This window comes from Armigeres subalbatus, chromosome 1 (assembly GCF_024139115.2).
Source record: "Armigeres subalbatus isolate Guangzhou_Male chromosome 1, GZ_Asu_2, whole genome shotgun sequence".
Lineage (NCBI taxonomy): Eukaryota > Metazoa > Arthropoda > Insecta > Diptera > Culicidae > Armigeres > Armigeres subalbatus.
The window spans coordinates 222,895,817-223,039,995 of NC_085139.1; the positions used below are offsets into that span (position 1 = coordinate 222,895,817).

The window sequence follows — 144,179 nt, forward strand, 5'->3', positions numbered from 1 at the left end:
AGCAAAGGAATTTGTTGAGAGCTGATCTTCAAATTCTAACTCGCAACAAATCCAAATTTTCCATAATTGGTGACTTCAATGCCAAACACCGTTCATGGAATAATGCTCAAAGCAATATTTATTACAAAGTATACAATTAATTGACACTTTGATGTTGCATGAAGAAGAAGAAGCAGAAAGATGATAATCGAAAAAATCTCCGCGGGAAACCATACGAAGAAGTTTTTAAAACTCTTTTCAAAAATTCTAAAAGCAATTTAATTAAAAACGGTAACCAGTACGGGGTTGGACTTTTCTTCTACTATATAATAAACACAATATTTCTTTTCGAAATTTTATTTTGTGATGTTACACTTAATACACAATATAAAGAAAAGTCCAACCGTAGGGCTTACCGTTTTTAATTACATTGCTTTTGGAATTTTTGTCAAGAGTTTTAAAAACTTCTTCGTATGGTTTCCCGCGGAGATTTTTTTGATTATCATCTTTCTGCTTCTTCTTCTTCTTCTTCATGCAACATCAAAGTGCCAATTTAGTTTTAACGGATTCAAGTCAGCTGTGTGGCCAATTGATAACTCATGCTGACTTTGACTCTGATCACCTTCCTGTGACGTTTGAAATCTCACAAGAAAAAATTAACAATCCAATCAGCTCTTCTTTTAATTATCATAGAGCTGATTGGGATTTATATAAAACGTATATCGATCAGTGGTGCGATTTCTCAATCTCAGTGACTGAAATTTGTTGAAATTGATACTGTTTGGTTGTACAGCTCCTAAAATCATCATTGACTACCCCCAAAAGATATTTTAGTTACTAGATAAAGATTGTCGCTGTCGTCGCTGTCCGGAACATCTTTTGCTGGCGAGGATAGGGGAGCTAAATGTCAAAGAAGGAAAATTCATACGATTTGACAGGTATGTACCACACATGTTTCGGACAGCAGAACAAAGGGAACTGAAGCGACAATCTTTATCTAGTAACTAAAATATCTTTTCTACCCCCTCAACCGAGTACCACTACAAACGGCTTACGAATAGCGTGAAAGGCGCTCGTGAAATACACTTTTGAGTGCATAGGAATAAGTACACCATTAGAAACGAAATAGCCATTGCGATAGCCGGTCAGGGACCGATATTTTGTAATAATATTAAGATAATAAATGTAGTAAATGTAGTGTAAAAATTGTAAATAAAGTGTTAGTAATGTGTAGTGTAATGTAATAAAAGTGTTGTAAAATAAACTATTGTGTCGTGTTGTGAAAAGACCGTATTCTAAAATCCACCCAACCGGAAGAAAATCCATCAACCCACTACCCATAAGTGAAACCAAATAAGGGGAATACATACAGTCCACCCGAATATCCACCCGCTGAGGGAGAACCACTCCGAGGTTCAACAGATACCATATCCTCTTCACACTCACTTCCTAACAGTGAAAACTGAAAATGGTTAGCAGCAACAATCAAAGAAAGAGTAAACAAAAGACCTTTTCTTCTCATTGCAAACGCAGCCCGCAGTGATAGTCCATTCAGTTCACTCGCTGCTGCGTGAATGCGACGGCCCTATAAAATGCATGGGTGAATACTATCACTAGAGCCCTATAAGAAGAGTAACGTCAAGTGTTACGTTTGACAGGTCTCCTGCTCGTTTGGAATGCGCATTTGTATGAAACTGACAGGCGATTCAGTTCCAATTCTGACACTTGACGACACTGTTATTATAGTCACTGTAACTATCACTTGAAGGACAATGACAGGAAATTTGTGTCAAATGATCATCAGCTTCAGCCCGCAGTTGGCAAACCGAGTAAGCTAATCTACTCCTGCTTTGTCTTACTGACTGAAAGACACCGTCATAGGCGAAGAGGAGCAGAGAAAAATACAAAACAAAAGAATCACACTTAGCAGGCATTGTTGATAAATTGCACCACTGATATCGATAGGAATTTTGATGTTGATATTCCTCTCGATACCAAAAGTGATATTGATAATGCTCTCGTATCTTTGACAAATTGAATTGTCAAATGTGAAATTAAATTCAACTCCATTATCATTGACGACGATCTTCAGCTACTGATCCGTCTTAAAAATGTGTGGCAAAGGCAATACCAAAGAAAAGTTCTTTGTTCGAGTTACACGCGATCCCGCGTTGAAAGTTATTTGGCGAGATTTCCAAAATGAAATTAAACAACGTTTCGCTATTCTGAGAAATGCCAACTTTGAGAATAATGTCTCGAAGTTGGATCCCAGTTCGAAACCCTTTTGGAAACTAATGAAAATTCTTAAAAACCTCAAAAGCCAATTCCAGCGCTTAAAGAGGGAAATAAAATTTTATTAATAAATGGCGAAAAGGCTCAAAAACTTGCTCAGCAGTTCGAGCATTGACGTCAATGGTTCGAGGGTGCCCATAATTTTAGTCTAAGCTCACTAGTCCAATTGAGGATCAGGTTACACGGAGCTTCGAAGACATTCTCAACCAAGAGAATGTTTTTGACCCTTCGTTGGGAACCAATTTGGATGAAGTATAAGATCTATTACCAGAAAATTTTAAAATATGAAAGCCCCGTTTGATGATGGTAGCTTCTACATATTTATCAAACAACTTCCTGAGCGCTCTTTATCCTTTTTGGTTACTTTGTTTAACAAATGTTTTCAATTGGCAAACCTACTTCCCAGATAAATGAAAAAACGCCAAAGTTTTTCCAATTTTGAAGCAGGACAAAAATCCAGCTGAGGCTTCTAGTTATCGCCCAATCCGATAAACGCAACATTTCGCACCTCACTGTGAGCAACCTTCGCTTTCACTTGCTCTTTCTTGACTGCCTCCTCCTTCCGGGAAGCAAGGTATTTCCGGCATTTGCGATGGAGGTGGCCGGGTGGCTTACAAAAATGACACGTTCGAGTTTCCTTCCGCGGCTTGTTTCCTGAACAATTCATTTGAGAACGCATAGCCTTATCGGGTTTTGCAGAGGCTCCGTCACGCTCACAACGGCTTTGGTATTCGTCCATAAAAAGAGCTTTCACGACGTCATTGAAATGTCGTCGTCTGACCTGTTATCTAACATGGAAACAATCCCGTGGAAAGACGGAAGAAGACTGCGTAAGAGCATACACTTTTTTGTGTTAAGATCCAGCCTCTTTCCGGCGGCATCTGAACGATCGAACAGATCATCGATTTCAATGAGGTGCTGTTCGAGATCGTGGCCGAGCGAATGTCTTTAGGACATCCGCCGAATATCTGAAATCTCATGGGCTGTATACTCACAAGTATGTCCCGACAAAGACAGTAGCTCTCGTAATACATAGGCGATGCACCAAACATTCGGTTTAGTATCGTCTCTTTGGCTTCGTTTCGTCTGTCAATCAAGATTTTATTTGTGTGATTGATAGCCTACTATTTGAAAGTCGATTGCTATGATTGGAAGTTCAAAATTTATTCAAATAATTCATGCTTTTATTCAGTATTTTCGTTTATTATTCTAATGCAATCTGCTACTACCACAACTCGAACCGAACGACTTGTCTTCTGGCTGACTGCAACGGTTCGGATGGTTCTGGTACTGCTGATACAGTAGCTGTAGGTTGACTGAGACCGCATGAATCCAAAAGTATACTGAGCGGGATTTGAGTACACTTGTTTTGCGCTGTTGATGCTACCCGCATGGAAGAATATCTAAAAGCGAACAGGAATCTACCTCGAAAAGACTTGGGCCCGTATAATAGTACTTTCGGCTTTTTTAAAATTGTGTGTGTATCTACCGGTGCACTCGTCGAAACGGTTCAAATCAAGACAAAATTTTTCAAAACGACTTATCTGCTTTTGTAAACAAAGATTCAAACGACGATTTGACGAATCTGATAGCTCTCGCGAGCAAACTAACACCATCAATAGGTAGATGGGGGCTTCCGCTACCTGTTGATGGTGTTGGTTCGGGAGAGCTATCAAATTCGTCAAATCGTCGTTTGAATCTTTGTTTACGAAAAGATAAGTCGTTTTGAAAATTTTGTCTTGAAATGCTACGCGCCGCGCCATCTTTTTTACTCTATCATTCGCATCGCACGCGCACCGTACACTGTACCCTTCCCATCCGTTCACGGCAACTTGCCGTAAAATTCGAGCGGAAAATACCACCCGTGAAAACAGATGCGCAGATTCGTGGGCGGAAATGATAGTGACTAAGCGACAGTGCAGTGGACATCGGCATTTTAACCCATTGGTATAGTTTAATTCGCGAATCGGACCGAAGCCTAAGCGTTCACATTTCAGACACGCTACGTCTGAATATTCTGCCGCAACCTCGGGAGAAAAATACCAGCCATCAACACCGATGCGAACACTCGTAGGAAGGATCGTGACCCAAGCGACAATGCAATGGAGAGCACCACATCGGCGGGACAACAAGACTCATCATCCAAGGCCTCTTCAGCTGACTCAGGCGGTATTACTATGATCGTTCTATGGGTACACCGTATACCGTGGGGTACACCAAGTCAGTCGTTGAGAAAAAGAAACCGATTCTCCGACGATAAGGACCGGGTTGACTGTGCCCTGCGTGATAGCCCATTACTAGCAAACATTCCGTGTATTGATGCACATGTATCCGATTACCCACTATGTACCGTAGTTAGTTGTCCCCAATTTATATTTTTGTTATAATTATCACTCTTATAAAAATAAATAATAAAAAAAGCTGTGTTTCATGAAATTTTATGTAAATATCAACAGAGAAAAGAAAAAGAAGAAGCAACATGGTACCCACATCTAGGAGAAGTCTAGAAGACCCGTGGTATTCGAGTCTAGAAGATATCGAGGTAATATCTAAGAGACCACTCCTGTCATATCCCTATCGGTTCAAACGGTCTACTCGTCTAAAATTTGAGGTAGACACCGGTTTAAACGGTTGTTGCATTTGAGGCGGATTTGAGGTCTGACAGGTTCTAGAAATCGACCAAAAATATCTAGGAGACTAATTTTTTGTCTCAGAGATATCACGGAGATTTCTAGAAGAACTTTCCGAGCAGGAGTTGTTCTGATTCATACCGTTTCTTCAGTTGATTGCAGTGTGACCTAATAAGGTTCCGCTTTTCCGGTAGCCACACGTTGTCGATGACTCGACCAATCCGTTCTAGTATTGCTTTTGCATTGAAACTTTTCGTTTCGTCACTGAACCCATTGACACTTGTCTTCAGCGACTGCTTCCGCGATATAGCATTTGCACATTTTATTCACTCATACATCCATATTTCTGTCAAAATGTGCATTTGACAATTAAATTTTCAGCTAAAGCTCTATTTTTGACACCGGTGCACTCACACAATCAATCGACATCAGTTGTCAAAAATCAGGAGTACCAACTTAACCAGTATCTCCTTGTCGCCGAGTCTGGCGCTGAGTGCTCAGCGCGGAAACCCAAAGGTGGGAATAAAATTTTGGGGCTTATGCGCAATACTTGACCGGGTTCCCAGGACCAGGTATTGTTTCGATGTACTTTCGTCCAAACCAAGGTGAATTCAAACAGGTGTAGCAGTATGCCAAATACATGATTCAGCCATCTTGGATTTTTATATGGGGCAGCCACCGAGTTTGTTTATGTTTTGCACTGAAAATGAATTTTTCACCCCCGCGCTAGTCTCTCCCATCTACTGTCGAAGTGAGTGAACCCTGCTATAAGAACCCTGGTCCAAACCAGCTCTTCTGCATAGTAGTTTCATTGCTTTCGTGCCATGCTTATGATTCAACTGAATTTCTTGCTTTGATTCAGCTTGCTTGTAGAACGAAGTTGGTGGTTTCAGTAGATCTAGTGATGTCCTTAGTTTTCTTCCCAGTAACAGTTCTGCTGGTGACTTCCCTTCAGGTGCGCTACGACAAGGAGTTGAGTGGTAGCACAGAAGAAAAGTGTCAATACACACAAAAAAAATAGTTGGTAAAAGTCAAAGAAACGTTAGTAAAGTTGAGAAAATTCGTTAGTGATTTTCAGTAGAAAGTATACGACTGTTAAATCTACAAGCGCAAGAATGTCACATCGGTAAGAATTGTCACAGGAGTTGACTTTTGGAAATGACATTTTCCTCTCAAAACTAAATGTGTATTTTACTTTCGAATTAACAGTTTAGCTTTCAAAATAACAAGTTATGCGCGCTTTCAATTTGAGTCTAGTATGTCAGTAGTAGCATGTCATTTTACGTATTCAAAATAAATATTCCGTTTCGTTTCATTTATTATTTTTATTCAAAAAAACTATATTTATATACAATAAGAAAAAACAATTTAAAAATAATTATACATATAAAATATATAAAAATCCATCCCAAACGTGAACAACGAAACCGATCGCAAACCTTCGCACTCCCAACATGAACACACTGAATCCATCACCTTCTCGATGAACTCCGGATCCCTCACCATTGGCAGCCGTTTCACGACCTCCTCCCCATCCTCCCGGCTCTGAATCACGGTCATATCCAACCCGTACATCAACGCCATCTGCAGCGCCAGCATCTTATTGTCCACTCCTCCGTTCGATACTGTCGACTTGTACTTGGCCAAGTATCGGATCAACTTCACTGTCGTTCCCTGTGGAAGCCCGCACTGTGTCGCCCAGTTAAACAAACACGTTGCCAACAGCACCCGAATCTTCTCGAACAAATCCAGCACCTGATGAAAATGCTTCGGCGGACCCAGCGCCCGATTCGTCGTCAGAACGTCCAGTTCTTTCGTTACGTCCAACACCCCCAGCAAATCCACGATTTTATTCAGCACTCCATCAGCCACAAGCCCATTCGTGTACGATGTGATCAGCTGTGTTATCTCGTGCGGCGCATCCGTGCACCAACTTACACCAGCCGCAGCCCGGGCTTGGAACAACTCCTTCAAGCTCGCAATTAGTGACTTTCTCCCATGGTAATAAAGCAATACTGCCACCAAGCCCCGCGGCAGCCCCGGATGATTCGGCATCTGCTGCTGCGCTGTGCAAAGCAATTCCAGCGCAATGTACTCGTTCAAATCGTACATATCGGATATAATCACACTCTCGTCCACCAGGTCCTTTGACAGAATAGTGTGCCCAAACTCAGGCAACGTTATTCCGTTCGTAATCCCGACTCGGATTGCCTCCTGGCTTTTGGCATTCTTCGGTGGATTTTGCAGCAGGGTGATGAGATTCTGCTTTATGCTTTCGCAGCAGCGCATCCAGACTGGCCACATTTTGTTCCTGCTGTTGCCCAGTGCTACTGCCGGACGCCGACAGGAACGACTCGATACTATTGAAGAGGTGCTTGAACGGGGTCCACATATCGTCCGGAGTGGCTGAAATGGAATGCAAATAACAATGGACTGTTACAAACATAACCCTACATAATGGGTTCAAAATTTCATCGCGAAAATTCTGGCAAAATAACACAACAATCTACAAACCTTTACTCAATAAATCACTGAATAAATTACGGTTCCGTAAACAGTCGTTTGGCAGTTTGCTCTTCACTTTTCAGCAGAATACGGCCGATGTCATCGTTGGAGATCTCTGAGCACTTGGACTGGAAAACGTTGAAAAATTGGCGCCGAATCGAATGACATTCAACATTTTTCATCCTTGTTGAGTATTTTTGTTGTTGTTGTTGTTTGACAGAAAGAATAAATTCGATTATTTTACTAATTTTGTTTTGATTGTTTTCACTGTGAAAACAACAATTTTACACTGGGATAAAAACATTCAAATCAAACATTTTGCATTCAATTCAAATATTATAGCACTAAAAATACCAAGATTCCCTTACTCTTAAAATAAAATGTAGAAAATGTAGAAATCCCAACTTTTTTTTGCTCTGTGCACGTACGTGTGAACGCTCTCGAGTGTGAATCAATACACTTCTCTTTATTTGTAAATTCTCTACACATTTCAAGACGAAGTGTGAGAAATGACCAACCCTGAAATGGAGATCCAAAAATTGTTTCAATTTCGCGACTGTTTCACTGAATGTTAACTCTTTTGATAGTCTAGGCAAAATAAAATTTGTGAACCGTTCATGCGCTGCTGGATTCAATTTCCTCATCAGCAATCGGACTTTCGCAGCATCGTCGAGTTTTTCTGCATCTTTGTCGAACAAATCCGCATACCATGCGTACCAAGAGTCAAAGGTACAGCCCTGCTCCGGATCATAAACGAACTGAGTGATGTTGCTAGAGAGCGAATCTAACTCAATTTCGTCCCTCGACAACTGCTGCTGTTGGAGGATTTGCATCAGCATCTGGTTGGAATTCTGTGATGCGGCTCCTGATGCCTGCTGTACAGTTGGATCCGCCATTATGCTGCTAACCTTAACTTTTCACTGCACACACGCGGTATTCTTGTTGACCGAAAAGTTAACTTTTCCCGACGGAATTTCGCGAAGCCGACACTGAATAAACTCGTCGCCACTTTGTTGTGATTCTTGGGCTGATGATTTACCCAACAAACAGATTTAAATCTTTGTTTAAAACTAATTATGATAACAATTTAAAAACGCGGTGTGGTTACTGTTGCAGTGGTGGTGAATGCACTCAATGAATGAATGTCTGTTGCTGTCGGCTGACAGATTGCTTCCTCTCGTTCTCGGTCCTCTCGCTCGGTAGACGTCAGTCACTCTGACAGATTGTGACAGACGATGAGCCCACCGTTAAATAGATGGTGCGTTTCAGGGTCGTAGGGTGGTCATCCCAACAAAAGATATTTTAGTTACTAGATAAAGATTGTCGCTGTCGTCGCTGTCCGGAACATCTTTTGCTGGCGAGGATAGGGGAGCTAAATGTCAAAGAAGGAAAATCCATACGATTTGACAGGTATGTACCACACATGTTTCGGACAGCAGAACAAAGGGAACAGTAGCGACAATCTTTATCTAGTAACTAAAATATCTTTTATCCCAACAGTTAAGGTGTTTATTAAGGTGACGATGTTCTGCTGCATAACGGACCTTGCTCAGTCCCCTCAGTCCGTTATATAAAAGGGTCTTGGTTCTCTTTGAAAGCCTTGAATATGGGCCATTCGGAACCATTTTGCATAGACTATCAAAATCGGCTTTCATTTTTAGACACTGTAACTGCCCGCAATAGCTTCTGGATCCATAAGCCTGGTAAGTAGCGGTCCAGTTAAAACACCAAGCAATATGCTCTTAAGACCTTAGATAACCTCCTGGGTCCCGTAAATAACATTTTGGCTGCAGGGAAATGTCATACTTTCGGAATATTTAAGTCAAGCAATGAGGTGATGATAACTATGAGGTCAAATTTTTAACAAAACAATTGCTTTTATTCAATAGTCATACAGAAAAACAATCAAATATTACGTTAGAGATTCTTTGATCTTCAAAACAGCATTTTGTTATTCCAAATGTATTCAATAATTCTTCTATTTCTGCATTATTTGAACTAAATCACTCTACTATGAACGGTTTCCAAGATAAATTTATTACGTCCTCAAACTCAACCTTAATCGTCCAGCGCCGCCTTCCGGCCGTTGGATTTCAGCTGCACGTTGAGTGACGACTTGCCATTGCAGGTCGCCTGTTGATCGCCGCCGGGGGACCCCTCGCCAGAGGGCTGCTCCGACAGGCCCGACTCCAACGAATGACGCGAACCGGACGAACTCTTTCGATGGCGGACGGGTTTCGTGTTGCCGGAGCACTTGGCCACGAACCGCAGTTCGGCCATGAGCTCATCACGGAAGGGAACCTGCGGGTGGGAAGTGGAAGGAAGGTTTGTAGACGGGTTGATGCTGATCAATGTGACTGCAGAATCCTCCATGGTAGGGAATTGATGAAAATGTTAAAATTTTCTGTGTGATAATGAAAGTTTAGTCGATAATTTCCATGTAATGATAAAACAGTTCATGTGTGCATGTTCCAAAGAAAGGTAGGTATGGATATATGGAATAACTTCGGATGATTGGTTGGTGGATTCTTCAGTTCTATATAACTTTGCTATCAATGTTATAAGCATATCGTTTACTTACCCTTTTTAGTACATCTTCAAAATAAAGCAGAAGTAAGAAAGTCGGAAGGTTTAGGTTATTTACAACATGCGTACTACAAGCTATTTGCAATATTTTGTTTTAGAATTTGAAAATCGTTTTTTCTTTAGTATTTATTGGTAATTAGTAAGCGCAAATGCGACGAAAATACAAACCCAGTGTACGCAACCTCCGTTTCTTACCTTGTTCTGTCGAGCGAGCTTCGAAATTTCACACAGTAGATCGCAACAGCCGATGACTAAAGCTACGGAACAACCTACACAAAGGACGAAGAACACACCGCCCACGTTGTCCATACCAAGCTCCTCGGCTCCATCGTCTGCGGAACTTTGCTGCAAGAGATGTATGAAGGGGTCGTGTTAGCGTGCGGTTAGTGTGCGATCCATTCCGGGACAATCACTGGGTTTAGAATAGGAGACGATCACAAAAAAGGGGGAGGGTCAACTCGTCTATTCACTACGAATAAGCCCGGGAGGATCCGAGGGTTGTATCTATGTCCAATTTGGGAGGGTATCGAAGCTTTCTCACGGAAATATTGACAGCATTATGGAAAACTGAACGGGAACTATTCAATTAGAGGGCAAAACTGAGACTTTTGCACGGTACCACAGGAAACATGCCCGACCTAGATGTAGTTCTATTCTATGAATAAAACAATAGTTATGCATGAATCATTATTAATCGAACCTTTAGCTCCCGAGACCGGCTGTGAACGTCACACATCATCTCGCAGAAACTAATGAACAGAGCGACGAAGCAACCCACGATCAGTAAAACAAATACGCCTCCTACGTTGGCAACTTCCAGAGCAAGGGCACCACTTTCCTCCATTGCATTCTAATGGATATTCGTTTATATTTTATTTTTAAACTAGAGTAAAAGTCGAAATGAGTTCCAGAGACCCGGAACGCTGGTGACTTACCGAGCAAGCGCCACCACCTCGTTTCTCTTTCCACCATTTACGTTTCAGGGATGTGAGCACGCCCTGCTCTTGGAGCCGAAGAACCGCTTCACTAAGAGCGCTCCGGTACGGAGAATCTGGAAGAAAAGATTTTCATCACCCTTCTGCACTGCCCACGAAAAGCTACTTACTCTTTCTCATCGCAATTCCGTAGCCTTTGTCGTCTAACAATCCGCCGATTTGTGTTACATCGCACTCCCGCTCAATAATGTACTCAATCGAGGAAGACTCCATCAAGAAAGCATAGTTTTCCGTTTTGGCACGATTTAGACCCTCCGGGTTTGATGAGGTTAGCAAATCTGGGTTATCCGACATATACTGAAACATTTTCTGGTACGTTTTGTATTCAGCGTCCTTGAAGAAGCTGAACGTACTGCCATCGCGTTTGGCTCCGTACTTGATGGTGCCACTGGCTGCAGCCAGATCTTCTGCATTGCTGATTGGCGAACTGATTTGCTCGACCGTCAAAAACGCAGCCAAATTGGCAGTGTAGGATGAAACCATGATCAGCGTGAAGAACCACCAGATTGACGCTACGGCACGGGTTGACGAAGCCCTGTGTGAAGACACTTTCAATTTGATGAATCTTCAAACGATTTTAACAATACTTACTTTGGTGCAATTTCAGAACCCTGTTGTAGCAACGCACCGATTGTGAACCACATAGAATTGCTCAAGCTAAATTGATTTTCCAACTCTTCCGGTTCTTCAATACAAGGATACGGATTGTCCCATTCCTTCGGTGAAAGACGACCCAAAATAAACAACGACATCGACACCATCATGTAAGCACCGCCCAGATACAACCAAACTTGCTTAGAAAACGGAGACATGAAGGAAAACAGCGATGGAGGTTCTTTTGTGGGCTTCCTGTACAGAATAGAAATGCCGAGATTCATAAAAGGCATCGTGAAATCCACGGCGCTCTCACGATCCGACGTAATAGTCAAATCCGTAATGGCCAAATCCGCGCGCCACTCCAACAACTCCTGCACCATTCCGTTCCACTTGCCCGTTTCGCGATTCAACGAACCGTAGACACCGTCCTCCTGCAGCACAAAAGTGTAGTTGAAACCCAACATCAACGACAGCTCGTTAATCAGATCGATTCCAAACCCCTCGAACCGATCATTACCGGTCAGCCGGGTCGGCGAGTCCTTCAGCATCCCGTACGGCGGAGAAATAGCCGTCAAAACGATAAAAGTACGATTCTGCAGAGTTCCGTCGTCGAAAGCCAGTGCCATCTGTTCCTTCTTCCGCGTAATGTTCAATCCCTCGGTCGAGTTCCAAACGCCGACCTTCTCCAATCCAGCTGGTCCAAGTTCGACAATGTCCAGCAGGAAATCCGACCGATGGCCCTCGTGGTCGAACTTCACCCCCCGCGTCAGCCCATGCACCGTAGATGACTTCATATAGTTGATAATACTGTATCCACTGTGCCACGTATCGTCTTCATCGCACTTCAGCGGCATCGTTTCCAACAGGTGCGGAGGATCGATCCCGATCAAGTGCCGCAGCGCTTCTGCAAACACGAGAACCGCATCGTACATCAGTGCCGTTTCGACGCGCATCGTTGCCGGGTTCAGTCCCTCATTTAACTCCAGTGTTTTCGATATTTGCGAAGCGTTCAGAAACTCCGTAACTTGGTGGATTTTCTCCTCCTCCGGATCGACCATTCTGACTCCGGTGATGTTGGTTCCACTGTATTGGTACGGTTCTAGCTCGATCGTGTGCAAGTCCAGCGAGGTAATGATGATCTGATGATAGTCGGTCAGCAATCCCACCTGTTGGGCCTGCTTCAGAACCTCCGGCATCGAATCGATTGAGCACGCCAGAATGATGTGATTGTCTTCGGACATTTTAACGCGCCGCAGCACTGGTCGAAAGTTTCCGTTCAGCTTGAGGTCCAGCTGCCGGACCGTTACGGTGTAGCCTTTGGGGTCGTACATCTTCAACAGTTCCGATAAGCCCGGCAGCCAGGGTCCCGATTCGTAGATGATGGTGAAGTCCTTCCATTCGAAGGCCACCACCAGATCGAGGAAGACCCGACCGAGGATCGTGGGGTGCGGGTGTATGTTGATGGTCGGTAGACGGGTGTGGGCGTCCCAGCGGGTTTCGATGTGGGGCATTTCCTTGACGTCGCATATGCTGTTCACGTGGACGGCCGATTTCGGTGAACTCGGTCCGAAGATAGCTGCCACGCCGGACTGAAATGATGGATAAGGGTAATGAAAGTAAATTAGTTTCATTCTTATGAAATGATGAACAAAATTACGTAACATATCTTTCAGACTCATCTTCTAGTATTTTACTTATTACTTCAGTGAAATAGCTTCAGCCCAACGCAAGTTTTTTTTTCAATTTCATTGTTTGTAACTGCCAGTGACGTCCGCCGTCTATGCAGTGGACGTCCACATGTCCCCGACTAGTTCATTGCTGGGGTTCTCAGGGGTGCCTTACTTGCTCAAGGCATTCAGGCAGAAGGAGGACAAGACAACGGCGCACTTACATGCATAGGGCTAGCGTATGAAAGAAATTGACTATTTAAATACATTTTTATTTAAAATTTATTTTTAGTGGGTTAGTAAAAAGGGATAAGGAATTGATGCGGCCGATTAAAACGTAGGGGCGCATTGTCGACATGCGCACGGGTGACGTACCTTGGATGACTCTTCATTACCGTCGATAGCCGGCAGGGCTGCTAGTTGGACACGAAGATAACTGTGGTGGGGTTCGTCGAGCGGGTTGGTCTGCAGGCGGGACCGGATTTCGGCTTCACGAAGTGGACAGCCGGCGGGGCCGTAGGACGACAGGTTTGTGATTCTTCGAGGCGGCGGCTTCTTTTCGTTGGTAGGATCCCGGCTTCGCGGAGTGAACAGCCGGCGTGGCCGAAAGGTTGAATACGATGACGAGGGCTTTGCTACTCGTCGAGGCTTCTTCTCGGCGGTACCTGATCGGGGCTTCGTGGAGAGAACAGCCGGCGTGGCCGTAGTTATACAACTCGAGGACGAGGGCTTTTCTACTCTCCGAGGCTTCTTCTCGGCGGGTCCGGATCGTAGATTCACGGAGGGAACAGCCAGCGTGGCCGCGATGGACAAGCACGAGGACGAGGGCTTTGCAATTTGTCGACGATTCTGCTCCGCGGGTCGGTTGTAGGATCGTGGCTTCGTAGTTATAAAACTCGAGGACGAGGGCTTTCTATTTGTCGAGGCTTCTTCTCGGCGGGTTGACTGACGACGGGACCGGATCGTGGCTTCGTGGAGAGAACAGCCGCCGTGGCCGTAGTGGGTAAAACACGAGGACGGGGCTTAGCTACTTGTCGAGGCTTCTTCTCGGCACCACTTAACGACGCGCAAGGGTTTCCTTGTCGGTCTCGCGGCTTTTCCGGGAATTTAACCTTTCGATAGTTGAAAGCCACTCACGAACACTGTCTGCACTACTTGGCCAGTCACACGATCACCGTACCACGTGAGTAGGGATCAATCTGCTACGGGACTTTTAACAGCAGTTGATAGCAAAAGAGGAGGTAGGATACTGTTGCTGAAGATTTCGCTCACCAGTCTTATTGCCTCATCATCGGATCCTGCTGGAAGCGGTGAAGGTGAATTATTGCTCCTATCGGCAGCCGGCAGTTCTTCGATAAATCCTTCGGAACAAATCGGACAAGTAAAATTCGATAAAACTTGATCAATTTCTACTGAACACGAATGACAGTAGAATCAGGACGAGCTCGGTGGTCTAGCGGCTACCGCATCTGCCTATGATCAGGAGGTCGTGGGTTCAATTCCAGGATCGTCCCTTTCCTACTTTGTATTTATATCTTAGTTATTTCTGTGTTTCACGTTCTACCAAAATGATTTCTACTGTTATAACCTTCCACACAATCCCAAAACCTCCCGTGGCACCTACACTCAAGCAAAAAAGCCCATCAGATTCATGTGCCGACCCACATGGATTTTTGCAATGGGGTTTGCCCAATAAAAAGTATGTGTAAAGCTCATGGATTTTCTCCAATGTTCAGTTCTATTTAATTCATATTAGCATAATATGGGATCCATAAAATTGGCACATACTTTTTATAGTCTTTATTAATGAAATACATTCATGCTGCAAATGGTTTGAAATACTGCTTTTTTATATTTTTTGTATATTTCTATTTTAAGAAAAAATGAAAATCATTTAAAGTATAGCAAGCAATTGATACAAATGCATATTTTATTCTTCTATCACAAGATATTTATAACTTCTATTTGATTCCGAAAAGTTTGACTAGCGGAGCTGGGTTTCTCCATTTCAGCCAAAACTCAACATTGGAAGCTGTGAGCTGTTCTCATTTAGAAGTTACACCGCTTTTGATGTTGAGTGCGAGAGAAAGCTTCACAATCTCGATCTCGCCGTCGATAGAAGTTGTCTGATACGCTGTCGTGACCTGAGAGTCGTGAATTTTCCGTACTACGGCATTTGCCGGTGGGATCTGAAATACATATGTGGTCGGAGTTCTGCCAAATCACATCAAATGCCAAAGAAAATTTCAATTCTTTTGCCAAAGTTTTTTTCGAACAGATTCAATTAATCACAAATCGCATCGGACATCGTTCTACGCCATAATTGTACAACAAATGTACACATGAATTGACAAAAAACACTTCCCGTTTTCTTCTTGTGGACAAAGTCAGAAAAAGCCGCTTGTTGTGGTTTGGCTGAACCCCGACCATGTAGTGCACCGGATCCAGCAATCGATATATATGTTTTTCTTATTGGTTTTCGCTAGAGCATGGGATTCGGACGATGGATCTGACTCGGGATTTTCCTCCATCAGCTGGTGGCGTCTTCGAACTCAGCACCTATAAGTTGATATATTTTATTATTATATTGTAAGTTTTATGATTTTATAATAAAAAATACTCACCAACTCAAGTAATTCGAAGCTAAAACTGAAAATGAAAGCACGACCACGAACGCCTCGACGAACGCAATGACTTCACAAATTTTCCACGGGTGCCATTTTTTATTAAACACGTCATGAACTTGATGAGCATATCTGTTGGTCGGTGAATGCTAGGAGGACATTCAATAAGCCATTTAATTCAAGCCTTGGTCAAATACAAGCTATGTGTCGCAAGAATGATTATCATTAGAATCAAATGAAATTGATGAGAATGGGAAATTTAGCAAATTATGGGTCATTTCACATACATTTAAGGAGTCAATTTTCTTGCGTGTATGAGAGGTCGTAGAGTTCTCTACATCTTTCTTAAAGTAGGTGTCTAACTAACTCTAGATTGCTTTGAGAATAGGTCGTATGTGCAAACGAGAGATTCTCTTTGATCACGCTCTCTTTCGCTAATATATCGGCTAGTTTTGCATGTTTTGCAACATTTCCACTTCGGCATGATAGACAAAGATATCTGCCAAGAAATTTGAAGTAAACTTATGTAAAGTTTTGTAATAATTGAAAGAGAATAGATCCAAGAGAGACTCTCTTTTGCACATACGACCTATTTTCAAAGCACTCTAGAACTATCCTTCCCATTCCTCAGCATTCGCAAGGACGTGACCAGGACAGATCTCGACTATTGGAAAGTGCATTGCTCCCATCTAAGGGATATGATTAGTCCCAAATCAATATCTGTGGTAACGGATGAAAGTGATGCAACTGTCATACAATAGTCTTGGCTTGTACCACCTACGAATTTGTGCGAAATGCTCAATGCTAATGCTGACACGAATGACAGTAGAATCGGCTCGGAGGTTTCGCCGAATTTTCCACCAGTACTTCCATCCTCACGGTAAAAACGGTTCCACTGACTTTGTACTCAATTAGGCTCCCAAAACTATTGTTAACCAACTTTCACAAGTTATTTTTATCCGGCTTTTCTAAAAGAATCTGCCACCTGCGAAATAAAGTGGCTGTAATAAAAAGTGACGACGTTGTCAAAATAGGAACATGAAATATTTCTCATTCCCATACAAAATCACTTCGCAAACGAGCTGAACACTGTTAGACGCAGCGCATGTCGGTATTCTTATTACAGAAGATTATTACGATGACGGATGACTTCGGAAAACAGCTAATCGAAGCTAGAGTTTCATGCTGCCCCAATGGCGTTCGATTGCTACAATGTCACTGTACTCTCCACCTATTTTGTCCTATAAAACAGAACCCTCTTTTGATACAATTGTAGTTTTTCTAGTTTTCTTACTTCTCAGAATAGTTATGTCAATCACGAGGAGACAGCAGACCAGAAAAAACCGGACTGATCGAGGAGTCGTACCTGGACTGTCATCGACGCAAGACCTACCGACTTTACTTTACTTATGGATCCTGTACACCTCCGGTGGTGCAAAGGGCCGACTTGAAAGATCTCCATCCTGAGCGTTGCCCAGCTATCGCTTTAACCTGTTGCCAGGTTAGATTTCGGTCGACTTCTTTTATTTCTTTATTGAGGCTTCGCCGCCAAGAGCCTCTGGGTCTGCCTCTGCTGCGATGTCCCACTGGGTTCCAGTCCCCCAAGCAACACGCCTAATCATACATAAGTTTACTTAAACTATTTATAACTAACTTGATTGCTTCATTTTTTATGCTGTCACTTTTATATATCCCAATTATAACGAAAAAAGCGCAAGAGGTGGAGTCAATATAAAACATAAAGTAAGTTTTAATTCATTTGTTACGGTTGCATATTTATAACCAATATAAAACAATAAGTGAAAAGTAAACAAGTCTACAATATTGCCAACAATGGTTCTGTAGTGATTCATAAAAACATCAGTTCGAAACCTGGATGATCATCTGTCACAAATGCAATGTTAGTTTTAATTCATAATGGTAAAATAAATGTTAAAGTGCATTGTACCGCTAAATATAAAAAAAATCTATTGCGGTTTTGGATTTATGGTGAACATAACCATTTTAATCTTTAATTTTCCAAGCGCCTCATGAAAACTGCAATAAAATTGCTTGAAAATGGAAAAATATATTAGAAATGTATCCAGTTTTCCGCGAGCGGTAATGGCCGCTAGCCTGCTTGCGGTTTAGATTCTGACTAGAGGTGTCCCGAGGTCAACTGCACTTACCCCTCCGAGCAATCTGACCAATGTTGCCTATAAGAAGGTGCTGATTCAGTGAACTCCAGCCTTCTTATATACCACATTGATCAAAATGCTCGTATGGTGGTGCAGTTGACCTCCAGAAACGTCAAATCAGAGACTAACCTGAGGCAAGCTGGCGGCCATTACTGCTCGCGGAAACTGAATAACCATATTGGAAACAGTCATTAGATCTAGGGTTACTAACCGTATTTTTGTAAAAGAATAATCCGATTTTTTCGGAATAAAATTCTGTGGAAGAAAAAAAAACATCAAACCTAAAGTTCACCAGAAAACAGCCGCTGAAATGAGTTATTGACGAACTGATCACCCTTGCGAACCGCTATTCACTTGATTGTCAGGGTCAGGTTTGGGCAGGTTAATTTCGGTTAGTATAAACTGGATATAAGAAGCAAATATATTCTAATCTATTGAAACTTACATAGATTAGAATATATTTATTAGAAAGTTTATAAATAAAATCTCAATTTTAACAATGTATCGAAAATGTATAATATTTAAGCTCATTTATGGATTGCTGTTAAAATCTTTGCTAAATTACGTTTTACCGTCAAAACACATTTTCTAATAATGTAGAATATCACCTAACATATGACTTGTTGATACTATAACTTTTAATTCCATCACTTGGTTGTAACTTTTCATGTACGTATATCGACCTCAACAGTAAAACCGTCTTCAGTGTCTCGATTTTGATTTTGAAGGACATTAACACCAAAAATTGTGCGTACACAAACTGGTGCCTTAATGATGTAAGTTTTTTTTACACTAATAGTGTAACAAAAATCTAACCACCAGGAATAAAACCTTCTGAATCATGCGCAGGCAACAATTGTTATGCTGATTGGATGTTCATATTTTCTAAAAAAAATCAAGGTTTTTAATTTTGATTAGTTTGAAGCTGGGTACTGCGGATAGAGCCGCTTTTCTGCGCTCAAGCGAGCAGAGGGATATTTTGAAATCACTCCCATAAACAAAATTATTTTGCAGTTACTTGGCTGTCAAACATTTCCCGCTCTTCGAATTTCTCTTTCCACGCTGCATGAGAGCGCACAAATGCGCTAGACTCTACATGACTTTACGATTGTTTACATACATTCATGCTCTGATCAGCTGCTGAATCTCGTGAAATTTCGTAACGAATGCTTTTTAGTTGCATTCCCACTAATTTTCCACTCGAAATATAATGTGAGAATATTTGTTACAAAGAATACAAAACTCAAACAAAGTTTATTTTTATTTTTTCCCAAAATAATAACAATACTTCTCAATATTAGATCAGAAACGAACATAACCACAATCTATCATGTTTGGCTCCGGCACAATAGAAAATTTTGGCTTCAGTTTGACAACCAAATCGATTCTATCCGCACCACCCAGGTTTGAAGCAATCATTGAATATACATGTGAACTATAAAGAAATGTGCAAAATGCAATTTGACTCCATATGACGTGCGAGAAATGGGATGAATAAATTCATTAGCTATTCTTTTATCTAATTGTAGGTAATTTCTTATTTGACATAAATATGGTAGCCCTATGCGTACCTGCTGATTAGCAACCCTATAATCAGAAACCGGCAGAGTGAAAACTGTAGAAATGGCAACGTATGAAATGTATGAAATCGTGAAAATAACACTGGCAGCACTTGAGCTTTTGCTAGCTTCTTATGGAAGCAAAAAGTAAACAAGTCGAATTGGAACCGCTTTTGACGGTTCGATTGGAAACAAGATGGCGTCTTCGCCGATCTCTTATTCTAGTATTTCTACTGCTGATAAATGATTTTATGTGTTCTATATATTGTCGGCGTAGCACCAAGTTAGAATTCGGAAGTCGGGACTTCCGAACCGAACTTTCTTCCGAAGTTTTATTTGTCAAACTAATTGATGCGTTGTTTAGCGCATCTTTAGGCGAATCCAGCGCACTACTTCCGAAGTTGGGAAAGTTGCCTGTATCTGGAGAAAAATCCAACTTCGGTATAAAAAGCGTTATAAATTTATTCCGGATAGACAATAAGTCTCAGAAGCAACAGCTAAATCAAGACAAAATTTTCAAAACGACTTATCTGCTTTTGTAAACAAAGATTCAAACGACGATTTGACGAATCTGATAGCTCTCCCACACAAACCAACACTACCAATAGGTAGGTGAAGGATTCCGCTACCTGTTGATGGTGTTGGTTTGCGTGGAAAACTATCAGATTCAAATCAAATCGTCGTTTGAATTTGTTAAAAAACAGATAAAGTCATTTGAAAATTTTGTCTTGAAATAACACTTCTCAATTGTCAGCTGGTAGTAAACCAGTTATAATAGAGTTTTCAGCAACAATAATAAATCACAGTAAAATTTTCTCTACTACAATTTTAATACATTTCATTTATGGTGAAAACTGTAGAAGAAGTTTTCGAATATTGTTTTGTTCCCAAGATAGTGATGCAAATAAGAATTGCGATGTTAAGCGATGTTAAATAACTATCATCCAGGCAAGACTATCCCATCAAGATCATAGTCATTGTCTTCCAAAACCATTTTCATCCGGAATAATCGGTGCTTCGGAACATATTCAACTCAATAGTGTGCGTATAAAAGTACTTCAGATATCACTAAATGCGGGATAATTTGATATACCAATTATATTATAGAATGGAAGTTGATTATCAGGAGAAATCTCAATTTAAAATAGTTCCCATAGATGTAAACGAATGTAAACCAGTGAAAACAATCCGTCAACCTTTCTGACGTTTCAATTTATCCGTTTGGTGTAATTACAGTGGGTCCAAAAAGTATTCGTCTAGCTGCATATTTTTTAGGAAGATGTAAAACTTAGGCGTGATAGAAGTGAAATCAAAAAACTTTCTTCTAAATTTGGTAGAAAACTTATCAACACATGATTATTATTCAAAAACAAATAGAAATTTCAATTACTTTTTCTGGTATGTAGAGAATATCTAAATTTCGTCAATTTCGCTTGCTCAAAAAGTATTCGTCTATTCAGAAAATAATCGAGCGAAACACGAATATAATAGTTTTATTCGCATGTAATTACACTAGCACACTCTAGTGATGTCTAGCAACATTTTGTCAATACTCAATGACAGATCAAATAATGTTTTTGTTTGTTTGTTTGAACTTGGCGCGGAAAATAGAAGCACCATGGGTGAGAAAAGTAAAAAGATGAGTCCCAATGAAAAAAAAAACTTATTCTACGCCTGCATAATTAGTGCAAGTTGACTTATGACTTTGCATGAAATGTGGGTAGACCAAGGGTAACAAGAATTCAACCATTTAATTGGGGATTGGTCGCATCAGCGCCACAAAAATCTATCAAAACAAATAACAGAGTGGTCGTCAGCGATGGTAAACTGATAACGATGAGCGATTTATTGTGCGGAAAATAAAAAAATCCTTAAAAACGAGTTCACCCATATAGGCAAGTGAGTTGGAGAGAAGAAGTGCTCAGATATGAACCATTACGAAAAGAAATACCTGTGAAAAGTATGGGTATAATGGGCGAGTATCACGAAAGAAAATTCAAGTGAGCCATCAAATTATCAAAAACAGTTCGATTTCAGCTAAAAATATCGCTGGAAGAAGGATGACTTTCGGAATCAAGTCATATTATCTGACGAAAGCAAGTACAGCACATTTGGATCAAATAACCAATGTATGGTATGGTGGAAAAGGAATATTAAGATACAGCCGCAGAATCTCTTTTGAGCAGTAAAGCATGATGGGGGCTCCGTCATGGTCTCTGAGCTGCTTGAGCGCAACCGGTGTGGGAAAATTTCACATTATTGAAGGAATTATGTATCACAAAATGTTCATCCGCATTTTGAAATAAAATTTGAACTCCATTGCTAAGAAATTAGGCTTACAGGGAACATACATCTTACGGGGTGATAATTAGATTGAGCACACAGCCCAAAGTACTAAGCTGTAGCTACTCTATAATACCCCAATCAACTCAAAACGCCTCTTCAGAGCCCAGATATGAATCCAATTTAACTCCATTTGAAGGTTCTGGACGACAAACTTTTCGTGAAATTCGTGAAAGTCATATTTCCAACAACAACGAATTGAAATTAGTGTTGAAAGAAGAATGGAAGAATATTCCGTCCCCCGTTACGGCTAATTTGGTCAGTTCCATGCCACAAGAACTACAGCCCGTCATAGATACACAGGGGAATCCAACGAAATATTGAATTCCATTCTACAACTCCTGTTTTCGTTTCAAAAGCGCGCTAAACCTGAATAGACGAATACTTTTTGAGCCCGTATTTAATGAATTGTTATGTTTTGTTACCTTTGTTTTTGTTATTGTTTTATTCTTCTGTTTGATTTTTAACAATAAAGATGAATTGATTATTTTGCTACACAATGTAATCGATAGTTTTATTTTTTGTAGCTTACTAGATTATATTTTTGACATTTTCTAGAAAACGCACAGCTAGACGAATACTTTTTGGACTCACTGTAGGTTTCAATGTGACTTATTAAAAATCAAAATAATTGATAATGATTTTGAGTTTTAATCAGTTTTACTGCGCTAAGCTGAAACCAAATGTTTTTATCAAGTGAACTTGAAACATTGAGAATAAAATTGAAATGTGAAACATTTGAAACAGTTTCATGACAAATTTAAAACTCATAGTTACTGTAAAACATTTATACAACTCATCTATAACCATTTTTATATTTTTTAAAATATATTGATGTTGCATGTGTTACTTGGGCCAATGCTTGTTTACAGATTTCGTTTCCGCCTCTACTATGCAGCCCCACTTCCGATCCCAAATTTCTGTTGCCTGCTACCGCAGGCATCTGTCTGCCGTTGATTATCGGCGGTGGCGGCTTGGATCGGCGTAGACTGGTTTAAAGCGTCAAAAGCTCTCCGAAATTTCTTCAAAAGTATCTCTACGAATGCTTCAGATGTTTTTCCATGAGTTCGATGGGAAGTTTATGAAGACATTCCTCAGGACATTCATCCAGATATTTTTATATAGGAAGTACATCCAGGAATTCCTCACGATTTCGTCTGGAATTTCTTCCAGGATTTCGTCCGAAAGTTCCTTCAAGATTTTGCTCGAAAGTTCCTGCAGGAATTTCTTCGGAAGTTCATCCAGAAATTCCTCCGGAAATTCCTGCAGGCATTTCTCTGGATGTTCCTTCAGAATGTCGTCTGGATGTTCCTCCTGGATTTCGTCAGGAAGTTCATCCAGGATTTCGTCCGAAAGTTTTTCCAGGATGTCATCCGGAAGTTTCTCAAGGATTTCTCCGGAGGTTCCTCCAGGCTATCGCTCGGAAGCTCCCCCAGGATTTCGTCCGAAAATTTCTCCAGGATGTCATCCGGAAATTCCTCCAGGATTTCATCCGGAAGTTCCTCGGGATTTCGTCAGGAAGTGCCTTCAAGATTTCGTCAGAAAGTTCTGCAGGGTGTCGTCCAGAAGTTCCTTCAGGATTACATCCGGAAGCTCCTCCAGGATTTCGTTTGGAAGTTCCTCTAGGATGTCGTTTGGCTCCCCCAGCGAAAATTCCTCCAGGATGTCGTCCAGGATTTCGTCCGAAGGTTCATCAGGATTTCTTTCGAAAGTTGCTCCAGGATTTCGTCCGGAAGTTCCTCCAGGATTTTGTCCGGAAGTTCCTCAGGATTTCGCCAGGATGTGCCTTCAAGATTTCGTCAGAAAGTTCTGCCAGGGTGTCGTCCAGCAGTTCCTCCATGATCTCGTCCGAAGGATCCTCAGGATTTCGTCCGAAAGTTCCTCCAAGATTTCATCCGGAAGTTCCTTCAGGATGTCGTCCAGAAGTTCCTCTAGGATTTTATCCGGAAGCTCTTCCAGGATTTCGTCCAGATGTTCCTCCTCGATTTCGTTCAAAAATTCCTCCAGGATGGCATCCGGAAGGTCCTCCAGGTCCTCCTTCCTCCAGAGCTCGCCCGAAGGCTCCTTAGAGTTTCGTCCGGAAGTTCTTTCAGGATATCGAACGTAAGCTCCTCCAGGATTTCGTCCGGAAGTACCTCCAGGATTTCGTTCGGAAGTTCCTCCAGAATTTCATCCGTAAGTTCCTCCAGGATTTTGTCCTCCAGAATTTCGTCCGGAAGTTCCACCAGGGTTTCATCCGGAGCTTGCTCCAGGATTTCGTCGGAAGGATCATCAGGATTTTGTCCGGAAGTTCCTACAAGATTTCGTCAGAAAGTTCCACCAGGATGTCGCCCAGAAAGGTGTCAGGCAATTTGGCCAAAGGTCATTAGGCTGAACGGCCATTAAGTCGAATTAGCTAAAAGAAGCAAAAAGTGGAAAGTGCGAAGTTCTTTCTTCACCTTACCCCTTCTTCCTTCTCCCTTCTTGTATCTTCCTTCTTCTATCAGTCTTCTTCCTTCTTCTTTCTTTTTTCTTCGTTCTTCCTTCTCCTTTCTTGCATTTTCCTTCTTCTATCTGTCTTTTTACTTCTTGCATCTTATTTTTTCTATCTGTCTTCTTCCTTCTTTTTTCTTGCATCTTCCTTCTTCCTCCTTCCCTCATCCTTTCTTCCTTGTTCCTTATTCCTTTTTCCTTCTCCTTTCTTCTTTCTTTTTTCTTCCCTCTTCCTTCTACCTTCTTTTTTCTTCTTTCTTCTTTCTTCCGTTTTCTGGATTCTTTCTCCCGTCTTCCTTCTTTCTTCTTCCTTTTTCCTTCTTCTTTCTCCCTTCTTCCTTCTTCCTTCTTCTTCCTTCCTTCTTCCATCTTCCCTCTTCCTTCTTCCCTTTTCCTTCTTCTTTCTTCCCTTTTCCTTCTGATTTCTTCCTTCTTTCTTCTTTCCTGGTCTTTCTACCTTCTTTTTACTTCCTTCTTCTTTCTTCCGTTTTCTTCCTTCTTTCTTCCCTTTTTCCTTTCCGTTCTACTATTTCCTCACTTCGCACTACTCACTTCTCACTGCTGAGTTCTCATTCGGCCCAACGACCGTTCGACCTTATGACCATTCGGCCTAATGACCCAGCATCGTCCAGAAGTTCCTCCATGATTTCATCCAAAGGTTCCTCAGAGTTTCGTCCGAAAGTTCATTCTGGATTTCATCCGGAAGTTCTTCCAGGATTTCGTCCGGAAGTTCCTCCAGAATTCCATCCAAAAGTTTCTCCAGGATTTTGTCCAGAAGTTTTTTTTAGGAATTTCTCCGGTAGTTCCTCCAGGACTTCGTTTGGAAGTTCCTCCAGGAAGTCGTCCGGAAGGTCCTACGGGATTTCGTCCAGCAGTTCCTCCATGATTTCATCCTAAGGTTCCTCAGAGTTTCGTCCGAAAGTTCATCCTGGAATTCCTCCGGAAGTTCCTCTAGGATTTCATTCGGAAGTTCTTTCAGGATGTCGTCCAGAAGTTTCTCCAGGATTTCGTCCGAAAGTTCCTCCAGGATTTCGTCCAGAAGCTCTCCTGTATTTCATCAGGAGAAATTTGAAAAAGAAATCCTGGTTGAATTACTGATGGGTTTGATGCAAAATTTCCATACTAATCTTAATTCTAGTTTTTTATTCAAATTATCTAGTTATTTACTCAACTTGACTCGTGACTTCCGCATGAAAAAAGATCATATGAACACGTCGGAAACTATAATGAACATATCTGCTGAAGGAATGAAGAAAATGTGGGCAGAACCACTTTACGCGAAGCGAACACCACGAAAAAGATGGAAAAGGATTTAGCTCGTAGGCAATTAAACGCAAGTCACGTTTCTTTTTTAAGCAAGTATAATTCGTGTGTTAACTTTACAAAGTACTGAAAGGAAGTGAGAAAAATTGTTCGCGCAAAGGCGCATTCGGTTTTCGTGTGTTAGGTTGGCAATAGTTCGCTGCTAGAACGATGGTTGGTTGAAAGAACCAAGATAGATGAGAAGATAGAGGTGCGGTTCTCTCCTACACTCCTCCTCAACGCGTACTTCGAATCCCCTTAGTTCGATATTCCGAGCTGCTCCAACAGTTTCCAGAACCTCGTTGCGCCCAACGGTTTTGTTAGCGCATCTGCTGTCATTTGCTCCGAAGGACAATACAGCAATTTCACCTCGCTTCGCTCGCTCAAATCTTTGACAAAATGTCGCCGAGTATCGATGTGTTTAGAGCGTTTCGTAGCTCTTTCTGCGTGAACGAAGCTCAGGCAACTTTGATTGTCTTCGAACACTGTAGTGGCCCCAAGCGGCTGCTCTCCGAGATCTGCCAGAAGTCTTCGGAGCCAGGTGAGTTCTTGACAGGTGTCACTCAGCGAGATATACTCTGCCTCCATAGAGGATAGACTGACACAGGATTGTCGACGGCTCACCCAGGCTACAGATTCACCACCGAAAAAGAAAACGAATCCTGTTGTAGATCGCCGGCTTGCCTGATCACCGGCCCAATCGGCATCCGAGTAGCCCACAAGATTCCATCCGTCGTTGTCAGGTCCAAACTTCAACTTCATTTCTTTTGTACCCTTCAGATACCTGACGACTCTCTTAGCGGCTTTCCAGTCTTGCTCGGTTGGTCCACTTGCTTTTCGTCCAAGAAATGATACACTGAAGGCCACGTCCGGTCTGGCGTTAACCGCAACGTAAAAAAGTGAACCAACTATGCTTCGGTATAGCGGGATGTAACCCTTAACGGTTTACTGTCACGTATGAACCTTGTGTAGCCTGCATCCATCGGCGTTTTCGATGCCTTGCAATCTTCGAGATTAAACTTCGTCAATGTAAGTTTTCAATCGTAAACTGTATACTCCATCTTCGCATTGAATATCATAGCCGAGGAAATGCTTGACCGCTCCTAGGTTGAACTTTCACATGACCGGGTTGTTTACAAAAAGCACCGCCGCTCTTCTTTGCTGTTATCCGCGGCCAACTTCATCGCCTTCACACTTGATGAAAGGGAATCGCCTTGCTGCTGCCGCTGCCGGAATTCATCCAACAGCCGAGTTTTCACCGAAAACACTGTCCAGTCAGCATTGTCCCGACACTGCAGGCTCTGCACCAAGCCACGATATGATTGCGGAACACTTTTGAAAATCATTGCGATTTTCAGCGACTCATCCAAATTCTGACCCGCGGCGGTCAATTTATCAAATAACTCTTCCATGACCGACAAGTGTTGGTCCATGTCGTCACCTTCAGACATGTTCGCACTATAGATAGTGGAATATATAGATGAGCGAAGATAAATCCACTGTCTCCAAACGAACTGTCAAACGTGTCTCCAAACGATGTCTCCAAACGAATGACTCCAAGCATGACGTCATGATTTCAATGGAAACGTTAAGGGCTGTGACGTCATATGCACGTGTGCACGACTCAGCCATGCTTTCGCTCATCTATAGATTCTACTATCTATAGTTCGCACCACACAGTTAGGTTAAATAAAACACTACTGTCGACGATTGTACGACAATTCCCCGAAAACCAATTCCTCGAATGCAATTTTCCCGAATGCAAATTCCCCGAATGTAACAACTCCCCGAATGCAATTTTCCCGAATGTAACAATTCTCCGAATGTAACATTTCCACGAATGTAACAAATCCCCGAAAATAAAGTATTTTTTTTGCAAACACATAATTGTCATCGACTATAAGCGCCCGAACAGAGCAGCGTTCAAAGATTTGTTCCAGAGTGTCTCTTTTGCCGAACATGACCAAATCTTTCGATAGTATTGTATGCCCTTGATCTTCCTTACTGTTAAATTATATATCTTATTGGTAAATTATAAAGATATTATAATGAAGTGTTATCCTATTCATTTTTTTTCTAAAATAGTTGAACATAGGCTGAATTTATTTGGTGGAGCAGAATCGCGAACAGAAATGCCGTTTGAAATCATCATGGTAAAAATTTGTGAAATCAAACTCCTGTCCTATGTAAGGTCTATCTCTTCTTAAGAAGTTACTGTAATCGTGGATATGAATCCTTAAAAAAAATAATGCGTATGCCCGGAATAAGGCAACGGTGAATGTGATCCCTTCTTTAAAAGTAGTACATCTACTCGGATTTAACGCAATGGATTAATTTGATCACTACTTTGAAAGTAGGTGTTGTTCCAGCATACTGAAGGAGACAATGTTATTCCTTCTTTAAAAATGTGTATCTACCTGGAATATGGAAACGGTAGATGTGATCAATTCATTAAGTAGGAGTTCGCTCGAAATAAGCCAAGTAGGAGTTTGCCTGCAATAAGGTTATGATAAATGTAGTCTCTTCCTTTGATGTAGACGAGTTTGGCTGGAATAGATATAATGAATGAGATCGCATCTAGCAATAAATATCAATTATATAAACCGAAAAATTGACGTGTTCATTCAAAGAAGGCAATATCTCCTCCATTGTCCTTATACTTCGTAAACGCGATCATTTACAGAAGGCATTATCTCCTTCGCTTTACTCCAGGCAAACGTGTACAATTGAAGACGGGTCCATCTACCCTCTTTGTCTAATACGGGGCAAACGTGTTCATTTTAAGAAGGCATTATAACTCGTCTTCACCTAATATCGGGCGAAGCGATTATAACAAATCATTATTTCTTTCCTTCACCTTATACCGGAAGACGCATCAATTTTCTACCTTTATCTCTCTCCTTCTTCCTTATTTTTCCATTCTCTCTTCCTAAATCTCACTTCATATTTCTCCCTTTCTCGCTCCTCACATAACACTTCTTGCATCAAATTTTTCACTTCTCACTTTTTACTTCATACTTTTCACTTCTTACTATGTACTTATTTACTGTACTTACTTCTCATATCTTACTTTTCACTTCTCACTTCTCATTTCCCACTACTCACTACTCACTGCTCACTTCTCACTCCTCGCTTCTCACTTCTCACATCTCACTTCTCACATCTCACTTTTCACTTCTCACTTCTCACTTCTCATTTCTCACTTCTCATTACGCTCTTCTCACTTCTCACGTCTCACTTTTCACTACTCACTACTCATTCCTCACTTCTTACTTCTCACTCGGCCTAATGACGGTTCGGCATAATTGTCTTCGGCCCAATTTCCCAGCATCTTTAGTTTTACAATTTTTAAGCGAGTCCCACTTTTGTTGCAACTCAAATTTATGTTAAAAGCCAATTATACGACTTCATGTTAAATTACGCAGATTCTTTTTTCAGTTTTAGTTTTATCTGCACTGTGGGAAATGTAACATTCGAAATGTTGCACATACCGCGCGCACTGTCCCAACTGTAGTGAAGAGATGTGTAACTGAACATTGATTTTGTATTGATCAATATTTCATTATTGAAGATAAATAATGATAAGGTTATATCATGAATAAATATATTATTGGTTCATGGCAATAGGTAATTAATAGTCATTAAATAAAAAGTTGGATGCTTGTCTCCCTTAATCACTTAAAAGAAAATGATATTTGTCATCAAAATGATTATACGAAACAGATGATTCTTAGAAGAAGAGTAATGTGCATGTCACCTCCGTAGTAGGACTAATGATCACACGAAGCAGTGGTCTCGTTTCGTCCCGAACGCTATATACAACTGAGGATATGACGACGACAGAGTGCCGGAGTATCAAATGAAGACGAATGTTTACGTGTGCTATAGAGTGGAAGGGAATATTCGTATGAAAGATTGTGAAGGCTGAATGAAATGGGTAAATGGAAGGTTGGTCATTCTGTAGACGAAGTTTCCAACGAACAGACGTGCGCGTTCTGTGCTATTGAGGCCTAGTTTCGGCTGGTGGTAATTAGCTCCCGGATGGATACGACACCAACCTCTGACGATTTTAAATTGGCTCTCTTCCAGGAAAAGTCCTATATTCGCTCGAGCCTTTCTATCGCGAGCCTGCCACTCATCGTCTTCATCCGCGTCTTCCGGCTTAGGTAACCGAACTACGTCCCATAAGTCCTCCTTTTCGAGTAACCACTCCATTCGCTGTTTCCGCGAACTCCAGTTGCTCGAGCCCAACTTTGGGAACGTAACTTTGGCACTATCCGCCATTTTGTCACCGAACAAAAAAAAACAATCACCGGATTTTCACTCGCGAACCACGCCGAATCAAATTAGCAATGCAACGTACCTATCTCAATCTTTTCCGCTTAAAATTATAACAAAAGTGGTTCGTATTGCAATAAATCGCGTCTGGAAGACCGGTGGAAAATGGATTGTGGTTTGGAAAATCACAAAGCGCGTCGGGATGACCGCTGGAAAATGGATTGTGGTTTGGAAAATCACAAAGCGCGTCGGGACGACCGCTGGAAAATGAATTGTGGTTTGGAAAATCACAAAGCGCGTCTGGATGACCGCTGGAAAATGGATTGTGGTTTGGAAAATCACAAAGCGCGTCTGGATGACCGCTGGAAAATGGTTTGTGGTTTAAAAAATCACAAAGCGCGTCGGGATGACCGCTGGAAAATGGATTGTGGTTTGGAAAATCACAAAGCGCGTCGGGATGACCGCTGGAAAATGGATTGTGGTTTGGAAAATCACAAAGCGCGTCTGGATGACCGCTGGAAAATGGATTGTGGTTCGGAAAATCACAAAGCGCGTCGGGATGACCGCTGGAAAATGGATTGTGGTTTGGAAAATCACAAAGCGCGTCGGGATGACCGCTGGAAAATGGATTGTGGTTTGGAAAATCACAAAGCGCGTCTGGATGACCGCTGGAAAATGGATTGTGGTTTGGAAAATCACAAAGCGCGTCGGGATGACCGCTGGAAAATGGATTGTGGTTTGGAAAATCACAAAGCGCGTCGGGATGACCGCTGGAAAATGGATTGTGGTTCGGAAAATCACAAAGCGCGTCGGGATGACCGCTGGAAAATGGATTGTGGTTTGGAAAATCACAAAGCGCGTCGGGACGACCGCTGGAAAATGAATTGTGGTTTGGAAAATCACAAAGCGCGTCTGGATGACCGCTGGAAAATGGATTGTGGTTTGGAAAATCACAAAGCGCGTCGGGATGACCGCTGGAAAATGGATTGTGGTTTGGAAAATCACAAAGCGCGTCGGGATGACCGCTGGAAAATGGATTGTGGTTCGGAAAATCACAAAGCGCGTCGGGATGACCGCTGGAAAATGGATTGTGGTTTGGAAAATCACAAAGCGCGTCGGGATGACCGCTGAAAAATGGATTGTAGTTTGGAATATAATAAAGCGCGGCTGGGAGACTTCCGAAAAAAGTGTAGCCGATCTAGAAAATTCCAGGACAAGTCCTGCAAGCATAGATTTTTGTTAAAATAATTTTAATTTAAAATTTATGGCATTGACAGTATACATGAGAACACAAGTTAAGCTTATTCTAACGGAATCAGAGACATATGGAGAACCATCATATGCCACAAAGTTGTTTGGAAGGCGAAACACATTATCTTGAAGTTTATTTTTGGGATTCACTGACTTAGTAGTCATATTGGAATTGCCCGTTTGATCAGATATCCGAAATTCATGAAGTATAAAAAAACGATGCCAGCTTTCAAAAAACTAGAGTTTGGAGTGGTTGGGTAATAGTACTAGTTAACATAAGTCTAACATAAGTACTAGTAACAATAAGTCTAATAATTGAGGTATGGTATCTCTATTTTACTACCTGATATTCCAACACTCCTCCTTAGAGTGCACGCCTTGGAACTCACCTGGCTCCTTCTAACACCGAGCCTCCCTTGCCTTGAAGTTCAGAAATAATTTCTGACCAAAACAACAAAGAAATCTAGGAGCATTTCTTTGAATTCCTGAAAAACAATGAACTTCTTAGGCTGCATCTCATTTCCTGATTTGAAATCAAATTTAACTTGAAAGTAACAGTTCGAAAATTAAAAATCCCAGTCATAATCGCAGGTGCTTTCCAATTAGATTACATTATATATAAACAAAACCATTATTTCTTGAGCTTTTTTCATGTTAAATTTCTAAATACTATTGATTGTTATAAATGCATGCAATTTGAAGAAAACATGAGCTTATTTTTGTAGTTATTCATATCATGAACAACTTGTACTTCTCCTCATATCAGTGCTGTCCAATGAGCAGCTCGAAGTAGCTCGAAGTTGTTCCTGTCACGCTCATGCCCCTTTGTTCACAAAAAAGACGCGCTTTGTGTTTTTCCAAACCGCATTTCATTGTCCAGCGGTCATCGAAACGCGGTTTGCGATTTCCCAAACCAATTCATTTTTCAGCGGTCCTTCAGACACGCTGGCTGATTTTCCATACCACGATCCATTTTACAGCGGTCACCCTGAAGCTACTTCATTGGACAGCATTATCATCAACTTTCCAACTGCCAACAAATGGAAACAATTGGCTGAAATTATTTTTCAATTATTTAATGAACCATCCAATTTTCTCGTCATCACTTTGGCTACCGGTATCGTTTGACGACCGTAACCTGACGCACGTGTTGACAGTTGTTGTATTACCCCTTCCACTGCCGTGTTTTATCACAACTTCAACCTAGCCAGGAAGACCAATTATTCATAGCCACTCAAAAGCAGATAAATTTCATTCCTACCAAATTCGCCACCTTTTCCCCCATTCCGCAAAAGTCAGTGAGTCCCACGCTCTTTGTTTCCTCACCGGGGATATCGCATTCGAAACTATCCTAATCCGGGATCACAATTGCGAACACCGGGGACACAAATGAATGGGTATGAATAAATTAACACGCAACTTCCTCTTCGGTGATGATGACTGCGATCATAATAAATATAGAGCTAGGTAAATACTGGCTGTCGCTTGATGGCGATGATGATGAGGAGCACAGCAGTGGCGCTTGCTGACAGTAGAAATAGTTGTAGATGGTTTCATTATTCATCCAACTCGCTCAAAGAGCTCATCTAGCAAATTATTTTCGTCAATACATTTTCAATATTTATTGGAAACTTACACCAATGGGTTTTACGGAAATCTATCAATGGTAACAGAACTTTTCAAAATGGTTCCATTTTTTAGAAATAATGATAATTTTATTAATAAGTGAGTTTGATTTGAATCCGAAATAATATTAAGTTAATAAAAAAATAGTAAAATGATTTGATTTAAATCTGAAGTATTGATGATAACTATTTTCATGTAGGTTGACTTTACCCCGAAATGTGAAATAGGGTCTGCATACAACCGACAGAGACTTACGGACTGTAGTCAAATCAACAATTTTGGCCTAATAACTCTAGACTAGAATTCACCACCGACGCCCATCGTTGTGCAAACAAAACACGCCAGTATCCCACTAGACGAAATATTTATCTTTTACATTTACTCTACCGGGAAAAGGCATATTAGGGAAAAGGGGCTGCGGTGTGGGGTTAGTTCGGGCGCCGTAATGGCCACCCACTTCAGTTGGCCGGCCGGAAACCCAAGGACCATCAGAGCAACGGACCGTTATGACGTTGAAGCCCCGTCCGTACTTCCGCCGCCACGCTCATGAGTGGACGGCGACGGCTGCCGTAGTTTCAAAGTAGCAATTTCCATTTGTAAACAATTTACGAGATCGTTTACGCTTTTCATATTTCTCCGTTTGAATATGCGGTTAGCTTTGTTTGGCGGGAATTCCGATGTGCGTTTATGCCGGTGGATCTCTTTGTCCGACTGTGGTGGATAAATGTACTTGTTGGCAGGATGGAATGTAATACACACATGAATAGATGAAGCCTGAGAGATGAAACTAAATGTGTTGCTGCTTTTCTATTATTTCCAATGTTGCTGTTTCTGGAAATTAGAAAAGCCGCATCTCAATATCAAATAAACTGCTGGGAAAATCACACGACCGCACCGCATTGGTCGCAAATTTCCGTGCTGCATTTTTCCAATGCTTTGAAGCTCAAGTTTTAGCTGGTTTCAATCGAATGCATAGCCGTGATGTAATCGAGGATGTTTGCGATCATTCAGTAGTTTGTCAAAATGTGTTATATGGTGGACTTCTAGTGCACTTTGACTTCTACAACTTTGCATAATAGCTCGTTGTTTGCATTCCACTAATAACGGAGTTGCGCTAGTTGCAGTAACTTATACTAAAGTATAACAAAATTCCAATAATTTAGTTTAACTGCAACCAGTGCAATAACATCGTTGATAGTGGATTTCAATAAAACGATCAAATATGCAGCGTACACACCAGTCAAGCAGTTTGACGAATACTGACTCCACCCCAAAAAACGCTTCGATTGCTGCTTTGTTTGAACGTGTGTGAAGTTGTTCGAAAAACCATTTGACAGTTGGCGGCTCAGTTGGAAAAAATTAAAACGGTTTGATTATGGTTTGAGTTGTCGGGGGCGGAGTCAAGGCTCGACGAACATTTTTGAGCTTTTGTAGTGAAGTTGCACAAACGCCGATATATTTGTTGATGGTTGGCGCTTCGGTCGTTTTTGTATGATATTGTTGGTCGCATAAATTGATTGTTCGGGCCGCTGTTGTTGAACTTGATGGATGTTTGAGCAAACGAGAGGTGGAGTCAATGTTGGTCAAACTGCTTGACCGTGTGTACGTTCCATTAGACAGAGTTGTAGAAAAACTTTCGCACCAGAAGTCCACTAACACATTTTGAAATTAAGCATCTGGAATGAGTTATTGACAAACTACTAAATGATGGAAAACATCCTTAATTGCAATTACGGACTTCTGCTAGATTGAAAATTAACTTGAAAAATCACATTGAAGGCATTCAAGCCAAATGTAACAAATATATTAAGTGTCTATACAGTATGGTCCATAAAAAAATGCGAAAACATCAAAATTATAGTTACGTAGTTACATACTTGAGAGACTATGTTACATAGTAACAATTTTTTTCAATAATACATTCACTAGATACAAATGTTTTTTTCATGATACGTTTGCTTACACACATATATATGAATAGTAGAAATAACCCTTTAATGTACAAAAACATAAGTAAAAAAATATTTTCGCATTTTTTTATGGACCATACTGTATCCACTTATAAACAGAAAATAAAAATTTTGTCTTAAGGACAAGCATCATGGAATCCAAATTTAAAAATACTCGCGTTTTCAAGGGCAAACCACTCAATGCGGAAGCAACGCACAACTGTCATTTTTATTATTTTAGCTTTGCTGCGTCGCAGCATGCGTGGAATAATAAAAATGACAGTTGTGCGTTGCTCCCGTATTTAGTGATGTGCCCTAGAAAACGCAAGTACTTTCAAACTTGGATTCCGTGACGACTGTCCGAACAAATTTTTGATTTACAAATTTGTATGTTGTGCCAATATGGACTAGGCACTTCAGATGATTCAAAATAAAAATTTGGAAATGATTCTGAAGTTGCATTCGTGGTATAGTACCAATGAACTTCATAGAATTGCTAATATTGAGACATTGCAACAAATGTCCAATAAAAGTATTTCAATTTTAGACAAAATCATTGCAATCTTCTATTGCAAGGATTAGCTCATTGTAACAAATTAGGTTAAGTTTAGTTTAAGTTGAAAACATTGTAATTCCTACATGGCCATGCATGGTTCAATTCAACGCGAGGAAAAATCCTAACTTCCAGAGGCAATTGAAATGTATTATTAATAATAAAAAATGTATCATAGCAAATAAGGATGACAGTGCTAAGAGAACACGGAACATCTAGTCTAATGATGAATGCATGTATTAGATAATTAGCAAATAAAATTAGTAAAAAATCCTCGATTGCAAGCACTCGTTCAAATCACGGTTTTACAATCGATTGAAACTAAGGCTACGTTTAGACAATGCAAGTGAATTGAGCAAGTCACTTGAATCGAATGCGAATTGAACGTGTAAGCACGTTAATTCAATTCATTTGAACAAAAAGAAAGTTGAATATGTTTAACTTTTGGCAAGTCAATTTAATTCAACTGAGTTGTTCAATTCACTTGCTTGTCAAAACGTAGCATAACTAAAACATCCTCGAAAATCAACTAAAATAAGCCTTGAAAACATCCTTGTTTGCAATATTACGAGATATTGAAAGCAAATTGAAAGCATGAAGATCACCTAACCAAGGAACGGAAAACCAAATCGACTATGTGTCAATCGACGGTAAATTCTTCTCCGACATCATGACCGTCCGCTCCTACCGCAATGCGAATATTGAATCAGACCACTACCTCGTTGCAGTATACCTGCGTTCAAAACTCTTGATAGTGTACAACACGCGCCGTTATTGAACGCCGCGGCTTAACTTTAGGCGGCTGCAAGACTATGTGCAGCAGCTCCAAATGGAAGAGCAGCTAGGCGCAGCTTCTCTTGAAGGTGACTGGAAGATTTTCAATCCGCCATTGGTAGCGTTGGAACCACTGTACTAGGTACGGTGCTCCAGGATCAGGGAAACGTATGATGGCGAATTTGAGCCGATGACACGTGATACAGCCTGGCATGTGTAGGGACATATGTAAACGGGCACCTTCATATGAATGAGCGCGAATGATCCAGAGGGTGGGGCAGTATTACGAAAACGAGCCTAGGAAGTGGGAGCACGCACGCAGGATACACATTTTCCAGCTCCGGATCGCTATGAAATCCAAGAAGAGATTGGTCAGCTGATCAACAGAAAAGCCCCTGGAGTTGCTCCAAAGCTGTTTAAATACGGTGGTAAGGTACTGGATATCGATCGGGACCAGCTATGGCAGCCAAAAGTTTTTTTTTTTTTTAATCTTTATTTAGGTGTTTTTTTTAATTCTAGATTAAGTTCAACACCGAGGCAGCCAAAAGCACGAATACGGATTTCCGGCTAAACTAACACGATTGATCAAGGTGACAATGAATCGGGTGATGTGAACGTGATGGTTACGACAAGGTAACCAAGGCAAGGATGGTCTTTCATGTTGAATAGCAGCAACATAGCGTTGGAGGGAGAAATACAAAGGGCAGGGATTTACACAAGTTGTACGATTCTCACGAAGTCCGTTCAGCAGTTTGGTTCTGGCGACGACATTGATATAGGGTGTCCAAAAATTATAAGCACGATTTTGATGCGCTCCTATTTTTTTCTGATGAAGATTACTGCTGTGAATCGCATATCTGTCCCATATTTGCTGGGTCTCCTATTCATATTGGACAAATATATATGCGATTCAGAAACCTCCTTGGCCATTGTACGGTAAGACGCGGGGCTACAAAGCAAAACCATGCTGGGGGTGGCTGGGTTCGATTCCCGGTGCCGGTCTAGACAATTTTCGGATTGAAAATTGTCTCGACTTCCCTGAGCATAAAAGTATCATCGTGTTAGCCTCTCATGATATACGAATGCAAAAATGGTAACCTGGCTAAGAAACCTCGCAGTTAACAACTGTGGAAGTGCTTAATGAACACTAAGCTGCGAGGCGGCTCCGTCCCAATGTGGGGATGTAATGCCAATAAGAAGAAAAAATATGCGATTCATATGACAGGAAATTACTGAATATCATTGTTTACCTTATAATTTGTCGCTCTGTGATTCATAAGCGGTTAAGTTTTTATGGAAATGAGAAGCTTTTTTCTTGAAAAGCGCAAACAGAAATTGCACGAATGGTGCACTGTTTCCAACATTCATCAGTCAGATGGCGAAAATAGAAGATAAGAGCATCGGAGCAGTTTGCAATGCGATTCGGAAGTATGGTGGGGAATTTTCATTTCAGGAGATGAAAAAATTTGAACGTTAATCGATCTCTATGAGCTATAGGCTCGATCGGAAAATTGTTCAATCTTTTCCCTCCGGACCGAACAAGACACAAAATGAACTACGTACTTTTAGGAAGCAGAAGAAGAAAAATGAGTCAATAGCATGCCGCATATGTCAGAATACGAGATGCTCAAAGTTCTTCAGTTCAGTCCACGTTATCTATCCGATCAACCAAGGCTTTTGCAATGTTCTCATCATCGGTATATACCCAATCAAGTTCAATAAGCATATGCGCATCGTGTGAAACACATTTTCTTGAATACGAGATGTTCGAGGCACTCCAAAACATTTTCGCGCTCCGCCCACGGTATCCAACAGATCAATTAGGTTTTCCGATCAATCGGTATACTCCCAATCCAGTTCAATTAGCATATGATTCAAATTTCCTTGAACATGAGATTGGCAAGGTCTTCCAAAATGAGTTGATATCAAGGTATCTATCAGATGCACAATGTTGAAAGAGGTGTTTGTGTCGAACAATGTCCATTAGAATGTAGCCGCGGACTTTTTTTTTGTTGGGGCGCAGAAGTTTCTTGAAATTTTTTTCATTTGACATCGAATCTTAGAACATCAACTCATGGATCATCCACTGTAGTTTGTGAAAGTAAAGAGTAAAATCCTATCGGACATCAATGGACCTGCTGGAATGTTCAACGATGCACGGATACATCGTTCTTGACTTGGTTGATCAGATAGACCATATGTTCTGGTAAATAAATAAATCTGGTCATATAAAAGGTAAAAATAATCAGTGAAATTGTATCGATCAATGGACCTGCTAGGATGTTTAGCGCCGAACGGATACATCTTTCAGAACTTGAATGATCGGGTAGATCTCATGTTCTGAACTCCAAGACGTTTTGGAGAACCAAATAGGCTTGAAGAAGCTTGCAAAAAGTAAAACGTAGTGGAATTAAATGGAAAGTACTAAACTCGTCATAGACGGTTGAATACATTCCACTAATGTTACTACCAGCGACGCCCATGCGTCTGTGGCATGGACGTCCGCACGTCCCTAGCCAGCTCACCTATTTTGATCTCAGGGCCGGCACAATACCGCACTATGGAACACTTACCTCTTTCTGTAATCAATTCTCAATCTGTAAAAAAAATTGGTGCATGCAAAGAAAGTACGCAAACTCAAATCAAATTAGGATTTTTAGGATCAAATTTTATTAACAGAATTCTAGACTCACGATTTCGATGCTTGGAGGCCCGGCGCACTGCCGGGTGGACTGGTGACTTGCCACGATGCGGATTCCAGCACTAGAAGCGTATGGTGACGGACGGTTCGTTTCGGCCTTCTGGAAGGCAAGTAACGCGTTTCGAACTGTTCTTCACAACCAGATGGCTCACAAACGCGACTGAAGGATATTATAGCTTAGCGAGCAACGGCTCCTTAACGATATTAGCGACGATGGACAAGCTATGGAGTCGCCTACACTAGATGAGGTATGAAAAGCTATTAGCTCCGGCTGAACTTCTCAAACATGGCAGTAAGCAGCTTTATGAAGTTCTGTACCTTATTATGTCGAAAATATGGAAAGACGAGGAATTGCCTGCTTGATGGTTGGACGGCCTCACTTGCCCTCACTTTAAGAAAGGTCCTTCGTCGGCGAAAACCAAGCAGGTTTTCGTGAGGGCCGATCAACGACGGATCAAATGTTTACCCTGAGACAAATCCTTGATAAACTCCGGGAGTACAACTTGCAGACAAATCGTCTGTTTATTGATTTCAAGGCGGCGTACGATTCAGTGAAACGGAATGAATTATTTCAAATTATGCTTGAACATGGTTTTCCGTTTACGTTGGACGGATCGAAATCAAGTAAGGGTAAGGGTTGCGGATGAAATATCGACGTCATTTGTTACCTTAGATGGATTAAAGCAGGGTGATGCACTCTCGAATCTACTGTTCAATATTGCGCTCGAGGGAGCGATTAGGAGAGCTGGTGTGCAAAGAAGCGGTACCATTATCACAAAATCGCATATGCTCCTGTGATTTGCGGACGATATCAGACGAGGATATTAACGGATACATTCCATTCAATGTTTCTTCCGATACTGAACAATGTTCCACTGAAGCAATGTTTGCAAGTGGCCTGAGACCAATTAATATTTTTACAAATGCAAATGGCAGACTATCGGACCTTGTATTCACCAATCTCCCGGAGTATATCGATGTTGTCGCACCATCCTCTCCGCTTCTACCAATCATCATTTCCCAGTAATCTTGACTACTTGACGAATGTTCCACGCCATTCCACGCCACTAATACCTGACGATTTTGAAGATTGCATTAAATATGACTACGCAGTCGGTGACTTTGACTTGTTGGATTCTATTCTTGCGAGCATCGATTGGAATCAATTATCGTATAGCGGAACAGTGGACCTGATGTTATCAGCATTCTACGAATCACTTTTCGGAATTATCAACCAGCATGTTCCTCAGTAAAAGCAACGATCTTCGTCTGTGTTCAGCAGCCCATGGTGGACTCCTGAGCTACGTAATCTTCCTAATAATCTTCGTAAGCAGCGCAATCGTTACTATTCTATGAAAAGCGATTCCGATAGGACTAGGCTCCGCGACCTCGAAACTGAATACAAAGCAATTCTCTCCGCTACTCACGACAACCATATTCTCGAGATCCAAACATCCATAAAGCAAAAACGAAAAGCTGGTAATGGAATCCCCATCTCGGTCAGCTTCGGTGAAACTACTTCTCACTCATATAAGGAAGCTGCCGAACTATTTGCGGAATACTTTGGAAGCGTGTTTAGCAATGCATCACCTGTTGAACGAAGGAACTCATTCGAACAAATTCCTTCTTTCGACATTAGTCTACCGTGCCCACAGTTTACTCCAGACGATATTCAGGAAACACTAAAGTATCTAGATGCATCGAAAGGACCTGGAACTGAAAACCTTCCTCCTGTACTTCTTAAAAACTGTGCAGTCGCTTGCTGTTCCCATCGCTGCTATCTTCAATCGCTCGCTGCAAGAAAGTACTTTTCCTACCGCATGGAAATTGGCATCACTGACACCAATCCATAAATCCGGAAGTCGTCGTATTGTTGGTAACTATCGGGGTATATCCATTCTATGTGCCCTCAGCAAGGTATTCGAGAAGCTGATCCATACTAGGCTGTAAAGAGCTGCTGCACTGATTATTGCTGACTCTCAACATGGATTTATCAAGAATCGCTCTACGACATCCAACCTCATGTGTTATGTGGTCTAGGTGTTACATCGACTCAAAGTTAACATTTAACGACCACATAAGCATTGCGATCTCCAAAGTGTATGCTAGGTACTAGGCTTTATTAGACGACATGCGGCTGAATACTCAGATATTTATTGTCTTAAAACACTGCTTTGTGTGCTCGTACGTAGCATCTTAGCTTCCCCGGTATGGTCCCCTTTTTATGTCACGCACTCCTTAAGAATTGAACGCATTCAAAAACATTTCATTTGATTTGCCTTGCGACAATTACCATGGAATGACCCAGTAAACCTCCCAGGGTATCCTGACCGATGCAAATTGATCGATCTCGAAACCCTTTCTGCCAGGCGTACTAAACTACAAAGGCTTTTCATATTTGACCTTATCGTAGGTAATGTTGACTGTCCAGACCTTTTAAGTATAATCCCATGGAATGTTCCTCCTCGTAGATTCCGAAATTCCCCGCTTTTAGCTATCCCGTTTCATAGAACGAATTTCGGTTGCAAACATAGTTTTTACATGTGCTTGCGTTGTTTCAATGATGTTTGTGATGAATTCGATTTCTCAATGCCCAAAAAAATGTTTAGTGCGAGAATTAGTGATTAAGTTAGGAATTAAGCAGTCTGTACGACAAAGTCGAAGATGGTGAACAAATACAAATACAGATATCGATATTATCGGGATTGATCGCCGTGCCGTGGAAGAGGCTGTTTCGCCTTTTAAGAGGGAGACAGCGAGGATTGGACTCACGATCAATAGCTTGCTTGAGCTTGAGCTTGATTGACGTTGCTCAGTTGCTACTCCATTATGACCAGATCAGCTGTTCTTGCACAGGGAACCAACAGATGTTTGCTTGGGACTAGCACACATCTTCAATGTACAAGTACTGGTGATCTCATTTGTTAGGTCATACTGGCGCCTGCCACGTCAGAATGCAAGTCAATGTAGGGAAGGGGGAGGAAATGATGATGCAATCACTCGCCCACTGCAAGCCGAATATACCTCTGCACTTGCCACGAGTTCATGCGGAATTTGTTGGAATTTTTGGGTTAGGTTCCGAGAGGCAGAGGTCCGTCTTGGTTAACGAGCTGCCAATGTGATAGATAGGAGAAGGTAACTGATGGAATTTCTAATTGGATGTAGGAAACGAGCTATATAAGTTCATTTCCGATTCTAGCAGATTACTGTTAGAATACTCAAGTTGAAGGTATAGGAATAGTAATGGAAACGGTATGGAAGTCCATTTCCAGTTCTAGCGATTATTAGAACATGAGAAATAAAGAGAAAGATACAAAGTAGGAGAATGGAACGGACCTGGGATTTAACCCACGACCTCCTGCGTATGAGGCAGAAGCAGTAGCCATATGACTACCAAGCCCGCTTAGAGACAGCGAGAATTGGACTCACGATCAATACCAGCAAAACGAAGTACATGGTCGCTGGCAATCAACGTGTAATTATTAGTGGTGGTGGCGTGGTAGCAAAATGGTGCTGGATGGTGAAAAATTTGACGTGGTAGAAGAATTTGTGTATCATGGAACATTAGTGACGTGCGATAATGATGTTACCCGCGAGGTAAAAAGGCAGCTGCAAATAGTGCTTATTACGGGCTTCGTAACCAGCTTAAATCCTGTAGTCTGCAAACGAAAACAAATTTCGCGCTGTATGCTACTCTGATTCTTCCGGTGGCTTTATACGGCTATGAAACATGGACGATAAAGGGGCTGATCGGTTAACGTCAGCCGACAGGCGGTTTACGTCAGCCGACAGGCGGTTTACGTCAGCCGACAGTCTCCTGGTAGTTGTAGGAGGAACTCCCGGACGTACCCGGATAAAAGCGCAGGCGGCGGTTAGCGCCATTTACCGCTGAGCTGCCTCCATCGGTTTCGTCATGAATGCGGGTAAGTGCATCCGAGGCCACGTCTGCTGTGGCCGCCATCAACTCGGAGGTGCATCCATCAAGCTCGACAGTGATCCTATACCAAGCCAAAAAATCGCACGCGTTCTCGGAGTGGACATCGACTGGCGGCTTACCTTCCTACCACACTTTAAGGCCGTGAAGGTGGCCTGTAAGCCCCGGATCAATTTAATGAAAACATTAGCCAAAAACACCGCACGAACAACCAGCATCGAATTATGGCTGGTAAATAAATGGTATTCTCGAACTGAATCCAGACCTTCAGACCCAGACCAATGGAGAACCGTGCACCTTGGAGCCAGTAAAACAGCAGACGAAACAGCGGCGATAACTTTCAGATTAGGAATAAATAAATTCATCAATGGTTTTCAAAATGGCCCGTTCCCTACCCAGGATCCCCTCCCCACATAAAATAAGCCCATGCGGGTTATTTCAATTTTGATTTTCAGGTCAGACCTCTAGCCTTTCGAGATGTTTTTCTGTTAGGTTTTATTTCACTATTTTATGAGCTCTTTGCCGCTCTGCGTTTTTGTCGCTCCACCGGTACAAGGCAAGGTGTGGTATGACCATTGGGATACTGGAGACGGAGACGGTTGCCAATGGAATAACTTGTTGCCCAAAATCCTTTAGTACATGAGAACAGTATAAGATTGTAGAGAGACCGAATAAGCCGGATAGTATAAACATAGGGTTTGACTCTTTGATGTTTTGGAGTGGGGTTCATGCTCATTGTTGTTCGAGAAAGGCAAACATTAGGATAGGAATAAAACCTATAGATCCGAAAAGATCATACATTCATATTGCATTAATCATGAAGAAAGTTAATTGTCCTCTCGTGTTATATAGTTCCCTTGGGTACCAATTAGTTGAAAATCTCATCACACTAGAAAACAAACCCACATGTGAGCGAGCAGACAACTTTTCGAAACACACTTTCCCAAATGCCGTTCACTTCTTTCTCGAATACCGTCCACTAGCTACGTAATGCACCTGGAAGGAATGTTGGGTTGCATCAATTGAAGCTCGCTCAATGTTTTTAAAAGTCCTGATCAAGCAATCGAAGCCATGAATTGCAGATACATATTCTCAAAGTTACGTGCGTTATGGATGTTGCTTCACACTACAGCGCCATCGACTCGACGACACTAAACTGTTTGCATACACAAGCCCGCCCGAGCAGCATCCCCGGCGTCGTCTCCAGGCGGTCGGTCGGTGTGGTGTTGATTTGAGCTGTTTCGAAAATCAAATATTTAAATTGACTCACATTTCACCACTGGCACACATCGCATATGTAGGGTGTATGGATGCCAGCCTGAGTGGAGTTTCACAGTGCGCGGGCGGGAGAGTTATGTGTACGTTGTTTACTGAGACATTTAGTTCACAGGATGCTCCACTGTTGACTTTACATTCCATACCTACAGCGATAGCTACCGTACATCATGTTTCTTAAATATTAATTCCCTTAACTCAGTCTTTCGCTGTTCAGTTCTTTTTCACATTCAACCGTGATAAGCAGTGGTGCCATATTTTGATAAATTTGGGCAACTGCAACTGGACTTGAAGCTTTGGCTACTGCTGTGTTTGTTTATAAATATCAAAAAGAGACGATAACAAATGTATAATTCACACCGTAGGCATAATTCTTCACATTTGGAGTAATTTCAGCTTCGTATCTGAATGAATTATCAAACTGATGATCCGCGCAGCGATCTTGTTTCTTTTTGCTGTCGTTACACTCCCAGGTGTATTCTGAATCATAACGTCTCATTTTTATTTCAGAGTACAGTCTTTAGTTTTGAACGAACCGTGGATACGACTACGGCTTTGATTGTTGGTACAAATAAAGATTTAAATATGGTATAATAATGAAGAATTATTATTGATAGAGTTATAACAGCTGAAGAATTTTAACATAAAATTAACGAAGCTGTGGTTCACTAAAAAAAACGTCCGTAAAGCACAATTCATGTTGTTTACAATCATTATGGCAACATATTGTCAGTCTATGCGTGTGCAATATCCAACCAGATTGACTCGCTCTATTGAACATCTAAAATCAAGTTCAACATGAAAATACGGCAGCACTGCAGCGGCTGGAAAAATGCGTGAAAAGAAGAGATTTGATAGCGCATCATTCCGGTCGGCGCAGCGCAACAGATTCAGCGTTGTGGGTGCGATAAACTGCAAAGTGATATTTTTATTTGCTTGTATTTCACTCACAGATAGCCGGGAGCCGAGTTGTTACTTACTGCTACTGCTCGGTCGCTCGATCCACTGTTTCAACTGTTTCCAGCATCATACAAGCGCTCGAAACGACTGCCTGCCTGCCTGCTTGCATCGCGGCGATGGTTTACGTTTATTGGCTTTTATTTTAATTGAAAATTTTAATTGTTTTTCCCCTGTTAACGCTCACGTTGCTCGCGCGAACGAGATCATTCCCGCCCGGCTTTTCCCTCCTAGCAGAGATGGAGAAACCAGCAGTAGCAGATAAAGAAGAAAATATCATAACAAGCCAACCAACCGACCGACTGGCTATCTGTTGCATTTCCACCGAGCTGAATTTAATGCTCGAACTCCGAACGGCGATGATGCAGTTCCGCTTGGGGAAATTGTATACTGCTGGCCCTGTAGTACGGGCGAGTTGAGTTTATTTAACAGGTAATAATCATCAAGCCAGCTTATTGTGTACAAGTTTACGAGCGATTAAGCTGTCTGGAAAATTGAAAGGAACCTTAGAACACCTACTGGGTGTGTGTGGCAGAGAGCCAGTTAGCTCAAGTGGAAGAAAACGATTGTTATCCGTGGATTAAGTGTGTTGAATTGCATCCCGTGGGATTTACGACTTGTTTGGTTTCTGTAATATGATATGCCATGAATAATGTTTACGTTTAACGATATTGGCGTGATCCAAGGCAGAAGCGTTTCATTTTGATTTCATTTGATCTCTCGCCGGACGCCGGACCATAACGTCATGGAGACGCATGGTCGTTTGCTGCCTTCGCGGAAAGCGCAAAGTGTTTAGGAACGTAACTCACCTTCAGCAACCGGCACAGTTTTTTGGACACGTCGAACTGATCGCCATATTTTACTGTCATCGGATGGGCCTCCAGTCTGTAGTTGGAAAAGGCCAGTTTCTCGTTGTTGACCGCTTCGACAGCGTACTGGAAGGCAAGCATGGCATCGTCGGTGTCTCCGTCGAACAGGCCGCCTGTTGGGCAACAACATAAAAAACGGGGTTATTTACATCAGGTTGTTTTTACAGAACCATTAGAATTTTTCTTAAAAAAATAAAGGGGAGTAGTAAGAAGTGAGACATCTCACATGTGATAGGCTATTAAACAACGTGATTGACCGAGAACAACAAATATGCACAATAGCCTTCTGAGCATGAGCATGATGACCGTGCATTTCGTAGTTACTACGCCGTGATTGACCATCCAGACAATCGCAATTGCACAGGGAACCAATGGATGTAAGCATGGGATTTGCTCTTCAACCTCAATGTGCACAGTCCGAGAGTTCTAGTATTTTAAATGGACGCTGGTCATGTCCTCATGGTCTATCGGGGATACACCTCTGCACTCACCACGAGTTCATGCGGAATTTGATTGGAATCTAGGGCTAGGCTCTATGGCAGAGCTTCGTCTTGGTTAACGGGTTGCCAAAGTGATAGTAATAAAAGGGTGGTATATTCTAATTTGAAGCCGCAGGAGGTTTCCGAACCTCTTGAAAGGATACTTCCGAGCCTCTTAAAAGCTTCTGGCTTCTGAGGCTTCCAAGCCTATTGAATGGAGGCTTCCGAGCCTCTTGAAAGGATACTTCCGAGCCTCTTCAAAGGCTTATAAGGATCTTGAAAGGAGACTTCCGAGCCTCTTGAAAGGAGAATTCCGAACCTCTTATAAGGAAACTTCCGAGCTTCTTGAAAGGAGACTTCCGAGCCTGTTGAAAGGAACCTTCTGAGCCACTTGAAAGGAGGCTTCCGTACCTCTTGACAGGAGGCTTCCGAGCCTCTTGAAAGGAGGCTTCCGTGCCTCTTGAAAAGGAACTTCCGAGCCTCTTGAAAGGAGACTACCGAGCATCTTGAAAGGAGATTTCTGAGCCTCTAGAAGGGAGACTTCAGAGCCTCTTGAAAGGAGGCTTCCAGGCTTCTTGGAAGCAGACTCCCAGGTGTCTTGAAGGAGGCTTTCGAGCCTCTTAAAAGGAGACTTCAAAGCTTCTTAAAAGGAGACTTCCGAGCCTCTTAAAATGAGACTTCCGAGCCATTTGAAAGGAGGCTTCCGAGCCTCTTGAACGAAGGCTTCCGAGCCTTTTGAACGAAGGCTTCCGAGCCTCTTGAAAGGAGGCTTTAAAGTCTCTTAAAAGGAGACTTCCGAGCCTCTTGAAAGGAAACCTCCGAGCCTCTTGAAGGAGACTACCAAGCATCTTGAAAGGGGATTTCTGAGCCTCTTAGAAGGAGACTTTCGAGCCTCTTAGCAGGAGACTTTCGAGCCTCTTAAAAGGAGACTTCCGAGCCACTTGGAAAAAAGCTTCTGAGTCTCTTGAAAGGAGGCTTCCGAGCCTCTTGAAAGGAGGCCTCCAAGCCTCTTGAACGGAGGTTTCCGAGCCTCTTGAACGGAGACTTTTGAGCCTCTTGAACTGAGGCTTTCGAGCCTCTTGAAAGAAGGCTTCCGAGTCTCTTAAAAGAAGACTTCTGAGCCTCTTAAAATAAGACTTCTGAGCCTCTTAAAAAAGAACGGGGTCCGAGCCTCTTGAAAGGAGGCTTCCAAGCCTCTTAAAAGAAGACTTCCGAGCCTCTTAAAAGGAGACTTCCGAGTCTCCTGAAAGGAGACTTCTGAGCCTCTTAAAAAAGAAGGGAGGCTTCCGAGCCTCTTGAAAGGAGGCTTCCAAGCCTCTTAAAAGAAGACTTCGAGCATCTTAAAAGAAAACTTCCGAGCCTCATGAAAGGAAACTTGAAAGTCGGCTTTTAAGCCTCTTAAAGGTGATTATACAATAAAGCCAGAAATCGGCCATTTGTAAACCACGTGCTTTCCTAATATTTTTTTCAAGAGCACGAGATGAAAGAAAAATAACGCGTATGGGGCTAAAATAATGGTAGATCGTTTGCTTAGTTATGCTAAACAGTCATAATTTGAGTTTCGGCACTGTACGAAAACTATTACGCCAGATTTGGGCTTTTGGAAATGAATGTCGATCAACGTGTGGTGAATTTGAAATTCACCACGGGCTTCATTCTATAATCACCTTAAAAGGAGACTTCCGAGCCTCTTGAAAGGAGGCTTCCGAGCCTCTTGAAAGGAGGCTTCCGTGCATCTTGAAAAGGAACTTTTGAACCTCTTGAAAGGAAACCTCCGAGCCTCTTGAAAGGAGACTACCGAGCATCTTGAAAGGCGATTTTTGAGCCTCTAGAAGGGAGACTTCAGAGCCTCTTCCTTCTTGAAAGTAGACTTCCAAGTCTCTTGAAGGAGGCTTTCGAGCCTCTTAAAAGGAGACTTTCGAGCCTCTTAAAAGGAGACTTCCGAGCTTCTTAAAGAAGACCACCGAACTCTTGAAAGGAGATTTCTGAGCCTCGAGAAGGGAGACTTCAGAGTCTCTTGAAAGGAGGCTTCCGAGCTTCTTGGAAGCAGACTTCCAAGTCTCTTGAAAGGAGGCTTCCGAGCATCTTAAAAGGAGACTTGAGCTTCTTAAAATAAGATCTCTGAGCCTCTTAAAAAAAAGGGAGGCTTCGAGCCTCTTGAAAGGAGGCTTCAAGCCTCTTAAAAGAAGACTTCCGAGCATCTCAAAGAAAACTTCCGAGCCTCATGAAAGGAAACTTGAAAGTCGGCTTTTAAGCCTCTTAAAAGGAGACTTTCAGGCCTCTTAAGGAGGCTTCGAGCCTCTTGGAAGGAGGCTTCCGTGTCTCTTGAAAAGGAACTTCCGAGCCTCTTGAAAGGGAATCCTCCGAGCCTCTTGAAAGGAGACTACTGAGCATCTTGAAAGGGGATTTCTGAGGCCTCTTGAAAGGAAGCTTCCATGATTCTTAAAAGTAGACTTCAAAGTCTCTTGAAAAGGAGACTTCGAGCTTCTTAAAAAGAGAATTTCAGGCCTCTTAGAAGGAGACTTTCCAGGCCTATTATAGGGAGACTTTCAGGCCTCTTGAAAGGAGACTTTCGAGCCTCTTGAAAGGAGGCTTCGAGCCTCTTAAAAGAGACTTCCTGAGCCACTTGGAAGGAGACTTCCAGAGCCACTTGGAAAGAGGCTTCCGAGCCTCTTGAAAGGAGGCTTCAAGCCTCTTGAACGGAGACTTCAGCCTCTTGAACAGAGATTTTTAGCCTCTTGAACTGAGGCTTTCAGGCCTCTTGAAAGGAGACTTCTGAGCCTCTTAAAATAAGACTTCTGAGTCTCTTAAAAAGATTGGAGGCTTCCGTGCCTCTTAAAAGGAGGCTTCAAGCCTCTTAAAAGAAGACTTCGAGCCTCTTAAAAGGAAACTTCTGAGCCTCTTAAAAGAAAACTTCTGAGCCTCATGAAAGGAAACTTGAAAATCGGCTTTTAAGCCTTTTAAAAGGAGACTTGAGCCTCTTGAAAGGAGGCTTCCAGGCCTCTTGAAAGGAGGCTTCCAGGCCTCTTGAAAGGAGGCTTCCGTGCCTCTTGAAAAGGAACTTCCGAACCTCTTGAAAGAAACCTCCGAGCCTCTTGAAAGGAATTCTCCGAGCCTCTTGAAGGAGACTACCAGAGCATCTTGAGAAAGGGGATTTTTGAGCCTCTTGAAAGGAGGCTTCCGTGCTTCTTGAGAATAGTCTTCCAAGTCTCTTGAAAGGAGGCTTCCGAGCCTCTTAAAGAGAGAATTCCGAGCCTCTTAAATAGAGAATTTCGAGCCTCTTTGAAGGAGACTTTCGAGCCTTTTGAAAGGAGACTTTCGAGCCTCTAAAAAGGAGGCTTCCGAGCTTCTTAAAAAGAGACTTCCGAGCCACTTGGAAGGATACTTCCGAGCCACTTGGAAAGAGGCTTCTGAGCCTCTTGAAAAGAGGCTTCTGAGCCTCTTGAAAAGAGGCTTCCGAGCCTCTTGAAATGAGGCATCCAGGCATTCTTGAACGGAGGTTTCGAGGCCTCTTGAACGGAGGCTTTTGGGCCTTTGAACTGAGGCTTTCAGGCCTCTTGAAGAAGGCTTCCAGGCCTTTTAAAGGAGACTTCTGAGCCTCTTAAAAGGAGACTTCTGAGCCTCTCTAAAAAGAACGGAGGCTTCCGAGCTTCTTGAAAGGAGACTACCGAGCATCTTGAAAGGGGATTTTTGAGCCCTTTGAAAGGAGGCTTCCGTGCTTCTTGAGAGTAGACTTCCAAGTCTCTTGAAAGGAGGCTTCCGAGCCTCTTAAAGAGAGAATTTCGAGCCTCTTAGAAGGAGACTTTCGAGCCTCTTAGAAGGAGACTTTCGAGCCTCTTGAAAGGAGACTTTCGAGCCTCTAAAAAGGAGGCTTCCGAGCTTCTTAAAAAGAGACTTCCGAGCCACTTGGAAGGAAACTTCCGAGCCACTTGGAAAGAGGCTTCTGAGCCTCTTGAAAAGAGGCTTCCGAGCCTCTTGAAATGAGGCTTCCGAGCATTCTTGAACGGAGGTTTTCGAGCATTCTTGAACGGAGGTTTCCGAGCCTCTTGAACGGAGGCTTTTGAGCCTTTTGAACTGAGGCTTTCGAGCCTCTTGAAAGAAGGCTTCCGAGCCTTTTAAAAGGAGACTTCTGAGTCTCTTAAGAGGAGACTTCTGAGCCTCTTGAAAAGTACGGAGGCTTCCGAGCCTCTTGAAAGGAGACTTCCGAGCCTCTTGAAAGTGGGCGTCCGAGCCTCTTGAAGGAAGACCACCGATCCTCTTGAAAAGAGGCTTCCAAGTCTCTTGAAAAGAGGCTTTCGAGCCTCTTAGAAGGAGACCCGAGCCTTATAAAAGGAGGCTTTTCGAGCCTCTTAGAAGGAGACTACTGAGTCTCTTAAAAGGAGGCTTCCGAGCCTCTTGAACGGAGACTTCGAGCCTTTTGAATGGAGACTTCCATGCGTTTTAAAAGGAGACTTCCAAGCCTCTTAAAAGGAGGCTTCCGAACCTCTTGAAAGGAGGCTTCCAAGCGTCTTAAAAGGAGGTTTCCGAGCCTCTGAAAAGGAGGCTTCCGAGCCTTTTGAACGGAGACTTCCGAGCCTCTTAAACAGAGACATCTGAGTCGCTTGAACGTGTTACCATCAATCGTTACAAATGAACAAATATATGGGTGAGAAGAAATTTTGACTGCGATTTTCAAATGCTTGCTAACTGCCAAAGTGAAGAGGGTCGGTTCAGAACACTGTTTGCTCTGGTGGGTGCAACTTTGCGTGGTAGCAGCGTGAAGGCTTTCGTTGGTAGCTGGGATTCTAGCGCTACGACATACGGAACGAACGGGAATGTGGACGATAGCCGAAATGAGGTACCGGGAAGCGAACAATGCGGAGCGGTGCCTTCTTGGTTTTCGGCAGTCAAAGTTCGCTAGCGATTTCGACCCCTTTTGGTCATAGCTACCGAGTGCAACGGAATCCGTTATCCGGCGGCCGAACCATCGGCAATCCAGCAAGTTCCACCACCCGTCGACCCATCTTGGGCATCCGACAACAAATCGAGGACAAGGTCACCCATCCGCCACTCCGACGGCCGGACCAGCAAGCCAAGCCATGTCAGTTTTGTGACTATCGTCATCCGCCATTACGTGCTGTCCTGCCATCAGTCGACCGAACCGTCAATCCAAGCCACCCGTCGGCTAATCTATCGAGCCAAGACTCATATCGCCATCGGCGATTCGTGCACGCCGTCGAGCAGCAAGTTGGCCTTGTAGGTAGTCTGACATTGTCACCCCCATATTTACCGTAAGTAAACTGTTTGTAACCTAACCTCCAAGCATCCGATTTTTAGCAAGTGCGAAAACCTCCCCTCAATCGACCCTGGGACTCGAGGACTAAAAAAGGCCTTGCGTGCCCACCCGTTGACTACCGTTGGCTTTAGACCAGTAGTCTGGGGTTTAGGACGGTTCCTCTTCTAGGACATGTCGACGGTTCCTCGAGAGCAAGAGGCCGTACCAGAAACGGTATCAAACGGAGGCTTCATAGCCTCTTGAAAGGAGGCTTCCGAGTCTTTTAAAAGGAGACTTCCAAGCCTCCTTAAAGGAGACTTCCGAGCTTCTTGAACGGAGGCTTCTGAGCCTCTTGAACGGAGGCTTTCGAGCCTCTTGAAAGAAGGCTTCCGAGCCTCTTAAAAGAAGACTTCCAAGCCTCTTAAAAGGAGACTTCTGAGCCTCTTAAAAAAGAACGGAGGCTTCCGAGCGACTTGAAAGGAGGCTTCCAAGCCTTTTAAAAGAAAACTCCCGAGCATCTTAAAAGTAAACTTACGAAAGGAAGACTTCCGAGCCTTTTGAAAGGAGGCTTCCGAGCCTCTTGTAAGGATGCTTCCGAGCCTCTTGAACGAAGGCTTTTGAGCCTCTTGAGCTGAGGCTTTCGAGCCTCTTGAAAGAAGGCTTCCGAGCCTCTTAAAAGGAGACTTCTTAGCCTCTTAAAAGGAGACTTCTGAGCCTCTTAAAAGGAGACTTCTGAGCCTCTTAAAAGGAGGCTTCCAAGCCTCTTAAAAGAAGACTTTCGAGCATCCTAAAAGGAAACTTCCAAGCCACATGAAAGGAAACTTTCGATCCTCTTGAAAGGAGACTTTCGAGCCTCTTAAAAGGAGACTTTCGAGCTTCTTGAAAAAAGGCTTCCGAGCCTCTTGAAAGGATGCTTCCGAGCCTCTTGAAAGGAGGTTTCCGAAACTGTAGAACGGAGGTCTAATAGGAGATTTCCGAGCCTCAAAAAAGGAGACATCTGAGTCTCTTGAAGGAGGTTCCCGAGCCTCTGAAAAGGAGGCTTCCAAACCTCTTAAAAGAAGACTTTCGAGCCTCTTAAAATGAGACTTCCGAGTCACTTGAAAAGAGGCTTTCAAGCCTCTTGAAAGGAGACTTCCGAGTTTCTTAAAAGGAGACTTTCGAGCCTCTTGAATAGAGGCTTCCGAGCCTCTTGAAAGGAGGCCTCCGAGCCTCTTGAACAGAGTCTTCGTAGCCTCTTAAAGAGGGACTTCCTCTTGAATGGAAACTTCCGAGCGTTTTAAAAGGAAACACCCAAGCTCCTAAAAGGAGACTTCCGAACCTCTTGAAAGGAGACTTCCAAGCGTCTTAAAAGGAGGTTTCTGAGCCTCTTAAAAGGAGGCTTCCGAGCCTTTTAGACGGAGACTTCCGAGCCTCTTGAACAGAGACTTTCGAGCTTCTTGAACGGAGGCTTCGTAGCCTCTTGAAGGGAGACTTCCGAGTCGCTTGAACGGAGGCTTCGTAGCCTCTTGAAAGGAGGCTTCCGAGCCTTTTAAAAGGAGACTTCCAAGCCTCCTTAAAGGAGACTTCCGAGCTTCTTGAACGGAGGCGTTTGAGCCTCTTAAACGGAGGCTTTTGATCCTCTTGAAAGAAGGCTTCCGAGCCTCTTAAAAAAGAACGGAGGATTCCGAGCTACTTGAAAGGAGGCTTCCAAGCCTCTTAAAAGAAGACTTCCGAGCATCTTAAAAGGAAACTTCCGAAAGGAAGACTCCCGAGACTTTTGAAAAGAGGCTTCCGAGCCTTTTGAAAGGATGCTTCTGAGCCTTTTGAAAGGAGGTTTTCGAACCTCTAGAACAGAGGTTTCCAAGCCTCTTAAAAGAAGAATTCCGAGCCTCATAAAAGGAGACTTCGAGCCTCTTGAAAGGAGACTTCCGAGCCTCTTGAAAGGAGAATTTCGAGCCTCTTGAAAGGAGGCTTCCGAGCCTCTTGAAAGGAGGCTTCCGAGCCTCTTGAAAGAAGACTACCGAGCCTTTTAAAAAGAGGCTTCCGAGCCTCTCAAAAAGAGACTTTCTAGCCTCTTAGAAGGAGACTTCCAAGTTTCTAGGAAGGAGACTACTGAGCCTCTTAAAAGGAGGCTTTCGAGCATCTTGAACGGAAACTTCCGAGCCTCTTGAACGGAGGCTTCGTAACTTCTTGAAGGGAGACATCCTAGCCTCTTGAAAAGAGGCTTCCGAGTCTTATGAAAGAAGACTTCCGAGCGTTTTAAAAGGATACTTCCAAGACTCTTAAAAGGAGACTTCCGAGCCCCTTGAAAGGAGGCTTCCAAGCGTCTTAAAAGGAGGAATCCGAGCGTCTTAAAAGGAGGCTTCCGAGCCTTTTAAAAGGAGACTTCCAAGCCTCCTTAAAGGAGACTTCCGAGCTTCCAGAACGGAGGCTTCGTAGCCTCTTGAAGGGAGACTTCCGAGTCGCTTGAACGGAGGATTCGTAGCCTCTTGAAAGGAGGCTTCCGAGCCTCTTAAAAGAAGACTTCCGAGCCTCTTAAAAGGAGACTTCCGAGCTTCTTGGACGGAGACTTCCGAGCCTCTTGAACGGAGCCTTCCTAGCCTCTTGAAAGGAGGCTTCCGAGTCTTTTTAAAGAAGACTTCCAAGCCTATTAGAAGGAGACTTCTAAGCCTCTTGGAAGGATGTTTCCGAGCCTCTTGAACGGATACTTCCGAGCCTCTTGATCGGAGGCTTCGTAGCCTCTTGAAGTGAGACTTCCGAGCCTCTTGAACGGAGACATCCGAGCCTCTTAAAAGAAGGCTTTCGTGCCTCTTAAAAGAAGGCTTCCGAGCTTTTTGAAAGGAGCGCTACGAGCTACTTGGAAAGAGGCTTCCGAGACACTTAGCAGGAAGCTTTCGAGCCTCTTGCAACAGGGAAGGGGGGTTTGCTCCTCTCCGGAGGTGCAAATCTTATTGAGCGTCTGTTCTCCATGTCAGGATCGGCTCACAACAGCGTCTGTTCTCCATGTTAGGGGCGGCTGATCATCGTCCGAGTGCCAGCGAGGGACTCTAAGTGAAACTGTGCACCATGGTCCTCCGGAAATTTAGGGGGTTTGGTGTCAGGCCCTGCAAGCCAGCCAAAAAAAAAACTCACGCAACGAACAATCAACAAGAGAGTACGGACCGGAACCATCGGCGAAGACCACTGCGACGAAAAGGGACTAGCGATTGGAAACTCGGTTCGTGGAACTGCAAATCTCTCAACTTCATCAGGGAGTACACGCATACTCGCCGATGTGCTCAAGAACCATGGATTCGGCATCGTAGCGCTGCAGGAGGTTTGTTGGAAGGGATCAATGGTGCGAACGTTTAGAGGTAATCATACCATCTACCAGAGCTGCGGCAACACACATGAGCTGGGAACAGCTTTCATAGTGATGGGCGATATGCAAAGGCGCGTGATCGGGTGGTGGCCGAACACAGCCTTCCGTATCGGTACACCTGGAGATTTCGGGCGAACACTCCAATTCATTTGAATCGCGCCGGGGACTAAAACAAGGTGATGGACTTTCGTGCATGTTGTTCAACATTGAGCTAGAAGGTGTCATGCGGAGAGCCGGGTGTAAAAGTCGGCGTACGATTTTCAACAGATTCAGTCAATTTATTTGTCTCGCGGATGGCATGGACATTGTCGGCCGAACATTTGCAAAGGTGGCAGAACTGTACACCCGCCTGGTGGTGAATGCGTCGAAGACAAAGTACATGCTTGTGGGCGGAACCGAGCGCGACAAGGCCCGCCTGGGAAGCAGTGTTACGATAGACGGGGATACCTTCGAGGTGGTCGAGGAAATCGCCTACCTAGGATCCTTGCTAACGGCTGATAACAATGTCAGTCGTGAAATACGCAGGCGCATCATCTGTGGAAGTCGGGCCTACTGCTGGCTCCAGAAGAAACTGCGGTCAAAAAAGATTAGCCACCGCACCAGATGTGTCATGTACAAGACGCTAATAAGACTGGCTTTCCTCTACGGATATGAAACATGGACAATGCTCGAGGAGGACTTGCAAGCACTCGGAGTATTCGAGAGACGGGTGCTTAGGACCATCTTTGGCGGCGTGCAAGAAGACGGTGTGTGGCGGCGAAGAATGAACCATGAGCTCGCCCAGCTCTACGGCGAACCCAGTATCCAGAAGGTAGGTAGAGCCGGACGGCTACGATGGGCAGGGCATGTTGCTTCGGCAGGTGAGTTGTTACACATTCCTTAGCGGGCAGGGCATGTCAGCAACGCTTCTGATCTGGCAGGTACGAGACGACGTGGAGCGCAGCGAGCGAGATGGAGCAGACCAGGTGCAAAACGACTTGGCGAGCGTGGGGCGTATGCGAGGATGGAGAGATGCGGCCTCGAACCGTGTATTGTGGCGTCAAATCGTTGATTCAGTGTTATCTGTGTTATCTGACTAAATAAATGAATGAATGTAATCAATCACAATAATTATAATTTGAAAACAAATAATGATTTCAATGTGATGTCAAGTCGATTTCAGACTCGGGTAGCCTACAATGTATCATGCGCCTCCACACAATGACCCTATCGGGAAGAGAATAGCATCGTTCGTGCTTCCTGAAAGTCGCCAGTTGGTGCTTTGCTTCCGTGAGTTGCAAAATGTGAATGTTATCCATATTTCTGCAATATTGAGATGAACCCTTGTTATGTTATACATTAGCGATAATTGACACAGTCAACAAGTCGTGGATTGTTCCGATTACTTTTTAAAATCAAAGAAAAACTAAAATGTTGGAATATCTTCATCTTCGACGAAAAATCAGAATTCCAAAATTAAATTTATGTTCCTCTGGACTGATAGTTTGTGTTGCATCTTTGAATTTTAATGTTCTGCACTTTTATGACATTGTTGGATAACAAAAACTACAGTCATAGATAAATAGACATCGCACATGGCATGAATAGAAGGATTCATCAATCTTTTCTCCGTTTTATTCTCTGTAGCCCAAATAAAGAAACTTCACCCATATTGTTCCTCTTCTTCTATAACATATGATAAGCTGTTATAACGCTCTACGCGAGAAATAATGATGTTTATTGTTCGAGCATCACCTAGCAATATGTTGCATCCTCAAACTAGAGTGTGTCGCCTAAACTTTTCCACCTCGGTATAATGATATATATGCCGTCATAGACTTTTAAACTGTTTTGTGAAAAATTAACTCTTTTTGGATTATTCATATCGCTTTTTGAATATGCTTATTATGCCGTGAGCTCAGTTCTATGTTTTATGTTCTACAAAACTCAATTTGATAAAACGTCTGTTGGATACAATTGTGCGATTGAATTAGTTGTTAACATTTTGAGTTAACCTAAAGGATTGTAAAAATAACGACATATCTGCTTGTCTATGCCACCCATCTCGAATGTTTTCACACGGTCATGACGTTGTTTTTCCGCGCTGCAACCGCGGTATAATTTTATGCAAGTTTTCTGCTTTCCGACAGCAATCAAAAGTTTGCATCTCGACGCCGCGGTCGGTTTGCATAAACGATAACACCACAACCGCAAGTTTCTTTTCAAAATTTGTTTTTGGTTTTCTTCTCAAGTTTCGAGGTTTTCTCTCCTCTATGTAGCGAGAGTGTTGAAGCGTGGAAGTAGGTATTTGTTTGCCACTTTTGTTAGTTTTTGTCCATGAAAGTAGATGGAGCTGAACCGGAAAATGCATGTGATAAAGTGGTGAAGTTTGGCACCACGCTTAAGTTTCTTTTTCTAGTAAGCATACATTTGAATGATAAAAATCAAAAGGGAAAAAGATAGAATTTTAAGTAACGTAGCCAGAAACTAAACTCAAAACTTGCATTTTATGAATTTCAGAATCGGAACGTCAAGTTGTATTATGTTACATCTAAACAAACAATGTTACATTTCGCCTGCCAAAAATTCTTTGATTTAGAATGTAATTCATAATAAATTCGAAAATCTATATTTTAAATATTGAATGCGCACTTGATTGGCATGTTGAACTACGCATTTACATCGCTGTCATGATTTAGTTCCGTCTATTTGCATTCCAGTAACACAAACAGCGCCTCTAAAACTGTCCCGTGGAGCCGTTCCCCATGTCATCAAACCTAAATAACCGACAGCATTCATCCGCAATTTTCCGTCCAATTCGTGGTTTCATGTTCCATTTGTTTGCGAACTGTAGCATGTCGCAGTCGTCCATCTCTCGGCATGACCACCACCCGGCGCGCTCTTTTTAAACACATAGGACGGATCATAAAATGCTTGCTCCTGCAGCCACGCAGTGCCGTTCCATCGAAGGAAACTCGGACAAAACCAGGAAAAATGTTCGTCTGGAGTACATAGCGGTGCGATTCTTTGGTAGTTTTGGACGACGAGGCCTGAACAAATGTTCACCATGGTGTTTATCCGGTCTTGCTTTCTTCAAGAAATTAGTAAGAAGTAAATCAGATTCGGCCACTACCCACCCGATCGCTCATCGGACTCCAGTAGTGCAAACGCAAACATATGCCAGCCAGCGGATTCCGATAGTTTACCCCGGCTTATGGCATATCAAACGAAAACAAACAGCGACGTATCTCGACATTTTTTTTTCACATCCCAAAGCGGACTCACTTATTCAAATAGTATAAGCCTGACAGAACCAACAAGCGAAAAAAAAGAATACAGACATGTCACAATAGGGGAAAACCCAAACCAAATGAACCGAACCGAACCACCGTCAGAAACGGACGGGGATTGAGAGGAAAATTGGGAAAATGCGCGAGATTGGAAGAGTGAAAAGCGGAAAACAGAACGCATCTCCGGCAGCAGCAGGCGTAGTAAACATCATTTTCATTCAGATTTTCGCCGTTTTTCTGCCTCGTTGTCGCTTGGTGTCGAATTTCCGCTGCAGGGATCGCTTGTGAACTTTTTTTTTGTTGCTGCCTCCGGAAAATGCATTTGGGCCGCCACGTGATATGCAGTCATGCTTGTGTCAAGAGGATAGTGAAGGATACGTGGGGATGTGGCGATGATGCTGCCGTCAGCTGGAATTAAGCGAATTCTTGGGTTTTACTCAGGCATGTATTAATTACAGTCAAACCTCCATGAGTCGATATTGAAGGGACCATCGACTTATGGAAATATCGAGATGAGGAATAGCAAATCTTTGGAAAGCCGTTTGAAGGGACCATCACAGTAACCCAGAAAATATTTTTTAATATGGCATAATTTGCTTCCTTGAGTCGATATCGAGTCATAGAACATCGACTCATGGAGGTTTGACTGTATAGCAAATGTCAATATGTTGAGGGTGTTGAAGAAATTGTGTACCTGTTTGTAAAGTTGGACAATGGTTTCCCGTGAAGTGAAACAAGTAGAAGGTTGTATCCGAGACACGACCACCAATTGAACGTAGGATTACGTAAAGAGTAAAAAAAATTCAATTTCGAAATATTGAAAACGTTTATTAACGCTGATGGGACCGTCACCGATTCGATACGAATAAACTGCAGTCATCAGGCGGTTGCGGTTTGCACTTTGAAGAAAATTCTTCTTGAAACAGAACCGATCTATTTTCAATAATGCCCCTTTCAAATCACAACTGCAACAAATCTAAATTCTGGAGAAAAATTTCATTTTACTGCTACTAACGCCAACGTGAGCTACTAGATGAATTGCCGCACCCTTATGTGACTGACGATCCCACCGTAGATGGGTGACGGGGTACCCGGGTACCCAACAGCCTTACAATGGGCATTTATGTGTCTGTAGGTGTTTGTATGTGTGTATGTTGGGGTGAATCGCTGTGTCTATGTATGCGCATGTGTGTGAGGGTGGTTTCAGAGAAGTGTGTGTATTTAGAGGCCACTGGGTGGTCCCCTGGAAGATCCGGAACATTCGTAAAAATGGTCATTCGTAAATTACGTCGTAAAGCAACGCGATTTTTTAGAACCATTTTCTGCCGAACCCTGAGCATGGAATCGATGCTTTGACCTACATACGGACCATTCTGTCCACTGGATGGTCTTCAGGAAGATCCGGAACATCCGTAAAAATGGTCAATTCGAATATTCCAGCGTTAGGTGACGGGATTTTTTTTAAACTATTTTCTACCGAGCCCTGAGCATGGAAACGATGCTATGACCCACATACGGACCACTGTGTCCACTGGTTGGTCACCTGGAAGATCCGGAACATCCGTGAAAATGGTAAATTAGAATATTCCGTCGTTAGGTGACGGGATTTTTTTAGAATCGTTTTCTGCCGAACCCAGATCATGGAATCGATGCTTTGACCCTAATACGGACCATTGTGTTCACTGGGTGGTCTCGTGGGAGATCCGGAACATCCGTAAAAATGGTCAATTTGAATATTCCATCGTTACGCGACGGGTTTTTTTAGAACCATTTTCGGCCAAACCCTGAGCATGGAATCGATGTTTAGACCCACATACGGACCATTGTGTCCACTGGGTGGTATCCTGGGAGATCCGGAACTTCCGTTAAAATGGTCAATTCGAATTTTCCGTAATCGTAATCGACGGGATTTTTTAAGAACCATTTTCTACCGAACCCTGAGCATGGAAACGATGCTATGACCTACATACGAACCATTGTGTTCACTGGGTGGTCCATTGATGATCCGGAACATTCGTAAAAATGATCATTTCTAATATTCCATTTCTGAAGAACCCGAAGTATGGAATTGATGCTTTGACCCACATGGTTTTGCAAAAATTTGTTTGATAAAAATGACGTCGCTTCAGTTTGCGAATTGACCATTTTTACGGAAATTCCGGATTATTGAGGGGACCTCCCAAAGGGCACAACGGGGTTTAAAGAAGAATTAATTTCATGCTCAGGGATTGGCAACAAATGGTTTAAAATAAAAACCTGACGCATCACGATGAAATTTAGTAATTGACTATTTTTACGGATGTTCCAGATCTTCCAGGAGACCACCCAGTGGACACAAAGGCCGGAAGTGGGTCAAAGCATCAATTCTCTACTCAGGGTTCAGCAAAAAATAGTTCTGAAAAAATTTCGTCGCTGTACGATGGAATTTACGAATTGACCATTTTTACGGATGTTCCGGATCTTCCAAGGGATCACCCAGTGGACACAATGCACAATGGTTCGAGGGCAGCCAAAACCTCAAAAATCGAAACTCGTATTTCGGTCGGAATTATATTTTTCTCATTTTATAGAATACTTATGTGATTCAAATTCAAAATTTGTTTGTTTGAAATTCTGTTGAGTTTTGACTTTCTTACAATATTTTTAATTGAACATAATTGTTGATTTCCAATTAAAAACGCTGTTTGACAAAGCGTTTAGATCAGCAACGTCCGGATTCAATTACATCGCTATCTCCAATATTATTTCAAGACTGCATTATCAGGGTCTTAATTAATATGCCTATGACAAATATAGGTGACAGAATTCAACTTAAGTTAACTTTATATACAAATTTAATTTAAATACTCACATTTTTTTGATTGGAGGGCTTCAAAAGTATAGGCGCCTATGAGTGCCTACAATAATTCTATGCTCATTACGAAGCTAAAAGCAATAGCTTTCTATTAATCACTATTTTGTTTTGTGAAAAGTTGCGGTAAGCTGTTAACGTTTCAGTTTGAAATGTGCATAGTATTTTTTGGTCTGTTTCTAACTTAAACCTTACAAATGCGTATTTTTTGTTCACAAAACCATAAAAATGTCTTTTTCTAATTATTAGATTGAAGTGTCTTACTTCCAAAATCTTCTCCTGGCATCCGATAATCTATCAATTTTAGTTTTTCCACATGAATTTTATTGTTGGGATTTGATTAATGTCTATTAATCCGAAATACGTAAACATGCTGAAAACTTTTCTAGAGCATATGAAAACTCTTAGTATTGGATACTAGCATGGTTCATCACTTTGCAATCAAAACGATTTTACCTATAAAGAGTTTCAAGTTTGAATGTTTGAGCTCGAGCTAAACTGTAACACATTATTCTTGCCAGCAATAGACAATTTTGGTACTGATATTTGAACTGATAAGCAGAACCAAAACAACTATTTGAACAAGCAAAACAGATGAAAAAAATACTACCGCGAATCAAATCACACACTACTACTATATTTGACTTTGCTTGAACGTTAACATTTGCTATTTCAATAGTCATTCAAATTATTGAGCAAATTTGATTGTAATTGATCACAGCACAAGCCGTTTGAAGTTTGTATGGAATTTACTACGACAACACTAAGTTTAGTCAAGAAACAGCGTTTCGCAGCACTGTCCATTAACCTTTCAAAATATATTATTACGTTGCCAACAAAAGAAATTTAGTAACTGGATTGTCTTTGGTCTTGTCTTGTCTTAACACATGGACAGCCAGTATTTAGCAAGCAATTATTTTGATAGGCAAATTATTTAGAGCTTTTTTGTGGAATATCTTCACTTGTCATAGGCCAAGTTAGTACTATCGCATTTAATTCCACCACTTGAGACAAGTACGAAACACTGAAGACTGTTGAAGTCGAAATACGTATTTATTTATCATCAGACTAAGGCCGGAGTGGCCTGTGCTGCACATAAAAGACTTCTCCATTCAGCTCGGTTCATGGCTGCACTTCGCCAACCACGCAGTCTGCGGAGGGTCCGCAAGTCGTCCTCCACCTGATCGATCCACCTTGCCCGCTGTGCACCTCGCCTTCTTGTTCCCGTTGGATCGTTGTCGAGAACCATTTTAACCGGATTATTGTCCGACATTCTGACGGGCTACGTGCCCGGCCCACCGCAGTCTTCCGATTTTCGCGGTGTGAACGATGGATGGGTCTCCCAACAGCTGATGCAACTCGTGGTTCATTCGCCTCCTCCACGTAGCTTCCGCCATCTGCACCCTACCATAGATAGTACGCAACACTTTCCTTTCGAAGACTCCCACAGTACGCGTTGGTCCTCCACGAGCATCGTCCAGGTCTCGTTTCCGTAGAGAACTACCGGTCTCAAAAGCGTCTTGTAGATTGTCAGTTTGGTACGGCGGGGAACTCTATTCTATCGGAGCGTTTTGCGGAGTCCAAAGTACGAACGATTTCCAGCCACTATGCGTCTCCGAATTTCTCTGCTGGTATCGTTATCGGCGGTCACCAGTGAGCCCAAGTACACGAATTCTTCAACCACCTCGATTTCGTCACCACCGATAGAAACTCGTGGTGGGTGGCTCACATTGACCTCTCTTGAGCCTCTTCCTATCATGTACTTCGTCTTCGACGTGTTGATGACTAGTCCAATCCGTTTAGCTTCGCTTTTCAGTCTGATGTAGGCTTCTCCATCCTCTCAAAGTTACGTGCCATGATATCAATGTCGTCGGCGAAACCAAATAACTGGACGGACTTCGTGAAAATCGTACCACTCGTGTCAATCCCTGCCCTTCGTATTACTCCCTCCAAAGCGATGTTGAATAGCAGACACGAAAGACCATCGCCTTGCCGTAACCCTCTACGGGTTTCGAAGGGACTCGAGAATGCCCCTGAAACTCGAACTACGCACATCACCCGATCCATCGTCGCCTTGATCAACCGTATCAGTTTATCCGGAAATCCGTTTTCGTGCATTAGCTGCCATAGCTGGTCCCGATCGATTGTATCATATGCGGCTTTGAAGTCGATAAATAGATGATGTGTGGGCACGTTGTATTCGCGGCATTTCTGCAATACCTGACGTATGGCGAACACCTGGTCTGTGGTAGAGCGTTCACCCATAAATCCCGCCTGGTACTGCCCCACGAACTCTCTTGCAATTGGTGTTAGTCGACGGCGTAAAATTTGGGAGAGTACCTTGTAGGCGGCGTTCAGCAATGTGATTGCGCGGTAGTTGCTACAATCCAGCTTATCGCCCTTTTTGTAGATGGGACACACGACACCTTCCATCCAATCCTGCGGCAGAACCTCATCCTCCCAAACCTTGGTAATCACCCAGTGCAGCGCTCTAGCCAGTGCTTCACCACCGTGTTTAAACAGCTCTCCTGGTAGTTGGTCAGCTCCAGGGGCTTTGTTGTTCTCAGCCGGCCGATCTCCTCCTGGATTTCCTGGAGATTCGGAGCCGGAAGTCGCATGTCCTGCGTGCGTTCTCCTAGGTTCGTTGCCATACCGCCACCGTTGTCTGCCATATCGCCATTTAGGTGCTCTGCTACCGCCACCTTTGGATCACCTCACGCTCGTTTGTAAGAAGGTTCATGTTTATGTCCTTACACATATCGGGCTGTGACACGTGGCCCTTACGTGAACGGTTCAACTTCTCATAGAACTTTCGTGCGTTATTAGCGCGGTACAGTTCCTCCGTCTCTTCACGGTCTCGATCTTCCTGCTGGCGCTTTTTCCTCCGGAAAATCGAGTTTTGTCTGTTCCGCGCCCGTTTGTATCGTGCCTCGTTCGCCCTCGTGCGGTGTTGCGGCAATCTCGCCCATGCTGCATTCTTCTCCTCAACTAACTGCTCACATTCGCCGTCATACCAGTCGTTTCTCTGATCCGGAGCCACCGTGCCTAGTGCAGCGGTTGCGGTGCTTCCAATGGCGGATCGAATATCTCTCCAGCCATCTTCAAGAGATGCTGCGCCTAGCTGCTCTTCCGTTGGGAGTGCCACTTCCAGCTGCTGCGCGTAGTCTTGGGCTAGTCTACCGTCTTGTAGCCGCCCAATGTTAAGCCGCGGCGGACGACTCCGACGCGTGTTGATCACCGTCGAGAGTTTTGAGCGCAGACATACTGCGACGAGGTAGTGGTCGGATTCAATATTCGCACTGCGGTAAGTGCGTACGTTCGTGATGTCGGAGAAGAATTTACCGTCGATTAGAACGTGGTCGATTTGGTTTTCCGTTACTTGATTAGGTGATTTCCATGTGGCCTTGTGGATATTCTTACGGGGGAAGAAAGTGCTTTGGACTGCCATTCCGCGGGAGGCTGCAAAGTTGGCTGTTGTCGTTCGATATAGTATGTAGACTATCCGGTCCGATGACCGGTCTATACATATCCTCCGTTCCAACCTGAGCGCTCATGTTACCGATGACGATTTTGACGTCCCGCAGTGGGCATCCATCGTTGTCTGCTCTAGCTGTGCATAGAACGCTTCTTTCTCGTTGTCGGGTCTCCCTTCGTGTGGACAGTGCACGTTGATGATGCTATAGTTGAAGAAAGAAGTCGAAATACGTATCTGTCAAATAACAATCAAATGGTGGAATTAAATGGAATAGCACTAACTAGTTTTATGGCATGTGAGACCGTCTTTGTTGCGAAACGATCTGTTTTCAAAAACCGAATTTAACAGTAAAATGGAAGTATTTACTATTCACAGAGATGCCGAAAAACATCTGTATATTGCCAAAGTAGTGCTTTCAACACCCACGTTCAAGTCTGTATGTGACAAAAAGCATCAAAATACCATGATACAAGCAAAAAACCTATTTTTAGGGACATTTTGAGGTTTTGGCCAACCTTTGTTCTGGAGCGAACCACTGTGCAATGGTTCGTAAGCAGGTCGAAGCATCAATTCCATACTCAGGGTTGGGCAAAAATAATTCTAAAAAATCCTGTCGCTCTACGATGGAATTTACGAATTGACCATTTTACGAATGTTCCGGATATTCCAGGGACCACCCAGTGGACACAATGGTCCGTATGCAGGTCGAAGCATCAATACTCAGGGTTGGGACAAAATAATTCTAAAAAAATTCCGTCGCTCTACGATGGAATTTACGAATTGACCATTTTTACGAATGTTCCGGATATTCCAGGGGACCACCCAGTGGACACAATGGTACATACTCAGGGTTCTGCAAAAAAGTCCTTTCGCTGTACGATGGAATTTACGAATTGACCATTTTTACGGATGTTCCGGATCTTCCAGGGGACCACCCAGTGGACACAAAGGCCGGAAGTGGGTCAAAGCATCAATTCTCTACTCAGGGTTCAGCAAAAAATGGTTCTAAAAAAATCCCGTCGCTTTACGATGGAATTTACGAATTGACCATTTTTACGAATGTTCCGGATATTCCAGGGGACCACCCAGTGGACACAATGGTACATACTCAGGGTTCTGCAAAAAAGTCCTTTCGCTGTACGATGGAATTTACGGATTGACCATTTTTACGGATGTTCCGGATCTTCCAGGGGACCACCCAGTGGACACAATGGTCCGTAAGCAGGTCGAAGCATCAATTCCATACTCAGGGTTGGGAAAAAAATAATTCTACAAAAATCCCGTCGCTCTACGATGGAATTTACGAATTGACCATTTTTACGAATATTCCGGATATTCCAGGGGACCACCAAGTGGACACAATGGTACATACTCAGGGTTCTGCAAAAAAAAAAAATTCTAAGAAAGTCCCGTCGCTGTACGATGGAATTTACTAATTGACCATTTTTACGGATGTTCCGGATCTCCCAGGGGACCACCCAGTGGACACAAAGGCCGGAAGTGGGTCAAAGCATCAATTCTCTACTCAGGGTTTAGCAAAAAATGGTTCTAAAAATCCCGTCGCTGTAAGATGGAATTTGCGAATTGACCATTCTACGGATGTTTCGGATCTTCCAGGGGACCACCCGGTGGTCACAATGGTTCGTAAGCAGGTCGAAGCATCAATTCCATACTCAGGGTTGGGCAAAAATAATTCTAAAAACCCTGATTAATCCGCCTAGCGGTAATGGTGCCTTTCTCGTGCATTACAAAAATAGTATTTTGGCCATTACTCTTGAGCCCATAGTCTGATCTGCCCAATTTTCAATAGGAAGCAATGGTAGAGTATCTTGCGTCGAATGCAATTTGTTGCGAGTAAATCGACTAAGGATATGTGCCTGAAAATGAGTGACATTTTTACTCAATTTTTCTATAAAAAGTGGTATTTTGGCCATAACTTCCGAACCCAAAGTGCGATCTGACCAATTTTCAATAAAAAACAATGGCAGAGTGTCCTGCGTCGAATGCAACTTGTTGCGAGTAAATCAGTTAAGGATAAGTACCTGAAAAATGAGTGACATTTTTTTGGGTGGGTGCGCACAGACGAACACACATACACACACACACACGCACATACACACAGACATCACCATCACCATCACCATTTTGGGGGCAGCAGGGACAGCAGGGACAGCATGATGTCCAAGGGCTTGACGACCCCTCCCCAGCTGTCTGCGAGTCAGGGAGAACTGCCTAGGGCGTGGTGGGATTTAGCAGTGGGCTCTGCTAAATCCCTCCCAAAAACCACAAGTGCCTGTAAGCGGACTCTATCAAAGCGACTGTGTGCCGCTTCAAAAGCACAAGCCCAGGGAGGGAGTGCCATCTGGCATGTGGAGTGTCCCTACTTCGGTAGGGTAGTGCGTGAGCTGCTTCGGCAGGGAGTGAGTGATCTGTTTGTGCTGAGGCAGGAGTGTCATAGCGAGTCGCCGCCGCTATGGCAGCCTCGAAGCGCAGCAGAAGTCTGAGTATGGACTGCACATGCTAAGGTAAGAGTGTCGTAGCGTTGCTACCGCTATCGACACCTCGAGGCATGGCAGTGGAGTGTTAGAATAAGTTGTGGAGTGTACCTACTTCGGTAGGGTAGCGCGTGAGCTGCTTCGGCAGGGAGTGAGTGATCTGGTTGTGCTGAGGCAGGAGTGTCATAGCGCGTCACCGCTATTGTCACCTCGAAGCGCAGCAGAAGTCTGAGTATGGACTGCACATGCTGAGGTAGGAGTCGAGGGACCTATCGACACCTCGAGGCATGGCAGTGGAGTGTTAGAGTGAGCACCCGAAAAGGGTCACATGGAGCGAATGGTCTTTGGAGAAGCTGCTTCGGCGGCAGGGTAGCAGTGGGTTGTACCCACACACCTACAGTTGTGCACATGTGGTGCATGGGGAGTGTCCCTGCTTCGGCAGGGTAGCGTGTGGTCTGCTTCGGCAGTGGTGTGATTGATCTGCTCGTGCTGAGGCAGGAGTGTCGTAGCGCAATATCTGTAGGCCCAGGCAGTTACCGCTATTGACACCTCGAGGCATGGCAGCGGAGCGTCCGGGAGAGCATCCAAGTAAGACTCAAATGGAGTGAATGGTGTGCGAGCACCCAAGTCAGTCTCGCGTGGGACGAGTGCCTGTGTGAGCGATAATGAGCGAGTACGCTTAGTACTGCCGTCCCCCCAGAAGTAGTACTGCGAGGTAGTTCCTGGGGGAAAAGATGGTGGAGCCCAAGGGAGTTTAGTCGGTATTACCGGTATGGTCGAGTCCGACACTCCAGTACACTTCCGTGTGGTAGTTTGGCAACTACAATGCACGTGTGCTGGGTTAGTGTGTAAATGCATTCTCCCTTGTAAAAAAAAAAAAAAAAAAAAAACACAGACATCACCTCAATTCGTCGAGCTGAGTCGATCGGTATATAACACTATGGGTCTCCGGCCCTTCTATAAAAAGTTTGTTTTTGGAGCGATCATATAGCCTTTACCGTATACTTAGTATACGAGAAAGGCAATACCGTATACTTAGTATACGAGAAAGGCAAAATCCCGTCGCTCTACGATGGAATTTACGAATGTTCCGGATCTTCCAGGGGACCACCCAGTGGACACAATGGTCCACACTCAGGGTTCTACAAAAAATAATTCTAAAAAGTCCCGTCGCTGTACGATGGAATTTACGGATTGTCCATTTTTACGGATGTTCCGGATCTTCCAGGGGACCACTCAGTGGACTCAATGGTCCGTATGTAGGTCGAAGCATCAATTCTTTACTCAGGGTTCAGCAAAAAAAAATTCTAAAAAAGTCCCGTCGCTTTACGATGGAATCTACGGATTGACCATTTTTACGAATGTTCCGGATCTTCCAGGGGACCACTCAGTGGACACAATGGTCCGTATGTAGGTCGAAGCATCAATTCTATACTCAGGGATCAGCAAAAAAAAATTCTAAAAAAGTCCCGTCGCTGTACGATGGAATTTATGAGTTGACCAGTTTTACGAATGTTCCGGATCTTCCAGGGGACCACTCAGTGGACACAATGGTCCGTATGTAGGTCGAAGCATCAATTCTATACTCAGGGTTCAGCAAAAAAAAATTCTAAAAAAGTCCTGTCGCTGTACGATGGAATTTACGGATTGACCATTTTTACGAATATTCCGGATCTTCCAGGGGACCACCCAGTGGACACAATGGTCCGTTTGTAGGTCTAAGCATCAATTCCATACTCAGGGTTAGACAAAAAAAAATATTCCAAAAAAGTCCCGTCGCTGTACGATGGAATTTACGGATTGACCAGTTTTACGGATGTTCCGGATCTTCCAGGGGACCACTCAGTGGACACAATGGTCCGTATGTAGGTCGAAGCATCAATTCCATACTCATGGTTAGGCAAAAAATAATTCTAAAAAAATCCCGTCGCAGTACGATGGAATTTACGAATTGACCATTTTTACGGATGTTCCGGATCTTCCTGGGGACCACCCAGTGGACACAAAAGCCGGAAGTGGGTCAAAGCATCAATTCCCTACTCAGGGTTCGGCAGAGAATGGTTCTAAAAAAATCCCGTCGCTGTACGATGGAATTTACGAATTGACCATTTTTACGGATGTTCCGGTTATTCCAGGTGGCCACCCGGTGGCCTCTAAAACCCACACACCTCCAAAAATATGTACATGCACTTGAGCAGCCTTTGTCCCAGTGACATACGTAAAGATTCATATAATCAAACACTCATATAAATATACAGGCCCTCTGTTATATGATTGGGTACCCGGGTACCCCGTCACCCGTTTAAGGGGTATAAATAGTTTTCGACCCCTAATAAGCGCTGTAATCGCAACCTGGACCTCAAACTTTGCCCATCGCTTCGTCTCAACATTCTACGAGATGTCAGAAAGTTTCATAGTATTTGAACTCATCTACAACAAGTTATTTAATTTTTAATATCAGAATGGTACCCAGGTACCCCTGTCACTCACATAAGGGTTAAATATAGCTGTACGGATTTTGATCCTTTGATTCAAAATCCGTCCACGGTAGACGGATTTGTATTCAGGAGTAGATGATTTATTTCATTATATTATCATATTTTTCGAAGTTTTTAATGCGTAGATGTGAAACACTTCAAAAGTAGAAGCCTGTGTCAATGACAAAAGTTTCATTTGCATTCGATTTCTATTTTCTAGTGGCTTTTTCATATTATAAGGTGCTTAAGTGTACGGATTTTTATGCCCCACGTAGACTACCCAGTCAACCACATATCGTATAACAAACAGCAAACAAAGTTGCAATTGCGTCCATCAAAAATCTAAATCCCATTGCATATCAAACTTTGTCAAATTATTGTCGAAAAATATTGTATTGAATGCATCGTATACGATATTTTTTACCGTAGTCAAAACGAATCATAATTGTGTGAATAAAAACTCGTAATGACTTGCAATAACCTATATCAGTGCAAATGAATGCCTATGTGAATCGTAATACAATCGAAACCACTTCAGTGCAAATGGCTTGTAGAAGCTTCAAGCAGTTGTAAATATATAAACTGTGTAGTTTACGTTGGACAAAAATCCGATTCACTTCAAGATGTGTAGTGTGGTGCGGTGGTAGAATATCCGCCTGCAAATCTAAAGATTGCGTATTCGAGACTTGGTGCTGGTAAGATTTCTTTAATTTTTTATATTTTAATGTTTAATCGTTATAATGTTCATTATAAGGAAATATCGTAAAATAAAATTCGTATGTACCAATATCGCCTCCACTTTGGTACATATATAGCCAATCTGTGCATTATATGAGTTTTAGGAACCAAAATGTTGACTGGGGATTTCCAAGCGAATATTTTTGAGCGTCTCCCTCCGTCGAGCGTTTGAGAAACTGCTGTGTTCGACAATTTTCCGCCGTCGTCGAATGGTTATGATTTGCACTATGAAGAAAACTCGTCTCGGCTCAACCTTGTCTTGAATAAAATGGTGGTTCTGAAAGAACCAATTTATTTTCAATAAAGCGCCTTCCCTATCAAACCTTTTCTTTTCATAAAATGCTGGCAGGTCCGGAATGCGGAATGCACTGTTGTTCCACCTATTTCAATCGCTGCCTTTCCAACGGAAGCCCATGCTACATAAGCGTTGTGTTGCGTATTATGAGCTTGACTGTACCGGTTTGTGGTATCCATTAGAATGCGCAAAGTGAACGACCTGCACTTGTCTATTACTGATGCTAACGTCAGCCACTCGATAACTTGCACATCATCCATGCGAATATATTTTTGCACCGTTTCTTTCCGACGCCTGTGGTACGAATGGAGCATTTCTGCCATCACCAAGCGATTATGATTTGGACTTTGAAAAATACGCGGCACAACCTTCTCTCGTGTAAAATGGTAGTTGTGCTGCTACCAACGGAGAACTTCTGCTATCACCAAGCGATTAAGACTTGGACTTATTATAGAAAATTTGTCTCGGATCTGCTTTCTCTAGTGTAAAATGGAGGTTCAGAAACGAATTGATTTTCAATCCACAATGTGCTTTTCTAATCACTCACGCAATCAAACGGTAATCCTAACATTGCATTAAAATTTACGCCACATCTAGGATACATTTTCAGCACAGCCACTGATATCCCGGGATCGCAACCGACGCAATCAACCCTTTCTTGGTATAAAAATTGGTCCTCGAAAGAACCCGATTTTCTTTTCACAATGCGTCACTAACAGCAACCAAACCATGGTCCGAATATTATGTGGAATTTTCTCTTGGATGCTGCTGCTATTGTCGACGGCTTCTCGATGATCCACTTTCTGCTGGAACTGCTGGTTGCCACCGGCGTCATCGTTACGACAATGCTGTGTGAGCATCGTGTCCGCTCTCCGTGAAATCTTAATTGAACCACAGATAACAGATATTTCTCGCTTAACTTTTCAAAAGGACCTAAGTAACATTGTTTTCATGAATTAATTCGAATACTGCATTCAATAGCTTTCATGTTGTTCTGTTGATTGCGCTATTCAAATCAATTCCTGTAAAAAATTGTTACTTAGGTCCTTTTGAGAAGTTAAGCGAGATTTAGGCTTGTATACCAAACATGTGTAAATATCCGCAACCGTTAATTCAAATGAATCGAACATTTGGAACGCTATTGGCCATCGTTTGGAGATGGCGCGATGATCATTTCTGTGTAAAACGCAGCCTAAATACAACTGTCAAACACATTGGCTGCGTTCGACAGTTACTTATCAGTTGCGGCCGTTTGTGTCTCCGCAATCAGTTGAGTAGATGGCAGTAGTGAGTCAACGTATATCATTTCAAAAGTTTACACATGATTTTCCATAAAATTTGTTCTAGCTTAAATATCTGTTATCTGTGTTTGAACTAAGGATTAGAGCCCAGCCGGTAAGTTACACGATTTTGAAGTCTGTGCTTACGATGCACTTACGGGATTGGTTGGTTTACCAATTTTTAACAGTGTCTGGCGAAATTCTTAAAGAGTTCGTCGATCGATTGATACCAAAATCTCCTAAATCGGTTGGAACATGGCTGAGATATTACCCCATACTTCCTGATCACTTTTCTGGACGATCTCCAATTTGAATCTGCATAAAGACCCCTTACCTTCCTGAAGGACGTAATCCCACGTCAAAAACACAAGATACAGTTTTTGATGCGAAATTTTAATGACTGAAAAAGATAGTACGCCTATACCTTTGATGGTCGTGTCCGGAGCCAAACCGAATGAAACGTCTTCTCCAGGTCGCTCGTTCTTGGCCCACCAGTCTCCCTGCACGCCAGGTTCTCTGCTAAACATGACTTTTGCTGGTCTCTCTTCCGGCATACGCACTACATGGCCAGACCAGATCTGCCGAATTTTATCAGCCTGCCGATGGCTACATTGTTGTACACTTGGTACAATTCGTGATTCATACGTCTGTGCCATTCCCCATTTTCCACTGTTGAGCGCAGTATTTTCTGCTCAAGCACTCCGATAATTCGATAGTCTGCATCTTTCTACGTTCATGCTTTATGCGCGTACAGGGCGACTGGACGAATCAACTATGTGTACAGAGCTAGTTTTGTCCGTGTCCGTAGGTTGCGAGACTTTAGCTGGCAACGCAAACTGTAGAAAGTTCTACTTGCAGCCGTAATACGTCTTTTCACCTCGCGGCTAACGTCATTATCACATGTAACGAGTGTTATGAATTCGTCGATAACCTCTAATCGCATCCCATATATTTCCACCTAGGACCAACAGTTTTGACATAGTTTATGATCAGTGCTATTTTCTCAGTCTCCCGTTTGAAAGGCACGAAAGTCTCTTCTACTGTTATTCTACTACACCAATGCAATGATGTTGATGTCATACGCAAAACCAAGGAGCATGTAAGACTTGTTGATGATGGTACACTTTCTTTGCACACCAATTTTTCGAATTGCACGAGATTTGTTGAATAGCAGATTAGAGAGCGCATCGCCCTTCTTCAATCCGTTTAGCGTCACGAACGAATCGGGCCAGATTTTCTGACGCTTGATTTGAATCCATCCAGCGTCGCACGAATCAGCCCAATAAGCTTTGCCGAAAAGCTATTTTCTAGCATTATATGCCACAGTTCGTTCCGCTCCACTAAGTCGTACGCTTGCAGTCGTAGGACTTGCAAGCACTCGGAGTATTCGAGAGACGGGTGCTTAGGACCATCCTTGGCGGTGTGCAAGAAGACGGTGTGTGGCGGCGAAGAATGAACCATGAGCTCGCCCAACTCTACGGCGAACCCAGTATCCAGAAGGTGGCTAAAGCCGGAAGGGTACGATGGGCAGGACATGTTGCAAGAATGCCGGACAGCAACCCTGCAAAGATGGTGTTCGCTTCCGATCCGGCAGGTACGAGACGGCGTGGAGCGCAGCGAGCGAGATGGGCAGACCAGGTGCAGAACGACTTGGCGAGCGTGGGGCGTATCCGAGGATGGAGAGATGCGGCCTCGAACCGTGCATTGTGGCGTCAAATTGTTGATTCAGTGTTATCTGTTTAGATGTTAACTAAATAAATGAAATGAAAAAGTCGTACGCTGCCTTGAAATCTACAAACAGATGATGAGTCCGCATTCCCTTAATTTATTAAAGATTTTACGCAGAGTAAACATCTGGGCCGTTATTGATCGTCCTTCTCGAAAAACGCTTTGATATTCGCCGACAAAGGTCTCCGCAAACGGACGCAGTCTGCTAAACTGAATTCGGGAGTTTACCTTGTAGGCGGTATTCAAGATTATTATACCAAGGATACCGCGCTGAAACAATGTTGTCTTTCATGGGTACTGGGTAGTTAGTAAGACTAGTAAACCAACTAGTAACCAACATTCAAACAACAATGTGCATCATTTGTTGTCAGTTATACAACCATCATTCAGTTCGATTCAACGAGTTCCATTTGGGAAAAAATGGGAAAGGCTAGATCACACGAGGAAACCCACCTTTTCCGAGAACGGTAGACGGAAAAAGCATATATGCACCACTTCGGAACGTCTCACAATTTAACTTACTTGCTGAACTACGATGCATTTACTTCATAAATTAACTGACACAGGGAATACTAGTATCTGACTTAGAACTAGAAGAGGTAAACCATCGCATTTCCATGAAGCCAGGTAAGAAAATGAGAGATGAGACTGAAACTATTTAAGAAATATTTCACTGTCATGAGACGAGTTTAGTACAATTCAATTTAATTCCACCAAATCGTATTACTTCTACCTCAACTGTAAGGTCGTCTTCAGTGTCTCGTACTTGACTCGACTCAAGTCTGTTGACTTGTAAGGTCGTCTTCAGTGTCTTCAGTGATGATAATTTATTTGGATGTAATCAGGAGGATATTCACGGTATATATGGTTGCATATTAGTGAAATATCGAACGCAAAAATCATTAAATTTGTAACTGCTATAACTTTCCCTAGATGAAATATTTCGAAATTTTCATAGCAGACGCCTGGTTATTATATCTTTTGAAAGGCGAGTTCAGAATGGATGGACGTTTTTTCGTTAATAACGGTCACACTGTGCCCTTTCTTGTAGATAGGGTATCCAAGGCCATCAAGAGAAGTAGGCAATGCAAAACATTCGCAAACATTTTTTTTTATTTTCCTTGCCTTCCTTCCCAGCGGCCATGTTGTTCTTTAGCTCTCGAACAGCTTTTCTCACTTCGTCAAGTGTTGTTGGTGGTTCTACTGCCATCATCATTCATCCTGATTCTGTTCTCTATTTTGTCGTGTAGCCGCTGCTAGTATACAGCGTTTGGCCTATTTTTTCTCATTTGTCGCTCTCCACATCAAACCAACCTTTCCGTTGGTTATCTTGTGTGTAATATATTTCTTTAGATAGGCCGTGGCTTACTTACTTTGTCAGGGTCGTCTGCTATGGCTCCTTTGGGAAATTGGTCGGATAAGCTTCCCTTAAAAAAAACCAAGGTGAACAGTTCGAAAGAGTAGAGAGAAAAAGGAATGCGTTGAATAAATTTTAAACAAATCAGATAATTTAACTTAACATTATTTAATTATATTCTTAATTATCATACTTTTGGTACATTCTTAGGAATGGATGCGGAAAGGGATAAATGGGAGGGTATTACATATTACCAGTCCATCTGAAGATGAATGGAACCTTTAGGCGGTCCTTGGCACGATGACTTCCGAGTTAAGCGATGGCGGTGTCCTGAACACATGAACCTAGTGTCCGCTGTCATAGCTGGGAGGCTCGTCTTTGTTCTTTTGCTTTACCCACAAAAGCCGCTTGTCGAAAACGTAATACACCAGCTGGCTTTTTATTTGGCGGAGGGGCAACTAACCGGACGAAGCGCAGCACACACGGTTCCGCCGAAAACGTGGCACCCTAGTCGGCTCTGTTCTTGCGAGGGGCGGTGAAGCAACCGGACGAATCAAAAACGGTTCCTTGGTCACTATCACTGATCTGCCGAGCTTAATCACAACCGGCGGCTTCTTCTAGCGTTTCTTCACTCTCCCCGGCGGTTTTTCTTCAGGGCACAACGGATGGGGCACTCTTGGTGATATGCTCACCCGCGAACAGCGATTTTCTGGCCCTTAACGAAAGGCGCACTTTTCCACTCAGTTGTCCTGGCACGGGTCAAATTTGTTCCCTAATGGGGAGGAGAAACACCACTTATCAAATTTAAAACTTGTAATTGTCGCACTGTCGTTTACCTTCTGATCCTGGTTCCAGCGATGACAACCGGTTTTATGGGGTGCGCTCTCAGTGTGTGGGAGCGTGCACGGCAGTTAGGATTTACTGTGGCTTGATAATGACGGTGCAGTGTTGATCGGGGAATTGGGGTGTTCAGGTGGATAAGGGTATCGATATTTATATATGTTTTATTTCAAGTTCAATTATTATTTTAGGTTCAGTTCAATTTATGCTTAGTTCTAATTTTAATTTCTTTTAAGTTAATTTACCATCATAGAGTTAAATAATTAATTATGTACAAAAATCATAAAGAGGACAAATGAAACCGAAATGAGAGGTTACATTCATCCCTCTCTCCATAATAAAAACCATTGGTTTTTTTTTTTTTTTTCGGGGGAAGAATGGGAAAGGTTGTATGGATCTCTGCGGCCCTCCTCTTGTTGAATGTTGATTGATTTATTGGGATATTTTCTTGAGGAAAAGCACTGCCCATAAAATCACATAACATTCAATAATAGAGACTGTCCACAGAGAGGACTTATACGTGGCCCTCCTCTTGTTGAGCGTTCATTAAATTTTGCGAATTGATTTTTCCCTGAAGAGGAGCTCTGTTCCGCAAAATTGTTAAACATTCAATAATAGAGACTGTCCACTAAAAGGATGTCGATATAGGACTTAAGCGTGGCCCTCCTCTTGTTGAACGTTCTTCAATTTTGCGAAACGATTTTTCCATGAAGAGGAGCTCTGTTTCGAAAAATTGCTAAACATTTAACAATAGAGACTGTCCACTCAGGTCAGGTCAGGAGTTCTGGTTGTCGAACCTACAATCATATTTCCACCCAGGATAAACAAATCGCAGAATGGCAGAATGTAAACATTCCCTTAGTCCGACCCTGGGATCTCTCTCAAAATGGTAAAAGGGGAATAAGAAAAAGAAGAACGTGAGGATGAGGAGGAAGAAATACAACCAACTAGCTTGGCTCTGACGACGACTCCGGCAATGCATCAATGACGGCATGTTTACAGGTAAGTGTACGGTAGAAATTAAAAACAACATTCGCTCTGACGAGGGCACCGACAAGGCATCAATGAAGGCATAATTACAGGTAAGTATACGGTCTTTGCAGTGGTTATTTGATCGGGAAATGTAAGGAGCAGCTTCAGTGGAAGACAGATGATCTTATAATCCCGTTGTTTTAGTGTCACCCGGGTTTTAAGTGAACGCCTGGCCATACTCCTAAATTTTTTCCACTTAGGTCTTCCAATTCATAGGAAGACGAGCCAATTTGCCTTCACTTTACAGGGTAAATACTGCCGCCCAAGTTTGGCGTTGTAATTTTCGATTGCAGATGACTGTTTCATATTCTTTCGGTAGACGAGTTGTCCTACCGAAAAGGATTTCGCGAAAGTGCGGTTTCGCAAATTATAGCGATTCCGAGACACGTCATGAGATTTTTCCAGGTTCTTAAGAACGATTTCATGAATCTTGGAAAACAATTGCTTACGTCGTTCCTCTCTTTCTTCCACAGATAGCTCTTCGCCGTGACGAGAAAGACGATGATCAGACCCCTGTTCCGCTAGCTCGTGTCCGTGGGTGATAAAGTACGGAGTAAATCCAGTGGTCGAATGGACACTGGTATTTAACATCAGCTCTATCTCCGGGATCTTCGTATCCCATACGCGTTGGTCTTGCTGGACGTACGTGCGTATTGCCGCATTTATTGTCCTGTTAACACGTTCGACTGGATTTGATTGGGAATGATATCGGGAGTTCAGCCAGTGTGTGATTTTGAAGTTCTCTAGAAGTCCTTTGAACTCCTTCGATACGAATGGGCTGCCATTGTCTGTGATGATGATTTCAGGGACAGAATTCTTATAGAACCACTGGTTCTTTAAAATCACACACATGGCTGAACTCTCGAGCTTCTTCACAGGATGAATAATCACCCACTTGGAGAAATAGTCGCATATGACTAGAATGTGTTGGTTTCCCATTCGGCTACGTGGCAGAGGACCCACAAAATCCATTGAAATGATCTGCCACGGCCGGGATGCACATCGCATCTTACCCATTTCTGGAGTAGTCTGGACATATGAGGGCTTGACCTCCTTGCAGGTGCGGCAAGCCTGTATGTAGGCTCGAATGTCCTTTGCCATTTTAGGCCAGTAATAGCGCTGGTTGATTCGAGCTAGGGTTTTATCGAATCCTGGATGAAACTGGTCATCATGAGCTTTTTCAACGCATCGGGAACTTCGTCGGTAGAAAGAACTTCCTTCCACTCAAACCGAGAGTCGTACGGTACATTTTTGGCAGTTATAAATTTGTACAATCTGCCGTTCTCGACCTTGAAATCGACAAAATCGTCTGGGCGACTGTTGACCTTTTCCATAAGAGAAGTGTACCACGCTGAGGCTGCCGAAGCTTGGACTACAGCAATACTTCGTGACAGTGCATCCGGTACGACATTTTCTTTGCCCTTTCGATGAACCACTGTCATGTCGAATTGCTGAAAGTCCAAGCTCCACCGGCTACAACGGGAACCAACTTTCCATTTAGTCTTAAGGATGTGAGTCAGCGCCGACGAGTCTGTCACCAGGGTGAAGTGATAGCCCTCAATGTATCCTCGAAACGCTTCAATTGAGAGAAGAGCTGCAAGGGCTTCTTTCTCTGCAGCGTGGTAGTTTTTTTGTGGGGTGGTGAGCTTCCGGGAAAAATAAGATATGACCCGTTCACCATCCTCTTGCTGCTGAGTTAGTACCCCAGCCACAGCTACATCGCTCGCATCTGTCTGAATGACAAACTCACGAGAAAAATCGGGGCTTCCCAGAATCGGTGCCGAGATGAGCTTCGCCTTTATGCCACAGAATGCTCCCTCTGCGGCCTCGTTCCAGCCGATGACCTTGGTGTTAGTTTTCAGGAGATCCGACAGAGGCCCGCAGGTCTCACTGAAGTTTGGGATGAACCGCCGATAATAATTCACCATCCCTAGGAATCTCCTTAGTTTGGTAATCGTGTTCGGCCTTTCATATTCGACAATCGGCCGGATTTAGGAGGAGGGGGGAGGCGTTACTAAATTTGTAAACATTCCCCTTAGTCCGACCCTGGGATCTCTCTCAAAATGGTAAAAGGGGAATAAGAAAAAGAAGAACGTGAGGATGAGGAGGAAGAAATACAACCAACTAGCTTGGCTCTGACGACGACTCCGGCAATGCATCAATGACGGCATGTTTACAGGTAAGTGTACGGTAGAAATTAAAAACAACATTCGCTCTGACGAGGGCACCGACAAGGCATCAATGAAGGCATAATTACAGGTAAGTATACGGTCTTTGCAGTGGTTATTTGATCGGGAAATGTAAGGAGCAGCTTCAGTGGAAGACAGATGATCTTATAATCCCGTTGTTTTAGTGTCACCCGGGTTTTAAGTGAACGCCTGGCCATACTCCTAAATTTTTCCACTTAGGTCTTCCAATTCATAGGAAGACGAGCCAATTTTTGCCTTCACTTTACAGGGTAAATACTGCCGCCCAAGTTTGGCGTTGTAATTTTCGATTGCAGATGACTGTTTATATTCTTTCGGTAGACGAGTTGTCCTACCGAAAAGGATTTCGCGAAAGTGCGGTTTCGCAAATTATAGCGATTCCGAGACACGTCATGAGATTTTTCCAGGTTCTTAAGAACGATTTCATGAATCTTGGAAAACAATTGCTTACGTCGTTCCTCTCTTTCTTCCACAGATAGCTCTTCGCCGTGACGAGAAAGACGATGATCAGACCCCTGTTCCGCTAGCTCGTGTCCGTGGGTGATAAAGTACGGAGTAAATCCAGTGGTCGAATGGACACTGGTATTTAACATCAGCTCTATCTCCGGGATCTTCGTATCCCATACGCGTTGGTCTTGCTGGACGTACGTGCGTATTGCCGCATTTATTGTCCTGTTAACACGTTCGACTGGATTTGATTGGGAATGATATCGAGTTCAGCCAGTGTGTGATTTTGAAGTTCTCTAGAAGTCCTTTGAACTCCTTCGATACGAATGGGCTGCCATTGTCTGTGATGATGATTTCAGGACAGAATTCTTATAGAACCACTGGTTCTTTAAAATCACACACATGGCTGAACTCTCGAGCTTCTTCACAGGATGAATAATCACCCACTTGGAGAAATAGTCGCATATGACTAGAATGTGTTGGTTTCCATTCGGCTACGTGGCAGAGGACCCACAAAATCCATTGAAATGATCTGCCACGGCCGGGATGCACATCGCATCTTACCCATTTCTGGAGTAGTCTGGACATATGAGGGCTTGACCTCCTTGCAGGTGCGGCAAGCCTGTATGTAGGCTCGAATGTCCTTTGCCATTTTAGGCCAGTAATAGCGCTGGTTGATTCGAGCTAGGGTTTTATCGAATCCTGGATGAAACTGGTCATCATGAGCTTTTTCAACGCATCAGGAACTTCGTCGGTAGAAAGAACTTCCTTCCACTCAAACCGAGAGTCGTACGGTACATTTTTGGCAGTTATAAATTTGTACAATCTGCCGTTCTCGACCTTGAAATCGACAAAATCGTCTGGGCGACTGTTGACCTTTTCCATAAGAGAAGTGTACCACGCTGAGGCTGCCGAAGCTTGGACTACAGCAATACTTCGTGACAGTGCATCCGGTACGACATTTTCTTTGCCCTTTCGATGAACCACTGTCATGTCGAATTGCTGAAAGTCCAAGCTCCACCGGCTACAACGGGAACCAACTTTCCATTTAGTCTTAAGGATGTGAGTCAGCGCCGACGAGTCTGTCACCAGGGTGAAGTGATAGCCCTCAATGTATCCTCGAAACGCTTCAATTGAGAGAAGAGCTGCAAGGGCTTCTTTCTCTGCAGCGTGGTAGTTTTTTGTGGGTGGTGAGCTTCCGGAAAAATAAGATATGACCCGTTCACCATCCTCTTGCTGCTGAGTTAGTACCCCAGCCACAGCTACATCGCTCGCATCTGTCTGAATGACAAACTCACGAGAAAAATCAGGGCTTCCCAGAATCGGTGCCGAGATGAGCTTCGCCTTTATGCCACAGAATGCTCCCTCTGCGGCCTCGTTCCAGCCGATGACCTTGGTGTTAGTTTTCAGGAGATCCGACAGAGGCCCGCAGGTCTCACTGAAGTTTGGGATGAACTGCCGATAATAATTCACCATCCCTAGGAATCTCCTTAGTTTGGTAATCGTGTTCGGCCTTTCATATTCGACAATCGGCCGGATTTTGTCCGGATTTCCACGAAGACCTTCTGAACTGAGGAGATATCCTAAGAAGGGAATTTCCGGTACCCCAAACTGAGACTTTTCGAGGTTAATCATGAGGTTGGCTTTGTTCAGTCTGCGCGCAATTTCGCGAAGTAACTGGACGTGATGCTCGAATGTCTCCGTTACCAAGACTATGTCGTCAAGGTAAACGAAGACATACGGTTCCAATACACCGTGGCCAAGAACCTGGTCCATCAGTCGAGCCAGGGTGGCAGGGCTGTTAACCAGGCCAAAAGGCATTCTGGTGTATTGAACAACCCCTTACCTTGCACGCTAAAGGCAGTGTACCTTCGCGAGGACTTCTCCAATGGTACTTGAAGGAAAGCCTCTGACAAATCGATTGTCGATAGGTACTTCGCCTTTGGTAGCTGGCCTAATATTCGACACGGGTGCGGTAGGGGTAAGCATCACGAACAGTTCGTTCATTAATTTTGCGCGCATCTAAACAAAGCCGAACCTTATGTGGTTTTACAACTGGTACGCAGTTTAGTGACCAGTCAGAGTTGCTAGGCTCGATAATGCCTGCGTTAAGCAGCCTTTGCAACTCCTCTGCCACCAAACCTTGCGTTTTAGGAGACATTACGTACGGAAACTGTCTAACTGGAGGCTTTTTCCGCCATTCTTCGGAAATTTCTATTTTATGCTCCGCCAGTGGTGTGGTAGAAAGTCTCCCTGGGCAAGCTGGTATGAACAACTGTTTGATCGCTTCTATCGTCCGCTGCTCAGACGCTGTCAGCACAGATGCTGAAGGTAATGGCTTAGGACTTTCGTTCTCTCTATCATCCTCAACTATAAGCGCAATCGGTAATGGTCGGCTGGATGTGGAAAGTTTTCCAGAAGTCCATGCCGCAAATACAGTTGATCGCTAGATTGGGGATGACCAGAGTCGGAACTACCTTTGTAATGCCGTTCCATGTAAACGGCAAGAAAACTTGTCCACGCACACTGAGCGTTTCACCACTGGCCGTGCGCAAGTTTAGAGGATTTCGAAGCTGAAATATTCGCTTCGGTTTGAGGGCGTGGTAAATCGAATCATTGATTAGTGTAAGGTTACTTCCACTGTCAAGGAGGGCACGGAACTTTACTCCATACACCTTTACGGACGTATATGGACGATTATCATTAGGGAGCGGATATGAAATACTATACGAAACCGGAGCTCTCGGATAAAGAGTTTCCGCAGCTGGTTCGAAGTATGGAGAAAGGTTTACGCCTGAGAGTTTGGATTCAGCGAGCGGCGGTTTTGGCTCGCTGCTAAGGCGTTTTTTATGCAGAATGGGCAATTATTCGACGGATAACCCCGGAAACCACAATTCTCACAAAGAACTCCTTTAGGAAGTATGCATCGATCCATCTGATGTCCAAACTTGCCACAATTGAAACAATGACGCCGGGACAGCGGTTGATGAAACTCGATCATTTCTTCCAACGTGGTGAGTGTACGCGCGGAGCCACGAGAAGGAGTAGCTCCGAACTGGGAACTTCTTTGATTCAGCTGGGATTGAGCAGGCTTTGGCTTGACATTGTTCCTGGGTGACGGCTGTTGCAACGAAGATGGTTGACTTTGACTATCCTTAGATAAGTCTTTTTTTGGCTTAGTGTTGGGTTCAGAACTCTCAACAACGTTCACTGACTTCTCTGATCCAAAACCTTTTGGTAAACCGAGAAGTTTACCGCATCTATCTTCTGACCTGCGGATACTAAAGTCGGAAGATCAGCTATGGGAAGGAAATTCAGTTGCTTCTTGTAATCTATCCGCATGTTCTGCAACAGAATTTGCACTTTTCTAAATCTGGCAGCGGAGTGCTCATGGTTCCGAAGAGCTCCTCCATGCTGTGGTAATACTGTAGAAAAGTTTCGTTTCGAGACTGACGGCGCTGATATACTTTCATTTTATCAGCGTGTCTAGATCAGGATGCATGAAAGTTTTCCTAAGCTCTAGAACCAAATGCTGCCAACTCCCCAAACGACCTGAAGTGCGCATGGTCATGTACCATTGTAAAGCAGGCCCTTTGAAAAGGTGGATAGCCGATTCAAATAGCTCAACATCCGAAACGTGCTCAGCAACAGCCATAGCATGAACCATTCCTAAGAATTGGTTTAATTTCAAACCTTGATCCTCTCCATCGTACTTGGAGATTGTCCACTTGGATACAGGTAGGCTATGGCGCACCTGATTACCTGGCAGGATTGGATTAAAAGTGGCAAACGAAGGATTCGCGTATGAGTTTGAACTCGGACCTGAGGTTCCTGTGCACGGATTGGACGACTGTCCATAATTGATTACAGGATTTGCAACCCAGGGATTGGAAATCGTTGCGTTGCTAAACGCTGAGGCACTTTGCCAAGGGGTTGTGACTGGCACACTTCCGATTGTTGGGATTCCTTGCCACGGATTGACAGTACTTGTAGTATTCAAAGGCGGGGCTCCAGTGTTCTGAAGGTGATGCTGCCACGAAGAAGACCACTGGGGCTGCGGGGTGGGATAACATTGAGGAAGCGAGAAAGTGACATTAGTGGCTGGCCTTAAAGCCCCAATAGAAGAACTATGACTGCTTGGGATCTGCGAGTGTACTAAAGAAACTGAGTGCGGAAGCTGATTAGAAAAACCAGGAAACTCGTGTCGTGCGTTAGCCATCGACTGTTGATTCCACTCAGAACCACAGATTCATTCTGTTGCGACTGTTTTTCGCGCGGCTGATCTCTGCTAGCCAGCTCCGCTTCAAGCTCTTTGACACGAGCTAGTAAAGAACGCACGAAATCACTACTTTCAAACTGCGAGCTCGAAGGAACATTCTCCAGATGTCTGGCTTCTACTTCTGACACTCCTGTACCTGTCGCTATGTTTTGCGAAGGTTGGACTGAGCAATCTCCATCAGAGCGGAACAGATCTACCAGAGTATGATCTTCCAAATTATTACGATTAACCGTTTCGGATACCACAGGGCCAGCATAGTAGTACTTCGTTAACAGCTTAACAACGTCAATAAGCATCGCTTTCAAAAAGCTTTCTGCTTCCCTGAATTCCCAACATTATTTACCAAAAGGATAATTCGATGCCCAAAATGCAAAAGTTTTGTTTGACCTCTTACTTTCAAATTCTTATCATTTTGCTGGAGACCCGCAGAAATCTCGTCGTAATATCGTCGGCATGACTGAATGGTTTCTTCCCAATTTACCTCAAGCTGCGCTTCTACTAACTTATTGTGGTCCTGTTCACTCTTCAAAAGATCCCGAAGGCATCTTCGCCTCCTCGAGTATGTGGGGTCATCTCGAATTACTATCGAGCGAATGTCTAATTCAAATTCCAATTCATCGGAAGCTAAATGATCTACCCTCAAGCTGTGGTACCTTCAAGAATCTTTTCGGATGCTTGTGTGTATTCTCCAAGTGCTTCCGCCATTTCTCTTCTGTGGGTGTCCAAATTTATGGAAAAAACAAGAAAATGTAAAAAAATACCAAATGAAAGTAAATTTAAACTTAAATCAAATTAACGAACAACTTTTTACAATTCCATAGAAATAAAATATACAAAACGCCGAAGCTTAAGAAAAATATACAGCAAAAGTGGCTATTATCCATCCACGTGTGCATAATTCTGGGAAGACTGCACGCTTGAGCGCCAATTAAATCCGAACTAATCTAAATAATGATAACGGTACATATCGAGAAAAAAGAAACATAATTAACAGGAAAATGCGAAAAATATTATAATCTATCAAAATTCAATGTTTTAAAACTAAAAAGATATAATTTATGAAAAAATTGACTTTTGAACCACAGTGTAAATTTCAAATGAAAGTTTATTACTAAATGTTCATTAATCTCTACTAATTAAACTAATTATATAAAAGCATTATCAAGAACAAAAGGTTAAATTTCTGACGATGATTAGAAAGAAAAATCAATTGAATTTAGCATTTATCATCATCCGAACAATTCCAAGAGTATTCACTTTCACTGATGCCAATACTATTCTGATCACAACCCATTCACGATTGAAAAGAACAATTGGGAGAAAGGATACCAATTCCTCCTGAGCACAATTGAAAAGGATTCCACTTTTGAGTCAAAATGGAAGCCTTTTCTTTAGTTTTACGTTGAGCGCCATTTGTAATATATTTCTTTAGATAGGCCGTGGCTTACTTACTTTGTCAGGGTCGTCTGCTATGGCTCCTTTGGGAAATTGGTCGGATAAGCTTCCCTTAAAAAACCAAGGTGAACAGTTCGAAAGAGTAGAGAGAAAAGGAATGCGTTGAATAAATTTTAAACAAATCAGATAATTTAACTTAACATTATTTAATTATATTCTTAATTATCATACTTTTGGTACATTCTTAGGAATGGATGCGGAAAGGGATAAATGGGAGGGTATTACATATTACCAGTCCATCTGAAGATGAATGGAACCTTTAGGCGGTCCTTGGCACGATGACTTCCGAGTTAAGCGATGGCGGTGTCCTGAACACATGAACCTAGTGTCCGCTGTCATAGCTGGGAGGCTCGTCTTTGTTCTTTTTGCTTTACCCACAAAAGCCGCTTGTCGAAAACGTAATACACCAGCTGGCTTTTATTTGGCGGAGGGGCAACTAACCGGACGAAGCGCGCAGCACACACGGTTCCGCCGAAAACGTGGCACCCTAGTCGGCTCTGTTCTTGCGAGGGGCGGTGAAGCAACCGGACGAATCAAAAACGGTTCCTTGGTCACTATCACTGATCTGCCGAGCTTAATCACAACCGGCGGCTTCTTCTAGCGTTTCTTCACTCTCCCGGCGGTTTTTTTCTTCAGGGCACAACGGATGGGGCACTCTTGGTGATATGCTCACCCGCGAACAGCGATTTTCTGGCCCTTAACGAAAGGCGCACTTTTCCACTCAGTTGTCCTGGCACGGGTCAAATTTGTTCCCTAATGGGGAGGAGAAACACCACTTATCAAATTTAATACTTGTAATTGTCGCACTGCCGTTTACCTTTTGATCCTGGTTCCAGCGATGACAACCGGTTCTATGGGGTGCGCTCTCAGTGTGTGGGAGCGTGCACGGCAGTTAGGATTTACTGTGGCTTGATAATGACGGGTGCAGTGTTGATCGGGGAATTGGGGTGTTCAGGTGGATAAGGGTATCGATATTTATATATGTTTTATTTCAAGTTCAATTATTATTTTAGGTTCAGTTCAATTTATGCTTAGTTCTAATTTTAATTTCTTTTAAGTTAATTTACCATCATAGAGTTAAATAATTAATTATGTACAAAAATCATAAAGAGGACAAATGAAACCGAAATGAGAGGTTACATGTGTGGTACCATGCACCTTTGTGGCTGTTGAATTGACCGCCTCGTGGACTTGTTGCCATGATGCGTTCAAATTTTCTCCAGCATGGTGTCCTTCGATTCTTTCGTCGAGCTTATCAGCGAATTGCTCCTCAACGCCATCCCTCGACAATCGCTTCTTGTTCAGCCGCATGGTTCTCTCACGCCCAGCACCGTTGATGCTGGACAGCCTTGCGCGAATCTTACATACCGTGGTCAGAGTCGATATTTGGGCCTCGGAAGGGCTTCACATCTATGACATCGGAGAAATGCCGACCGTCGACCAAAACATGATCGAGAACACGTATCGCCATTTGGGTGTCTCCAGGTGTGCTTTCGAATATTCTTGCGCGCATAAAAGGTTCTACATATAGCCATTCCTCTGGCTGCGGCAACATAGACTAGCCTCAGGCCGTTGTCATTGGTAGTTACGTGAAGGTTCTTCTTTTCAATGACTGAGCAAAAGAACTCTACCTTTCCGACCTGTGCGTTTGCGTGCGTGCGTTGATGAATTTCACGTCGTGTTTCGGGCATTCTCCAAAGGTATTGTCTAGATGCTTATAGAACTCGTCCTCCACACAATCGGATTTGTCGTTGGTTGGCGCGTAAGAATTTGCTCTTGTGCCTTCTCAACACGTAGATGCGATTACTTACCGGCCTGCATCTAATGATTCGACGCTGTTACTAACCAAACACTACGAACCAAACTCCATGCTCCGCCTTCTCGATGCCAGTTTAGTAGCTATGTGATACTTCAATGAAGTACCCGCAATTGGGTCAACTGCGTGGAATTCTCGTTCTCATGTTCTTCACCATCGGACCTCCTGAAATGCTGTAACCTCCAGGTTCACCTTTCGCAGCTCTCGAGCAAAGAGGGCAACTCGTGCAGGTTCCAACAGGTTTCCAACGTTCCAACTACCAAATACCGTTCTAGAACTGATACCCGAGATACCACCGCCCTACTTGAATCGTTCGAAACTGCGGACCTTGTGCCCATCAACAATGGTTCGCCCACCTTCTTCACTCAGCCACTGCCATCGACGTGACCGCCGCTAGTCGGTCTATTCTACCTGCTCTCAAGTGGGAAGTATCAGCGGACTTATTCGGGAGCAGACGCTTTCCGATTTCGGTCACCGTCCATGCCTCGCCCCCGGACATCACCCGGAGGCCAAGATGGCGTTATGATACTGCCGACTGGGAGGCATATGACCTTTACATCTGAAGCGCGTTTGAACGAATCACGCCCACAACGCTTCTTGAGTTCACCTAAACCGCAAAAACACTATGAATGCAGATCAATACTATTTGAAGCCAAGAGGAAACAGTAGGAGGACTTCCTACTTTCCGGATTTTCCGGCAACATCCTTGCGTTTGTTCGGAATTTCCTTAAAAGGCGCTCTTTTAAAGTTCTTATCGGGAACCAGCGTGCGAGGATTTTCTTGTAAAAATCTGGAGGGTTCCGTTTTGGCTGCGACGCTGTTCCTTATCGCCATGAATGGCGTGGTTCGTTCACTTTCACCGAACCTTTGTCTATGTCGACGATATATTGCTGGTTGGCGACACTCCAGACCCCACGCGGATACGAACACAATCCGCCGTCAGGTAGGTCCATCGATGGACCAGATTTGTGGGCTTCACTATGACTGCCAGTCAGAGGACACGTCTGCCGTTGGAGGCATCAGTTGTCCGGGCCAAGCGTCGAGTGGGGAGAACATCGCTCCCCAACAAGAAAATTTGTAAAAGTCTATCGGGAGCCTCTCATTCCTACCGAACTTCCGCGGAGTCAAAGTTGATTGTAAGAACGTCATTCTGGTTTGGATACTTTCCAAACCGCACCGCACCAATACAAGAATACTCCGTTTAAGGATCGGACAAGCTATCATTGATAGCCGCCTACTCTACGGCTTGGAACTTACCTGTATCGCCCACCGTAACCTTATTGAAACTCTGTCACCGACCTTCAACTCATACGTTCGAGCTGCTTCCGGGTTGCTACCCTCTACACCAGCTGAGTCTGCCTGTGCCGAGGCAGGCATCTTGCCATTTAGCCATCGTGTGCAAGCGGCCATTTGCCGCAAAGCCGCCGTAACTTCCGGAGAATACAGGATCCATCTCCTTATCGAAGGAGACCGGATTCTTCACGCGATGGCCGGCGTCGGTTTAGGAGCTGACACTCGCCGAAAGCCAACAATAACAGCTCCATAGCTCATAATTTCAGAAGGGGTGACAACTCATTGGCCCTCAGAAGGTCGTTGGTTGAGCTATTAAACAGAGAATTCAACAAATACGAACACAGGTATACGAATGGGTCCATTTCATGCCGTGGAGTTGGCATCGGGGTCATCAGGACCAACATGACTATATCGAACAGTCTCCCGGACATTTGTACCATCTTCTCAGCCGAAGCAGCTGCAGTTTCCATCGCCGCCACTTACACGTCCTCGTCCTATCTGGTTCTGCTAGTGATATCTCCGCCTCAACACATCTGGATCCAAGGCATCCAAGAAAACATGCTCCCGAATACCACCTTTGCCTGGATCCCGGGGCACTGCGGAGTGCCTGGCAACACAAGGGCGATTACCTCGCCGGAGTCGGATATCAAGGGCGGCGATTTGCATCAACCGTCCCTGTGGGAGACGTAAAACCCTGGATTAGAAAGACAGTGCGAGACAACTGGGAAACATCCTGGAGAGCTTCCACTACTGGAGAGCTGCAGCAAGGGAATTACGTCGGCTTGGACGGACCTAAGCAACCCAAAGGACCAGCAAATCCTCTCTCGACTCCGAACCAGACACACGCGGCTCTCACACAACTTCGGCGGGATCCCTTACTGGATAATTTTCGACGTTTGTGGGATTCACAACACTGTGGAAAATTACCTATACTGATGCCCCAAATTCCAGGTGCCGAGGGATACTTATGGGATACCAGCCAGTATCATGGACGCATTTTCGAATGATGCCGCCAGCATCACTGCACTCATCTGTTCCTTAAAGATGGGAGCTTATTCAGGAACATCTAATCCAACCGACACCATGGGCATCCCAAGGGTAATCTCGGACCCACAATTCGAGACGTTCGGGCTTTCCTTGGACTCTCCCAAGGTTGTAAGTCCCCACCCCCCCAGTGACCGGGCAACCCGGGAACCTCAACCCGGGTTCTAAGACCCCTGCTCAACCTCAACTATTGATTTTAATAAGGTCAGCTGGGAGGGGCTCACACATCCCCAATTCCAGCATCTTCGCCTGACCCGCTTCGTCTATCTCCTGGTCGTTTCTTGCAGTACTGCAAGTTTGAAAATGCTGTCATCGAAAACTTCAATGAATTTCTCCAGCTGAATAACAGCGTTCTGATTTTACATTGCATTGTGTTCGTCGGATGCCAGGTGTTCTGATTTGTCTAGTTGACTGTCAGGTAATCCTGCGGTCAATTCAATTCAACACAAGTTTTCGGAAGTATCTCCGTACTAAGCCTACCATTCGGCCGGAGGGAAATAGGGACCTGATTGGCTACTTCCGGGGGATGGTTCTCGCCTTGAGCCTATTTTAGCATCTCCGAAGAGCAGCGCATTGAACGACAACAGGTCCGGCTTCGAGACCACCAATGGTTACCTGGATCCCAACTGTACGACTGGATATCGGGTTACTGAATCACCAATAAAATTGTCCACATATGTTTTGTCTATGTTACTTTCGTCGACTAGTTTTTAACTTCAAACCAAAATTTATTCAAATTTCTAAGTGTTAGTTATAAGTTTTATCAATGTTAATCTTAATTTTCATTCTTTAATTAAACTTTGCCTATGGAAGGTCCCAATGTTGGACCTGATGGTGGCCATTCTGAACCCCTCTCCTTCCAAGTGCCCTGGCCTTATCAGGTATCAGGTATCAGAACGTCGGCTCCAGGGGCACGTTCACCTCAATTCGGGAGATTTGTGCCATCGCCTTCACAGCCTTTCTCATCACGCACCTGACGGAGAAAGAAGTGAACAAAAGGAAAGGAATATGGATGGGAGAAAAATGGGAAGTTTGGGAAAGGTACCCTTGAAGAGGGCATACAACGTATACAACACGTACAAAAGCTCATAGCTCCTTACCACAACGGGTTATGAACAACAGAATACTTTGAAGGTTCAGGTTTCTGTAGTCAATTTCACTTAGTAAGTGTTTACCAAATATTTGAAAACGCAGTTGCGCATAAACTGGGCAGTTACATATCAGATGATAAGAAGTTCCATAATCGGATTCACAACCATCACAGACAAAGGATTCAACACGTTGAATATTTGCCATGTGATAGTTGAGTCGGCAGTGACCTGTCAAGGCCTTGACTAAGACACTGCAATTCTGTTTAGACAGATTAGCTAAATAGTTAGCTACTACCGGAGATGGCTCTCGGATATACAATTTTGTTTGTCGACATGAATCCAAACTACTCCAATACTGTTTGTGCTGAGTGGAAGCCCAAGAGCTAATCAAACGCTTCACCCAACTCTTAGATATTGGAATACCTGGCTCAGGACCAAACAAGTCTTGTGATGCTCCAGTGCGAGCTAACTCATCAGCCAATTCGTTTCCAGCTATGGAAGAATGGCCAGGTACCCATATAAGGTGCAATGTATTAACTGAATTCAGTTCCTCTATTTGAGTTCGACATGCGATTACTAACTTCGACCTTGAGTTGGCCGAAGCGAGGGCTTTGATAGCTGCTTGACTATCTGAACAGAAGTATATTACTTTGCCCATTATGTGTTTCTGCAGTGCGGATTGCACTCCACACATAATGGCAAATATTTCCGCTTGAAAGACAGTGCAGTGTCTACCCAGTGAGTGGGACTGTTCCAATCTTAGCTCACGCGAGTCAGTATAACAAACAATGCTGTCCGACATACTTCTCTCCAAATAGCCAGATGTCCACTCATCCCGCGAGGGGAATTGTGTTGAAAATGTCCTATAAGGAAAACTACTAGCGAGTGTGAGATCACTTGGAGCAAGGACTGTTCTGTCCCAATCAACCATGAGTTGTAACAACGAAGTGTGTGTAGAACTGCTGTTTACAGGATTCTCTTCCATGAAACCGAGAACCCATAATAAGACCCATAGTCGGTAAGTACAAGAAGGTGCTTCTTGTTTGAGATGAATGTGTAGTGGGACAACGTCGAGAAGAACCTCGAGAGCAGCCGTGGGAGTCGAAGAGAACGCACCAGTCATTGCCATTAGGCACATCCTTTGAAGATGGCCTAATTTAGACTGAATTGTCCTCACTTCACCCTTTTGCCACCACACAAGACATCCATAAGCCAAAATTGGTCGTACAACTGTTGTGTAAATCCATTTGATATATTTAGGTTTAAGACCCCAATTTTTACCAAAAGTTCGTCGGCATTGACCGAAAGCCATACACGCCTTTTTGACTCTGAACTCAATGTTAGGAGTCCAGGAGAGCTTGGAATCAAGAATTAGTCCCACATACTTTACCTGATCCGTTACATTGATTTCAGAGTCAAAAAGATGTAATGGGCGAATACCATTACGGTTACGTTTTTCCGTGAAAAGTATAATAGATGTTTTATTCGGATTAACCGAAAGGCCATATTGGCGACACCAACTTTCGACTGCCTGAAGAGCATTTTGCATCAGGTCGAATAAAGTAGTAATACACAAACCGGCTATTAATATTAGATAGTCGTCGGCAAATCCATAGGTAGGAAAACCGCCATTATTGAGTAATCTCAATAGCGTATCTGCAACGAGGTTCCACAAAGTGGAGATAATACTCCCCTTGAGGGCAGCCACAGACACTTAATTTCCTTGTCGCTGCTTGACGTAATGTCGAATAAAGATGTCGGTTTTAAGCATCTGGTGAATCCATTTGGTAATTATATTAGGTAGCCCATGACAACGTGCGGCTTCCAATATTGCATCGAAAGACACGTTGTCAAAAGCACCCTCAATATCTAAGAACGCACCCAAGCATGATTGCTTTTGAGCAAATGCTTTTTCGATGTCGTAGACAACCTTGTGTAGAAGAGTCACGGTGGATTTTCCAGATTGGTAAGCATGTTGATTAACATGAAGAGGCATGTTTGCCAAACAGTCATCACGAATGTGATGATCGATAATGCGTTCTAAGCATTTCAGAAGAAATGAGGTCAGACTGATGGGTCTAAAACTCTTTGCTTCTTCATACGAAGCACGTCCTCCTTTTGGGATAAACTTTACAGTGACATCCCGCCAGGATATGGGAATATACCCAGTAGAAAAAAAAAACAAACTAATTTTTTTCCAAAATATGTTTAATAAGATCAAAACCCCACTGAAGAAGTACGGGATAGATCCTACTTTCCTCTGGATATTTGTAAGGAGCAAAATTGTAAAATGCCCATTGAATCGACATTAGTAATGATTATGCGAGCATGAGCCCAAGACCCAAGACCCCTAACTACATGAAAAGACATCAGGAACATCCGAAGATGCAATATCTACACATCCAGGGAAGTGTGTATCAAATAAGTGCTCTAACGCTTCTTCGTCAGAAGAAGTGTAGTCACTCATTTGGCTTGCGAATTTCGCCAACTTGGAAATCCTTGGATCTCGCAAGAATTTTGTTCAATCGAGTGGCTTCACTCAAATTGGAAACATTTGCACAAAAGTTTTTCCAGCCGAGTCGTTCAGCAGATCGTAGAGCCTTCTTGTAAGCTTTGCGAGCCAACTTGAAAGAATCCGTCCCTGCTGAATGGCGTCTGTTCCAACTCCTTCTACACTGCTTCCTGAGCTTAGCCAAATCGGAATTCCACCACGGGGTTCCTCTTGAGGTTTTCACAGAACGCAGGGAGCAAGCTTCTTCAAAAGCTTCCACGATATGCAACGTTGTAGTATCAACGGCATCATCCAAGTCGGTAGGAGTTTCAATGGATGGTAGATATCCATGAAATTTTGTCGAGAGCAACTCTGTATAGAGATCCCAGTTGGTTGAACGGGGATTTCTAAAACGCAAGGTCTGCAAAGAAATTTTCAACTGATCAAAATAGATGTAGCGATGGTCAGATATGGATTCCTCATATGACACATGCCAATTCGTCAACTCGTGACTGATTCTATTAGAGAGAGTTATGTCTAATACTTCTGCTCTATTAGATACCATAAAGGTTGGGCGATTGCTTATGTTAAGTAAACAAAGTTCGGTACTACTTAAGTATTCCATCAAGCTGGAGCCTCTCAGATTGATATCCGAGCTACCCCAGATGATGTGATGAGCATTAGCATCACTTCCGACAATTAGCGGAAGGCTTTTTGATGTGCAATATGTGCAGATGGTCCTCGCCTTGAGCCTATTTTAGCATCTCCGAAGAGCAGCGCATTGAACGACAACAGGTCCGGCTTCAAGACCACCAATGGTTACCTGGATCCCAACTGTACGACTGGTTACCGGGTTGCTGGATCAACACTAAAATCGTTCACTTATGTTTTGTCTTTGTTACTTTCGTCAATTAGTTTTTAATTTCATACCAAAATTCATTTAAATTACTAAGTATTAGTTATAAGTTTAATCAATGTTAGTTTTAGTTTTCTTTCTTTAATTAAACTTTGCCTATGGAAGGTCCCAAGGTTGGACCTGAGGGTGGCCATTTTGAATCCCCTTCCCCTTCCAAGTGTCCCTGGCCTTGATCCATGCGATGAGCGAAGAACTGATTCAAATATCAAAATCCACATTAATAAATGAAGATAAAAATCCAAGTACCGTGTTTTTCAATCTTAACGTGACACCGCATTTCTTGTTCAGCCGCCCGCAACGACGCTGTTTTGGGCCGCCCCAAACCTGGGGAACAGACACTCATGTAGGCGATTAAAGTCCCCCTACTCCAGGACTAGGCTAGTGCGCTTTGAGCGTCACACGGTTACTTTGATAGGTCCTGATTTCGTGCATTCATGCAGCTTTTTTTTATCGAAGATCAACAGAGCCAACTTTCAAACCCCACCACATCCTAGGGATCCCAGGCCCTCACTCTATGCCCAGACTATGCTACCAGCTAAGTACGCAAGCTTTAACGGGCGGTCTATTGTCTTTAGCAGAGCCGTGAAAGTGTGAGAAAAAAAAATAGTGAATAACGCAAAAATAACAATTACCCAAAAATATTTTGAAACGGTTGAATTGTATACAGAAAAAAGGGATTTTTCAAATTTTAAATATGTATTAAGAAAGATTACACAGCAAATAGTTTTAAAAACTCAACGACGTGTAAAATTGCAGCTATTTCCAACACACGAATTAACATTCGATATTTAATTGTATTCGTTTGAATTTTACAAGCAAGCACAGTTTACATTTATTTCGACTTGAAAGAAAAAGAAGATTAATTGAATGTTTCGTTTACAGAAAATATATTTAAAATCACAGCATCACAACTTTGATTTAGAACAAACAAAGTGACACACTGGCGAAATCTCATATTTAATGAATTGAAACCAGCTCTGAAATAAGGATGTAGTATATTGATGTATATTTTTATAATAGAAAAGAATTTTATTATACTTCTTCAAATCACTAAGCATTGGCTAATCTCGTCTCGCTGAGGTACTTTGCAACACCTGAAAAAATATTCACTCACCTATTTTAATGTGCTCAACCGTTTCGTCGGCATCGCTGTTGTAAGCGCAAAGAGCACCAAAATTGGCGCCCAACACGAACAGCACCAGCAACATTCTTTTCCTATTAATCATCCTGGTGGCATATGTTTTGGTTCCTCTTTGCACGTGGATACACACTCACGTACGGCCGATGTTTTACTGAAATGGCATCGAGAAGACCGCACTGAAACCAACCGAGGCAGTAGCTGATAGTTGATATACTTTTATTGGTTTCGTAATTCGAAATAATCAGGAGCACAATTCGAATTTATTTACCACCGCTTTCATTTGTTTGCAAACAGTAGATACCGGCGTTTAATCGTTGTCGTCAAACAAACGCAAAGCGTTTGTTTTTATTTACCTTCTTCCAATTCAAGCAAATATTCGATTTCAAGACAGACGATCTTCTTCTTGTCTTTGAATTTTTCTTCACTGCCAAGTGAGCTACTTGAAAATTTTCTCTTGCACTTGAACTCACTTTTTTTCGTTTTCCGCCGCAATTTTCACCTCATTTCCATCACCGACGCAATCATCGACGTTTCATTAATGGTTTTCCACTATTTCACACCACTTCAATCAACTTTTTTCGATCGAAAATCAAATTTTTGCCTTCCTTGTCCGAGCAGATCGCACACGTTTTCCCCCAGTGAATAATGGAAAATTTTCACATCTGCCTAGGACGCACGCGTGCGACACTTTTCCCGTTCGCGACAACTTTTCACGGCGGCTCTCGACTGTGGACTGATGGGTGTGATGGGAGGATGATCAGACGATCGTGATCTAGCGTGGCCGTTTGGCAGCGGATGGACAGAGATGGTGTTGGCTGAATGGCTTCGGTTGGTGTCGCATGCTGTCTTTCATGTTGGTGTCAAGGGGAGTGTATAGATCGTGAGGTGAAGATGCTTATTTTTGTGTATGTTTTCTAAATTTACTCGCCGTCATTTTATTTAAGCCGTTGTTATTATATTGGACTAAGTGCAAATAAACTACGAATTGAGTTAATAAAGTACACATGTACATAATAGTTAATACAAAAACATAGATTAAACAATCTAACTGAGATAAAATTATATTCAGATTGAATAGGAAACCATGATTCAGGGCTAGTAAAAAAAGTGATCACGTTCTGGGGTTATCCGGAATATGACCCAGTTGGACCAAATTTCTTCAGAGCACATTCCTAAGGAATTGTTTTGAAGAACAATGCAATTCGAGATGTTGCAAATTATGTTTCCAGCTCATCAGGAAGTGTCTGTCTATTCATACTAGACTGCAGATTACCCTTAGTTTCCATTAAAAACGTAACCATGAAAAATAAGAAGAAGGCAACCGATGGTGTTAACTTTGACAGATACCATGGGACAGCATAGGGAGATTGTTTTAAAATGCTTATTATAAATTCTAGGAAGAATGTGTTAAAAATCGGATTGATTTACGATACGAAAAAAGTATCAGGAAAATTACCAATTTAAAGATGAATAGGTATTGTTTAAAAAGTGTGTAAGAATTATTTAAAATGTTGCTCCAAAAACTTTCTCGGACATTCCTTTAGGATATTCTCGGAAATACCCCCAGAAATTCCTCCAGAACTCCATTCAGACATTACTTCAAACATACCTTCAATAATTTCATCGTAAATTCCTTCAGGAATTCGTTCGAAAATTCCTCCAAAGATTGTTTCGGAACATCCTCTGGAAAGACCTTCGGGAATGCCTCCAGAAGCTCCCCGGGAATTCCTCCAGGAAATTCTTCACGAATCCAACGAAATTTCCAACCGGAACTGGCGGACATCCTCCGACGCCCGAGTACTATTCATGTCTACGCCATTTTCCCACCATCCGGTCCCAGGTAGCTATAGATAGCACCCTAGGTGGACGATACAAATGATTCGCGAAAGCAAATCAAAACGTCTATCAATGAGCTGTGGTTGGAGTACTAAGTGATGTCCCAGCAACCGAAATCACCGTCGAAGCCGAATTCCCGGTAGTAGCAGTAAGACTAGAATGGCCGTTCCCGATAACCACCGTCTCAATTTACATACCCAGCTGCAAAAACAAGGACCTAGAAAGTAAGCTGGTAAGTATTTTCGAGAAACTACCATCTCCGGTGATTGTACTCGGCGACACGAATGGCTACCACCACTCCTGGGGTAGCCGTTCTAACAATGCCCGCGGTAACAGCGTCTTCAACGCGGCTACGGAAGCAGGCTTAATCGTACTTAACGACGACACTCCCACCTTCCGCAAGGGTCTGTGGAGTCTGCCATCGGTATTTCGTTAGCCTCGAGCTCGGTCGTCGGAAAGCTCCTCTGGACCACGGACGGTGATCCTAGGGGCAGCGATCACGCATCCATCCTCGTAGCGCTTGACAACTCACCCACTGAGTTCTCCCGAAGCCCGCGTTGGCTTTACGAGTAAGCCGACTGGAGCAGCTTTCAGCAGGAGTGAGAACTGCAGGAATAAACACCAACAGCCCTCGAACTCTTCGAAGCCATTTTCCGGGCCGCCACAAAAACGATCCCAAAAACCAGCCCAAATACCGGCCTCAAATCAGTGCACTGGTGGAGCAAAGATACCAAAAAGGCGGTTAAACGCGTTCAAGAAGCCCGAAGAGAGAATGCCCCCGGACGACCCCGCCCTTGCCAACATTCGGATGACATACCAAACGACAAGGAACGAGTGTTGGCAAACCATCCGTGAGGCTGTTACCGAATATAGTAACAACCAACAAACCATCGACATTAAGGGGTGCCGTAGCGTAGTTGGCTACACGTTTGCCTTACAAGCGAATGGTCATGGGTTCGATTCCCCCCTCCGCCAAATCCTCGTCAGTCGCCAGATGCACAGCCCATACGGTGGCGTTCTGGGGTACGCGCCTTACCGTTATGGCTGCCTGATGACGACTGACAACTTGTTCTTCTCAGGCATTCCTCCAACGTCCCCGGATAAATGGCAAACGAACAATGCAACGATCATTGGATATACGACATGGACAAAACAAATTCGAAAGGAGGCAACACCATTTCCGCTTAAAAAGCGGAATGCCGGATAAGAAAGAGGAGAAGAGAAAATTGGGTGAACTGAGGGAGAAATCGTGGACTGATCGGGGCTGTCATCAACGCAAGACCTACCGACCTACCGAAAGAAAAACAAAAAGTTCAATTCCCAGTGTGGTGAAAGATGTGTGTGCTAGTGAAGGCCCCGAATAGTTCCCCCCCCCTTGTCGTCTCCAACACTACAGCCACGCCGGCTGACGAACCATTGCTACCGTTCACGTGTCCAACACTATTGTGTCGCTGGCTGCCTATCCGGCCGAGCCGGGAAAGAGCCACAAAGAACGAACTCTATGCTGGCGGCCTCGACAAAGCCAAAGCTAACGTCACCGTGTCTAACGCCTTCGTGCTTTGCCTATAGAGGATCAAAACGCTTGCATCGAATGCTTCGGGCCATGTAGGTTATCTATTCACGTTCACTGCTTGCCGGGCGTGTCAGCAGAGGAGATACAACTTCTGCAGAAGATAAAAACGTTGTATTTGTGTGTGATGCCTGTCTCCCTGCCCGAGTACGACGATGGACACAGTGAAAAACGGTTGGACGAAACTGTCAATAAATTAGAAAGTCTCACGGGTATTGCAGAAAGGGCATAAAAAAATTTGAAAAGATACTGCGGGAAGTAGTGTCTACCGAATTAGTTCGCAGTAATAATGGTAAGTCCTGTGAATCACCCTTTGTGCACACCCCAACATTTGCAAGTGTGGTTCGTTCAGCTAAGGGTTCGCAGACTCGAAGCAAACGCAAAGCGCAAGATGATTCGGGTAATGTTCCAACCATACGTGATCAAGTAATTTCCGATCTAGGTGGTCTGCTCCGTTCAGGTAAGCGACGCAAAATTGAAAAAAAAAATCCCAACACAGATAGGACTCCAGTGGTCCTTCGGCCGCCTGCTGAACCTCCGGCTGCTGTCACACCGCAACGCAAGTCTAACACAGTCATGAAAATAGAGCAAACGGTTCTTTTCAAGTAAAAAAAGGAACAGCCCGCAGTATCTTCAAAGGCTGATATCTGCTTGAAACTCGATCCAGTGGAACATTCAGTGAAGGACGTACGTTGGAGGGATCATGGTGAAGTTTCTGTGAGGTGTGAGTCGAGAGAACACGCGTTAAAGCTAGCCAGCGCTGCCTCTGAAGTTTTCAAGACAAAGTACGACGTTGAAATCCAAAAGCCGTTGTGACCAAGAGTCAGGATAATCGGTTTTTGTAAGGATACGAATGCGGAAGAGCTCATCCCGAAACTTACAACCCTGAACCACGGAATGGATAACCACGATTTAAAACTAATCCGAATGAGCAAAAATGACGCGCGATCCAGGTCAGCTACATTAGAGACCGATGCCCGTGGATTTGAAGATCTCATCAACAGGCAACGAGTGAACATTGGTTGGGAACGCTGTAGAGTGATCGAAGCAACTGATGTCATGCGTACGGACACAAAGCTGTTCATTGTAAGAAAACCGCATGCTGTCCGAAATGTGCTGAGGCTCATCAAGTTAGTGAATGTGATTCTGATTTCGTAAAATGTATCAATTGCCACCTGCTGAATACTAGTCGCAGCTCACCATACGATGAACTAATCGACGTGTGTCACTCTTCCTGGAGTATCGACTGTCCCATCTTTGTCAAGCGCCTCAAGTCCGCTCGTCAACGCATAGATTTTTCAACATAGCAATCAGTTGAAACTGTTAACTTGTCGTCTGACTTCGCCACGCTTTACACCGATCACGAACTGACAAACACATCACCGAGATCTCATCTCATCACAGTCGAGCCGTTCCAGTCTACGTTCCACAGTCGTCCCGGTCCTGTGTATGAATCAGAAGAGAGGGTCTTCCGGCAACAATCTTCAGGCAAATACACTCCTAGTAGGATCGGCTCACTGCCTGACATCTCACGTGAATCCAGCTGCAGTGTGATTGGTGAATTTCAGGCCGCTCCATATATCGTCTCTGCCTCTGCTCATACGAATGCTGTAAGTTCCATGGCAGACAATTCCTCTGAGTCTGATATAGTTCTATTGATTGGTGACCTTCCATCTTTGCGTTGGAATTTCGATGTTGATACCAACGGGTACGTCCCTTCCAACGTTTCCACTGACACTGAGCTGAACTTCACGGAAGCAATGTTTACCAATGGCTTGAGGCAAATTGTAAACATAAATGTTGTAAACATAAATGGAAGACTTCTCAATCTGATATTCACGACTCTCCCTAAGATCGGTGATATACTTGAGCCAACGTCTCCGCTACTGCCTACTGATATTTACCATAAACCAATCATCGTACTTCTTGGCGAGAATATCATGCCAGCATTACCTGATGACATAGACTGTTTTATATGTGACTATTCGGCATGCGACTTCGATCTGATTAATTCTATTATTGACGACATCGATTGGACATCATCTCTAATGCAAGGTCATAACTTTCACGTTCCGCCAACGCTATCCTGCAGCATTATTCCATTGGACCGGACGGCTTGGAACGCGTCAGCTCTATTTGTGACCTAGAAGTTACCATCGATGCAAAGTTGAGATTTAACGAACACATCAGCATCATAACATCCAACTAAATGCATACACTGTGCTGGGATTTAACCGTCGTTATGCTGCCGGCTTCAGCGATGTTTACTGTATAAAACCCAGATTAATCCACCTAGCGGTGATGGTGCCTTTCTCGTTCGTTTAAAAGGTTTGGAAAAATCTCAAATAACACCAATAAGGCTTGTACGCGACAAAATCTGGACACCTTTAAACACGTATAATTTTTGAAATAGATCATCAACAAGTGAAATATTTCGTAGATTGATGAATGTATGTGTGTACTTTCTGAAAATATATTTCTTATAAGTGTTACAAGTTCGTAGTGAAAAATGGCGTCGAAGAAATTGTAGGTTCGGAAAGAATTGTGTGCAGTCGCCATTGAAATTCGGGTCTCTCGATCCAGAAACTGACTAAAAAAAATTGTTTTCATGTGAACACTGCTCAAAGCGTTTTAAAATATGTCCATGCTTGTTTGACAATATCTAAAACATCAGAGAGTGGATCAAAACGGATTTTATGAGCCACCAGAAGGATACGAGCTCGAAACAGATTCTACTGAGCATGTCAAATCATTCGGCAAGTATTATTTCTTAGAAAATTCAAATGTCACCAAGTTTCGTGCATACATCGAAGCATCGATAAGGAATGAAGCAATTTGAAGTGAAAAACGTACCGAAATAAACCAACAGCAGTTTATTTTTATTCTTAAAGTTATGTGTCCAGATTTTGTCGCGAACAAGCCTTATGTGGATTGGTCTTATTTTTCATATTTGTTTATATGCATAAAAAAATTCTCGCCAAACGCAATTTGTTGCAAACAAATCGGATGAGCATAAGAGCAAAAAATGGCATTTTATTTAGTAGTTTTAAAATTAGTATTTTCGCCATAACTTTTGACCCAATTGTACGATCCGGCCAAGTTTCTATAGGAAACAATGGGACAAGATTCTGCGTCGAATGCAATCTGTTGCGAGCGACCTGAGAAGCACACATATGCAACCAGATTTGTTGAAATTGTGTTGCTTGGGGAATAGATGAAGTCTAAGTGCTAAGAAAGTGAGCTAGACTTTTTTGAACTCTTTTTCACAATAAATAGTTATTTGACCATAACATCTAAGCCCATAGTCCGATCTGGCTAATTTTCAATAAGAAAATATGAGACATTCTGCGTTGAATGCAATTTAATGCGAGCAAATCGGTTGAGGCAAAGTGCCTGAAAAATGAGTGACATTTTTTTAGCGATTTTTTCATAAAAAATGGTATAATTTTCGATCCCATAGGGGAAGTGCACCGGTTTTGGCCAACTTAGTGCCTATTTTGGCCAACCCTGAAAAATACATATTCTTCCAAAATAATCGACCAGTTAAAAGCAGCGTTGAATCGTGAGGGATATACCTCTTGTTGGAACTAATAAAACCCTCCCGAATCGCTTTATTTTTGGAGTTATTCGCAAAATTGGCCAAATTAGGAACATGGCCAAAACCGGCCAATTTTCAATAGGAAACAACGGGACAGGATTCTAAGTCGAATGCAACTTGTTGTGAGCAAATCGATTGAGGATAAGTGCCCGAAAAATGAGTGACATTTTTTACGCGATTTTTTCGTATGAATTTGTATTTTGGCCATAACTTCTGATCCCATAGTCCGATCTGACCAATTTCAAATCGCATCGAATGCAACTTGTTGCGAGCAAATCGGTTGAGATTAAGTTCCCGAAAAATGAGTGACATTTTTTTACGCGATTTTTTCGTATGAATTTGTATTTTGGCCATAACTTCTGATCCCATAGCCCGATCTGACCGTTATGAAAGAGGAAACAATGGGACAGGATTCTGCGTCGAATGCAACTTGTTGCGAGCAAATCGGTTGAGGATAAGTGCCCGAAAAATGAGTGACATTTTGTACGCGATTTTTTCGTATGAATTTGTATTTTGGCCATAACTTCTGTTTCCATAGTCCGATCTGACCAATTTCAAATAGGAAACAATGGGACAGGATTCTGCGTCGAATGCAACTTGTTGCAAAGCAAATCAGTTGAGGATAAGTGCCCGAAAAATGAGTGACATTTTTACGCGATTTTTCGTATGAATTTGTATTTTGGCCATAACTTCTGATTCCATAGTCCGACCTGACTAATATCAAATAGGAAACAATGGGACAGGATTCTGCGTCGAATGCAACTTGTTGCGAGCAAATCAGTTGAGGATAAGTGCCCGAAAAATGAGTGACATTTTTACGTGATTTTTCGTATGAATTTGTATTTTGGCCATAACTTCTGATCCCATAGTCCGATCTGACCAATTTCAAATCGCATCAGATGCAACTTGTTGCGAAGCAAATCAGTTGAGATTAAGTTCCCGAAAAATGAGTGACATTTTTACGCGATTTTTTCGTATGAATTTGTATTTTGGCCATAACTTCTGATCCCACAGTCCGATCTGACCAATTTCAAATAGGATACAATGGGACAGGATTCTGCGTCGAATGCAACTTGTTGCGAGCAAATCGGTTGAGGCTAAGTGCCCGAAAAATGAGTGACATTTTGTACGCGATTTTTTCGTATGAATTTGTATTTTGGCCATAACTTCTGATCCCTTAGTCCGATCTGACCAATTTTAAAGGGAAAACAATGGGACAGGATTCTGCGTCGAATGCAACTTGTAGCAAGCAAATCGGTCGAGGATAAGTGCCCGAAAAATGAGTGACATTTTTTACGCGATTTTTTCGTATGAATTTGTATTTTGGCCATTACTGCTGATCCCATAGTTCGATCTGACCAATTTCAAATTGGAAACAATGGGACAGAATTCTGCGTCGAATGCAACTTGTTGCAAACAAATCAGTTGAGGATAAGTGCCCGAAAATGAGTGACATTTTTTACGCGATTTTTCGTATGAATTTGTATTTTGGCCATAACTTCTGATTCCATAGTCCGATCTGACCAATATCAAAAGGAAACAATGGGACAGGATTCTGCGTCGAATGCAACTTGTTGCAAGCAAATCAGTTGAGGATAAGTGCCCGAAAATGGTGACATTTTTTACGTGATTTTTCGTATGAATTTGTATTTTGGCCATAACTTCTGATCCCATAGTCCGATCTGACCAATTTCAAATCGCATCGAATGCAACTTGTTGCGAGCAAATCGGTTGAGATTAAGTTCCCGAAAAATGAGTGACATTTTTTACGCGATTTTTTCGTATGAATTTGTATTTTGGCCATAACTTCTGATCCCATAGTCCGATCTGACCAATTTCAAATAGGATACAATGGGACAGGATTCTGCGTCGAATGCAACTTATTGCGAGCAAATCGGTTGAGGATAAGTGCCCGAAAAATGAGTGACATTTTTTACGCGATTTTTTCGTATGAATTTGTATTTTGGCCATAACTTCTGATCCCATAGTCCGATCTGACCAATTTTAAATAGGAAACAATGGGACAGGATTCTGCGTCGAATGCAACTTGTAGCAAGCAAATCGGTCGAGGATAAGTGCCCGAAAAATGAGTGACATTTTTTACGCGATTTTTTCGTATGAATTTGTATTTTGGCCATAACTTCTGATCCCATAGTCCGATCTGACCAATTTCAAATTGGAAACAATGGGACAGGATTCTGCGTCGAATGCAACTTGTTGCAAGCAAATCGGTTGAGGATAAGTGCCCGAAAAATGAGTGACATTTTGTACGCGGTGTTGTCGGATGAATTTGTATTTGGGTCATAACTTCTGATCCCAGAGTCCGATCTGACCAATATCAAATAAGAAACAATGGGACAGGATTCTGCATCGAATGCAACTTGTTGCAAGCAAATCAGTTGAGGATAAGTGCCCGAAAAATGAGTGACATTTTTTACGTGATTTTTCGTATGAATTTGTATTTTGGCCATAACTTCTGATCCCATAGTCCGATCTGACCAATTTCAAATCGCATCGAATGCAACTTGTTGCGAGCAAATCAGTTGAGATTAAGTTCCCGAAAATGAGTGACATTTTTTACGCGATTTTTCGTATGAATTTGTATTTTGGCCATAACTTCTGATCCCACAGTCCGATCTGACCAATTTCAAATAGGATACAATGGGACAGGATTCTGCGTCGAATGCAACTTGTTGCGAGCAAATCAGTTGAGGATAAGTGCCCGAAAATGAGTGACATTTTGTACGCGATTTTTCGTATGAATTTGTATTTTGGCCATAACTTTCGATCCCATAGTCCGATCTGGCCAATTTTAAATAGGAAACAATGGGACAGGATTCTGCGTCGAATGCAACTTGTTGCGAGCAAATTGTGCCCGAAGTTGAGGATAAGTGCCCGAAAAATGAGTGACATTTTACGCGATTTTTCGTATGAATTTGTATTTTGGCCATAACTTTCGATCCCATAGTTCGATCTGGCCAATTTCAAAAAAGAGACAAAGGGACAGGATTCTGCGTCGAATGCCACTTGTTGCGAGCAAATCGGTTGAGGATAAGTGCCCGAAAAATGAGAGACATTTTTACGCGATTTTTTCGTATGAATTTGGTTTTGGGCCATAACTTCTGATCCCAGGGTCCGATCTGACCAATATCAAACCCGAACCATAGGGACAGGATTCTGCGTCGAATGCAACTTGTTGCGAGCAAATCGGTTGAGGATAAGTGCCCGATAAATGAGTGACATTTTTTACGCGATTTTTTCGTATGGATTTATATTTTGGCCATAACTTTCGATCCCATAGTCCGATCTGACCAATTTTAAATAGGAAATAATGGGACAGGATTCTGCGTCGAATGCAACTTGTTGCGAGCAAATCGGTTGAGGATAAGTGCCCGAAAAATGAGTGACATTTTTTACGCGATTTTTTCGTATGAATTTGTATTTTGGCCATAACTCTCGATCCCATAGTCCGATCTGGCCGATTTCAAATAGGAAACAATGGGACAGGATTCTGCATCGAATGCAACTTACTGCGAGCAAATCGGTTGAGATTAAGTTCCCGAAAAATGAGTGACATTTTTTACGCGATTTTTTCGTATGAATTTGTATTTTGGCCATAACTTTCGATCCCATATTTCGATCTGACCAATTTCAAATAGGAAACAATGGGACAGGATTCTGAGTCGAATGCAACTTGTTGCGAGCAAATCGGTTGAAGATAAGTGCCCGAAAAATGAGTGACATTTTTTTACGCGATTTTTTCGTATGAATTTGTATTTTGGCCATAACTTTCGATCCCATAGTTCGATCTGGCCAATTTTCAATAGAAAACAATGGGACAGGATTCTGCGTCGAATGCAACTTGCTGCAAGCAAATCGGTTGAGGATAAGTACCCGAAAAATAAGTGACATTTTTACGCGATTTTTTCGTATGAATTTGTATTTTGGCCATAACTTCTGATCCCATAGTTCGATCTGGCCAATTTCAAATAGGAAACAATGGGACAGAATTCTGCGTCGATGGCAACTTATTTGCAAGCAAATCGATTGAGGATAAGGGCCCGAAAAATGAGTGACATTTTTTACGCGATTTTCGTATGAATTTGTATTTTGGCCATAACTACTGAGCCCATAGTCCGATCTGACCAATTTCAAATAGGAAACAATGGGACAGGATTCTGCGTCGAATGCAACTTGTTGCGAGCAAATCGGTTGAGGATAAGTGCCCGAAAAATGAGTGACATTTTGTACGCGATTTTTTCGTATGAATTTGTATTTTGGCCATAACTTTCGATCCCATAGTCCGATCTGGCCAATTTTAAATAGGAAACAATGGGACAGGATTCTGCGTCGAATGCAACTTGTTGCAAGCAAATCGGTTGAGGATAAGTGCCCGAAAAATGAGTGACATTTTACGCGATTTTTCGAATGAATTTGTATTTTGGCCATAACTTTCGATCCCATAGTTCGATCTGACCAATTTCAAATAGGAAACAATGAGACAGGATTCTGCATCGAATGCAACTTATTGCGAAACAAATCGGTTGAGATTAAGTTCCCGAAAAATGAGTGACATTTTTTACGCGATTTTTTCGTATGAATTTGTATTTTGGCCATAACTTTCGATCCCATAGTTCGATCTGGCCAATTTCAAAGAGGAAACAATGGGACAGGATTCTGCGTCGAATGCAACTTGTTGCGAGCAAATCGGTTGAGGATAAGTGCCCGAAAAATGAGTGACATTTTTTACGCGATTTTTTCGTATGAATTTGTATTTTGGCCATAACTTTCGATCCTATAGTTCGATCTGGCCAATTTTAAAAAGGAAACAATGGGACAGGATTCTGCGTCGAATGTCACTTGTTGCGAGCAAATCGGTTGAGGATAAGTGCCCGAAAAATTAGTGACATTTTTTACGCGATTTTTTCGTATGAATTTGTATTTTGACCATAACTTCTGATCCCATAGTCCGATCTCGCCAATTTCGAATAGGAAACAATGGGACAGAATTCTGCGTCGATGGCGACTTGTTGCAAGCAAATCGATTGAGGATAAGTGCCCGAAAAATGAGTGACATTTTTTACGCGATTTTTTCGTATGAATTTGTATTTTGGCCATAACTTTCGATCCCATAGTTCGATCTGACCAATTTCAAATAGGAAACAATGGGACAGGATTCTGCGTCGAATGCAAATTGTTGCGCGCAAATCGGTTGAGATAAATGCCCGAAAAATGAGTGACATTTTTACGCGATTTTTCGTATGAATTTGTATTTTGACCATAACTTCTGATCCCATAGTCCGATCTGACCAATTTCAAATAGGAAACAATGGGACAGAATTCTGCGTCGATGGCAACTTGTTGCAAGCAAATCGATTGAGGATAAGGGCCCGAAAAATGAGTGACATTTTTACGCGATTTTTGTATGAATTTGTATTTTGGCCATAACTTTCGATACCATAGTTCGATCTGGCCAATTTCAAATAGGAAACAATGGGACAGGATTCTGCGTCGAATGCAACTTGTTGTGAGCAAATCAGTTGAGGATAAGTGTTCGAAAAATGAGTGACATTTTTGAGTAGTTTGCCTTACACACACACACACATACACACACACACACACACACACACACACACACACACACAGACATCACCTCGATTCGTCGAACTGAGTCGATTGGTATATAACACTATGGGTCTCCGGGCCTTCTATAAAAAGTTTGTTTTTGGAGCGATCATATAGCCTTTACCGTATACTTAGAATACGAGAAAGGCAAAACACTGTTCTGCTCATTGGTCCGGAGCATTTTAGAATACGCTTCATCAGTTTGGTCTCCATGTTACCTGGTCCATACGCTGGCACTCGAAAGAATTCAGAAAACTTTCATTAGGTTTGCTTTAAGACAGCTAAATACCTTGGAACGACCCATTTAACCACCCGAGCTATCCAAGTCGTTGCAAGCTGATCGACTTGGAAACGCTTTCCGCCAGGCGCCTAAAAATGCAGAGATTGTTTATCTTCGACCTCCTGACAGGGAATCTGGATTGTCCCGAGCTATTGGAGCTCACTTGCATTGGAATGTTCCCTCACGCAGAAACTCGCCTTTATTTGTGATCCCTTTTCACAGAACAAACTTTGGCTACAATAATTGTTTTGATTTGTGTTTGGGTTCTTTTAACGATGTATGTAACAAATTAGATTTTATTCTGTCCAAAAAATGTGTTTAGTGCTAGGATTAGAGAATTAGAATAATTTAGCTATTAAGGAAGCAATCTGTGCGACATGGTCGAAGATGGTGTACTAATAAATAAATAAAGAATAAATAAATAAAAATGTATCTTTAAATTCTTAGCTATTTTCAAACGCTATCCCTAAGTGCATGCAATTGCGTTGAACTCTTGTTGTATTGTCCACCTCCCTTCGCTATTCCGTCGTGTATCCCTCGAGCAGGTAAAGGCAACCCTGAGAACCCTGAAGGTAAGCTAGTTTGGGACGTCCACTGCATAGACGGCAGGAGGTTACAAGAGGTTACAAGAGGTTACAAGATAAAGGAAAAGTGGACTGAATTCTTTGATGGTATTTCCAGCGGACAGTCAACCACTGAGCTATGGAGGTGCGTGAACAGGATCACCTTGTCACTCGACGGCAACATGCAACGAGATCCGGCAGTCGTGCCTGATGCTCTAGCCGACCACTTCGGCCGATTATCTTTCTACCATTAATACCCAGCAGACTTCCGAAGGAAACACCCCGACTCCTCCACCGAAATTCTCACCTTCCGAGTACCACCGAGCCTTTCTAGCTTGAAAAACCTCTCCCCCTTGCGGAAAAGTTGCGGAAGACCTCCTTGAGGCACGCTTCCAGTTGAGTGGAAGTCCAGCTTAGTCTTGCCGATACCAAAGAACATACGCAAATGATTACCACCCGATTGCACTGACCAATGTCAGCTGAACAGCTGAACAGCTAGATCACCTCCAACATGCCTTCCGTCCTGGAAAAGGCATCAGTACCTTCCTGGCTTCGTTTGATCAAACACTCAAAAAAGCAAAGAATGCAGGGGACAACGCCGAGGTGGTGTCCCTGGACAGCAAGAATCCTACAAAGCTAGCACTCTGGGCAGCTTGGAGCGCATAGATCCAAAACCAAGAAGGAGGAAACCGGACTTCCCCAGGGATCAGTATTCGTTGTCAGGCTTTTCCTTGTGGCAATAGATGAAGTGTTCAGAGACCTACCAAAGCAAATCTTTATCCTGGTGGACGCGGACGATATTCTGCTGGTAGTGACAGGTAAGCGACCAAAACTAATCCGGAGAAAGGCTCAGGCGGCCGTCAGCAAGATTGTTAAGTGTGCTAAAACAACAGACTACCAAATGGCAGCGGAAAAATGTGTTAGAGTTTACATCTGCGAGAGCAATCACCGACCACCCAGTCAACCCTCATGCTCGACGGTAATCCTATCCCAAATCGAAACGCCGACCGCCGACTGAATTTTTAAAAACATTGTGAAAACACGAGCGTCTGTTCACCAAGGAGGTGCGGCTCCAACAGCGTCTGTTCTGGCATCCAGCGGCTGAGTATGAAATGCTATTCCCCGGAAGCTATACCTAAGATGGCAGCCCCATTCCGTTGGATAGGGAACCTTGGGCCAACAACCTACTGTTCCCGAAACATCAATTTGTTCGAGAATCCGATAATGAAAGAATACGGACTGATTTTACGGCGACGACTCTTAGCACGAAACAAAGGACACGAATAGGAACATGGAACGTTTTAACCCTAGCCCAGCAGGGTAAAGTGGCACAACTTGCCAATGAGGCACGCCGCATGAAGCTTGAGATCCTGGGACTGAGTGAAGTCCGTTAGCCAAACTTTGGAGAACACAGAACGCCGTCGGGACAAGTTCTGCTATACTCTGGTTTACGAGGTGAACACGCTCTCCGACATCGCGGAGTTGGCTTCGTACTACGCGCTCAGGCACACTCTGCGCTTATGAAGTGGGAACCTATAAGTGAAAAGATAATCGTTGCCAAATTTAGAATACGGGTCCGAAACCTTACTATAATCCAATGTTATGCGCCAACCGATGGTGCCGATCTGCAAGACAAAGAGAACTTCTACAGTCAACTCAATGCCGTCGTCGATAGAATTCTGAAGGGTAATATCAAGATCAGTTTGGGCGACTTCAATGCGAAGATCGGATCCGACAACTCGAACCATGAGCGCATTATGGAACGCCACATGCTTAAAATCAATAACACAGAGATGTGTTTGCATCACACAAAACGGACCTAATGCGGAACATCCCCTAGATGAGCGACAGTTACACAGGCACTAAAATGCCTCGTACGGTCGTGATAACGGTCTTTTTCAACATGTAAACGTTTGTACAGATTCCTTGTTTCATGAGGAACCAAATACTGTTGAAAATATTGAAATCAAGCTTCAATAAAACCACACGAGCTATTTTGTGGCTGTGTAACTATCGCTCATCTGGGGATGTTCCGCATTAGGTCCGTTTTGTGTGATGCAAACACATCTCTGTGTTATTGATTTTAAGCGTGCATAATCTCGGAGAAATGAGCGAAAACGGAGAGCTGTTCGCAGAATTTTGTGGTAATAACGACATGGTGATCGGGGGTTCACAAGGTCACGTGAGTCTCCCGTGACGGCTTTACAGAAAATCAAATCGACTACATCTGCATCAGCCGAAAATGAAAACGGACCCTTCTTGATATACGGAATAAACGTAGTGCCGATATCGCGTCTGATCATCACCTCCTCATCGGTGAAATATGCCTGCGCATTGCGCAGGAGGCAGGAGGAAAGAGTTGGACGACGATTCAACACACGCCGACTGGAAGATGCCACAGTGAAACGGCCCTTCGTTGAAGAACTGGAGACGCGTGCTTCAGATATTCCGGAAGGTGGCAGCGTGGAAGACCAATGGACCGCCATCAAGAATGCCCTCATCGCCATCAGCGAGAACTATCTGGGCGAACTGCGTACCCAGAGAAAACAATGGATCACCAATGAGACCTGGAGGGAGATAAAGGAGCGAAGAGAAGCCAAAGCCGCAATACAGCGAACAAAAACCAGAGAAGCCAAAGTCTTAGCCCGTCAACGATACGCGGCTCTTGAGAAGGAAGTAAAACGCTCATGTCGACGGGACAAGCGAGCGTGGGCAAACTCTCTGGCCGATGAAGATGAGAGAGCCGCCGCAACCGGGGACATTCGCCTCCTCTACGATATCTCACGACGCATGAGCAGGGCAAAGGTGAATGCAACGATGCCTGTGAAAGACGCGAATGATCAGTTATTGACCGACCCAACTGACCAGCTGACTGACTGACTGACGCTGGTTCGAGCACTTCAAGCAACTTTTTCAAGTGCCAGGCAGGCCATCACCACCTGGGCATGATCTGCCTAGGATCCGACGTATAAAACGCGTCAATACCGAAGCTCCATCACTGCTAGAGATTCAAACAGCCATCCAAATCATGAAATCGAATAAAGCCCTATCGTTTATTTCGTAATATCTGGGACATCGCAACTTTCTCGGTCGACTGGATGCAAGGTATTTTAGTGAAGGTGCCCAAAAAGGGTTACCTGACTGTATGCGATAACTGGCGAGGCATTATGTTTCTGTGTACCGTTATCAAAGTTCTATGCAAAATTATCCTAGCCGGGATTCAGGAGAAGATCGATGCGACTCTGTGTGCTGTGATCCTGTGTGGACCATATTGTCACGCTCCGCATCATTCTGGAGCAGATCAACGAATTCCAAGAGTCCCTTTACTTGGTATTCATTGACTACGAAAAAGCTTTCGACCGTCTCAATCACGAGAATATGTGGGGCGCCCTGAGACGCAAGGGGGTTCCTGAGAAAATCATCGGCCTCATCGAAGCACAGTACGAGGCCTTTTCGTGTAGAGTGCTGCACAATGGGGTCCTGTCCGACCCTATCCGGGTCGTAGCTGGTGTGAGGCAAGGATGTATTCTATCACCGCTACTGTTCCTCATCGTAATCGACGAGATTCTGGTAGATGCGATTGACCGTGAACCAAACCGCGGGCTGTTATGGCAGCCTATAACCATGGAGCACCTAAACGACTTCGAATTGGCTGATGACGTTGCACTCCTCGCTCAACGGCGCTCTAATATGCAGAGTAAGCTCAACGACCTTTCCGAAAGCTCCTCTTCGGCATGACTCATGACTAAATCAACGTCAACAAAACCAAATCGTTGGATTGTAACCAGTGGTTCCAAATTGGACTTGCAGCTTCCGCCGCAAATAATTTTGTCCTTTGTCGAAACCACCGTGTACTCCGACAACCAGTAACTCAGGTTTCAGCGGTTTGAGCGTGGGCAAAAATGAGAACCCACTCTACCTCTCTCATCTGTCAGTAGATGGCAACCGGATGAGTGGCCAAATTGAGTGGTAACTTCGGCAATCTTCGTTCCACCCGTCGTAGATTTACAGCTTCTATACTACCGCTAACCACAAGTCGAGCACATCTGTATGGAGCACCATATACAGATGTGCTCTCGACTTTCTGATTAACAACGATATATCAACTTCTAACCAGGGAGATGATTCGGTCCGTGACTACAAGCGGGAATAGTAGTGCGCGCCGTGTATTCCTATAAATAGTGATTAATTTGTTAATAGCCCAGTGGTGTATTAGCTAGTAGGAGAGTTAAAAGTAAGTGGAAACAAAAAGAGGGCGAATTGAAAGTAGATAGTTAATTGTATTGTTCATTTTGTAAGGGGAATTGCATATGTTGCTGCTGATAGTTACAGAAGAAGTAGACTTCAGAAAAGGAAAAGTCAATAAGAAAAGGTAAACCATTTGTTTGATGTAGAACAAAAGGAAAAGGAAGTGTAGCTAGAGTGACGTCACATGTTGGGTACTAACACGTGGGCAGGTCCTAGTGGGCCTTTTTTGTTCTTCTCTTCTTCTCCACGGTGCTTCAGGTGACTCGACGCTTCCCAGGGCGAATGGTGGAACGATTTCCGGACCAGAGCAAGCAAATTCCCGCCGCACGATATACTCCCGGACCGAATAGGATCGTATCGTCGCACGTGTTCCGAGCACGCCGTTTTGGGTCGGCTCCGCCATTGCGATTCCGAAGGAACAGTGTTGGCAATCCAAGCACTCAGCCATTGTTCCAAAGATAAGCCAGCCGCGTCGAAACCAACATTTAGTGTCCGAAATCGTCCTCGAACTCCACCAACCCGCCCGCGCCGGCGGATTTCAAGCAAGAACGCCCTCGTCGTAGGCAGCCCGCCCTTTCCACCCGAAATCGTCCTCGAACTTCATCAATCCGCCTCTACCGGCGAAAGTCAAGTGAGAACGCCAGTGTCAACGGAAGCCCGCTCGTACAGCCTGAAAGCGAATCGATATTGAGCCAAGACCATCGTCCAACTTCACAAGCTAACTCGTGAAGGCGAAAGTCGAGTTCAAACGCCTTCATCAACTATTGCCCGCTCGAAGCATCAGCCATCGAGCCGAAATCCTCGGCATTCCGTTCCCCGGCACCCGAAGGGTGTACCAGCATCGCATCCTCCAGTGGATGCTGGGATCAGGAGTCGTTCGAATTGTCCGCTACTCTCGAATGTCGCACCGGGAATCATCGCCGCCCGCCATCGAAACGTCGCTCCAGTCGCTATCGCTGAAGAAGTCCCACCGACGGGTACCATCTGCCGCCATCACCAAGTGCCCCAGGGGCTAGAAAAACCGCAAGCATCCCAACAATGTTGTGACGTCACGAATGTAGAAAGCCCATGTCGGGGCAATAAATAGCCTATTAATGTAAAAGTTGAATGAGTTGCGCATTTCCTTCAAGCAAGCATTCCCTTAGTTCGTACACCACAGGTGTTTTTTCTATCTTCGTTCTTTTCGGACTCAAAAAGGAGTCGCCAAGCCTCGCCCGTTGTGGTCTGATTGAATTTTCTCCCGAGGCCAGCTTTTGAGTTTTTTTCTTTGTTACGACGTTTCTGACGACTCTTCCACTTTGTTCCATCAATTGGCACTTGTGTGTATGCTCCTACTGAAGCTGAGTTTATTGGAGGAGTGGTACTGGTAGGTATTACGGTCAGTGAGTTATCGACCTTTAATTGTCTCAGTTCTAGCTCTAGCTAGCAGGTAACAGGATGTAAACACGGTGACCCCTTCCAGTTTCACAGTAACCGGGCAACCAGTGGAGAATGTTGAATCCAATATCTTGGTAGCCAAATGGCGTCAAACGGCGGTACCAAGATCGACATAGGCGCACGGAGCAAGAAAGCAAGGCTGCCTTTGCGAGTTTAAGAAATATCTGGAAAAACAGGCAGATAAGTGAACGCACCAAAATACGAATTTTCAACTCTAACGTGAAATCTGTGCAGTTATACGCTAGCGAAACATGGTGTGTATCAGTGGAGAACACACAACGGCTGCAGGTGTTCATTAACAGATGCCTGCGGTATATAATTCGGGCCTGGTGGCCTCACAACTGGATCTCAAACAACGAGCTCTATCGTCGTTATCACCAGAGGCCAATAGCAACAGAAATTCGGGATCAGAAGTGGGGCTGGGTCGAGCACACTCTACGTAGGGGTGGAAACGAAATCTGTAATCAAGCATTAGACTGGAACCCAGCGGGACATCGCAGTAGAAGCAAACCCAGAGGCTCATGGCGGCGAAGCCTCAATAATGAAATAAAAGAAGTCGACCGAAATCTAACCTGGCAACAGGTTAAAGCGATAGCCGGGCAACGCTCAGGATGAAGATATTTCAATTCGGTCCTTTGCACCACCGGAGGTGTACAGGATCAATAAATTAAAAAAAATGTGAAAGCACCCGCAACGTCTTAAAATCCCGGATCAACATGATCAAGCATAATTCGAGGAGCAGAACTAAGCTAAAGCTAAGCTAAAGCTAAGCTAAAGCTAAGCTAAAGCTAAGCTAAAGCTAAGCTAAAGCTAAGCTAAAGCTAACCTAAAGCTAAGCTAAAGCTAAGCTAAAGCTAAGCTAAAGCTAAGCTAAAGCTAAGCTAAGCTAAAGCTAAGCTAAAGCTAAGCTAAAGCTAAGCTAAAGCTAAAAAGCTGAGGCTGGTGGGGCTAAGCTAAAGCTAACAGGGCTGAGGAACAGCTGGTGGGAGCTGAGGTGGAGCTGAGGAACTAGCTAACAGGTAGTGGGAACAGGAACAGAACAGGGAGTGGGAACTAAGAGCTAAACAGGGTGAGGCTGGGAACAGGTGGAACAGGAACAGACAGGGAACAGGGGTGGTACAGGGGTGAACAGGTGAGGTGGGGAACAGGGAGGAACTGGAACAGGGTGGAGACTGGTGGAGGCTGGGAACAGAGGTGGGAACAGGGGTGGAGTGGGGAACAGAACTGGGGAACAGAACAGGTGGGGTGGAACAGGGAACAGGGGTGGAACAGAACAGTGGTGGAACAGGGGTGGAGAACAGGAACAGGTGGGTGCAACAGGGTGGGGAACAGGAGTGGGAACAGACAGTGGTGGTGGGGTGGGAACAGGGGTGGGAACAGGTGAACAGAGGCTGGTGGGGCTGGGGTGGGGTGGGGTGGGGCTGGTGGAGACAGGGAGGGGCTGGGGCTGGAAGCTGGGAGGCTGGAGGCTGGGGCTGGGGAACATGGAACAGGAGTGGGGCTGGAGAACAGGGGTGGGCAGGGAGCTGAGGAACAGGGAACAGAGTGGTGGGAACTGAGACAGGTGGAACAGGGAACATGGAACAGGGGTGAGGGTGAGCTGGGGTGGGAGTGAACTGGGGTGAGTGGGGAACAGGAACAGGGTGAGGGGGAACAGGAACAGCAGGGGTGGTGGGGTGGAACAGGGTGGGAACAGGGACAGAACAGGGGTGGTGGAACAGAGACATGGGGCTGGGGAACAGGGGTGGGAACAGGGAACAGGTGGGGTGGAACAGAGGGTGGTGGAACTGGACAGGTGGGAACAGGGTGGGGCTGGTGGGTGAACAGGTGAACAGGAACAGGGAACAGGTGGGGTGGGTGGGGGCTGGGGCTGGTGGGAACTGGAACAGAGGCTGGGGTGGGGCTGGTGGTGGAACAGGTGGGAACTAGGGTGCTAAGAAGCTAAGCTAAAAGCTAAGCTAAAGCTAACTAAGCAAGTAAAGCTAAAGCTAAAACTAAGCTAAAGGTAAGCTAAAGGTAAGCTAAAGGTAAGCTAAAGGTAAGCTAAAGGTAAGCTAAAGCTAAGCTAAAGGTAAGCTAAAGCTAAGCGTACATTTTTTTTTTTCGCAGTACGAAAAGCACGTGCTATCAAAGCATTCATCGCCACAATTCACTACGTGGTGGCAAAAATATCAAAGTAGTTTTTTTTCTTTGAAGGTATGTTTTTTTTAGGCGACAATCTGACGTGAACCAATCCAGGGCTAAAAACCTCAATAATAAAGAAAAAAATTGGTTGCGACGAAAAATAAGCGGAGCAGTAGATTTTTTTATGAGCGGTACAATAAGTGAGCTAATATTTTTCTTTTCAAGAAATTTTAATTTTTTTCGTTCTCTTCAGTCAATTTTAATGGGTATAAAGAGAAGACATTTTTGCGAAGAGAATTTATAAATCAGACACCTTCCTGCATAGCTGGTACCAAATAGTTTTTCATGAAAAGTTCCTAATGTTGAAGAACCGCGTTAGATGTCTTTCGCCATACAAACTTCAGGTGGTTTATTCATGCTTGCTATTATCGCATATACGTTAGCGTCTGAAGCTGGCAGTGGCGGGTAGGAAATCAGCTACTGTATGTGATTCATTAATTTAATTTGCGATCCTCAATTACTATGCCAACTGTTAAGCCATACTTGTAACTGCAGGGGCATGGACGAGAAAATTTGATGATGCGTTCATTTTCACTTACTGTTCACTGCAAGCTAAATACATATTTGCTGTTGCTCAGTGTCTGCAAAATGTAATGGCACTTGAGGTTCAGGTTCGATGTGGAAATATTCAATCACTGCTTCAATTTCTACTCAGCATAAGTAAATCCATAAAAAAGTCAATCCTCATCGATGGCAAACGATAGACAGCCCAGCAATAAAACCATCAATCAAACCCAACCACCATGCGTCTCCACCAATAAACACAATCATTTCTCAACTGTTGTAGCCGTTTCGTTGCTGCGTTGCGGTGATGGATGCCGCCCCACGTCTGTGCACGTGACGTAGGTTCTTCACTGGAAGAAGGCGCACCGTCGTCCATCACCATTCGCTTAACCGAAATTTGACAGCTCATCAAATCAATCTTCAGTCTCTGTTGTCTAACAGTTAGTGCGTTCATTCTTTAATGCTCTAATCTCACAGCGATCACGCTCCTATCCATGCGCCCGCAGTCAAACAATTTCGGGCTTTTGCAGACTTCCGTTCTGCACAGCACAGTAGTGTTGGCGATTTTTATCGCCACGTCGTCGTCGAAGCCGTAAATCGGCTCTAAATCCCAACAAAACGTGCGAAATGAAACTGCTTTTCCGGCGATTGGAAATATTTATGACTTCGTTGGCTATTGCCATGATCCGATGACGATAACGTTGCACAGTGGCATAGATTAGAGCTAACTGTTAAAAAATTAACTGTAGTCAGAATTTTTTTTTCAAGTGTTTGAATACGACGAATACGTTTTTTGAATTTTATTTGAATATCTCTCAATTATTTTTAGATTTGTTTTTCTATTGCATGCAAAACAATATTAAATTTATTATTAAGATGATTAGGTTACATTAAATTTTCACTACTCGAAAAGTGCATCAAGCGAATACTTACCTTCGGTGAACTTCATTGGAGCCCACCCCTCTGTGTGACGATTTCACATGATGGCATTCCACCATGGGCAAGATTTTCTGTGTTTACGTTCGGCTGCCGATGGTTTGGTAACGGGTGGTGGGAAACTACAGATAAAGGGAACGGAATTCGGTACGTTTCCAGATCAAGAAGGAAGTCATTCGAGCTTTTTGTTTACAAATTCGAAAAAAGTTTATTCCTTATTATCGATTCTTTGTAGTTGTTGTTGGCTTTCCACTCTTTTGTTCGGTTACGGCCGTTTTCCCCCGCTTGTGACGCGAGTGTATATATTTTCTAGCAGGTTCTCTACAATAGGTTTTATATTTCGTTTGCATTCGACTGTGGGGGATAAGCCGCGAAAGAGTGTTTATGCTCGTAAACATTTAGGATCCCAATAATTACACTGATTGATGGGGGTTTTGATCGTTTGTTTGATTTTTCCTTCGTTATGGATGGGAAACAAATTGTTGTTTCCTTGTTTGTTTTTACTCTCAATTTGGTGATTTTAGAACATATTTCACAAAACGGCATATCGTTCGAATTTTGTTAATTATTTTCCATAAAAATTCAAGTTTCTAGTTTAAAATGTTTACTTTTATACATTTTCATCGAATTTCACGTGAACATATTGCTTCTAATGAACATATAAAAATAAGTAGGGAACAGTAGGAGGATTAGTATACATTTATAATGAGTCTTACGTTCAGTTCCAGAATACAAATAAAAATCTGAAAGAATCTAATTTTATATTTCAAAATGTACTCATGTTCGACTGTCCTTAACTCACGTGCCAAGAAAAGTGTAAACGGGGCACTCGCTTATTCCGCAATACTAATGTTTCGAAAACTACATTGAATATACGATTTGTGTTTGAATTTTGGGGGGAATATGGGAGTACATGTGCATGCTGCGTAGGATGCCAACCGCGAAATTATTGTCCAACGGCCTTCGGGTCGAATTCGTACTGTGCATAGGGCGGACCAAGCGGGTGGAACCGATGCTCGGACGATGGTTCGGAATCCTTTGGTGATGCACGGGAACTGGTAGACGTACGAAGGGTGTTATTGTGGCTGTTGCCCGATGAAGTTTTCGTTGCCGAGCGGTTGCGTTTCAGTGCGAACCGCAACTCGGAGGCCATCTCCGAGCAGAGGGAAATCTGTGAGAAGTGAAGGAGGGTTAGAAAAATGTTATTATTATCAGTATTTAAAGGAATATACAATTTTATAAAAACATGTATTACAGTAATTTGCATTTTGTTAAAGCATTTCTGGACCTATGATAGGAAATTGACTTCCCAGGGTATCATTTTTTATTGCCATACCATTTAATTCATAAAAAAACTGTCTTAACGAAGACCTGGCTAGACGACTGTATACACTCAATGTAGCTCTTCAGCGATGAAAACTGTGTTTTCCGCGTCGATCGTTGCAACACAAACAGTATACGCAGTCGTGGCGGAGAAGTACTGTGAACAAACAATTCTTGTCATCGTCTATTCAGCAGTCTGCTGGCACGATTGTGGAGCACCTCGGGTAAAAATAGCTGTCGAGCCTATTGAGCTTTTGGTACTCTATATTCCTTCCAAAAAAGCAAGGATGGTTCTTTCGTGCAGCTCCAATTGAACGCAGTGTCCGAAGTTATTCATGACAGAGGTGAGGAGAATGCGATTATCTTGCTCGGAGACTTTAACCAACCGCGCCTGGTTTGGATGAAACCCAATAGCGAATATGCCTTCGTAGATCTTATGCAATCACACATTTCTGTAGCTGGGAAAACACTTCTTGACAGCTTAGCCTTTCACGGTCTGCGTCAACGAAACTTTTTTAGTAATTGCTCTGATCATATTCTGGATCACTTATATTCTAAAGAAAAAAAAGTTGTTCTTAACTATGGCTACGATTGATACCCTCACCCCTTCGGTAGGCTTTTGGAAGCTTCCGAGCCTCTAAAAACGAGGCTTTCGAGCCTCTTAAAAGAAGACTTCCGAGCCTTTTGCGAGGAGGTTTCCGAGGCTCTTAGAATGCGGCTTCTGAGTATTTTGCAAGAGCGCTTCTGAACCTCTTGAAAGGAGGCTCCCAGGTCTCTTGAAAGAAGGCTTCCGAACCTCTGAAACGGGGGCTTCCGAGTCTTTTGAGAGGAAATTTCCGAACCTCTTGAAAGGAAGGAGGAAAGGTAGAGGAGATTTCAGACCCTCTTAAAAGGTTTTTTTCCGAGCTTATGAAAATAAGACTTCCAAGCTTTTTGAGAGGAGGTTTCCGAGGCTCTCAGAAGGCGGCTTCTAAGTGTTTTGCGAGGACACTTCTGAACTTCTTGAAAGGAGGCTTCCGAGTCTCTTGGAAGGTGGTTTCCGAGCCTCTTGAAAGGTGGCTTCCGACCCTCTTGAAAGATGGCTTCCGAGTCTTTTGAGATGAGGTTTCCGAGGTACCTAGAATACGGCTTATGAGTATTTTGAAAGGACGCTTCTGGGCATCTTGATAGAAAGCTTTCGTGGCTCTGAGAAGGGGGCTTCTGAGGCTTTTAATATGAGGTTTCCGTGGCTCTTAGTATTTGAAAGGGCGCTTCTGAACCTCTTGAGGGAGGCTTCCAAATCTCTTGAAAAGAGGCTTCCGAGCCTCTTGAAAGAATATTTCCGAGCCTCCTAAAAGTTTTTTTTCGAACTTCTGAAAAAGTGACTTCTGAGCCTTTTGAGAGGAGGTTTTCGAGACTCTTAGAAAATGGCTTCAAAGTGTTTCGCAAGAACGCTTCCGAGCATCTTGAAAGGAGGCTTTGGAGCGGTTGATCAAAACGGCTATATTTTTAATCTCCCGACGTTTTGGCAGGGTATATTTTGCCTTTGTCATGGGAAAATATGTATATTGTTTATTGGATCTGCCATTACGTATTTTTGTCCAAGATGCGGACTGCAAAACGATTTTGAAACCATGTGAATTCGTAATGCAATGAGAGCGGCTTGCAATTTGGGCGATACACACGCTGGCTATGGATCTACCATGCAGAAGTGTGAACTGTTCTCCCAGATATTCAGTGGCATCTTCAAGAGCATGTGGCATCTTCATGGCACAGGAAACTGCACTTGTCCTGATATTAATACCTAGAGGTATTATTGACTTCAATGCGTTCCACGTTGCTCCAGAGATGGTCAATAATACGTTTGAAAAACTTAAGCTTTCGTTTTCTTCTGGGCCGGATGTCATCTCATCGAGCGTGTTCAGGAAGTGTACAGGAGCGCTGACTGCTCAAAATGTACCTCTAATTTTTTTTACAGAAAGTTAGGCAAGGTCATTAGAAATAAGCCCTGGGATGTTTAAAAATATTTCATCGGCGATTTTTTTATAAAGCAATTTTTATTGTTTTCCTTTCCAATATACCATATAAAAAGTCAATTAACCTTTCCGTCCCCAACGTCTGTTTTAAGGGCTTTCAAAAATCTAAACTGCAGTAAAAACCGCAATTCTTGACCGATTCTTTCGCAACAAGTTGCATTTCATCCGGATGGATCCAATTCTTCCATTTAGGCTCCATCGAGGCTCTCCACAGTACGGTTCAGAATTATTTCAGATTCATGTTGTCCCCGGAATAAGTGGCCATTTAAAAGTTTAAGTCAAAACAGGTCGTGCGTCACCTCAAGCTTCATTATTTCACAACAAGATGGGAATGATATTTGTGGGTTCATGGCCCACTCGGACTCAATCCGGCCACATCGGTCACAATCCGGGGACCTATGAAATGGCCATTTTCTAAATTGATTCAAAATAGGTGCGACACCTCAAACTTCATGATTTTACAAACCAATGATGGGAATGATATTTTTAAGGTTCCTGGCCCACCGGACTCATCCGGCCAATGGTCACCATCCGAGACCAACGGAATGGCCATTTTCTAAATTGATTCAAAATAGGTCGCGACACCTCAAACTTCATGATTTTACAAAGCAATGATGGGAATGACACAAGGGCGTAGCCAGAGGGGCAGGTTGGGACAAAACAACTCGAAAAATTTTGGCCCAAGAATTCTCCTTGAAATCCTTCTAGAAGCTCCCTGGAACTTCTAAATTCTTCCGAAAGTTATCCATAAATTTCTGAAACCGTTTGGAACTTTCTCGTAATTGTAATTTCTCCTTATCTAGAAACCCCTCACTGAATTTGTTTTTAGGAAATTCATGAGAAATTCCTTGAAGATTTCTTTTCTTCTCCAATTTTTCCTTAATTTGTACAGCATTTTATCTAGGAATTTCTGCAATAATTCCTCCTGGTATTTTACGGGAATTCCTTCAGATATTTATCCAGAAATTCCTTCATGAACTTCTCCAAGAAGTAGTTCAGGACTCTCGAGAATTCTTCCAAGGCTTGTGGAGTCTCTCCGGAGCTCCTCCAGAGTTTTTCCAAGAGTTCCTCTGGGAATCCCTACAAGATCTTCATAGGGAAATCCTGGAGGATATATGGCAGGAATTTCACGGGAAATGGGATTTCGGAAGTTCCTCTAGAATTTTATCTCCGGGTATTCCAACGGCTGGTTCCTCTGAAAATTCTCCAGAAGTTCCAGCAGTAGTCCGGAATTCATTTAAGCTTTTTTGGGAATTTATCTATAAAATCATCGAGAAGATCCTCGATGAGTTTCTCTGGAGTTCTCCGGAGATCCTTTGAGAATTCTTCTTGAGTTTCTCTTGAATTCTAGAAAGTTCATTTGGGAGTTCATCCAAGGTTACTCTAGAAATTCTTCCTGTAGTTCTTAAGAAATTCTCCAGAGTTCCTCCGAAAACTTCTGATAATTTCTCCGAAATTCCTCCAGAAATTCCTCGAGCCTCCGGAAATTACTCCAGGAGTTCCTTCTAGAGGAACACTGAGGGAACTGTAGAAACTTCCGGAGGAATGCCTTGAAACTGCCGTGGATCTCCGGAGGAATTACGTAGTAACTGCGAAGAGCTCCCGTAAGAACTCCTAGCATTAGCATTAATTAGCATTGAGCATTTCGCACAAATTCGTAGGTTGTAAGCCAAGATTATTGTATGAGAGTAAAATATTATCCGTTACCACAGATATTGATTTGGACTAATCACTATCTCTTAGATGGAAGCAATGCACTTTCCAATAGTCGAGATCTCGGCTACGTCCCCTTGCGAATGCTGAGGAAGGGAAGGATTTGTTGGACACCTACTTAAGAAAGATGTAGAGAACTCTACGACCTCTCATAGATGCCACGGGAGGTTTTGGGTGTGTGAAAGGTAACAGTAGGAATCGGTTTGGTAGAACGCACAAAAGAACTAAGATAGAATACAAAGTAGGAAAGGGACGAGCCTGGAATTGAACCCACGACCTCCTGCTTATAAGGCAGAAGCGGTAGCCACTAGACCACCGAGCTCGTTGGAAGAGCTCCCGTAAGAACTCCTGGATGAATTTCAGGTGGAACTCTTAGAAGAATTCCTAGAGGAACTCCCAGAGAAACTATTGGAAGAACTTTGGGAGGAATTTCCAGCTTAATTTCTGAAGAAGGCCTAAATGATTTCAAAAGCCTGCATGATTTCCGGAAAAGCTACTGATGGAACTCCGAGGAATTCTTGAAAAACTCGGAGGAATTTCGAAAAAACCTCAAGGAATTTTCAAATGAACCCCTAAGAAACTCCCAGTGAAACTACCAGAAGAATTCTCTGAAAAATCTTGTATAATTCATCTTATACACAAATCTCGTCTAGCTGAAACCTTCTAGGGGTAGCTGGATCACCATCATCATCAGAGGACCTCCTGAGATTGCCTTGAGAAGTCCTCAGAGAAGTTCTCGGTGGAGCTTCTGGATGAATTTCTAAATTCCTGAAGAAGCAATGAATTCCAGAAAGAAAGCTTGAATGAATTCCCGGAGGAAATTCTGGAGAAATTTCCCCTTAGAATCTTCAGAGGAACCCCCGTAGGATCTGCCGATAGAACTACCCGAATAATTTTCCTCAGAAAATCCTTCAGGAACTCCGGAATTCTTTCAGGATTTCTTTGGGAATTAATCTAGAATTCCTTGACAACCTGTAGGTCTCCGATTGTGGCTGAATGGATCCGAGGGCCAGGAACCCTAAAATATCATTTTATCATTGCTTTGTAAAATCATGAAGTTTGAGGTGTTGCACGACCTATTTTGAATCATTTTGAAAATGGCCATTCCGTAGGTCCCTGGATTGTGACCGATGAGGCCAGATTGAGTCCGAGTGGGCCAGGAAACCCAAAATATCCTTCCCATCATTGCTTGGTGAAATCATGAAGTTTGAGGTGTCCACGACCTGTTTTGACTTAAAATTGTAAATGGCCTCTTATTCCGAGGAAAACTGACCCCCACGGAATCTGGAATAATTCTGGAACCGTATTGTGGATAGCATAAATCCGTATAGTATAAATCGAAAATTGGGATCCATCCGGATGGAATGCACTTTGTTGCGAAAGAATCGGTCAAGAAATGCGATTTTTACAGCAGTTTAGATTTTTGAAAGCCCTTAAAAACAGACGTTGGGACGGAAAGGTTAATAACTCAGCAATGGATAAATCATGGTAATTAACCCTCAAAATTGAAAATACATATACATATTTATAATATTTCTCAATAGAAAACCAATTTTTCAACGGATTAAAAATGTTGAAAAAAAAATGTTTTTCTCTATTTTAAGCGTTTTGGAAATATTTTTTAGGTATTTATTTTTTATTTTTGTGTAAATCACAATCCTTTTCCAGCAATTTTCATCCATTTCCAGCTTTTATCCAGCTCTCTGCTCAATGTTGTATTTGCATTTCTTTACTTCCAACATTTGTACTAGATAGCCAGCCCATTGTCAGTCTGCCATATTTTATAGGATTCATAATATTTTCCTCTTGATACAATGTCTCATAGTTTCTGTGATACACATCACATTTTTCTTGAAAACCACAAAAGTCATAATTTCCTTGATTGGCTACCGGATGGACTAGAGTTTTATATATTTATTTCTGTATGTATGTTACGGAAGCTGCACGCTCGACAGTCTTATATTTGATTCTTTCCAATAGGGTTATTCATGCTTTATGGGCAGTAGACTGGTTACTTACACCTCAGAAAACCATTTTCGCAGCAACAATACGTCTTCTAACTTTACGGGAAACATCCCAAGTAATAATTATGGCTTTATAATGTTTTTGAAGATAGCGATTTACTCTTCAAGTGTGCTATTAAACCACTATAAGAACAACGATATTAATAGGGATCATTGTTCCACTTCACAAGCATTCCAAGGTAAACAATTTCCTCAACACCTCCAATCAAATCTTCTACGTGTCCTCTTATTCTATTTCTATCCTTAACATTAGCATTAGCTCTACTAAGACGATCTACATGGTTGCGTGTAGAAACAGAGAAAAATTTTGTGTTGTTTGTGCTAAGGTAGTGTTTGAAGGTGTCGAATATGACGTTTCCTTTGAAGCATTTCTACTACGAATAAGGTTACCTTCGGCTTACGTAATCAGTTCTAGGATTTGGTTTCCGAATTTCACGAGTGGAAGTTGCTACGCCAATGAGAAGCCATAAAAGAACGTGTGACGCATACGCGTGAGTTACGATCTGTATCATATGTTCAAAAAAAAAAATCTTTTAGAAATCTTATAAAAAGCGGTGCACTTCAGTGAACAGCTCATGTAGTGCAAATGTTGGAAGATAGAATTCCAGATATTTTATTTGACAGAGAACAGGATAGATGCCGGAGATAGATGAAAATTGCTGAAAAACAGATTGTAATTCACGCAAAAAAGAAAAGAAGGGTTGTGTACAAGACACGACCGCTCGACGTAAACTACTTAAAACCTCTTAGTGCAATGAGAATCGTGATATCATATAAATATTCGGTTTTATACATAATACAATCGTGAATTTCAACCAAAAATTATCATAAACATTTTCTTCAAACACCACCGACGACTATCATAGATGTTACTTGGACTGCTACCGGCGAAGATGTCGTCTCAAGTTGTTTGTTTAAAAATCATAGTAGATCAATTGTGAAGAACAGAATGAGAGAGAAAATTGCACTTGACACCATTGGTATCGATTGAAAAAAATCTGCAGCAACTACCCTTCAACGGCCGCCACTGGCAAAAATTCCCCGTCACTAAAAGCAGCAAAACGGAAATAAGAACATTGCGATTAAATTTTACTTTTGTGACAATTTGCAGTACAGCAACAAAACCTCGTCTTTTAAAAATGATGGTCCTGAAAGCGACCGATTGCGTGCCATTCATACCAGTAGAGAAAATTTCGCTTAGTACTGCTCCCATCGACGACGAGATTTCTGCGACAACCACCGCCGACGACCATCAATGTTGGATGAATTTGGAAATCTTGATGATGTTGCTGACGTCGGCCACACGCTTATTTACATCAAACCGGATCGGCAGCATCCGCCAATTACACGAGCGAAAACCACTGATGTCGATACTGGGACCGCTCTCTGCGAAATCTTGAACAAAGTGGTTCGCACGCGCGGGAGAGCTACTTTTGTGTATCTAATGAAATAAGCTCATCAGCTCCGCCCCTTTGTTATTCGTAATGAGAGCCGGTCCGTTCGCCGTGAAATCTCGAACGAAAATGAGGCGCGCGCGGGCAAAACTCTTTTTATGCACAGGAAAATGAAGTGGCCCGAAAGGTGCGTACGCCTGAATGACACAAAAAAATATTTTTTACCATTTTAGTTCCGTTTATGTATTGGTTCTCTATACAGAAATACTACAAATGTGTATATTTCTAATTTTGAGGGTTAACTATGATTCATCCATTACTGAGCTATCAATTGACTTTGTATACTGAATATAGGAGAATAAAAAAAATACTTTTTTCAAAAAATCGCCGATGAAATATTATATACACCCCGTAGCCTATTTCAAATGACCTTGCTTAACTTTCCATGAAAAAAAATCAGAGGTACATGAAACTTCGATAATAACCCATATTTTAACACCGTGCGGCACTGCTTTCCTTGTACACATGGTTCGCAAAATCCGATCTTCTCAGTTTTTGTATCACCATCCACCATGTTGTGTTGCATCAGCTTCGAGATTTCATTTGAGATGTCCTAGTCTATGATGCCTTAAGTCCCTAACTTCTGCGTGGCCTACATTCGCAAAACAAGTATTCAATTTGATTTCCAACTCGTATTGACTGCCATTCTGGTACGCCGTATCAATAGTCGTGTCATCTTTCCGCAAGGTAGCTTGGCTACCACATAACAGTATCGTTATACTAGCCTCGGCCATCTTCTTCAAGGCCATCAGTTTATCTCTTAGTTCCGGTATGTAGAGGACTTCATTAATTTTCATGTGGACGCCTGTTACTCACACCTTCGATAAATATCCATCACAGTTCAGTGTTACCTACGACCAGAAAGCTTACGCCTTCTTCCACATCCAGTAGCAGAATTCGCTTCACTTGTTTATGCTGGCAGTCTTCTTCATGTGCCCTTTCTGTCCCATTATGACACTTAGAACTCTTGAACGATCTGCTTTCTTTCACCAGCAAACGCAGTGTCTTCGTTTGAGTCGTCTTGATGCCCATGAGCAGCTTCACCTCTTCGCCCAGAGCCGTTGCTACCACGTCAGCGATATCATCGCACCAAGATTTTCCAGAGCGTTATTAACGGTCATAGATTCCGGAAGAGTACCGAACAGCGTTGCCTTTCATGCGAAATTGATCCCGATACTTTCATTTGGTCACATGAGAGAAAAAGCGCTTTTCATGTATGACGATCACGACTCGGCAGTACTGTCGAGTATGATCCGCAACTCCAACACTCCCAGCTGATACTTTTATCAATTGGGAAGGAAAATTATGGTAGAGAAATGAATGGATTGGAAGGCATTACTTCTTTTAATTTCTAGTAAGAAAAGGCTATGTATTTTCCACATGGTCTTTTCAGTGGCGTAGCCAAATTTCACATTTTGAGGGTTTGGGCGATTTTTTCTTCTAACAATTTGGGGAGGGGATTAACCTTAAAAACCACCTCCAGGCTTCGGCACTAAAATTATTTCAACGGGGCGTTTAAATCTCCCCGGTGGCGCGGTCAAAAAATTGCAACGGCGGCGTTCCGGTCAAAAATTGTGGCGGCGCACAGCTGTATTATTTAGAACAGGTAGCTATTGTAGAGTTCACCCAAGTTTGAATACTGTTTCGGATCACTAGCAAATTAAAACGTTTGACTCAATGCTTAACTGCGATCGATTTATTCTTCCGATCTCCAAGATGGTCACCACTCAATTCATCTAGCTTAGATCAAGCCCGTCTTCTGAACCTAACTGCTGCTCTAGCTAACCCTTTCACTTTGTATGTTGCTCGCTTCTAACTCTACTCTTACGGGGGGCTTTAGGATGGTAATTATGTACTGTACAGAGATAACGGCCCGGAGGGAAACAAACATCAAAAACAACGAAGAAGCAGGAGAGGCGAATATTTTCGCAAGAAGTGGGCAGTTGCAGAGATCACCAGTGATGTCGCAGGCAGCAATTGCGAGTATCAGCAGTATGGAGTAGACTGATGCGAATGCCATAAGGAGTTAGGATCCGAGAGCGGGATGTCCACATCAAAATCGGGAAATAGTGCTACCCAGGATGAGCTACAGCTTGTTTAACCTGATAGATGTGCGGAAGCGAGTCAACGAGTTTTATGACTTCGTGAAGAACAAGCAAAATGTTCACACTAAGATCAAGCTTCTAGTGACGAGTATCAAATCCGCGCGGAACAGCGGAACGAGCAAGATTATGCCAGCGTGCTGAAGGAAGATATAAAGGACGGTGACTGGCAGATTGTAGAAAGCCAGTGAGAGAAGAGGAAGAAGCAGAAGGAGAATGTGGAAGAAAAAAAGAAGGAGCAGAAGAAGAAGGAAAAACGTCGGTTTCCTCGGGAGAGGGTTAAGGGAGACGCCTTGATAGTCGTAATGAGCGAAAAGGCGACGTACGCAGTGATCTTAAGGAAGGTGAGAGATGACCTGGAGCTCAAGGACTCAAGGAAAAAGTGGTGAGGACTGTGTGGCAGTGAATTGATATTTGTGTGAATTATGGATAGGCAATGTCCAATAGATTTGAAAGCATCGAAGTAGGCTTTATATGAACAACGGATGACGACAAAATAATAATCAATACAATCGTGGTAATTCGCCGTCAGTTGAATGCATGTGGTGAAGCATCGTAGACTGGAGTGACAGTTTTCCAGCAGACTCTCGCTTGCTTTTTTCCATGATAAGCTCCACAAGGACTAGAAGTTCCCAGAAGGGGCAGTTTACGATTAAGAGCATGGCCTCCAGGTAGCTCCTTGTCAATTCCTTGGGTAGAGTAGGAAGCGTAAGAACTTCAACGCAGGCGGCAGTGGTCGAGTGTAGACGGTAGACAAGCTGAGGATGCATTGGACTCATAATGCACGCTGCGTAAAGTGCAGATGACGATTCAGCGGAGGGAAGCATACGGTGGTACACAAATAGCAGTGATACGATTACCGGCCGATGCTGCCAACAAAATGGTGGAGGCAGCGCAAAGTCAAAGTCGGACGAGTCACCAAAACAGATGGAACGATGCTTCAAATGCATGGCGTTTGAACACCAGGCGCGAAACTGCAAAGGCCCGGGCAGTTCCGGTTTGTTTGGGCTGTAGCCATGCGTAGTGGTTGTTGCCAAGTCGCACTTCTCCTAAGTAAGTTAGCTATAGTGGCGCCGATAGGTCGCTTACGAATGAATTACAAGATCGGTTCAGGTTACAAAGCTGCTTCCCAAAATCTGCTTTTTGGGATATTACCTCTGTCTATTAGTGATCGAAAAATAAATTCGTCTGCTTTACTTACCTCCTGCAAAGATGTCAAGATATCCATCCAGAACGCACGCCATTCCATGAAGAGCCGCCATTGTCGTTTTCGTGTTGATTGTTGTTGATGTTGTAGTTGACGTTCATCGCATACCGAGCGTGAGTGTTTACATTGTCGCGGTGAGAAGAGAAGAAAAATCGCCACACAATACATTTTGGAATTCGTGTTTGGACTTGGTTTTGTTTTGAGGGAAAAGTTTGCATTCTGTGGATTGTTTTTATTTGATTTCGAGATCGAATGTAGTTGAGTTGTTGGATGCTATTGGGCGGGGTTCGTTCGCTCGGTTTTGTGAACTTGCGCGGGTCTCTAGTATAGCTGCTGTTTCTGTTGCAAAAGATATCCGAGAAAGTTGTAAAGTTTGTAGCGAAGGATGGAAAAACAATAGTTTTTTTAGTTACAAACGAGGCTAAATTTTACCAATAACGGACAATAAAAATGTTTTTTTCGAAACCCTTTTCAATGATCTGCCCTAAACAAGATTAATTTATTTAAAATACTACTACGTTGTATCCAATTTTACACTAATCTCCTATAACAGCATTTGTCTACTATCAAACCACTAGAACTGAAATCACGTTTGCCGTTTTAAAAATATCTGACTTTTTTACGGTAATTAGGAAGGACATACATACATATGTAGATACACAACCTCGATTTGTTATTGTGCAGTATGTTTACAAATTATAAAAAAATACTATTAGTGACAAAAAGAAAAACGACCTATCGTGTCGATTATTCTACTCGAATCTACATTCTTTGGGGTGCTTTTTCTGATAGGGCTCCTGGACAAAAATATTGTGATCGAATACACGCAGGCAGAAGAAACGCATGGATGGATAAAGGACGAAGGAGTGGGAGACATGTGGGGGAAACAAAAGGGTCACGCATACCAGACGCACATGAAATGGAGAAAATGAGACAAAACAGAGAGAAAAAGACGGGACAGGAAAAAGCCACATGAGAGATGATCGATTCCACATCATTATTATCGTTTTTTTGCTTACGTTAAGTAAAGTAGACAGTTCTTCCACTTACCCGCTCCTCGACGGCTACTTTCCGGGACTTCCACACGAACTCACACACCGCGATCACACAAGCCACGCCCATTCCACCCATGAGTACGACGAAGACGCCTCCAACGTTGGCCAATCCAAGCTCATTGGCGGTGGAACTGGACTTCGACGTTTCGTCCTGCCGACATGTGGAAGATAATATTACGGATTAGTTTCTACGTGATAATGTTTCGCATCATTATTACCCTGCAGGATCCTCCACCGCGTTTTTCCTTCCACCAACGTGTTTTGAGAATGTGTAGCTTACCCTCCTCTTGGAGTTTCAGGACGGCGCCACTGATGGCAGTGCGAAACGGAGAATCTGTGAATTAAAAAAGCGGGTTTCACCTAATACTACATCTTACTACAGAGTCAATTGAACTTACTCGGTGGCATCGCAATTCCGTAACCCTTGGAGTCCAGCATTCCGCCGACCTGGGTCAGTTCGCAATTCCGCTCGATGACGTACTCGATCGATGTCGACTCCATCAGAAAGGCGTAGCTGCCCTTGCCCTTCACAACCCGTTCGACCCCTTCGATGTTGCTCGCCGTGAAAACCGACGGCCGAGTCGATTCCATGAACGACCACATCCGCTGGTACGTGGAGAAGTTGGAATCCTAACACAAGCGACGAGAAGTCAAATCAAAGTGTTCTCACATTCAGCAGTACTCAGCAAAGTACTTACCCGGAAGAACGCCGCCGTACTGCCTCCCCGCAGGGCACCGTACTTTATCTTGGTCTGCTTGGCCAGATCCTCGGCGCTCTCGATTGGCGAGTCCATCCGTTCAACGGTGAGGAACGCCGCCAGGTTGGCAGTGTACGAACTGATCATGATCAGCGTGAAGAACCACCACATGCCGGCTACCATCCGGGTGGAGACGGCCCTTCGTTGGTGGACGTTTTGAAATGAAAGAAGTAGAGTGATGGACAAAAGAAGATGTGTTAGCGTAAGTTTTCGGGGAGTATTGATAAAGTATGATACAGATGAAGTCGGTCAGTTGAAGTGCTGAAAAGTAGAGATAACATTTAAATCTATTGAGGCTCCTAAATCTATGAAGAGTAAATAAATTTGTGAACAAGTACAAATCAATTTAATCAGAAAACACTATGTCCAGGAAGTTGAGAATGTTTCACACACGAAGACTTCCTAGGCCGCCCCGAGAATCGAACTCCCCCATCTCTGGATTGGCAATCAAACGCCTTTGCTCGCAAGGCCAACTTATTAAGCTACTTATTAACTGACTGGTATCTTGACTTAAACCCGATCCGATGATCAAAATGGATTCTGATTTGGAATCTTTGGAATCCGATTTGGAACCTTCAGATTCCGATTCAGAACCTTTGGATTCCAACTCGATATCCTGGAGTCCATATTGGAATCCTTGATTTAAAATTCGGATTTTTTGGATTCCGATTCGATATCTTCGGATTTCAATTCGGAATCTTTCGTTTTCGGATAAGGAATATTCGGGTTACGATTCAGAGTGTTCGTATTCCGAATCGAAATTTTAGGATAACGATTCAGAGTTTTGTTTTATTTTGAATCTTTGTACTCTGATTTCGAATCCTAATACGAAGATTCCGGATTGAAATTCGAATAAGAATCAGCAAATCTCCAATTGGAATCCGATGACTCCGAATCGGAACCGGAATTACCGAATTTTGAATAGGAATCCTTAAAGATTCTGAGTCAAAATCTCCAAAGATACGAATAAGATGCCAAAAAGCTCCTAAATCCCAGAATCCACAAGGATTTTGAATCGGATTCCACAAAAAATCTGAACCTAAATCCATATTTAATCCGAAGAGTAAATCACAAATATTCTTAATCGTAATCCACGGAAATTACGATTCGGAATGCGCACAGCTCCCGTATTAAAGCCACTAAAAGTTGTTCTGAATACAAAAAGTTTTCGAATCAAAATCCATAAAAAATCTGAATCGGAATTTTTTTTTCTAATGGAAATTCCCAAAAAAGCTTGATTGGAACCCTTAAAACTAGGAACCGCAATCCACGAAGATTCCAAATCAGAATCCGAAGGATCCACAGATTTAAATTTGGATTTCACAGAATTTGAATAGGAATCCACAAAAAAATCGTTACCGGAATCAACAAAGGCACCGAATCTGAAGTCACAAGAATTTCGAATCGAAATCCATAAAGATTTCAAAAGAACCGGAAACCAAAAAAAAATCTCAATTGGAGTCAACAAATAATCCGAAGTAGAAGTCACAAGAATTTTGTATCGGAAGCCGCAAAACTTTTAAATTTCCAAAAGAAAATTTCAAACCGTCATCCACAAGGATTAAGAATCAGAATTTAAAAGAACTCGGAATCGGAATCCAAAAGGTTGCCGAATCGGCATCCACAAAGGATCTGAAAAGGAATCCGCAGAAATTCATCATTGGCATCCACAAAGATTCCTAGTCGGATTTTGAAGATTGCAAATATTGCAAATAGGAATTTATAATAGGAATTTATACGAATTGGAATCCACAGACTGAATCGGAATCCACAAAAATTGCTAATAGGAATCCAGAAGGATAAAATATTAAAACATAAAAACAAAAATATTCTAAATTTCCAAAAGCATTCGAATGAGGATCTACAAAAATACTTTTATGGTCCAAAAGAATTATGAATTAGAAATGAGAAGAATTCCAAATAGAAGTCCGCAAAAAATCCGAATCGGAATCCACAGATTATTTGAATATTAAACCACAAACGTTCATAATGAAGATCGGAATTTGATTATTTGGATCGGAATTCGAAGATCCGGATCGGAGTCCGAAGATTTCGAATCGGAAACCGAAAATTCCGATTTGAAAGCTCAAAGATTCTTGATTGGATTTCGAAGACTCTGAACCTGAACATGCCGGGTCGGCTCCGAAGATTCTGAATCGATTCCGAATAGTCCGGATTAGAAAGATTGCGAAGTGAAAGCAAAAATGTATATTCGGTACCTTCAGACTAATTCTAATTCGGAATCTTCAAAGTACGAGTTTTTGGATACCGGTTCATATTTTTTTTTCAATTCGAAATCTTGAAATCCATTTCGGATTCTTCTGACCCCGAACCGCAATCTTCAGATTCCAATTCGAAATTTTCGAATTCTGTCTTGGAATGTTTTTCTTCCGATTTGTAATCTTTGGAATACGAATCGGAATCATCGAATTCCTATTCGATTTATTCGTAATCTGATTCGGAATCGAAAACCCCCGATTCGAAATTTTCGGATTCCGATGCGGAATTCTTTTTCTTTTTCTTCTTCTTCTCATTGGCATTACATCCCCACACTGGGACAGAGCCGCCTCGCAGCTTAGTGTTCATTAAGCACTTCCACAGTTATTAACTGCGAGGTTTCCAAGCCAGGTTACCATTTTTGCATTTGTACATCATGAGGCCAACACGATGATACTTTAATGCCCAGGGAAGTCGAGACAATTTCTAATCCAAAACTTGCCTAGACCGGCACCGGGAATCGAACGTAGCCACTCTCAGCATGGTCTTGCTTTGTAGCCGCGCGTCTTACCGCACGGCTAAGGAGGGCCCCTTCCGATGCGGAATTATCGGATTCCAATTCGGAATGTTTGGATTGCGCTTCAGAGGTATTGGATTCCGATTAAGAAATTTTGGATTCTGATTCAGAATCTTTGGATTCCGATTAAGAATTTTGGATGATTGTAATTTGGAATTTTTGTGGACGAAGATTCTAAATCGGAATCCACAAAGATTAGGAATCGGAATCAACAAAAAGTCCTAATCGTGATGCACAGGTACTCCTAATCTGAGTCCACGAAGAAGGGCAATACTGAACGTTTCCATACTAGGATCTGCACAGATTCTGGATCAAAACCCACTAAAATAAAAAACAGAAACCAATCGAAGCTTGCAATAATTCCTAATCGGAATCCACAAAGATTCCGAAAAGGAATGCACAAAGATTTCAAATCGAAATCTACAAAAAAAATCGAATCGAGATTCACAGATTCCGAATCGGAATCCGCAAAGAATTCGATTCGGAACCAACAAAAAAATTCAAAGGAAATCTGACAAAGATTTTAATTAGGAATTCTCAAAGATTTAGAATCAAAGTCCTCAAAGAATTCGAATTGTAATACACAAAAATCCAAATGGGATTTGGTATTTTGGATTCTGATTCGAAAATTTTGGATTCCGACTCAGAATTTTTGATTATTCCGATTTAGAGTTTTTATGGACACCAAATCCATAATGATTCTGATTCGAAATCCACAATGATTTGAAATCGGAATCAATAAAAATTCTTAATCGTAATGCACAGATATTCCTAAAGAGACGAGCCAGCCTTGGGCTGAAAGTCTCGTTAATAAAGACAAAAAAAAGATATTCTGAGTCCACGAAAATGAAGAAGTACAATCCTCAAAGTACTTGTATTAGGATCTGCACAGATTCTGGATCTGGATCAAAACTGACTAGAATAAAAAAAACGATCGAAGCTTGCAATAATTCCTAATCGGAATTCACAAAGATTCCGAAAAGGAATGCATAAAGATTTCAAATCGAAATCTACAACAAAATCGAATCGAGATTCACAAATTCTGAATCAGAATCTGCAAAGAATTCGATTCGGAACCAACCAAAAATTCGAAAGAATTGTTCAATGATTTGAATTTGGAATCCACAAAGATTCAGAATTGGATTTCACAAAGATTCCGAATCAAAGTTCACAAAGAAATCGAATCATAATACACAAAAATTCCAAAGGAGAAGCCATAAGGCTTCCGAATCAGAATTTTAAAGAAATTTTGAATCGCAATTCACACAAATTCCTAATCGGAATCCACAAAAATAGCGAATCGAAATCCACAAAGATTCCGAATACCAATCCTTGATTCCGAAAAGAAATTGACAAAGATACCGAATCGGAGTCCACAAAAACTCGGAATATATCGATAAAAATTCTTAATTGGAATATTCCGAATCGGAATCCAAAATTTCCGAATTGGAATCCAAAATTTGAAATCCTAAAATTTCGAATCAGAGTCCTTGTATTTAGAATCAGACTGCGAACATTTCGTAGAAGACTCCGTAGCAGAGTTCGAAGATTTCGAATTGGAATCTAAATTTGCCCAATCGGAAATCTAGTATTTCGAGACAGAATCCGAAGATTGCGATTCGGAATCCGATATTGATTTCGAAGATTCCGAATCGGAAAGAGAATATTCTGAATCGGAATTAAAATCTGAATATTCCGAGCTAATGCGAAGGCTCTGAATCTGAAGATGCCGAGTTAACTCCGAAGATTCCGGATAGAAATCCAAATAGTCTGGATCAGAATCCGAAGATTGCGAATCGAATATAATGGTTCTGATTCGGTATCTTCGGATTCCGAAAAGGAATTTTTGGATTTATATTCGGAATCTTCAGATTCCGATTCGTAACCTTCAGAATTCGATGCGGAATCTTCATATTCATATTCATCATAAAAAAAAATCAAATGGATTCTGACAAAGATTTTTTCCGAATTGGATTACACAATGATTCCGAACCGAAGTCCACAAAGAATTCGAAACGTAATGCACAAAAATTCCAAATGGGAAGCCATTAGGATGCCGAATCAGATTTCAAGACAAATTTTTTATCCTCATTCACACAAATTTCTAATCGGAATCCACAAAGGTTCTGAATACCAATCCAATTATTCTGAAAAGAAATCCAAAAAAAGTCCGAATCGGAATCCTTAGAAATTCGAAAACAGACTTCAAATATTCCGATTTGGAATCCAATATCTTCAAATTTCTGAGTCGGAATCCAAAACTTCTGAATCGATTCATTTGAAATCCAAAAAATTCAGAATTGGAATTCGAAAATTACGAAAAGGAGTCTTTCGATTTCAAATAAGAATGCGGAGATTTTGAATAGGAATCTTAGGATTCCGGTTCGGAATCCGAACATTCCGAGTCGGATTTCGAGAATTGGAATCTAAATGTTCTCAATCGGAAATCGAAGGTTTCGAGTCACAATCCGAAAATGGATTCCAAAGATTCCGATCAGAAAAGGAAGATGCTGAATCAGAATTGGAATCTGACGATACCGAATAATAATCCGTAGATTCCTTATCGAATTCTGAGGATTTTGAATCAGAATCTGAAAATTCCGAATAAAATCCCAAGGTTTCGTATTGGAATCCGAAGATTCCGAATCAGAATCTTTTTTTGTCGATTCGTCATCTTCGGATTCTGATCCGGACTACTCGGATCCCGAATCTGATGATGCCGAATTGACTTCGAATATTCCGAATCAGACTCTAAAGGTTGCGAATCAAAAACAAAGATTCTGATTTGAACTCTGAAACGGAATCTTTGGATTCATATTCGGAATCTTTAGATTCCAATTCGTAATCTTCAGACTCCGATTCCGAATCTTCGCATTCTAATTCTGAATCATCGGATTTCAATTCGGATTCCTTGGGAGAAATTAGATTACTATTCATTATTTTTATGGATTTAGATTCGGATTTTCGTGGACTCCGGTTCGGAATCTTAATAGATTTCTTTTGGTATCATTGAAATGGTTTTCGGAATCTTTATGAATTTTGATTAGGATTTTATTAGAATATCGAAATCCAAAAGATTCCGAATCAGAGTCACAAACACTTCGAATCAAAATTCATAAAATTTCCTTATCGAATTCCAAAGATTCGGATCTGAAACCTCTGCACCTATATTATTTCGAATTGAAATCCGAAAATTCCGAATAGGACTCATTCGATTTTGAATCAGAATGTGAAGATTTTGAATAAGATTTTAAAGATTCTTATTCGTGATCCGAAGATTCCAAATCGAAAGAAGAAGACTCCAAGACGGAATTCGAAGATTTCGAACGATTTCGAGTCAGAATCTGAAAATTCTGCATCGGAATCTAAAGATTGCTATTCTGAATCCGAAGCATCCGAAATGGATTCTGACGATTCCGATCGGAAGAAGAAGATTCTGAATTTGAATTTGAATCAGAAGATTAGGAATCGGAGTTCTCAAAAACTCCGAATCGGAATTCATAAACATGGAAATCCGAAAATACAGAATTGGAATCCCGAACTTGTGATAAAGAGTCTTTCGATTTCGAATCAGAATGTGAAGATTTTGAATAGGAATCTAAAAAAGATTCCGATTCGGGATCCGAAGATTCAAGAACGAAAGAAGAAGACTCCGAGACGGAATTCAAAGATTTCGAATTGAAATCTAAATATTCCCAATCGGAAATCGAGGATTTCGAGTCAGAATCCGAATATTCTGCATCGGAATCTGAAGATTGCTATTCTGAATCCAAAGCATCCGAAATGGATTCCGAAGATTCCGATCGAAAAAAGAAGATTCCTAATCGGATTCTGAGGATTTCGAATCAGAATCTGAAGATTCCAAATAAAATACCGAATCAGAACCTCTTTTTTCGATTCGTCAAATTCGTATTCCGATCCGGACTACTCGGATTCCGAATCTGATGATGCCGAATTGATTTCGAATATTCCGAATCAGAATCTGAATAGACTGGATCAGAATCCGAAGAATGCGAATCTAAAACAAAGATTCTGATTCGGAAACGGAATCTTTGGATTCATGTTCGGAATCTTCGTATTCTAAATTGGAATCATCGGATTTCAATTCGAAATCCTCAGAAAATTTTTGGATTCCGATTCTTAATTTTTATGGATTCCGATTCCGATTTTTGTGGACTCCGACTCGGAATGTTCATGGATTTCTTCCGGAATCATTGAATTGGTTTTCGGAATTTTTGTGAATTTCGATTAAGATTTTGTGTGACGTGCAATAATCGAAATCTACAAAAACAGCGAATCGAAATCCACGAAGATTCCAAATATCAACCCAATCATTCCGAAAAGAAATCCAAAAAAATTCCGATTCGGTGCCCACGAAAACTTCTAATCGGAATTCATAAAAATTCCTAATCGGATTCCAAAGATTTCGAATAAGGATCCAACATTTTCGAATCGGAATCCAATATTTTAGAATGCGAAGATTTTGAATATTTCGGGATCCGAAGATTCCAAATCGAAAGAATAAGATTCCGAGACGGAATTCGAAGATTTCGATTTGGAATCAAAATATTCATAATCGAAAATTGAAGGTTTCGAGTCACAATTCGAAGGTTCTGCATCGGAATCTGAAGATTGCGAAGCATACGAAATGGATTCCGAAGGAAAAGGAAGATGCTGAATCAGAATTGGAATCTGACGATTCCGAATTAGAATCCGTAGATATCTAATCGGATTCTAAAAATTTTGAATCAGAATCTGAAGATTCTGAATAAAATCCGTATTGGAATCCGAAGATTCCGTATCAGATTTTTTTTCGATTCGTCATCTTCGGATTCTGATCCGGACTACTCGGATCCCGAATCTGAAGATGCCGAATTGACTTCGAATGTTTCGAATCAGAATCCTTAATATGGGGTCGTACAATTATTACGAAAGCACTTAAGGGGGGAGGGGGGGCGACCATTTTCTTATGCTCCATATAAATAAAAATTGCTTTGTATGGGAAAAATCTTACATGGGAGGAGATGGGTTGAAAAACCTAGAAAAAAATACTTAACTAGTGTACGGCCCTCATGTAGTCTGGATCGAAATCTGAAGATTGCGAATCGAAAACAAAGATTCTGATTCGGATTCTGAAACGGAATCTTTGGAGTCATATTCGGAATCTTCAGATTCCAATTCGTAATCCTTAGACTCCGATTCTGAATCTTTGTATTCTAATTCTGAACCACCGGATTTCAATTCGTATTCCTCGAAAAAAAAAATGGGATTCCGATTCATAGTTTTTTATGGATTCCGATTCGGATTTTCGTGGACTCCGATTCGGAATCTTTATGGATTTCTTCAGGATTTTATGTGACTTGCGATAATAGAAATCCACAAAGATTCCAAACATCAATCCAATAATTCCGAAAAGATATCCAAAGATATCCATATCCGTATTGGGGTCCAAAAAAACTTCGAATCGGAATTCGTAAAAATTCCTAATCGGATTCCAAAGATTCCGAATAGGGATCCAAAATTTCCGAATCGAAATCTACAACTTCTGCATCGATATCATTTCAGAATTGGAATCCGAAAATTCCAATTCCTGATTCTTTTGAATCAGAATGTGAAAATTTTGAATACGAATCTAAAGATTTCGATTCGGGATCCGAAGATTCCAAATCGAAAGAAGTAGATTTCGGGACGGAATTCGAAAATTTCGGAATAATGGAATCTAAATATTGCTAATCAGAATTCGAGGATGTCGAGTCAGAATCTGAAGATTCTGCGTCGGAATTTGAAGATTGCTGAATCCGAAGCATCTGAAATGGATTTCGTTCAGCAAAAGAAGACTCCGAATTAGAATCCGTAGATTCTTAATCGGATTCTGAAGATTTAGAATTCCGAATAGAAATCCAAAGATTTCGTATCGGAATCCGAAGATTCCGAATCAGATTTGTCATCTTCGGATTCTGATCCGATTTATCCGGATCCGGATTCCGAATCTGTAGATGCCGAATTGACTCCGAAGATTTCGAATCGGAATCGGTCCGGATCAGAATTTGAAAATTGCGAATCGAAAATAAAAATTCTGATACAGATTACAAAACGAAATCTTCAGGTTCTGACTCGAAATGCTCGTTTTCCGATTGGTAATAACCAGATTTTAATTCAAAGTTTTAGAATTCCGTCTTGGATTCTTTTTCTACTGATCTGGCATCTGTGGATTCCTATTCGATTCGGAATTTTCGAATTACGATTCCAAACTTTGGGAATCATTTTTTTCTTTATCAACGTGTTTTTTTTTATTCTAGATTAAGTTAAACACTAACGGATTTCAATTCGGAATGTTTTTCGATTCCGATTCAGAGATTTTGGATTCCGATTCATGAATTATAGATTCCGATTCGGAAATTTAGGAATTAGATTCGAAATCCTTCGATTCCAATTCATAATTTCTATGGATTTGAATTGCGAATAAAATTGATGTGGATTTCGGCTCAGTATTCATTTATTTTTTTATTTGGAATCCTAATGGCTTCCCATTAGAAATTTTTATGTATTACATTTCGAATTCTTTGTGCATTACGATTCGGAATCTATGTGAATTCCAATTCCAAATCTATGCAAGATTTTTCGCGAATTCCGATTAAATTAATTCCGAATCAAATTCTTATTCTTTGTGAATTTCAATTCGATTTTTTTTTTGGAGATTTCGCTTTGAATTCTTTTTGCATTCCTTTTCGTAATATTTGTGGATTGCGGTTCGTAGTTTTTGTAGATTCTGATCAGGCTGTATTTGTGGATTTTTATTAGGAATGTTTGTGTATTCAGATTCAAAATTTTAGTGGTTTTTGATCCGGAATCTGTGAAGATCCTAGTACGGGAACTTTTAGGCTTGCAATTAGTTAATTTTATGGATTCCGTGTAGGAAGATATGTGGATTACTATTAGGATTTTTTGATGATTTCGATTCATAATGTTTGTGAATTTTTTTGGAATCTTTGTGGGATTTGTATTGGAAATTTTTTGGATTCTGATTTGGAATCTTTGTAAAAAATTAGATTTTTTTTTATTTCTTTTGGCATTATCGGATTCGATTCGAAAGTAATCTTCGGAATTCGACTCCGAATTTTCGTATTTCTATTCGGATGGTGTTTAGAAATCTGTGGATTCCGATTAGGAATCTTTGGGTCGCGATTCATTATCTTCGGAATCCATTTTACCTCAAGCATTATATATTTTGATAGCGAATCATGAAGTTCCGAAGACATTTTACTCCATAATGATGCTTGTTAACTACTCGATTTCGTAGAAACAAATATCATCTGGATTTTCCAAAGCAATTGAAATGCGACATGTTCCATAATGTAGACGTCGTGGTTGTGCGGTTACTCTGATATTTATTTTGTAATATGTGTAAAACGTTATGTAGTGAGAGTTCAATTCCCGCTCCAGTCGTGAGAATTCTTGGATAAGCGAAATATTCTTCAATGCCCCACTGGATATTGTCAGTTGTCAGTCTTTACAATCATTTTTTTTTTTCGAATGTTTCCTGATTTTGCAGATTCCTAGATCTTTGCAGAAATTGGGATGTTCCAGATTTTACACATTTCAGGATACTTCATATTCAGATTCTGCTGGAGTGATTGTTGAAATTAAAAAATGAAGCTTGGTTCATGTAATCCTATTACAAAAACGTGCAATGCATGGTTTTTTAATCTGTTCAAAAATATAATTGTGAACCTGTTTTGTTGTACGGATAATTTGCAGACACCCTGTAGCATGGACTCGGGGCGTTACGCTCTGTTGTGCTCAAGTGTAGTAAAATGCAATATAATTTCGAACCACCGTAAGAGCATGCTGATCATGTTCGACTATATCCTTTCCAATATCTTATCCTAGTGCAGCATCTAAAAGGTCTAAAAGGTGTTATTCTGAACAGCGGACTTACATCATCCCCAAAGCCAATCAATAATTGGGCTTCATGTTCAAAATTTCTGACAAGTCCCATGAGACATTATGTATCAGTGCCCTCTACTGTTCGCTGGTTCGGTCTATTTTGGAGTCGAGCCTATTATATCCCAACTGGATCGCCTGAATAGGAACCATTAAAAAAAGTTCAAAAGATATGCACCAGAGGGATCGTTCTGGGCACGATCCAATGACTCTTCCACCGTACGTGAAACGATGCCGCCTTCTGCAAATAGAACTATATGTGAGGTGGACAATTACTCAAGTCGCTTTTGCAGGGAAGGTACTTACAGGACATATCGACTGTCCTACTCTGCTAACTAAGCTAAAACTGTACGATTTTACTAAGCACAGATTATGCTCTGCACGAGCCCATTCGTTCAATTAGCCACCAACTAAACAAGTTTTCAACCTATTTTATTTTGATGTTACTTAAGACGTATTGCGTCAACGGGTGTCCTATTTTTTCGTACCGCTGATCGTTCCTGTTAGGTAAAGTTTTAATCATAAAGACATCAATTGTCAGTTGGATTAAAGTGGTCTGCGACAGTTCTCCTTTTCCTTTTGATTATTCGGATCTGTTACAGACTTTCTAGACATCCCAGGGGAGTTCTGAGTAACGTGAGAAGTCTTACAAAATTTTAAGAAGTTTTATACAAAAAGTGAGACGAGGGGGAGAGGGATCGAAAATCGCCATTTCTTCCGTGACGCACTTTGTGGAATATCTCTTAGTAGAATACACTCTTCATGTGGTAAATATCAACAATAGTTCTAATCGTAACATTTGGTATCTTCCACTACTGGCTGGCAGAGATCATACTTTAATATGAAACATGGAGTTGAAAAGTAAATGTAAATGTACATATTTCGGCAATCTGTTCCGTTTATGTGGGCTAAGAAAAGTATTTTCATTGTACACAAAAGCGTACTGAGAAAAAAAATCGTCAGCCAATCTAAAGTTATGAAATTTTTAATATTTAAAATACTAATTTTAAAACGGTCACTCTTTTTTTTGGTTCTTCGACGTTCGGTATCTTGTCTCATCCCTTAACATTGGCTTCAAGTCTGTCAGTAATTGCATACTGCATGTAATTGCATATATGTCCAATATGAATAGGAAATAGTTACATGTTATAGTTACAATAATGTGACTAGCAAGCGTCACGCAAAACGAGGGACGCCTATTTGGATTGCGTCACTGGCTTGAAAGTGGATCTTCCAAAAGTGCATTTCTCATATATTTTGTTCCAAAAAGATTGGAAAAATATTTGTAAGGCTGTATGAATTGTAATAAATTTGTAAAACGAAGTTGAAAAATGCAGCGTCCATTAAGTTACAATAACTATAATTCTAAATAGATCAACTTAGAGGACGTACACTTATTACTTAATGGATTTTTCAGAGTTTCAACCCCCCTCCTTCATGTAAGTTTTTCTCGGGCGAATTATTTTTAATTTATATGGTGCGTAAGAAAACGACATACCCATCCCATCTTACATGTATACGTAATAAGTGTAACAAGGCAGACGCAAATCACCGCCTGGTTGTTAGATCAGGATTTTTTCTCAAGTGGATAGTTTTTCAGTCCTGCCGTGTGCAAGAAGTGTGCAATATTTCCTCGGTAAGGATTTCAATGCCCAGTGGCAACAATGGATGAAAGCAAACCCATTTTTTACTAGAGTCTGTTGTGCTGAGAATTGAGCTTCCGTTTTTTGATTTGCTGCTATGGGAATTGTCGAGCGATAAGAAAAAAAAAAGATAATGGAAGCAAATCGAAAAGCAATCCAATTGTATTGTGGTATAGGTGCATCTGGTTGTTATGTCGAAGACAGATTACAGTTGCATTTTCCTTTCTTGTATATCAAAGTTGCATCGAAAGGCAATTTGATACAGTATCGGCTGGTTCATCCGGTATTCGGTAATATAGATCCATTGATTTGAATTTTTTCGAACGATTTCAACCATTTTCAAATGTGAATTTGAAGTTCAGCACAGTTGAGGCAGAACGT

General features: G+C 42.7%; 4 protein-coding genes across 9 annotated transcripts in view; all 4 read right to left on the minus strand.

The window, feature by feature from the left end:
* Nucleotides 1-6,206: 6,206 nt before the first annotated feature.
* On the minus strand, nucleotides 6,207-8,521 carry LOC134211349 (nuclear pore complex protein Nup205-like). Its single transcript, XM_062688132.1, has 3 exons — nucleotides 8,315-8,521; nucleotides 7,416-7,673; nucleotides 6,207-7,307 (listed from the first exon to the last, which is right to left on the minus strand). The coding sequence occupies exon 3, from the start codon at nucleotides 7,203-7,205 to the stop codon at nucleotides 6,270-6,272; it is 936 nt and encodes a 311-aa protein (XP_062544116.1). The 5' UTR covers nucleotides 7,206-7,307; nucleotides 7,416-7,673; nucleotides 8,315-8,521; the 3' UTR covers nucleotides 6,207-6,269.
* A 737-nt stretch (nucleotides 8,522-9,258) lies between these two features.
* On the minus strand, nucleotides 9,259-95,735 carry LOC134205819 (glutamate receptor ionotropic, kainate 2). 5 transcript variants are annotated; one of them, XM_062681432.1, is made up of 7 exons: nucleotides 94,959-95,735; nucleotides 45,836-46,008; nucleotides 11,579-13,173; nucleotides 11,098-11,522; nucleotides 10,928-11,043; nucleotides 10,188-10,337; nucleotides 9,259-9,707 (listed from the first exon to the last, which is right to left on the minus strand). In XM_062681432.1, the coding sequence occupies exons 1-7, from the start codon at nucleotides 95,068-95,070 to the stop codon at nucleotides 9,465-9,467; spliced, it is 2,814 nt and encodes a 937-aa protein (XP_062537416.1). In that variant the 5' UTR covers nucleotides 95,071-95,735; the 3' UTR covers nucleotides 9,259-9,464. The 5 variants fall into 5 exon arrangements, with proteins under 5 accessions (XP_062537416.1, XP_062537415.1, XP_062537414.1 ...); XM_062681431.1 differs by lacking the exon at nucleotides 10,188-10,337 and adding an exon at nucleotides 10,693-10,842; XM_062681430.1 differs by lacking the exons at nucleotides 9,259-9,707; nucleotides 10,188-10,337; nucleotides 10,928-11,043 and having other exon boundaries at nucleotides 11,075-11,522; nucleotides 94,959-95,136; nucleotides 95,456-95,735.
* Nucleotides 95,736-115,202: 19,467 nt separating this feature from the next.
* On the minus strand, nucleotides 115,203-117,779 carry LOC134207030 (uncharacterized). The gene is made up of 2 exons (XM_062682769.1): nucleotides 117,764-117,779; nucleotides 115,203-115,954 (listed from the first exon to the last, which is right to left on the minus strand). Exons 1-2 carry the CDS (start codon nucleotides 117,777-117,779, stop codon nucleotides 115,203-115,205), a joined length of 768 nt encoding a protein of 255 aa, XP_062538753.1.
* A 1,022-nt stretch (nucleotides 117,780-118,801) lies between these two features.
* LOC134205821 (glutamate receptor ionotropic, kainate 2) overlaps nucleotides 118,802-144,179 on the minus strand; it is an 872,584-nt gene continuing 847,206 nt past the window's right edge. Inside the window, exons 13-18 of one of the 2 annotated variants that reach the window (XM_062681433.1) lie at nucleotides 131,358-131,556; nucleotides 131,058-131,289; nucleotides 130,878-130,993; nucleotides 130,655-130,810; nucleotides 129,599-130,401; nucleotides 118,802-118,937 (exon numbers count right to left, since the gene is read on the minus strand). In XM_062681433.1, the coding sequence (XP_062537417.1) occupies nucleotides 130,357-130,401; nucleotides 130,655-130,810; nucleotides 130,878-130,993; nucleotides 131,058-131,289; nucleotides 131,358-131,556 (748 nt within the window). In that variant the 3' untranslated portion in view covers nucleotides 118,802-118,937; nucleotides 129,599-130,356. The remainder of the gene's footprint in view (nucleotides 118,938-129,598; nucleotides 130,402-130,654; nucleotides 130,811-130,877; nucleotides 130,994-131,057; nucleotides 131,290-131,357; nucleotides 131,557-144,179) is intronic. The other variant, XM_062681435.1, reaches the window with a different exon arrangement.

Coding starts and splice junctions, on each gene's coding strand:
- LOC134205819 (XM_062681432.1), bottom strand. CDS start 95,070: ATGATTAATAGGAAAAGAATGTTGCTGGTGCTGTTCGTGTTGGGCGCC. Junction 13,174..45,835: donor AACTGTGCCGGTTGCTGAAG/GTGAGTTACGTT, acceptor CCATCATTTCAG/TCCGGCGTGGCAGCTATCTT. Junction 11,044..11,097: donor CGGAATTGCGATGAGAAAGA/GTAAGTAGCTTT, acceptor CTTTTCTTCCAG/ATTCTCCGTACCGGAGCGCT.
- LOC134211349 (XM_062688132.1), bottom strand. CDS start 7,205: ATGTGGCCAGTCTGGATGCGCTGCTGCGAAAGCATAAAGCAGAATCTC.